This window comes from Diadema setosum, chromosome 19, assembly GCF_964275005.1.
Source record: "Diadema setosum chromosome 19, eeDiaSeto1, whole genome shotgun sequence".
NCBI classification, from domain to species: Eukaryota; Metazoa; Echinodermata; class Echinoidea; order Diadematoida; family Diadematidae; genus Diadema; species Diadema setosum.
In genome coordinates, this window is record NC_092703.1 from 33,315,176 (window position 1) to 33,459,354 (window position 144,179).

Below are 144,179 nucleotides of genomic sequence, written 5' to 3' on the forward strand. Positions count from 1 at the left end.
GCGGTGCACACGAAACAAAGGATAGCCCACACACCAATCCACATCTTGGTAAAATCCTTGTCGGACTGCTGGAAGTAAACATCGACGTCACATCGAGGCGCGCACGAGTTCGTCTGCGGTACGAATACGAATTTCTGCGGATTAGTACACGTCGGCTGCGAACCCGTCGTATTCGTCGGTCTCTGCCCATCGCTGTTCGGCGACCCCGGCTCGTCGACGTTTGTTCCGCCGTTGTGTCCACTGTCGATGTCGGAATCATACATCTTTGTGGGCAGTGGATTTCCGGTGTCTGCCGTGTTGGGAGCTACCATGCAAAGATCTTTGCCTCGGGGCAGCCTGTCGCAGTTCATACTCTCGGGCCAGCTAAAGCTAAACCTGGTCATTACTGGCTCACACTTCCGTCTCACGTCCTCACACATACTTTGACATGACGGGATAGGGACGTCGATGTGCTCCGAACACATCGGCGCATACATCGAGCACAGAAATAACCTGAGATGCTCGGCGCACCCGACGACGACCAGGGGATGGAACTCGTGGATGCTCGGGGCGGCCTCGCTCTGCGTCAAATGGCCAAACAAATTGGGCATCCTGGTGAGGTTGTAGCCGATTCCTTGGCAGAATTCAATCGTTATTCGTTCGCAGTGGCCGTGGGAGCCGCTGTGTTGTAGACCAGCGGCAAAGCTGCTGCCAAAGCAGAAGATTCCCAGGAGCACGACTCGGAACGAGACGCACAAGGTTGCCATATCAACTGATTTCATGCCCAGCGATGCCACCAGCTGAAATTTAACTCCAGTACAACACGAGTATCATATCCAAGCACGTCAGTAATCAAGCACAGGTTGTCTGTACATCAGACGATCAATTACTGAGCGCAGCTACTACCAAGATGCACATATCTGTGAGAAAAAGAAAAAGATGAACGTCATTCCATTCCCTGAGTCACGTTTCTTTCTCCTCTTCTCCACACTTTCTGAGAGAAATCAAAAGCTTCACCTTGAACAGAAAATCTTTGCCGTCCCAAACGACGCTAGGCATATCGCTTTACCGTTGATCCCCCTCTCATTTCACATGTGTTTCTTGTTACAAGGTCTCCTCACTCCTAAATCCCTCCCGACGCGACTCGAGCACACGGCAAAACGCAATCCATCGCGATACACATATCGTCTCGTCATCAGTACCACACGCCGAAATGATCCCACAAGAAGCTAAAACTTTGAGAGCCAGCTTTCCAGATCACACGACATGTTTATTTCGACACGGTTACTTGAATAAGCGTGCGTTTCGGGCGCTCGTTCCACATATACTGACACGAAGTTAGGAATCGAGTGGGATTGTCGGCGTTTCTCCCTTGTGTCGTAATCCTCTCAAGCATAGAAAACAGCGCTCCAATAAGGCTACTTCAAGCGCCACCGACGTGAAAGAAATGTAAACGATACTAGCATTAAACAGAGACCGTTAAGCACCAACAACTTGAGATTGAAGTCGTGTCGCGTCCTTTTTCGTGTATTTACGTCTTTCTCTTTGTAATCCCACGCAGACTTTTTGTTGGTCGGACTTCAATGTCAGTGCAGTCACTCGACGTCTACGGATCTGCTCGAATTGAAAATGATACTGTAATAATGTTCGAACAAAGTGCATTGGCTTTTCCGCCACCAACAATCCGTGATGTAATCAGTGCTTGAGTCCGCATTGATGTGACGATAAAAGGGCGCACTCGATTGCAAACGGTCTTGCTGGCTACCGATTACAGCAGAAACATTCCTCCGTCGTCTGCGCCGCCGCCAGTCGTGTTCATAGACATGATACGAAACTGTGTGATTCTGCACATGGAGTGCAGAGATGCTAGATGGAGAACCGAGGGAGGAGAGAGATATTTCTACGTCGAATATCCCACTCTTGACTCCCTTAGTAATAAATAAGAAGCCAGCCAAAGAGACAAGCCGCGATGTGCCTGCCAGCATGCAGCGAGACACTGTAGCCAATAAAACCTCGACCAATGGCAGAGCTCGCCCGCTTCTCTCCCGGGTGGAATATTAACTCGCCCCGCTCTGTCGGGGTCGCACGATTCAGCGTGTGTTGCGATTGAGGTCACCGCTGGTAATAAAAATTGAATGTAGCGGGCAGGCCTGGCGCGTTAGGGGCGGATCTGTAGAAGTTATTACACTAGTCCCTTATGATCCCGCGGCTCTCTGTGTAGTGTTGATGTCCTCTTCTTCCTCCCATACCCTTCATCTTCATTATGTTTACTTTCCCCTCGTTTTCTGAGTCTCCATTCTTCCTACCTCATTACATACCTAGACATCATCGCTTTCCTCCTGAAACGTCCCAAGTCGGAAACTTTCCCCACCATTTCCAGCCAATCCTAACAATGTTGTTGACAGGACTTATAATTTTCGTCTAATTGAATTATTAGCATTTACGAATTATCACGGTCATTCCAAAGCGACTATTTTATATTAGTTTAGTAGAATCCTGCCTCATCAACTGAATGAAGATGAGTTTACTTCGTAAAGTGTAAAACACTTTCCGCTTTCCCTCCAGCTCTTTTCTTCTTCCCCGCCCCCTCAAAGTTTTGTTCTTCCTTTCGACATTCTTTAGGCGGATTGATATTCTCTTGTCGTTTCTTTTATCTCATTAGTAGATGAATATTATATGCTAATTGGAAGTGCATTCATCTGAATATTGATAATGATATATACTTTCAACTTTTTGGGTATGTGTGCCGCCATCGTTCAGCAAGATCGGATGAATATATTTCTCGCGCATGAGAGATCTGCCTTTAAAGTAAAGGCCCAAAAGTGATATATGGCACTCCACTCCTTCTGTACAGGTGTATCTCGTTTGATCCGTCGGTATCACAATGCCCCTGAAAACACATGCGAAAGCGAAGAGAGAAGAGACCGGTTAGTTCCCTATACCAGATATCAGGTGACATGAATGAAAAACATGCCCGTGTACTTTTGCTGCTCTCGTCCGGTAATTTGTGGGAATCCACCATCCCCCCCCCCCCCTCCCCCTTCGGACAAACGAAGACAAAGAAAAGTAAAACAGAAATAACGATACACACCCTGTCCAACAGATCGACAGACATAATAATGGACATTCAGATAGAAAGGACAAATTGCTTGAAAGATGGATAGATAGATAGACAGACAGACAGATAGACAGACGGATAGGGAAATAGATAGGTGGGTGGATAGATAAAGATGGATAGATACATGTAGGCCTTGACAGCAAGGTACGTAGATGAATAGATAGATATAGTGAGATAGATAGATAGATAGATTATATATATATATATATATATATATATATATATATATATATATATACAGATAGATAAATAGATAGATAGAATGGATAAATAGATAGATAGACAGATACATAGGTACATAGATAGATAGGTAGGTAGATAGATAGATAGATAGAAAGAGAGATAGATAGGTACATAGATAGATAGATAGTCAGATAGGGTTATAGATAGATAGACTGAGATGGACAGAAAGATAGGTAGACCAGGGCCCTGTTTCATAAAGCTGTTCGTAAAGTTACGAACAACTTAGTAGCGACTGGTGATCAGATCTTGTGCTGAATTATTGAAATTATGATAGGTATAGCACATCGGAACTGATCACCATGCAGATGGATTAGTTGATAGTGCAAATGGACAAAATTGTTTTCTTATTACTGGATGTATACGTGAAAATCATGAGAGAGAGCGACAGAGAGAGAGAGAGAGAGGGAGGGAGGGGAGAGAGAGGGAGAGGGAGGGGGAGAGGGCGGGGGAGATAACGAAGAAGAAGATATGATGTATTTGCAGATGTCAATTCATACTATCTGTATATCCGTACAAAATTAGTTATGTTTCAACATTCACACATGCACATAGGCACACACTGCCTCAATAGTTTTCTCCATGCTTCTATTATCCTGCTACAATGGCACAGTCTCTCTTCCACCTCCCTGCTGTGTATCTGTCTTTCTTTCTCTGTCTGTCTGTCTGTTTGTTTTTTTTTTTCTCTCTCTCTTTCTATCATTCTCTTTTGGCATCTGCCGCAATCGCCATGTTTCCTCGCGGCAAATTCCGATGGATTTACCTACGAGGGTCGGGTCGCCGTGTGGAGTAAAACCACAGCAACAGGCGCTCAATCAAAACCCACTACCTACAATACTTGTCACAGGCGGGACTAGGGAATTAAGAATCCGTCCTCAGCTCTTCCACGTATTTTTTTTTTTCATTGGAGAAGCTCGGAAGACATCGCGGCGGGCAATGACTCAATGCTTCTCATTTCAGTGACTCCGATTCCAATTCCAAATTCCAAATTCCGATTCCAAATCTCATAGTATTTGTTTATTTTTTAAGGAGATAATAATTGTACACAAAATCAGAAATATAATCATATAAATTGATTTGTTGTTGTTGTTGTTCAAGTTCAAGTTAAATGAATTTTAACCAACAACAGAGCCCTGAGGAAGACAGACAGTTAGTCTATTTTAAATCTGCATGATTGTATAATTTTATCATATCCTGAATGTTTGATGTGTGTCTACCTTGTTTTGAAACTTGTTACTCCATCTTATGCTGTTTATATATTACTAGTATTATGCTGCTCAGGCCACTCTGTATAAAGATTCGCAATAAATAAATGAATAAATGAATAGATAAATAAGTAAATAAATGAATGAATAAATTAATTCCAAATATCAAAATCATAAGCAGAGGATATGGTCGCAAAGTACTATAGGCTTCATAATGACAGTTTCCAAATCATTATAAAGATGTAAAAGGAACTGCCTGATGCATCCTTGAAAATTCAGTAAGACAATTACTGAGATAAAAACAAATGTAGGGTCTGTACGTATTCATCATCGTAAGATAATAATAATATGAACAATATCTATCATGTAAGTTTTCTTCAATTTCATATCTTTCCATCTGATTTTCATTTGATTCAAAGTGTAATGACAATAATGAATCTGTGCAGCGACTGCAAAGAAAGTTACAGTTGTCAGATAGACAATAAAAAAAAACCCTAGCAAAATAATGGAAGAATGGTCAAGGAATGAAGGAATGGCCAAAGAAATATGGAATCAGTGGCACAGTGGATAAGACTGTCGACTCCCAATCGGGGGACCCGAGTTCGATTCCAGCCCAGTGCTTGAACAATATGTTTTTACCCGCTGTGTCCCTCTCGACCCAGGTGTATAAATGGGTACCTGACAACGATAGGGTAATGATAATGGCAGGGCCCTCTGGTAGAACAGTAGCAACACTGAAGAAGCCACCCTGGGTAAACAAGACCTTATTGTTATATTATTATTTATTATATTATTATTATTATTATATTCTTTATTCGCTTCTTACAATGCACATATAGTATATACAATAACATATTCCTAAAAACAGGAGTCTATTATTATACGAAAACATGGTTAACAACGATATTAGAACATGATGTCGTCCAAAAGTTAGTCATGCAAAGTTCTTCGACAGCTCTTGGGCTCTTGAAAAGTTGTGGCTTTCAACCTTCCCAATACATACTACAACTATCATGGCACTCGTACAAAATTTATGGGCTTATATTTTTCTATGTTGTCTTTGACTGAGTACGTTTAATAGAAAATAACTTCTTCAAGGGACAGAGTTTCGTGCAGACTTTTTATGATGGTGTACATTAGTATGTGTAAAGTTTTAGCAAGGGTAGACTGTCATGAAAAAGGGTCAACAACAGAGGCCCATACCTGGTATAGGCCTATTATTTAACCTCAGAAACTACAGCAAACTGCATGCCTTTCGTCTGACCACATTATCATTGCCTCAGCTCATCATCGAATATGATCACTAACGATATACCTCACCAAGGAAAGAATTTATTAGAACGTCTCCCGTTATATAGTTGTAGTACCTTTGTCTAGGAAGTGATTTAAAAATGTTCGAGTTATGACATTGATGCATATGTGTAGGTCAGTTGAATCACAAAACATCCTACCATAATATGATAACAACTTTGCAATAGGAGGCACCACTATTTTTCTCAATAAACCATAACTGTATAGACGGTTTATTCTATTGAAGCAATATTATTTTAACTATTGTTCACATTTTGTATATCTAACGATACTTAACATTGATTATACTGATTAAAATTTTTTACATTGGTTGTTTCTATCCCTAACTCACATTTTAGAACTATTCTGAAGCACTAAAGCTGGATTTGTGTTTAATCTGAAAATGGTAAATGACGCCTAGTAGTGCAAGTACTAATTTTGATTGTAAAATCTTATTTTCTGGCACCTTTCGTAAATTGTCCGGCGAGATAAATATCTCCTAGGTTTGACCATGGAGCCAGTAAACATATTTTTGTGTGTGTGTTTTGTTTTGTACCTCCATGGTTTGACATCATCTCCGTGCAGTATTATAAGCTCGGGGACAAATTCCAAACCCTATTACCTCGGACAGTGTCGGATTCTTCTACAAGGAATATTATCTATTACCAAAATATCATATCTCTATGTTTTGAAGTGACAACTAGATGCACGTATACAAAAGAAAAAGAATACGGCTTGCAATCTATTCATGCCCTTGCGATGAAGTTCCACGGCATGAGCAAAATGTTCTCTGTAATTCCTTCGAAGAATCTGTGTGAGGATTGCTCTCTGTTGACCGCATACAGTTGTCGACATATATCACCGAAGAGACAACTTAACCAACTTATCGGGAAGACCGCGACATGTACGAGAAGATGGCACTATAAAAAGAGGCCCCGAACGACTCAATTTAACGCTCTCTTGTGGGACATATCCACCAAAACATGTTAATTAAAATTCCTTTGTTGCGAACGCCTGAATAAGTCCCGCGCTCGTTCTTTATATGGGGATTTACATGGTTTTTGTGTCGCGTTCTGAGAAGAATGAATAGAAGAGACTCTGAAAGCACATCTCGACAAGGTATCAGCTTGGTAAAAAGAGAAAGGGGTCTGATGCTCAGTTACAGGAGACAGAAGAGGATAGCGTAAAGAAGGTGAACAGGCATTTGTGGAGTAGCACACTATCTATGGACAGCTTAAAAAGCAGGCGATACGTATCATTGTAGAGGGAGGAAGGAGTTAGAAAGAGAGCCGCTTGTGGCGCTTTTTGAGCAAGACAGCTCGGACGGCTTTCATTCTCGAGATCCTCCCCGTCTTTGACTCACGTTCAAAGCATTCAAACTTTGCGGATGATTCTCCGTGTTTCCCTTTCACAAGCTCTCCGCGAGAGTTTTCTTTTAATACTTGGAAGTCCCAAACTCAACAAAAAGTCTGAGGAGGGATACAAAAAAGGTCGCAAACTATTCTGTCGAGACACACACGGAAGGCGGGGTGATATGTAAAAGGATCGTTTCATCGGCTGAGGCCGATAATGGGTTGTCTATTTTGCGCTCCGGTTGCTTGATGAATAGTAACGTAACTTACCCCGGTTTAGCCCTTTTGTGTGTGTGGTCTATGAGTGAAAATGAAAGAGTAACGAGGTAATAACATTCGATCGCTGGAGCCTTAACAATAAGGAGCTGAACAAGGAAAGGGTCCCCTCTCCACCCATTCCGAGTACCAAAAGGGATTGCTCTTTTATCTGCAGGTCGGCATAGAAGGGGCAGTACAAACTTCGTACATTCCGATCATTAGCCGGACATTTTGCATATTCTAAGATGTTACTTTAAAGGGATGGTAGAGTATTGGTGGAGCTGAGAATTGGGCTTTAATACGTGAACTCAGTTTCTTTGAACGCAGACACAATGTCATGTCAGATACAAGAGGCACATTAGGATGCCGTGTTTCCATGAGATAAGGATTAGAAGGGATTTACCAGTATTTGACCAACTTTCAATATTCACATCCTAATGCAGACAAAGAACATAAGATGGATCTCTGCAGCAAAATCGGATGATTTGAAAGGAAGATAAGATTATCCGTGGTCATCAAAGATGAAGTAAAATATAAGCATCTTGATGATTACCTTCATTGTCTATCTTTTTTTTTTTAATTGGTCAATCTCTTTATAGCTCTTTGTTTCTTCGCTGCTCGGAGTGATGCTTTTTCTACATGAAATGACATCCTTCATTCATTTTTTTTTATAAACAAAAACACAATTATTGTCTCTTTATGATACTTGGGAAATATACGTTCGTACATTTTATCATTTATCTTCTAAGACAAATGGAGATTGATTCCATTGTAAAACGAAAGAAGTGTTAGATTTCTGACGTTTGAGTATGTAACAATGGTAAAAATTTCTCCGCAAATGACGTATAGTGCAATGGTCAAGGGACAAGAAATACGAGATCAAATTGTCCTGTTGGTTTCTTTGATTGCAACGAAAGACTTCCTAACCATATTCCAGTGCACTGATATCATAGGCCAACAGAAAGGCCCTTCCAAAATCGTGTTTTTTTTTATATAGCATGTGTGGGTTAGAATACTAAGTTTCATTGTTGTCACATGCTGTAATATAGCAAATGAGCTTTTGGTCATTAATTATCTTTTTCCATTCTTTACATGTATTATTCATCAATCTATCTTCACGCATTTTCCTTTCATTCATCTATTCATTTATCAAGACATTTAGACCTTTCAGCCAACTAAAGTTCTTTTTTTCCTTTTCAACTCCAATAACTATACTTAATGTTTGGAGCAAAAATATCCGTAACCATCACTGGAAATTTTGTTGCCAAATGCGCCAAGAGGTCGAGCTCGGATGTGTCGGACACAAGCCGTGTCATGTTCACGTGAAATTCTAGTCCACGAGTTAATTCTACCTGAATGTCATGCACTTGGATGCCTTGTAGACGTCGATAAATGGAAGAAAATGAAAGATATAAGAGAAACAAGTGATGAAAAGAGTGGCGAAATGATCCATTTCAAACTTAACCCGTGACTCCTTGGTTGTTTTTATCCAAAACTCGCATTTTTAGAACTATATTCTGAAGCACTAAAGCTGGGTTTTTGTTTCATCTGCAAATGGTTTCAGTACTATACTGCTGTTTGTTTGTTTGATTGGTTGATTTGTATTTATTTCCACTTTGAGTTCGCAAAAGTATAAAACAAACTTAACTTAGTTAGAGTAACTATTTCATTTTTTTAACTATACAATATTATATATTTTGTTCATTGTTTTTTTTTTTTTTTTTCATTTAAGATGCTTGCGTTGTGTATAGAGTGAGTAGCCTGCGATTTAATACACCCCATTGCGGGAGTAAGGGAACCATGACATATAGACACGGGTTGATTCCACTGACAAGATAAGAGAAAATGAATATAAAGATTATTGGTTTTGCCTAATTAATAGTACCGTGTATGCAGCGCTGTGATTGTCGCGAAGTCACGGAAATAGCAAATGTACCAAATAGCTAACATACAAGATATTTATGTTACTTATTGGGAGTGACTTTTGAATTAATCTTCTCCTCGCTGACAAGGTCACTTCATCCGTACGGGCTATGTGAAAAACAAAACTAAACTAAACTAAACACGTAGTTGATACAGGTCGACCCCTTTGTCCAATGTAAATCTTGCTTTACAGCACAAATCAACACCGTCCATTTGGGAATTAAACAAACACTGTCATAAATGACACTATAAATCCAATTCCAGTGTATCGATAACGAGGAAATGGCTGTCTCTTTGTTATGAACTATCGTTCCAGCTGACGCGGTGCAGCAATCAATCATACATCGTTAAAACGCTTCGATCATCCTGAGCATGCAAGGTACCTAATTGGCCGATGTCGTTTTATAGGCGGTCGCGTGTTTGGGGTTTTCAGACTTGATTTCGACCACGCCCTCACCCTCTGACCTGTTTCGACAGGACGGACTGTCGCTGGTCACACGTTATTGGAATGACTGGATTGCAGAGATGATTGTTTTATTTGAATGTAGGTATTTTCCTTGTAGCTGTTTTTTTTTTATCATCGTTATAGCAAGCGCAACTCTACGTCTGAACGATTGGATAAATAGGCAGAGGTATCATTGTTCTAACAAAGTGAACTAGTATTATCATAATCATGATATCAGATTCATTCTATGATACTTTTCAAAAACTCCCTTTCCGGTGACTGGTGACTTCCAGAAGTCGACGATCCACCAATTGGCATCGATTTAGGAGGGCTGGTACATGAACATTTGGCCAATCAAATCCAGGGCCCTGTTTCATGAAGAGTTAAAATTGATTATATATTTGATTTCAACTGTAAGTCTATGGCAGCCTGTGTGGTAAGGAAACTTAAAATCGATTTTATCTTTTGATAAAACGGGGCCCTGGATTTATGGAGAGTGCGAATCGCCTTAAAAGGAGACGTTCCATTCATTGAATACAGGAAAATCCGTCAAATGATATTCACTCTTTTTGAGAAGGTGGTACACGTAAATAACGCGGGATTTTCCAAAACACTTAAAATACAATGGCGATTTGATTTCCGCTTTAATGTAGATTCTTGTGATACACCATGCTTGTCAAGTTTAAACCAAGTTAATTTACAGTGAAAGCACAACAAAACTCTGCCAAAACACCAACAAGAAAGTTCTCAGACAATCGGAAAAATCATGTTCATACGGCTGTGATATACCCATACCTCGATTTTGAGATAATATTTCCTAAAAAAAGTTTGAAAGCTCAATTGCTGTTTTCATAAAGTACTAGTAGTTTACATACTTTGTAGTAGTTTTTTTTTTTTACAACAAAAAGTGCAGTTATCATTTTTTCATCTATCGCAAAAATATGAATTCACAATCATATATTTTAGTGACATTTTGCGGTTGTGGCAAAGATACGCAGTTTTACCAGATATTGTAAATGCAGGACATTTCCCACATAATAATTTCGCAAAACTATAAATATTTACTTTGGAATACCCGCTATTATCATGCCAGGGAAGTTGGTTTCCATTGAACTGGTAGAACATACGAGATATAAGTGTGATTGAAGAGAATTTTACCATATATTTTTTTTTCTCGTTAATGTGGGAATTTACCCCAAACTATGTGGATTCAGTGAAGGCAAAAATGATAGAAGTCCACGTCAATGAAATTTGGGGAAAAAATCGGACAATCTATACAAAACTTATGAATTCATGCGCCTTCAACATCGCTGGATAAAAAACCTGAAACAATGGTTATTCATGATGTCAAAAAAGTAGTGGTACAACATAAAGAAATATTAAGACAATTTCACAAAATTTCAATGACCTTCTACAGATGTATTATGATAAAGATAATAAATTGTCACTCTGACCACTCTCTTCTGATGGAGGTAAGTTAAGTGCTTTTTCATTATGCTATGAAATTATGTGGAATTCTCTTTATTATTTTCCTTATAGCGCTCCACTGCTGACATCACGAACTGTTACAGCTTTCTTGCTTATCGAGCGATGGTGGTTTATCATTTATTGATGGCGCTGGTCATCCTGTCATCGCCAGTGGGCCTTATCTGCTTAGTGTCGGTCTTGTGAGCCTAGATGTTGAACTTACAAACCAAAAAACTTGTGGGGCCTATTTTACTTGATGTCGAACTCGTGGGCTTTGTTCACCTACCCGTCGGTGGGCAGTATAACTCGTGGGCTGTGTGACTTGTGGGTGTCGAACTCGTGACGTGCACCCATTTCAAATCTCTGACCCCTTAGAACAAGTTCATTATTGAAAATTTGGAATACGTCGCAGTTCTACCAGATCACTGCCAATCACCTCATCTGATAGCTTGGTCATGATTACGACAGATGTGTTCGTTTCGTGGAAGTCATAACCCTTTGTTGTGTTTTATTGTCCAACTTTGTTATTGTTCGTTGTTTATGGATAGGTTCCACATGGCCCTCTCTTTTAACAGAATGTGTTACATATAAAGTTCACGAGAACTTAATGTAGATGGCGCTATTGATTATTACGGCGGAGCTGTATACCAGCATAGCAGCAGCTGTCTCATGTAAAGAGACGTTTAGACTGTTATTTACAGGGTTTTATTTCTCGACAAAAGGTACAGAGCTTTGGAGGGTGTGGGAGATATAATTATCTTTCATAGAACAAAAGGAGAGGAAATTTACCCTGCCCCCTTTGGCTCGTGTTGTTTGTTTGTTTGTTTGTTTTTGTTGTTGTTGTTGTTCTTTCTTCAAGTAAGTAAGGGGGGGGGGGTAGGTTTTTTCGACCCTTTTTTGACCCTTCAGTGCACAGAAAAACCCATAGCATTGTACACACTGTCCACACTCCTTGGTAATGAAAAGGTAAAGAGGGTTTTTATGTAGGTTTTGAATAAGTTTTTAGATAGATTTCATAGTATTTTTAAAGCTTTTTTACTTAAAAGACAATTTTCATACATTGACCGCCATATTTTTCTATTTATCTTCTGTGATATTGTTGTAACGTGATACATTATGTATTCTGTTCTATAGCGCTATGGGTATCTTTTTAGGTAGAATGAGCGCTTTATAAGAGTCTCTCTATTATTATTATTATTATTATTATTATTATTATTATTATTATTATTATTATTATTATTATTATTATTATTATCATAATCATAATGTCTGTGACATTTTATTGCGCATCCAAGCTGAATATTACGCATCATTCTATTTTCTATTGTATTTTTATCATTGAGAAATATGGAAATAAATCGAATGGATGAATGAATGAACGAATGAATGAATGACTCAGTGGATGAATGAATGAATGAATGAATGAAAAGAAGTTCTAGATATTAGAGAAGCTGAAAGAAATAATTTAAAGGGATCGTACAGTTGTGGTTAAGACCTGATTTCAGGTTTCTTTGGTGAGATAATGAGAAACCTCTTATGAAATATGAAAGAGCATGTAATTCTATGAGGAATTCAACATTTATTTGATGAAAATTGGTTTTGAAATGGCTAAGATATCCAAAAAAGTGAGATTCTAATAAAGTGTGGGACCCACACTTTATTATGATCGCTTTGTTTTACTTTGTTTTTTAATGCTTCAGTCATTCCAAACCCGATTTTCATCAAATAAACTTTGAATTCCTCTTAAAATGGTATGCTCTGTACTATATCATAAGTGTTTTCTTGATATCTCGCAAAAAGTTAAAAGCCCAATTCTCATCTCCACCACCAATACTGTACCATCCCTTTAACTTCCCATGCAAGGTAATTGTTATTATTTAAAAGAATATCGTTTTGAATTTATTGAGTTCGGAAGCATTAGACAAAACTTTAGAATAAAAGATATTTTTGTCTAAAAATGTTTAAAATTATTTGTTTTGGCAGGTACATGTATTGGAAAAGTGCACAGAATTCCACGAGCGCAATCGAATCCTGATTGCAGCGATCGTTTTCCATACTACGGTACCTTTCATCTTTTTCTTCATCAGGGCATCTCCTTCTTCTTCTTCTTCTTCTTTCTTCTTTTCTTTCTTGCTGTTTTCTTATTCTCATTATTCTCCTCCACCATCTCCTCATGTTCCTAGTTTTGTTTTCCTCTCTTCTCTCCTAATTTTCTGTATTGCTCAACCATGGCTGATTGAGACAACCTCCGCAACAGTTTTATTTCTATCGGTTGCGCAACTATCGGAACCTTACCGCCTACTCAGTACATGCCCCGCAAGTTTCTGCAATGAAAAACTGGAACACCCCGCATAAGTCGACACTACTTTGGCGCAGCAAGTAAATGGAACACATCTTTAGTCACGTGTGCATCATTGTTTAATGGATTGTTTCATCTACGAACAAAGAACAGAAGAAGATGTCGAAAAAGCAAAAACAGCGTACTAAAGGCAACGTTCGGGTAAGAATGGAGATGTACATTTATCGTCCTGTAGTAATTTACTCACTTGACTTCTTGTATGGAGATGTAGTCCCACGCGTACAAAACGGTGTGAGTTATTGTTACGCAATAAAATCTAATTTTATAGGCGACTTGAATGAAAAATCTATATCTAAATTATAAATTACGAATAACACTACCCTGAATAACCTGTGATCAACTGATGATGGTACCCAGTAAGGCAGAGACTTGTAGAGGGCTATTCAATTGGCCCTATCCCGAGCCTGTCTCGTAGTCGTACTCGGTCTCTGATGCACAGATCATGGTAATGCCATGGACATGGTAAATTACATGCGATGCACAACCTCCCAGTCCCACACACATTGGCAAGTGGGAGAGAAGGGGGAGGGGGAAGCGACATCTGTAATTCAGTAAAGGAAGTCTTGACAAGATGTCCAGCAACTTTCGGGTTAGATGAATGATAAACAATTAAATTGTCTTTACTCTTAACATCCCATTCTGTTTATCTGACTTGTCTTCTTTTAACAAATTAATTGCACCTTTAACATTATAGCTCTTAATCGGCACTTTTAGTATTGATATTTCTTCTTTGGTAGCACACTAAATTTTTCTAAAGTCTTTTCAGCATGTCTAATGTCATGGGGCCATGGGGATTGGTGACAGTGAATTGTATGTGGAGTATGGTAGCATAACAAAAAAAAAAAATGATGTTACACAATTTTGATCTTTTTTTTGTCAATAGAATAATTAAGAAGAGTTTCATTTTGTCATAAATGAGAGCATTTTGTTTTCAACTCTATTATTATACTCGCAAAAGTTGTTTAACCATTACTGTGTACATTGTATATGTGACCCGCTACAACAAAAAGGTCCTAAAGTCGCGCATGGTCGAAGCCGTGAAAATCGAGTTTGAAGTCAGAGCATCATAATTGGTCAAAACTTACGATTTTCTGATTTTGACATATTATTGGAGTCTGACATGTCTTCTATCATCTGTCAAAATTTTGAAGCAAAATGATGAAAGGAAAGACCAAAAAATAGCGTTTTTCTGGGCCATGTCTTTGGCGTTTCAACCAAGCAGAAACCGGTTCGAAAATTTGGATTGAGCGCCACAGATAGGCTCCGCCCCTAACAACGACCGGAGTGATCTCATTGGTCAGTTTGCTGCTTGCCGCTAACCGAAGCGTGAAGCTCGCACACTGCCAAGTCGACTGGTGCGTGCGGGCGGGGTGCGCTATGCCCAGCCGCTTCTCCTGGCATCCTGGTCACTGATTGGTCGGTGAGGAGATCGCCGACGCTGTGCTTGAATGAGCATTTCGGGGGTTGCTAGGGTTTACCTTCTATTGTCCGGAGGTGAAAACTGACTTGCGTGTCCCTTGATTGCGATTGCGTCGCAAGGAAAACTTTTACGGCGCTTTTCTCAAAACAGTGATTTCCCATACGTCTCGACATGCTCTCTTTTAAACATCGATATCTCCGCAGCCGATTATTTTCATAAGATGTGTTATATATCAATTTAAAGCAGAAAGATTAGGGAATTTTGTCATGCAATTTTCAAATAATCGACCTCACCCGACTTTAGGATCATTTTGTTGTAGCGGGTCACATATTATTCCACCAATTCCAGTCATCCATTTTTTCTTTTGGTTTTAATGAGTTTTGTGATTATAGCCTGAGAAAGTCTACCCTTGCAACAAAACCAGTTGATCTTCTCCAAATGACCATACAAACAAATCTTCATACATGTGTGTACCTGTTATCCAACTCACATGCAGCCGTCAAGCAGTGGCCGAGCAGCAGAGCTCCTTGCCCGAGAAGGCGGTGGCCATGTTGGATTCGTGGGCTTCAGTTCTATGTCTGGAGATCTGGGCTATGTCCCAACGAGCATCGGGTTTGAGGATCAGGACACCGGCCTGGACGAGGACTTCCGAATGGTGCTCCGCAAACTCAGCAAAAAAGATGTTGTGACAAAGTTGAAGGTAAATAATAAATTTGCAATCTTTTGAATATTAGTAAGTCTGGCATGGATCAATCATAATGCAGCTGTCATTTGTATGACGCACCTCTTGACCCCCGGGAAATGTGCGTCATGGTCGCGTCAAGTACCACCAATTTGATGACGCGTGGTGCCGTCACGGGAGCAAAATGTCCGTCACAATACTGACCCATTATGTGCGTCATAGTCGGTCATTTAACCAGAGTGTGTCAAAAGGTTCGTTAATGGGACCGTTATGTAATTTTGCGAGGCTTCTTGCATATGGGGCATGGTATCCCTCCGTAACAGAATAAAACAAACTCGCGATCGCGAGTCGGCCGAATTCACCGGCTCCTGGAAACGCGAAAATGACACAATTTTCCATCAGTTTTATTATAACATACTGATACTCACTTCATTCTCGTATGTCTTCTTTTTCTATCTGATGTCAGACTATTAAAAGGTCTTTTCAGAAAGTTTGAGTACGAATTTGCTCCAAAACCACACTACCAAACACGATTTGTGATTAAAATCATCACATACAGCCCGCGGCATCGCGAAGCTCGCTATCCTTCAATCGCATTCACTGTAGTGTAGCATCGACCGTCGACCGTGGAACCTGCAGCGAGCAAAACCACGTGCGTGATGTCGACCATGTGGTACATGACGGTATTGTATACATACAGTACACGCGTACATACGTATACAGAAGGCGAGGCATGGCAGAGGCCAGGCCCCAAAACACATACAAACGATTATGGAACTAACATTACTGAGAGTCTATTAAAACCTGCATTAACTTAAAATAGTAAATTCTATTTAAACACTAGCCATATAAACCATGTACCTAACTTGGGTTTAATAAGGTTCGTGTTTAAATAGGCAGGGGCTTCAATCAAGCTGTTTTCGAATCGGGGAAGGGGAGGCGGGAGGTTACGGAAAAAAATTACTGTGGCCAGGCCGTAGTTTCGCGAAACTAGATAGTTTGCCATAGCAACGTGTATATCAAAACACGCGTTTCTATGGGATGTCCATGAACTAGGGAACGGTTTAGAGAAATTCGAAGTCATTCGAGGTTGAAGTGGTTTTTTCCTACACATTTTTTTTTTTTTTTTTTTTTGTTGTTGTTCATATCTAAAAAAAAATTCGATTTCTTAATTTTTTTCAACTGGTATTTGGGAGTCTTGTAATATATTTAAAATGTTGATAGAAATTTCTGAATTTAATATTCAGAAAGTACGCCTAGAGGCGCCTACTGTTTGGATAAACGGTAAACATGCAGTCTACGTTCGATACGAAGAAATCATTACGTCTTTCACGAGGAAAAACATACAAAACAAACAAAAAACACCTACGAACGAATGTTGATAGCCAAAACTTTGATAAGTAATAAGCAGTTATCATGAGCGTGAACTGAAATTAATTGTCATGATTTTGTTGTCTAACCAGGTGATGACTGCATCTCATTGAACCTACTCGTAGTGAATTTCTCTGGGCATACGAGACCTTTTAAGTATTTCTGGCTCAGTGGCATTTTTAATTGACTGATTAATCGATCTTTTTTTTTATTGTTCAGGGAACATAAGATATTCAATCAAGTACATTATATTCGACTGTTTGATGTTTCCTACTATGCGCCAAAAGAAAGGCTATAGAATCACGATATCTTTGCAATGATTCCTTTAATTCAACTAATGAGCTGGTTCTTCGATCGATATTTCCATGATATTTACACGCTGTTTATTCCAGTGCGCGCATTCTTCCGTCTGGCACGCACCTGGGTGTGGCACATGCTTTTGTGGAAATTTCCACAAGGGGAGAGGGGTGGGGTGTCAAGTTTCTTCGAGCCGAAGAGACTGCATGTAAAACAATCTCTTCGCTCTAATTTATTGTCATTCGTGCTTTCCCCTAATATTCTTTGCTGATATTGAACATTTAGATTTAACTTTACGAAGGTTGGTAGCACGTGGTTCTATTTTGTTGTGAGGTGTATGTAATTTCTTTTTTTTTATCATTCTTGGAAAGGAAAAGAAGAGTAAGGGGGAAAGAAGAATAAGAGGGAAAGTAAAATGGAACGAACGGCACGTACGCTCAGCATTCACAGTAAGCCGTCTTTTTACACCAGCATAGTTATCATCATCACCATCAGACATCACTCAGACCATTTTAGCCTTTTCCTATCAACATTAAGAAAAATAAATAACAAATACAAAGTATCAACACCTCCCAACAACACAAATATTTAGAAAAGACAACACACGGCACACTACAGCGGCTGGTATCAAACTTCGTCGCTTCGATTCGAAAAAGTATTGCAGCAAAGCGGAGAAATCGCCGTTACGAAAATAGCAGTGCGAGACACTTGAAAGAATTACGTCAAATACTTCAGAGTATAAAGGGAACGGATAAAGTGATATAAAATGGAAGAAATCGTACCAAACGATGTGTGAGAAACGACAGTGGAGAACGGCAAGTTTAGTAGTAGGCTTAGGCCCTAGCAACAGTTTACAGCACCGAAAGCTACGCGAAAATAAGGTGAAAATAAATACACATTGGAAACTCGGTATTGCGACAAGATCCTTAGGATCAAGTCAATAAACGATACAAAACAAAGGAAATCAATTCATTTTGACCGGAAAATAGTTTGTTATAAGTATTCTGTTGTATGAGATCTCCTTTGATAGGCCGAGAAATACATCGAGCTTCCACGATACTCGGGAAAGACAGTTCGAACGCTTTTCACCTGCACATACTGCAGTGCACATCAATACACGAACAGAAACTCACCTCTTCCTTGCAGAAAAATGATGCAATAACGTTACAAAAAACACACACAACACTCTAAAAATCATTTCATACTTGGGAGGCAAGGGACAAGTGGATGAAGAAGAAGAGAAAAAGAAGCAGACATTGCACAACGGAATGCTTCTACCCCGATTCGAATCGAAACAGGGTACTGGAGTGTAGTGGCAGCTGGCTACAGTGTGCAGCTAAGCTACTATACTAACGCTCCCCAGCCGCCCACAACATGGGGATACAGTACCACGGCGATCGAAGTAAACATCCAGGGTCCGTAGGCGACAGGGATTCACGCGGGCGAAGTTCCGTTCGGTGTACACAGTTCGCAGGCAGCGAATTGCGTGAGCGCACACAGAGCTCTGCAGCATTCCAGTCTGGCACGTACTGCGAATAACATGTGCGTCAAGGGTCAGTCATTTTCACGAAGAGGTGCGTCACCATTTTGACTGGTTAATGCGTCAATGTCTCATAGAGGTGGGTCACTTTTTGTGACGGAGGGTACGTCATGGTACCTAAAAGGTATGACGCACATTGGTACTTTGACGCACCTATCCCGGGGGTCAAGAGGTGCGTCATACAAATGACAGCTGCATAATGTAAAACAACAACAACAAAACAACAACAACAACAAAGCATAGTAGCTGTTACATGAAAGAGCACTCCCCTGCATACACCTATTATTATATGATTTGCCTTTTGTGTGCAGGCTTTCACCAAGTTTATGCAAAACTGGATGTTTCAAATGTGTGATGACGTTACTAGGATGTCATTATACAGCTGTAGATTCTTTTCACCATATTATGTTGTTTTTCGACTTCTGCCCGTGTTGGTTCCAGGATATGACTGATTTATGCAGATTTAGTTTCCCTTCCATGACAAGTTACCAATTACCACAAGCTACTTTGTTGTAGACTTTACCTTTGGTCCGTTCTGCCAAATAATTGTGTCTTGAAATGAGACTACTATTGAGGCACCTGGATTAAATTACTATCTAGCAAGGGTACAGCTGTCGTACAGTGTGAAGCACCATCCAATTGGTAACTTGTGACAAAAATCAGTGAGAACAAAGAGTATGTGGTGCATTTGCACAGTAAGCATTAGACTCTGGCTTTGATCTGTGGCCTTTCGATCTCTAACGACTTGCTCTATATTCTGCGATATCTGCCTTCTTATTTCTTCCTAATTATCACACTTTCTCAATTTGGGATTGAATTTGATGAACAGCTCAAATTATGATGAGCAATACACAAACTGTACAGCTGGGAGTCCCTTCTTTTCAGACATTTTACCACAAAGGAGATGATTGTTGATAACTCTGTCATAGATTCAAGCTGGCACTTGTGTGACCATGCCAAGTATTCACTTACCCCTTGATACCATGCCTAAGCACTATTCTTAATCTATTTTTTTTTTCTTTCCTCCTTCCGCTGAAGTACTCAGTAAGTTTGTCTCTTTTGTTGACCCTTCAACTTGAATAAAGCAATCTGATGTATTTTCTTCCCCAACCAGGCAATTCAAGAATTCCAGGGACTTTGCACCGAGAAAGATGAGGACGCTATCCTGTCTATGTTACCTCACTGGCCGAGACTCTACAATAGACTCTCCATGGTGAGTTTCACTTCAAGGCATTTAACGACCTTGTAGCGGTGGAGAAATATGGATGGTGCAGTTGAATTGACCTTCGTTTGCTGATGGGTCCTAATTGTGGTTTTCAAATGTACCCCAGTGGGCAGCGAATGAAATTGATTGAATCAGGCCAGCCATGTTTCCCCACACTACCAGGTATTTTAAAGGGACTGTACAGTACTGGTTGAAGTGGGGATTCATGTTTTGAACATTCCTAATTGAGGTAATGAAAAGCCTCTTATGAAATATGAAGGAGCATGTAATTTTGAGAAGGATTCAACGTTTATTTGATGAAAATTGGTTTTCAAATGGCTGAGATATCCAAAAAAGTGTAATAATAAAAGGCGACAGGCCACGCCTTTTATTAGGATCTCTTTGTTTCACCTTGTTTTTGCATATCTCAGCCATTTCAAAACTGATATTTATCAAATAAACTTTTGATACCCCTTAGAATTGCTTGCTCTTTGACATCTCATAGAGTGGTTTCTGAATATCTCGCAAAACGTTAAAAGCTAAATCCTCGTCTCGACCAGAACCGTACACACCCTTTAAGTTTCATGCACTGCATCAAGTACATGTATGTTGCAGCCCATCCTTGAAAACAGAAAGGGAGCCTGATGTTCAGGGATTTGTGATGTTCAAATCTATTGTCTGTTTGATGCCCCTATGCTTATAAGACCATTATCATCATATTCTTTCTTTGTCTTCATCTTCATCCCCGTTATCGCACTTGACTGGAAGTCTCCTTTTCTTCTGTTTTTTCTTTGTTCTATCTCTTCTTCATCCTGTTACCTTTCTCCTCCTCCTCCTCCTCCTCATATTACTGCCATTTACTTGAAGGTTGTATTTCGGATGGTTTGACATGCTATGCTTGCATATTCTGGACTGATTTTAGGATGTGCCATATTTGTGTCATTTGTCTATTACCCACATGCACAGTAAGATGTAGAGATAAATCTCCTGTGACTAAAGTAGGGTATGGGATAGAAGATGCAATAAAACTAGGCAAACCCATTCACAGAGAGCTTGCTCTGTGTCGTGTAGTTGAGCCAAGATAGGGTATGTTCCAAAATTTTTGAATATTTCTGTGATGTTCTACATCCATGCATTTTATCAAATTTAGCACACAGTCAGTTTTGTTTATTACGTGCAAAGTATAAGGTAATGAGAGAGCTAAATAGAAAAAAAAATCCCCTGGGACAAAAACAAAACCGTGATAATTTTCTTCCAGGACCATGATAAGCGAGTGAGGGAAGCCACCCAGCAGATGTTCTGCAAGGTGGTCCAGAGGGCGGGGCGGAACCTGGCCCCCCATCTCCGGGCCATCATGGGGTGCTGGCTGATGGCACAGAACGACCCCTACGCCCCTGCGGGATCAGCGGCTCGGGCTGCCTTCGCCACGGCCTTCCCCAGCGAAGCGAAGCGTGGCAATGCCGTGGTCTTCTGCAGGGCAGAAATTCTTCAGGTGAGACAGTTGCTCCTGCTTACACTTGTAATGAGTCAGTCTTTGGTTTGTTGGTTTCTTTGTCTATTCTTCAAGATGTGGAAGTCAAAAATAGGTACAAAACTAAAGTGAACAAGAAAAGCATTCTGAGAGCACAGACCTCCGCCAAGCATGCAGCTCATTTCCACCACTGATCGTGTTCTTCCATAGAGATATCAGTGATTTCCACCCATACATACTTATACCATTGTGTGCTGAAAGTCGCCCGATTTCCTAATATAGAAGCCTTTGTTACGTCATAAACCCTCAGCTGCACGGCACGCTTCGCCCTAGCAGAAATTAGAGCACGCACTTAAGTGCACGCATGCAAACCTCAAATATGCACAGCCTGAACTCCCAAGTTCATTTACCCTACCTGCCAAAATATGAAAAATCCTTCATAAATTCCCCCAAAATTCTCTGATCACTACCAAAAGTTAATTGTTTGTTACTTGTGTCATTTTCAACCTTTCCTGCAAGTTTCATCCCAATCCGTTAACTACTTTTTGAGTTATTTTGCACACGGACAAACTAACTAACTAACTAACGAACGAACAAACAAACAAACCAACGGTAACGAAAACATAACCTCCTCCCTTGGCGGAGGTAATTAGATACCATATTAAGCATATTGCTGTGCACTGAGAGGTTCTAGTTGAAATTATGGATTGCGAGGTGACATAACACTATTTTGTGAGGGGAACATCCACAAAAGAAATTATTGCAGTTTCTGTCACCAAGGAATCCTAATTTCACTAATGTCTTAAAACAGTGTATGCTATTGTTTTATATCCCTCCAACAAATCTCTACAAAAATGGTAAAATTGTTCAAATAAAAATGTTTACATATTGCAGTGCAGATGATCAGTTCACCATGGGGGATGTGACTTACACTGTGGTCTGTGAGACAAATGCCCAGCACTTTAAACGTAATATAGATGAAAAATACATTGATTGATTATGTGACAACTGGGCACTACACTACACCATGAATGTTGTCACAATATGGCACATTTTTCTCCACCGACATTTTGTTTTCAACATCATCATGATCATAACAAGCAGGATGTTATTAGTGAGAATATAGATGAAAAATACATTGATTGATCATATGACAACTGTGCACTACACTGCACCATGAATGTCGTCACAATATGGCACATTTTTCTCCACCGACATTTTGTTTTCAACATCATCATGATCATCATAACAAGCAGGATGTCATTAGTGAGAGACCAAACACAAATATTCATCTGAAGAGAAGAAGGGCTGTATTCCTCATGTGTTGATATTTTTGTTCGATTAATTTTTCACCCTGGGCGACTCAAAAACAAATTTGTGGGTTCTTGAATTCGAGCTGTGCAATTTTCAACCCATTCAAAATGTGGAGATAAAATTGGGAAGATATTTTCGCAGGTTTTAGAGTTCGAGCTACCCAAATGTAGCATGAAATCCGCAAAAATTAATGTGCCATGAAAATTTCTGCGTTTACAGTATCAGCATTAGTTGCGAACAGACTGAGGTGTAAGTGCTGTGGTAATGAATTAGGAATTCCTCATGATTCATATTTTGGTCTCCCTTCTGAAACATTTGGACGTAAAACTCAGATGTATGGATGGTTATCTGTATTCTGCTTATCATACTTTTGTGGATGTGCCAGGAAGCAAATGAATTGCTCACACAAAATGTGGCTATGCTTTGACATTGTGAAAACTGGATTACCGGTAGATATGATTTGTTTTGAAACAATATCTGTTATTCCACTTACAGCTCTACAAGGACAACTTGTTCAAGGAATCACCCACAACACTTAGCGACCCAAAGTAAGTTAATTGGCTTCTTGTGACATTGTGTATGTCATATTTGTCTCTTAATAAAACAATAACAACAGCAAAGTCATAGTCAAATTGGATCTTTGATGCACTGTACCTTTCTATTCAGTCTATAATTGCTAAATTGCTATGTACTTTCTATGCTGTATATTTTGCTTATATAATATTTTACAAATTGGGACTGGTAGACAATTTTGTGAGTGGTTGAATTGTGGCCTTAGAGATGGTATACAGGGCATATAAAAAGAACATGTTGCAGGAGGCAATATTGGCTGACTCACAAACTTGCGGGAATACCAGGGTAACCATCAAATAGCAAACTGCTGGGGTGTCATCTTGCTACTATATGTTTTTTTTTTCTGTATGAGGGGACTGCATTCTACAAGCTCTGCTTTTTAGCAGTCCCCTCCATTTCCAGCAATATTGTTTATGCATTTACCACAGTGACATCACAGTTATTTTTTTGTATCTCTGTTGATAATTTACCTGTATCTTTTTTACAATGTCATTTCTGTTCATCGCATTGTGGTACTGATTTTCTGACATCTGTGTATATGAATGTTTCATTGTACTTCCAATTATTTTGTTTGTTGGAAATGAAATAAATCAACTTGAACTTGAACTTGATCTGTTTGAGACATGTCAGCTTCAATATTGGGTGGTAAATGAAATAGATTGACTCAAGCTATACAGGACAAAACCTGCATTGAATGTAAATTATGAGCTACAATGAGGTATCGAAAGTTGTCTATGAGCGGTAAGCTAAAGAGCAGTATACACTTGCTTGTATGGTAAGACACCAGCTTAGTGGTTTATTTTCATACAAAGTTCCATGGATGACTCCTGTGAGCAGACAGACAACTATTGCATTGTGGTGTATGATAGATATGTCCTTAGAAGTCCTTAGAATAGTTTGCTCATTTTGATTTTACTTCTAAGTACTAAGTGAAGAGAGAATGCCTAACTGTCCTTATCAGAATTACAAAAAAAAAACAACAACAAACCAAACAAAAACAAGATGCACAGTAAGCTATGTTGTCAAAGTCATATGAATTTTTGTTATCAGCATTCATCACCCCCCTCATTTTGATTAACCTTTGAGTTCCGACAGGCACGGAAAATCCCATAGCATTATACGCCCTGTCCAAAGTCCCTGACACAGAGAGGGTTAAAGCCACTGTCATGTCACTTGTTCACCAGGTCTTTCTCCAAGGAGGAACAGGAGGAGAAGTACGTGAGAGTGGTGAGCTCTTCTCTCCTGGCTCTGAGAGACTTTGTCACAGGTTTGCCTGCAGCGCAGGTCAGCAGCAGTGAGCAAGAACTGGCCACCATTCTCTCTGAGGACAGACTCTGGAAGTATGCCAAGCATAAGTTACCCGAGGTGAGTGATGCTCTGTTTTAAAGTCCCCCTCCTTCCCCTTCCATCCAAGCATGGTACTTTTGTACCCTGTTAATGCAACTTACCCCACTTTCACATTAGTCCCTGCGATGGGGGCAAGTCCCATGCTGTGCGACTTTCTCCTCGAAAACCATAATGTTAACGTTCACTTGGACTTGTCCCCCCGTCCCCGCTAAACTAGTCGGGTCCTGGGACAAAAATTTGGAGGGGAGAGTGACTTTACGGCATAATCAATAGTGTCCAGCTGTATTCATCAAATGTGCGCATGCGCGATGTCTGATTTTAAGTGGCAGAGCTCACCCCAAGCGCTGATTGCCCCAGCAGCTAGGGGACAGTCGAGATAGCAGTGTGGATGGTCAGTCATAAAAAAGATCCCTCGTGACTGTCCCCTTAAATGTGGGGTCTCATGTGAACATGGGGAAAAAAAGATATTTTTTGTTGTTGTCATGAATACCTTATCATCACTTCTTTGTCTGGTTTTTGTGTAGAGTTTGAAACTGTTCTCAAGCAACAATTTAAAAACCAGAATGTGCCCCCAACAACTTAAAGCTGTTGAACCCACATCACACTCGAACAACCTTTTTGTAACATATTCAAATAACTTTTACAAATTTAGACCTCAATGTATGTGATACACCCTCAAAGTGGACTAGCCTGAGTAGATTAAGATTCTGTGTACCAAACCGCAGAACTGTTATATTGGAGGACATGGAAACAATCTGAATATGCAACTGCCATAGGTATGAATCACACAACATTGTAGTCACTTTATTTCATATTCTGTTCCATAGATTTAATCATACATGTGTTTTTGTTTTTGTTTTCTTCTTCTGATGAAGTGTAAATATAGATTAGCCCATTGAAGACGAGTCCAGGGAATACTCAGGCAGTTGTCTATTTGAGAAATGGTTGTCATAGCACAATCAGCCCATCCTCAATGAGTTAAACAAACCTGAGAGAAAAACATCATATAACATTGTATTAAGCTCATTACAAATGTAATGTATTGTTATTATTACCTCCGCCAAGGGAGGAGGTTATGTTTTCGTTACCATTGGTTTGTGTGTTTGTTAGTTAGTTTGTCCGTGTTCAAAATAACTCAAAAATTAGTTAACGGATTGGGATGAAACTTGCAGGAAAGGTTGAGAATGACACAAGTAACAAACGATTCACTTTTGGTAGTGATCTGAGAATTTTGGGGGAATTTATGAAGGATTTTTGGTATTTTGGCAAGTGGGGTCAATGAACTTGGGAGTTCAGGCTTTGCGTATTTGAGGTTTGCATGCGCGCACTAAAGTGCATGCTCTAGTTTCTGCTAGGGCGAGGCGCACCATGCAGCTGAGGGTTTATGACGTAACAAAGGCTTCTGTGTATATTGGGAAATCGGGTGACTTTCAGCACACAATGCTATAAGTACGTATGGGTGAAAATCACTGATATCTCTATGGGAGAACAAGATCAGTGATGGAAATGAACTGCATGCTTGGTGGAGGTCTGCACTCTCAGATTGCTTCTCTAATTATTATATAACTTTGTGTGCCTCTGCTCACAGGTCCGTGGTGGTATGTACAGTCTTCTTGGTGCACTCTGCCGGAGTATGCCCTCTCTCCTCACATCCTACCTACCCAAGCTGTCCCCGGCTCTCCTGGGCAGCGTAGATGAGACGGAACCAGCCACCGTGGCTCCCCTGTGGGAGGCTGTACTCCATCTCATCACTAGCCAGGAGGTGAGGGGTGATCTTATTACACCCTGGGTCTACCAGTGTACCTACCACCACTGGGAACATTATTATTATAACAGCGTTATTCTGCACATCAATAAGAAGTCCTCCATGTAAAAATTAGTTTGGGTGAATAGAAGCAGAAAAATTGGAGGAACTTTCAAACTTTCAACAGCAAACTTTCACCATCCTGTTTAGGTTTCGTTTTTCTGACTCTATTCACCAAACTTATTTTTAGGGTGGATGTTTAACTTTCAACCTGTTGAAGACTAGTTCCAAGTATACTCGGGCAGGTGTCTATGGGAAACCTTTTTTTATAGCAAAATCAGTCCTCAATGGGTTAACTTTGCCATTGCCATTACAGATATGTGAATATACATTGTCGTGGATATTTTGAGCTGATGGAATTGAGAAAGTTTAACAGTGTACCCCTTTCTTTAAAACTGAGATGAAAGAAACTGTTCAGATGCACATTATGTGTTGATGGATCAAACTTATCGGAATGTTTATAAGCAAGATTTGTAATCAGATTTAGATACAAAAAAGAGAGAAGAGTATTTTTGTCTCAAATTCTCAGTGCTTGTAAAGTTCGAAATAGTTAACAGCCTGTTGGTCTGAAATTTTGTGCCAGGGATCTCTTGTGCTGGTACACATGTAGGATCATATGAACTTATCTTGGCTGTCTCAAACTTTCAGTGTAATATCTCTTGGTCCTGTTTTGTTTTCCTACCTGGTTTCAAGGACTGTTGGAAGTATGTCAATATTAGGAAAGCCTTCCTACCAAAGCTGTGGTCCGTCTTGCGGCGTGGTGGGGACGGCAGTGCAGCTACTATCTTCCCTAATCTCTTGCCCCTCCTCAGCCACCTTCCTGCGGAGGTCAAAGGTGACGGAGTCGCATTCTACCGCGAGTTCTTCAACAACTTTCGCGAAGGGTGGGTATCCAATACAAATCATAGCCATTACAAATGAATGTACACTTGTAGTTGATGTCACGTAATGAGCAATCTATTTCAAATGTACAGGTGAAAGATCCCACCTACCAGCAGTACATACTCTAGATCATAACAACAAACCTAAAATGTGATAGTTATTAAAGTTGAACAGTGTTGTCCAAGCAGATATTATTATACTCTGAACTGCTGATTCTGATATGTGCTTCTTTTGTCTGTTCTGTTACAGGTGCAGCTGTAAAAGCGTTATCCAGAGCAGCAGTGAGAACGCAGCGGTGCTGAGAGCTTTCATGGAGTGTGTCAGATACTGCCTGGCACAGAGTGTGAACGCAGAGGACACTGACACAGCGATTCAGTCACATCTTATAGATGAACAGGTCTGTATGGATGTTACTAGTCACTTGAGAATTACAGTGATTTCAAGCAAAGGCAGAGACTCACTGTTATGCTGTTTCTTTCATTCTTTCTTTTTTTTTTTTTACTGGTGTGTATATTTTCTGCACTGGAAGATGAAGAGCGTATCTGTTGCAGCTCAGATCTTGTTCAGTTGACATTGATTGAAAAGTAGATCTTTCTTCTCTTCCTCTTGCTTTCCAGTACATCATAAAATTGTATGCATGATTATTTTTATATGCCATGGGGTAATTTTTGTTGTCTTTGTCAACGTAGCTTAAGCACTTACAAGGACAATACAGTGGCGTATTGTACCTGAAATGTTCTAATCCATGTGTGTGGATGCATGTTTTTGTTTGTTTGTTTGTTTTTGTGCTGAGGACGTAATGTTTTTGTCTTTCAGCTCATGCCAATGTTAAGATCATCCCTCAGCCAAGAGGCCAAGGCGTGGAGTGTGGTGACCATTTATCAGCAAGTGGCTGCCCTCCTGAACTACCTGCACAAGCAGCAGGCCAGGTCTGAAACAGGGTCACCAGCCAGGGTTCTAGAGTCCCTATGGTCAAGCATCTCTGAGATGTGTGTTGGAGAGGTCTCGTCGACTGAAGGTAGCTCAGAGGTTGCACTGAATAATATCAGTCTCCTTGTTGCCATTTTGAAGGTGAGAAGAATTGCCTTTTACCAATACTTTGTGCAGTGCAATGGTAGTCCTGTGAGACCTTCCAAAATATGTTGTCAAAATATTGATGCTAGCTTTATTCATCTACTTATTGATTTACGCCGACCCTTGAGAAGCGAGTCGTTTTTGTACTCTTTACATTTTTTCTGGAGGAAAAAATTTGTTGTGTTGCAAAGTAAAGTGTGAATTCACCCTGAGATGCACTTGTTTGAAAGAGGACCTCAATTCACACCTTTGTTGAAATTATAAGAATATGAGAAAAAATGCAAGGAAGCTGTATGTACACGTACCTTCAGTGGTTTATGCACTCACAAAGCCAATCCAACAAAGCCCCAAATGGTTGTTGTTATGGCCATATGCTGAAAGTATCTACACAAACACATTAGCATTTCAACTCAGATAAATATCAGCAGAAATATGTTACACTGGGCTTGATTCATTAGCACAGCCTCAGCACTGTTTCAAGTTACTGTTAATGTGGCATTATACATCTATTGTTAATTTATGATGTGGGTGTATGTGTGTATTTTTTTTTTTTTTTTTGAGGGGGGGGGGAGGGAGGTGTTGTTTGTTTTGGTTTAGAGCTGAAAACATTGAAGCAACAGAAAATCTCAGTAATGCATTTGGGTGATTTCAGGTTTGGTGTTAGTGCTGGTGCTAGTGTCGAGATAGCACTATCACTAGCACTGTCACCAAACTTGAAATCACCCAATGTTTCATTACATGTATGTTTTCATTAGACCACCAAGATCTCTGCAGTGAAATGGTATTGCTCTAACTATCATGATCATTTTTCTTCTTACTTCAGGATCCAGAGAGTTCAGATATCCAGGAGATGGTAGGGGGCGGAAGGAGGAAGCAAAGAACGAAAATAAGATTCGCTGAGGATAAGCCCGAAGACGACAAAGAAGCTGCGGAAGCAAAACCTGAAGGTATCAAGTGGCATTCTGGCGTGCCCTTAGACATACGACCATTGTTAGCAATGAATGGAGATTGTCCCTATTATTGCTACCAAGTACAGTCGGTGGCATGTCTGCCTATCAATCAAATGGCTATAGGATTTGAGTTTCAGTGAGTCTAGCTGAGCAATGTTGCATGTTGCAGTCCCCTTTGGGAAGAGGCAAAAACACTGTGTCCCTTGAATGAGACAATAAATGAATGTCCCGTACGTGAGAGAGTCAAAACTCACGCACGTTAAAAAAAAATCCTACTTCACTTCCTTACAAAGAGGAGGGTGTCAACCCAGTCAAGTGGTCCACCTACCCACCCGCTCTAGGAAATGGGCAAATGATGCCGTCCCCTCATGGTTTGCACCAGGAGACTAGCAGTAGTCATTGTGCCATACAAAGAAGAAGATTACTACCATCACACAAAATGCCAGTGACACTCATTATGCACAAAAGATGCTCATGAGAATGATAGTTAAGATTTTGGTCATCTATCTGCTGGTGGTTGTCTATATGTGATATTTTGAAATATTTGGTCAATGTCAAGAATGAGATATCAAGATCGACAAATTTCTTTTTCGTGGTTTGTGCATGATTCATTCACATGCGGTTATTGATGGAAGTAAAGACAACATCAGCTTTACCCTAGAATCAGACTTTTAAAGTTGATAGATTCTAGGGAAGTTCTGTTTCTATGCAATAAAATCAAAACATTGTGTCTTAAAAAAGAAAAACAAAAATTGAAGAGGATGTGCCAGGCCTGGAAGAATGTCTCTCTGATATGTTTGGCTGTAGTGAGAGTTGTTTTTTTCTGAAATCTGTTTTACAGGACACCTCAAAATAGGTGATCTAGCTGTTTACTATTATTAAAATAAATATTCATTCATATCATGTGCTTACTAGATCAAAACATTTAACATCATTCTTGGACAAAAAAAAAAGAAGAAAGAACAGGAAACATTTCTAATAGAAGTTTGTTGTCAACTTGCTATAATGATCATAATGTTCAAAGACAATCTTAGGTGCCCAATGTATTTCTCTAGTTCTAGATTTCCTGTGTTTTCATTGGCGACTGGTGCTACAGTGCACTTACATCACAACAAATACTGTTGAAATGCAATTTTGTTACAATGAAGCAAAATTCAGGTCCCAAAATGATCATCTTTATGTATCATATAGCCTTTTGTTTGGCTGCAGCAAAATTTTTTGTCTAACAAAAGAGAACTACCTGTCCCAAAGACTCTGTTATAATGGGAGTTGCCTGTGTTTTAATTTTTAGTTTTTGCTTTCAATGTCACAGAAGTTTTGCCCGAGACGAAGAAAGAATTTTTGGTGCAGCACCCCCAGCTGTCTTCTCTAGTCTCTAGACTCATCCAGCTGTCTCTCCAGAAGGCCAAGGAGGACACCTCACTAACTCACCTCCTCTTCCTCGCCCAACTTGTGAAGACTTTTACCAGCCCAACCACGATTCAAACCTTGCTCAGTGCGGCCGGTGTGAACACACCCCAATCTGAACGTAGAGATGACTGCAGTGCTCCCTCCAGCCTTCAGGATGGCGTTCAAACTGACCATGCAAACGCGTTGAAGCAAGAAGGGAAATCAGAGATCGATGGCAAGGGTGTGGAAGAAGGGGGGAGAAGTGATGATGGAAATAGAACTAGTGGCAGTGTTCACACTCCAGACACGGACATCGAAGAGATCACACTGGAGGAGGAAGACGATGACACGCTTCCAGTGAGATGCCTTTACTCACTGTTGTTGCCATGGCTACTGGAGACTGAGAGCGTAAAGGAAGGAGTCGGGAGGAAGGAGAGGATGCGGCAAATAGCGGCCATCTTGGACATGATAATCTCCGTCACGATGATGTGTCTGAGTGAGAACAGGCTCCTAGTACTGGATGCTGTCAGCCTCAAGGCAAAGTCTGTGGAGCTTCTGCATCTCATTATCATCAAGGTATTTCTTTAATCCTTTTTGTGGTTTGACTGCCAATTAACAAAAATAAAGAAATAATTTGGAAAGCAATGCAATTATGGTTCAAAAAAAGACTCCACAAGTGATTAAACTCATTAGCTGCAGTGTGGTTAGGGCTGATGTGAAGCAGTTGCTAATTTTTTATTCCTCTGCTTTTTTTTCTTCTCAATTTTGTTTAATGTCAGCAAGATGCATGGATTATTTGTTTGTTGTTTTGAATGAACTACTTCTGTGATTAGGACATGTTGTATTTCAGTTGAAAGAGAAAGCATACCAGTCATAGCCTGAACAGTCAAGCATGAGCTGTCTTTTATTTTCAGATTTTGTACCCTAGGGCCCCCAAGTTATGCAGAGTTGGGGAGGGGACTTGGGGAGGGGATGGGGGGGAAGGGCACTTGTCCACTTAATTACCACACAACTCCTCGTTAGCACAGGCCCTGGGTCAGATGAATGATATGGTTGTTACAAAGGAATTACTGAGTTTGAAGCATTGTAGTTGTGATGATTTGTTACCACATTTCACAGATGAGGGAGAGATCAGAGCTGGCCCCGACCGTCGATGCTTGGCTTCGCATGGATGTCTTTATGGACAAGCTGCTGTCCATCCAGGGAGAGCTGTGTAGACACACCCTGGAGGGATCTCATGAGCCCAGTGATGTGGGCTGGAAACTCATCTCCCTTGCCCTGTCTTCGGGGCAGGATAGTGGTAAGCACAGACTTGCCAAGTTAGGCCCTGATTTGGCAGGAGGCTCTGCTAAAAATAAATATGATATGGGATTAAGCCCTGACAGAAAAATGAAAAAAAAAAGCACAAAAGCCCTTCCCGACCTGGGAGTTATTATTGCTTATTAACTCTTTATGTGGCGTGTTCGCATGCCTGACTCGATCAATGGCTTGCCAACCTTGCATATTTTGCATGGACGCACACCATACACAAACCAATCGTCAAGTTGTAACATGTCACAGTGTATCAAAAGCGTCATAGCCCTAGCTAATATTTGCATCACAGCAGGGCTCACAATTTTCTGTACAACTTTGCTGTACTGTATTTCAAGCATAGACACTTCTATAAAAAGTTGCATGCCTTTGAAAAGAGAGTGTTTTCCAAAAGCGCTTATGCGTCAATGGTCTCAGAATATTATGGCACATAAAGAGCTCAGATGCATGTTATGTACAAATATCTCCCTGCTGGTTTTTGGAATCTTCCTGATTTGGATTTACTTTTATGATGCTATAAAGATGTCTTGTCATACTTAGTTGTGATGAGATGAAATGATAAAACTATTCCAGGATTGGTGGAGCTCCTGTGTATACATACCTAAAGAAGGTTTTGTTTTTGTTTTTTTTTCTGAATACAGCCTCTAAATTCTAACCTGGAATCTCATGTTTCACTTCCATTTGTATCACCCTCCACACACAGAGCCCATGATTGGAACGACTTCAGCAGAGCTCCTCCTGGTAGGCTTTTACCGAGCCCTGACCAGGCCGGATGTTGTCACCACGGCAATGCAGTGCATCAGCTTCATCTGTGACATCACCTCCAACTTCTTCTCAGCTGTCCAGGTAACCCACTTGGCATATAGTCATCCTTTTTTAAAGGAAAGAAAAACAAAACAACCCATAAGTCCTCAATTCTTGTTATTTCAGAAAAAAGAGAGTTCTCTGTTAAGATTGTTCATACACAAGATTGTGATGTACAATGTACATGTATGTTGTATGCAGTGCAGCAATTATTACGAATTGTAAAGCTGTGTTTGAATTTCTCAACACATGCCTTGTACCACTGCATGAATGATGAAATATACTGTATTATGTTCATTGCAAAATGCATATTGGCAGTGGCCACACGCAGTGGCGGATCCAGGGGGGAGCGCACCGAGCGTGCACCCCCTTTATTTTTTTGCTAAAACAAAAGAAATAAAAAGAAAAATGGGGGGGTGAGTGCGCCCCCCTTTAATTTTGTAAAGGCGCCCCCTCTTTACGGAATTTCTGGATTTGCCCCTGACACGGTAACTTCTTGGTACAATTAATTTTTTTTTTCTACATTAAAGGTTTGTATGGCACAAAAGGGAGTGTCTCAGTAGCATACAAACGGCCAGGAATGAAGGGTGATGACATTTTTACTGCCACGTTACAACATTACGTTATTCATTTTTCCTTTTTGTGTGTCATGCCTTACAGGGTTGCGTGTGTCTACCATCCTCTGTGGATCTTCTCTTGGCTCTCTTTCAGCTGGAATGCAAAGATGGAAACAATCTATCAGGCAAGTACCTACAAAAAAGAGTTCAAGGTAGATGTGTATTTCATTGCCAGACCAGCTAGAACATGAGTCTGATAAGATGGAGTAAAATCTTAATAAACAAAAGAGTGGAAATTTGATGAAAATTGGATAAGATTTTAGGGAGTTATGACATTGTGGAGTTGAATTTCATTAAATATTCTTAAAGAGTCGATATGAGTGAGTTGATGATGTCATCACCTCACAAGTTGTCAGATAGTATGTACAGAGAATCTTCAATATGTCCATTCTTCTGTATTCAAATGCAATAATGCCTCGGTCTCAAATCCTCATGTATTTGACTGATCATTAATTTGAAGTTTTTCAGCCAGAAATAACATGTTTTACCCTTATATTGCCCCAAAAATTGTCTTTTTTTGTCAACTTTTTGAAATGATAGATAAAAAATTGTGAGGTGATGACTTTGTCAGCCCACTTTTTTGCATATTCATATCAATTGTTTGAGAACTGTGCCGGGAAAATTAGCAAAACTTCACAATTTCATAACTTTCACTGAAATCTCTTGACCATTTAAAGGTAGGCTGATTATAAGCAAAAGAGTAAAAATATAGCTACAGCTGTATGTGAATGTTTCTTAGAAGACCCGCCCACTATCCAAATTTCGTCCAATTGCAGAAGGTCTGAGGGAGAAGGTTCACATGACGTGGGTCCAGGGCGTGCAGACCCTGGTGAGACAGACTGGTGGCCTGCTCACAGACAAGGGGCTGCTGGTCAAAGCTACCCACTGGATGAAGCTAGCACTGCATGGGGAAGATGTGAACATACACCAGTACGTATTGGTCTCTGCAGGAGGGTTCTCCTTAGCCCTCTCTAGATCTGACCCGCCTTAAAGTGATCGTATAGTTTTGGTTGAGACCTAATTTCAGGTTTCTAACATTTTTTGGTGAGATGATGAGAAACCTCTTATAAAATATGAAAGAGCATGTAATTCTATGAGGAATTCAATGTTTGTTTGATGAAAATTGGTTTTGAAATGGCTGAGATATCCAAAAAAGAGCGATTCTAATAAAGTGTGGGGACCCACACTTTATTACGATCACTTTGTTTTACTTTGTTTTTGGATGTTTCAGTCAGTCCAAGCCCGATTTTCATCAAATAAATATTTTAAATTCCTCTTAAAATGGTATGCTCTGTACTATGAATACGGTAAGTGTTTTCTTGGTATCTCGCAAAAAGTTAAAGGCCCAATTCTCATCTCCACCAATACTGTACCATCCCTTTAACCCACTGAAGACGAGTCCGGAGTATACTAGGGCAGGTGTCTATGGGAAATGTGTGTTGTCGCAAAATCTGTTTGTCCTCTATGGGATAACCCGTTGAGGATGGGCTGATTTTGCTAAAACATGCATTTCCTATAGACACCTGCCCCAGTTTACCTTGGACTTGTCTTCAACGGGTTAATAGGGGATTCTATGCCTTTATCAAGCCTTGTATGGTTGATCAGAAGAATTTCATATTGAATTTGAACTTATTCTACAATCTTCATGTAACCAGGAGAAATCAAATTCTTCTCTCAAAATAGTTTGTTTAATTTTGAAAGCATTGGTGTCTGCCAGTGGCCTTGAGGAAAATTAGTTTTAGTGACCTTTTTATCTGTTACAATTTGAAATCACTTTTAAATGTATATTTAGTTATAGTATATAAGATATATATAAGTTATATTTATTTATACATATAGTGTCGGTAGATGGGAGAAAGAGAGAGAGAAAAAAAGAGAGTCTTGTAAAATAAATCAACTGCTCTTCTAATACTACCAGAAATAATGGTGGTTCAGATAAACATTTTTTATGGTAAATTTATCTTCTCTATACTCTTTTGTGACAGATCGCAGCACTTTGGCGTGATGGCTGGGTCATTCTTTGCAGCGATCATCAGTGGGTTGCCAGGCAACAGGGACGGTTCCCAAAACATCCTTGGGGAACTCCTAACTTCCCTGCTCCCTTCTCCCGAAGAGTGGACTTCCCGCAGGAAAAGTTTGCCTAATCAGGTCATTCTCATTTGGATGACAGCTCTTTTGACATTACCACTGTCAATATTCCTATGTCTGTTAAAGTAGTCTTGAATATGTATATACATAGTCATATATTTTTTTTTATGTGCCACATGTCTGCATGAATATTATAGTGTGTTTGAAGATACCCTGCAAGACATGGGGAAAAAAACCCCCCAAAGTCACTGTGTTATGATGAATTCTCTTCTAAGATAAATCACTTTTATTGTGCAGCTTTTATTGTCACATTAATGAGACAGCATTAAATTAGCAACTCCATCTGCTAGATGTGGACTCGTGTGGGATAGCATTTTTTCACCTACATGAGAAATACCACAAAGTGATCAAGATTTCCCCTCCATGCCATTTATCACTATGTTCAAAGTCATGTAATATGGATGATATTAATACCAGCTCTGTTTGGGAGGAAAGGTTTGGCCTTCTGTGTAGCGTACCACCATGGTTTAGACCCAAGAGCAGTGAGAACATGATCGAGTGTAGAAGGTAGTAATCTGTTCACTGTCCGAGTAGAATTTCTACAAATGGCTAAGCTTAAATCCACACAGTTTCATGTGATACTGTAAACTTTTACTCTTTACAAAGTAACACTACAGATGATTTTTAGGCTGTGGCATACATTCTATTCAACTGCCATCCCTGAGGGAATTGCTATGGATTAAATGTTGGATTCTCACCTCTCACAAACTATTTAATGTATTTGTGCATTTCACTATTTCATTCTATCCTGAATGGGATAATTTGTCAGGTGAGTTGCCTGTTCATACTCTTAGCAATGAGGCAATATCCACTGTCATATACCACTGTGCCTCAGTTACCACCACACTTCTCTTGTAACATAATCCATCCTCATCATGTTTTCCTGGTTTTGCAGTGGATTGCTCCAGCAGCTATTGGCCAGTGGATGACCTTCTGCGACATATCGCCCTTGACCACTGCCGACACCACCATGGCTCCCAAAGCGCTGAATCTGGCCGTGTTCATCAGCACCATGATCAGCCGACTTGATGAGAGAGACACGTCAGTCCAGGAGATGACTCAAGAACAAACGGAAAAGGAGGAGGAGGAGGATGAAACTGAGGATGCTGCTGTTGCTATGGCAGCCACTGTGTTGCCATGGGAATGCAGAGCATTTAAGATGGCTGTGATTGAAGTGATGTACGTGAAAGAATGGTGCTTAGCCACCATGAGTAGACAGGATGGAGCCACAGAGGTGAGATACTGAAACAAACAGTTGCATATGAACAGTAACTCGTTGAAGGCAAGTACTGAGATGTCTATGGGACATGTGTGTTATAGTAAAATCAGCTTGCCCTCATTGGCCCGAATTCACGAAGGTGGTACAAATGAAACCATGGTCTAAACCAAAGACGCTTAACTAATAAGACACGAAAGTGCGCGCTAATCCTGTACAAAACAAATTGACAGCGCGCGGACCTCAAGCGTATTACGCACATCACCTGAGACGCGCTGTCTTGACACTTGATAAACAACAGCAGCGGCTTCGGGGACAGCGCGTCTCAGGTGATGTGTGTCTTTGCCTGAGACGCGCTGTCTTTGAAGATGTTGTTGTTGTTTATCAAGCGTTTTGATTGTGAGATCATGTTGCTGCCAAATTTTTACCTCCACGAAATAATCCTTATTACTCTAAAATCTCGTTCTTCAAAATTATCCAGTTAATCGAAAAAAAGCTACGACTATAATTTTTAAATCTTTTTAAGATGATAAGAATACCACTACCTTTGGAAATGAATGATGTTTCTAGGTGTACTGAGTTTGTACTTAGCTCCCTTTTGTATCGTCATGTAGGGTAGCCATTTTGTGTCTATTTTTATCGCGCGCCTTCGTATCTTGTTATCTACTATCTTTGGTCTAAACCATGAACAAAAACCATGGAGCGCCAAGTGTCGCATGGAAAATTTCGTTACAAAATCAGTCATTTCGTCGGTGAAATGGTTATTTTGTAACGAAATGACAACACTTTGTAACTAAATGAACATTTCGTCCAAGAAATGATAATTTCATTATCGAAACGGTCATTTTGTCAACGAAAATGACCAATCTTGTAACAAAATATTCCGTGCAACACTTGGCGCTCCATGGTTTTTGTCCATGGTTTAAACCATGGTTTCATTTGTACCACCTTCGTGAATTCAGGCCATTGGGTTTAAAAGGACTCAAATAATGGGAAGTTTCTACTCCACCAAATGAAACACTAACAAAGAGTGAAATATCATAGTAAAAATGATACAGCATCATACTTTGAAAAAGAAGAAGATGTGTTTGTCAAATGGTTAACAGGCTCTGAATATATTCAAAACAAAATAAGATTTATCCGCATGCTTTAATTTTTTTCTCTCATGAATCCAGCAAGACCTATTTTTCTTTTATCTTTTTTCATTGTGACACCCACTAGACAATTTTTGTGTTTGATATATTATATTCTCCCCCTTTCCAAATTGCTAAGGCCCAACCTTTGATGTGTATAGTATACAGTATGTAACAGAAATGTGGTTAAGTTTATTTGTTTTGTTTCTTTAGGTCATTGTTCTGTAAATGTGTGATTCATGTTGCTACAAATGTACAAATGTATTGTCATTTTATTTTGTGTATATACAGGGTGCCATGGTAAAGCAGGTAGCAAACTGAATGTGCCTACCCTGTATTTTTTAAAAAGAAAAAATGAATAAAGATAGATGTAAGATAACAATATTTGTAATTATTTCTGCTGGGGTTCTTTGTGTTTGTTTATTCCCTTTCTTTTTGTCTATCTATCTTCTACAGACTGCAGACACATTGTACACTCCTGTCATACAGCCTCCCCAGTACTGTGCTTTGTCAGTGCCAGTCTTGAGTGAGGCACTAGAAAACATCTGGCCTCTCCTAGATCTGCCCCAGTGGGATGAGCTGTACACTGTCATCCGAGACAGGTAAGCCAGCTGGGCAATGCCACAGAGGTTACAAAATACTAGCAGGTTCTGGAGTCCTTACTGGCAATATGCCCTGTGAAATTGCTCTGCGAGTGTGTGTAGCAAGTCCGCCATTACTAAAAGGGGGTAAGAGTGATTGTGCCCTTCTTATAGTAATGGTGGCAGATGCCCTTCTTATAGTAATGGTGGCAGGTGCTCTTCTCTAACTTGCAGCCAGCTAAGGAGTGCGAACTTGCAGTGTGCCCTGTTCTGTGAGCGTGCGGAGCACTGACCTGCGGAGAGAAGTCCGCCATTACTAAGAAGGGCATGGCTATGTCTACTTGTGATCACAGACATTTCACATGCTATAGTCTGCCCACTATAGATAGTTAGCATCTTAAAAATGGAAATTTTTGAACGAGTTAATCTTATTTGCTTGGCCGGGTAAGATTGATTTCTTGTGTTTTTTATTCCACAGAATCAAAACTCAAGCCAGTACTGACAATGAATGGTGAAATTTGATAATCGAATAATACAGCACTCAACCAAAGAAATGTGGTTTCTAGGAATGGGTGGGTTAGTTGATATTTATACATATCCATTTGTCATCTTCATGTAAACCCATTGAGGACGGTTTGATTTTGCTACAACATGCATTTTCCATAGACACTTACCTGAGTATACTCGGGGCCTTTCCTCAACTGGTTAAGAGATTTATATGCTAGGGTGACTTCATCTGTAAATCAACTTTTCCTGTTGTAAGTATGAAAAGTACTCCTTATTTTGTTCCCCTCTCATAATGAAGAAGAGTAAATGATTTGAATAAAACAGTATCTGGTTGGTTAATTTTTCCATTTATTAACTTTCTTTTGATAGTTAGCGCATAACTCTCCAAACTTTGATATGAAGGAATGTTTTTGATGCAATTCCATGTCATAATGCATCTCATTCAACAAGCAAAGTTTGACATTTTGTGAAATTGAGCCGCAACATTGTTAAACAGTCTTTTATTTGATATATTTGTGTTGTTGAAAATACAATTTGCCCCCTGTCGATGTGACTAGATCTGTGACAGACGGTCTGCTGTGGTCCCGAGCTCTTCAGCAGGTGGTGCAGAGTAACGCTAGGTACCGAGATGACACGAGCAGACTGAACGTTTGGTCTCTACCCGCTGGAGCCGAGAGGTAATGACCCAATAGTTAGTTATCACTGCCCAAACATCCACAGCCTTGCAATGCACAGTAGACAGCTGTCTGTGGTGGAGGCCTTATAACAAGGTGCATTCTAGAGGTGTGTTTGAACGCTCTCTTAACGTAAACCAAAAAGTGCAAAAATACACCAGATGGTGGACTGAACTTACCTGAAAGAAGAAGAAGTACCGTACCAAACCTGTGCTGGAGGAGTGCTCAAACGCTCCAGAAGTGTACCGTACCGTACTGTACAGAGCCAAAAGTAGACCATTTCCCAATGTGCTCCCAAAGGGTACCAAAAGTGTACCAAAAGTTCGCATGTGAAGAATGTGTGTAACATGCACATACGTCATAATGCAAAAAGTTTATTCTCTTTGTTCTGGACATCTGTAAGCACTTTAAGCCTGTCAGATGAATACAATAAACCTGTTGCTACAAAATGCATGACCCCCTCTGAAAATAACTCAGGAGGTACGCTTTCTCAACAGAGCGCTCAAACGCTTCAAATCTGGCACAGTATGGCATGGTTTGCTTTGGTGTTGTTTTGCTTTGGTTTGCTTTTGAGCGCTCAAACACACCCTAAATTTTTCTCTGCCCGGGTTGAACAGACACTGAATGCCATGGCTTCAGTTGCGGGTCCCTTCAACAGATGCTGTGAGTGATTATGGGTTGATTTTCTATGCTTGAATGAGTCTGAATTGTAGTATCCACAAACCACAGAGTGAGATATTAAACTCTTATCACCATCAACTCCACCTCTTTCTGGTCTTCTCTCTTACCCTTCATCACTCCCACGGTATTTAAGATGTTTTGCGCTATCTAACCACCACCTTGCCCAGTGAGGTGGTATAGACATCATAAACCACTGCATTAATAGAGCTAACCACAACACATTATGGCCTCATTCCAATACATTTGAAACAGTGAGTAACTGTTTATACATATGACTCCTGACACTGTAACCCAGGGTAAGATTATTCCTTGGGTTATGGCGTTGTGTAATGGCACATAGTGCTACCATGGCTGCCAAATTTTAACACCATGGCTGCCAAATTTTAGCACCATGGCTGCCAAATTTTAGCAATTGGCAATAATACTCTCAATGCCAATTCATCAGTTTTTTTTTTACTGATATTTCTGGAGTTTCTGTGTAGTCCCAAAGGAGTATATCCATGTTGGGTCTTCATCAAGCATGCTCCATATCCAGTATCCCTTTTCACCTATTTCACTGAGGTCAGTGGTCATGATTACCACACTGTATAGTGCCACTGTTCTTGTTGCAGGTCTCTGCATCCTGTACAACCCAATAAATGACTCCCCAAACAGCAGCAGTAACGATGAAAGAGCTTCTCCACAATCACAAGGACCTCACTGAACTGCAGTACAACTCTATGTACAAGTTCACTGGAATGAAGTGATAAGAATGAGATAAACAAAATGATTAAAAAGTAATCACAATTGGACTTGAATGACAAAGATTTGCTCACATACTGTGACCAAGTAGTAATTTTGGTCGCAACCACAATTTTCTGGGGTGATGGTGTCATCAACTTGCATCTCTCCCTTTTGGTTTGTGCTCCAAAATATGATAAAGATCCAGTTTTTGGTATGCTATAAAGCTGCTACATCTGTTCTTCAGTAAGAGTCATTATGAGGTTATTTGAACACAGCAGAAATTTGATGCAAATTAAGTGGGTGGTGTATTTTTTGATTTCGTGTCAGAAGAAAAAGGTTAATTAATGATCTGTATATAGGTCGATTGGATAGTTTTGGTCCTCTGAAAAAGATTATTTAATCAAGGAGAGACTACAATGATTTGTAGAATAGCATGCCGTGGAAATAGAATCATGAACATGTTGTATGGTATATGATAAGTGTTATGATGCACTGGTAGGTGCGATGTATGTAAAAAAGGTGCAATTTTCATCTCCTCCAATTTCTTGCCATGCCTTGGCAATCTAGGCACAATCATACTCATTTTATCACAGCTTATATGTACGTGTTATATTTGTGCTTGTTCTGTTGTGTCTATGTTTCTAGATTTGTGTCTTTATGTTTCCCAGCACTCGAAACTGTGTTGTTCTGTAAAACACGATATTTTCACGGCATGAAATTTTCGCGAATGGAGCTGATGGCCTTTTTCTCATCATGTAATTTTTGCGAGTTGCCTCTAACATTCAATGCATATTGACCGATTCGGGTTCGTTGAGGGCAGCAGTCATTTTACGGCACAGGGCGCAGCCATAGTGGGTGTATCAGCCGACCCCCCCTGCTCTCCCCCACCCCGGGGCAACATGTTTACACGCACTTGTAACAAAGGTTCGCGCACTAAGCAAGCATTCGCGCACTCAGTACGAGACGCCTATTGGCTAAAGCAGTTTTTCATTCTGCGCGCGTGCTAATGTAGGGAGAGGGGTGGGGGAGTGCGGAGGGGGGGTCGGCTGATACACCCACTATGGCTGCGCCCATGCCAAAAATACACATAGCGCGTCACAGAATCGGTCAATAGTGAAGAAAAGAACTTTCACTTGCATTTTGATATTGCGAATCTTGACTCTTGCAAAATTCATGAAGTTAACATAATTGAATATTCCTCATTTTACAGTAAATGTCTTAGGCAAGATTCAGATGACTCCATTGCAAATTTTGATGCATGCACTCCAGAAACCAATACCAAATGACAGCATTTTCCATGTTGATGTATCAGTTGACAATAAGGAAGTACACATATAGTGTACTGTGTAAGCATACCATTCTGAAGAACTATATATGCAAAGAAAGCCAAAGAAAATGTTTATCTACAGTGTATTTCAATTGTAGTATTAAAAATACAGTCAAACCTGTCTTAGGAGCCACCTGTCTATAGCAGCCACCTGTCTATAGCGGCCACCTGCTGCATACGACCACCAAAAACAATTCCCTCCGAGATAAAAAGCATGTTAAAGACCTGTCTACAGTGGTCACCTGTCTATAACAGCCACTTATTTGTCTCTGTTGGGTGGCTGCAATTGACAGGTTTGACTGTACTTGCTGAACTTTTTTCAGCGTTCGTGCCGGTATCTCTTGCCCATTTTTATGCATTTCATCGTCAGAGATATGGCTGTCAGATCATGAATCAATTTGCATTCCAGACTTTTAAGCTCAATGGTAATGACCAAATAAGTGCATAAAGCAGTAGAGTAGGTTACTTGATGCATAGTTATCCACAATATTGAAATACTTAAGTCTTTACAGTGCTGTAATCTTGCCACATCTATTCTTCTGCAATATTTTACGGGAACTGTGCTATACATGTATGTTGGCTTCTTTCATAATGGTGCAATTAGAAGTATTACAAACTGAAAGCCTGTAATCCAGCCAGATCTCTCTTTTTGGAGAATCAAACTGTTAGTTGTGTATGATATGCATGAATATATTGCACACACTCTTGTGTATCTGTGTGACTGTCAATATTGTCCTTCCTGTAATACTTTTCAAGTGTTCTAGCTTAGCTAAATTTTGGGCTCAAGTGAGCTGTTAAAGTCATCTTAATCTGTTGAGCATCATACATCACCCATAAACTTTTCAATTTGTCATTTTTTTTTTTCTGTAAAAGCCGTAGCCTGAATTAAACGAAAGTGGGCATAAAACATTCTGACGGGTAGGGGATACTAAATTGCTGCAATCATTTGAATGGCCCTCATTGACGCCCAGGGATGGGGCCCAAAACAGCCGTAAAACTTGGGGAATTCAGAGATCTTCTTTTCTCGATCCAGAAGTAGCACAATGCACTAGGTCATGTGGTGTCTACGTAGGTACAGGAAGATACATTTGGTTCTGATTTGGACCTTGGACCAGTGATACTTCAGGGCTGAAACACTAAGTTTCAATTCCCATAATGCAGCATGTCGACACAGTAAAGCAGATAAATTCTATTGTCAGGAGAAATGTTATTTTAAGGTCTCTGAAGAGGTAATTGCAATTCATTGAAAGACCATCACACAGTGCTACAGGGAATGTCCATCAAAGTTGAATTAAATTTGCCGCTCATACTGCCTTAGGTGTTCCTGGTGATAACATTAGAAATCTGTGCAGTGCTGGATAAAGTAAGAATTTCCATATTCCAAAACATATTTCCAAATGTACAATAAAATGTGCGCACCCTCCCCATGCAATGTTGTTCAAAAGTAAACTTCATACCATCAGTCTTTTATCTCTTAGAACAAATTGCATCTATCATCTTTCATGTTATTGACCCTATACCATACATGTTGTCATGGATGTTCATATTGTGTCTCCTTGTGATATAATTGTCTGTGTTATCGCTGCTTTCCTCTGTAATGTCCTCTCTTAAACCCTGTTTGTGTACTGTTTTTGATGTATCATTCTTTGGAATTAACCCCAGAAACGCCAGCAAACCTACATTTATAACTACATTGAAATAATTGTACAACTCTCCTAGATGTCTTTTCATGTGCTTGTCTTTGATGTTGTCTTCTGTATGTTTCGTATTGTGTATGTTGCTCATATCAGATTGTTGAAATAAACAAAATTGAGTACAATTCATGATATTTGTGCTGTCAGTATGACTAGTACACGTCTAAGTTTTTTATGATAATTTTTTCCCCATTATCATCATCGCTGTTGTTTTGTTAATACTTTTTGTTGTCCTAATTTATAGCAGGATGATGATATGCACATTGCTCTAGTTTATTTGACCATGTACAAAGCTTGGAGATAATCTTAGCTTGGCATTCCGTCAGTGTGTAGAGTATGGAAGTGATGATGTCACAGTCTTTTATTATAGCTTGGGTTGGAACTAGGACCCCGTTTACAGTGAGTGAAAAGGCCGGGCTCAAACGCACAAAAGGCTACATGCAGTACCAAAATCGGCCGCGCATTTGGCCAAGCTCTGGAGGTAGTCTCTGCCACGGCCAAGCCCGGCCTTTTCTCACTGTAAACGCAAACTGGGTCAAATGCGGTACCAAATTTAGTCTGGCTTCCACACCCTCTGCCCGTACTATTTCGCTATTCAGGATATTAGCGCCCTCAATGTCGAAAACTAGTATAGTTTAAGGTGGGTTTGTCCTGCAGAGGCCTTTGCCTTTGGCAAAGGCGGCGATTTCATCATGGGGTGGCGACTTCTTAGCCGCGGAGTCCAGCTGGCAAAGGATCTGGAAACCAGACTATACCGGTGCCCAGTGTTTGTTTACAAGCAGAGCGCCACTACGACAAAATATTGAAAGGTTTGAATTAGAAGCCCGGGGAAAGAGCCCGGCACTGTAAACGGACAGAATTGCAGGGCTCGGCCCCGCAATTGAGGCCGGGCTCGGCCGCGGCTTTTCCGCGGCTCGGCCCAGCCCCGCACTGTAACCGGGGTCTAGGTGTGCACATACACATGCGGAGCTGATGAGGATGTGTAGAACCAGTTTCCATGGCAAGGAATGGCTATGACATCACACGTTGGTACTCTATGGATGCCCGCTCACAGACATCAGTCATCTTTTGTCCTACATACTTTTCCTTATTTTTGTTTTTTTCCCACCACTCAAAAGTATCTTTTCAAGTTCATGCATGGCTCTGATCGAAGAATACGCCAAATGAGAACACTCGCAAAACATTGCTACCAGTATTACATGTATGTTGTAAACTAAGACACTGTGCAAGTAAGGAGAAATGACTGGCTAAAAATATTATGTGCCTTGTATGAAAAGCCATTGTTACTGCCTTCTGATACTTCTAATTCTTTTTTTTTTAAACTTTCATACCATGTTATCACTTGTTTGTTTGTTGGTTTGTTTTCTTTCTCTCTGTTTTCTTTCTACATGATATCAGCTTAATGTTTTAGTTTGTCAGGGGTGCTTGTTTAGGGCTTCTTACAAGATATAGGTCTTTCTTTTCTTTCTTTTTTTATTCAGCTCACATGATTTAGTTTTGCAATTCAGTATATCATGTAGTGGAATATCAATTATGTCATTTGCATTATTGTGTTTTCATGGAATGCACCCTACGAGCATGCATGGCTTCTATAGCATTCTTCCCAATTTTCAGCATTTTCACATACTTGAGAAATGATTTTTTTTTAATCTTTATTTTTAATTGCATCATTATGAATTACTTTTATTGTGTATTCTAATGATACATGTATTATCTGCAGAGTTTCATATTTTTGTGATCTTGTTAGAGATGGAAAAATGAATGTATGCATGAATGAATGAATGAATGATTTTGTTGGAGATGGAAACATGAATGTATGAATGTATGAATGAATGAATGAATGAATGAATGAATGAATGAATGAATGAATGAATGAATGAATGAATGAATGAATGAATGAATGAATGAATGAATGAATGAATGAATGAATGAATGAATGAATGGAGTGAGTGAGTGAATGAATGAATGAATAAGTGAATGAATGAATGAATGAATGAATGAATGAGTTTGTTGGAGATGGAAACATGAATGTATGCATGAATGAATGAATGAATGGAGTGAGTGAGTGATTGAGTGAGTGAATGAATGAATGAATGAATGAATGAATGCATGAATGAATACGTGAAGGGAAGAAGGAAGGAAGGAATGAATAATTGAATGAGCAAACAATCAAATCTGCACAGATGTCTGCTTGGCGAGTTTTCATCTCATCAGAGTTTTCTCCTTGTGTTGATTGCCAGGATGTGGTTTGAGATCAGCAGCATTCAAATGATGCAGACCGTGGAAGGACTGGTGTCACATCTCAGTGAAAGCAAATGCCTGGAACTGGCTGAGATACACACTGCCATGCTGGTATCAGCTGACGGAGAAATGATCACCAGTATATGTGGTGAGTGTTGCTTTGTATTCATTGCGCGGATTAGCACCATTGGTAAGTTTAAGAAAACAAAGAAACAAAACCAATAACTTATCAACGAAATAAAAAAGATGCAGGATAATGGTGATAGTGATGGTCACCAAAAGATTTTTCTGCATACTGTAAAGCAGGATATATTTGTGGCATGAAATTTTTGGGAATTGGAGGCAACAGCTTTTTCGAGGCATGAAATTTTCACGAATTGCCACTGGAATTCAATGCATATAATGTAGGCAAGAACTTTCTCATTCATTTTAATTTTGTGAATCTCTGCTCTTGCAAAATTTGTGAAATTAAATTGCCGACAAACATTTCTTTACAGAATTCCACTTTTAAAGACTAGCTGGTATACGGTATGTTGAAGTTATTTATAGCCTCGGCATTAATTTTCATAAACTGTTTTTCGAAGTCAAAACTGAAGAAAACCACAAATGTTGTTGCTTTTTCCATTTTCCACATCTCTATGTGCTGATCTCTTTGCTTTATGTGGGGAGTACCCTTCAAATATATCTCATCATGATATTAATGTCTTGAGATCTGTAGACTGGCATTTTATGAAGACAGGTTATATGGATTGATTGATTCTATGGCAATCATAGGCATGAAGGCCTGGAGGCCTCTTTCCCCAAAGTCCCCGAAGTTTGATATGTCATTCTTAGATGTTACTGTTATATGCGGAATATTTCACAAGGTTTTTATTTTCGTGAATTTTGCAAGTCGGGTGCTATTTGGAAAATTATAAACACGCGAAAATATTAACTCTTCCCTACATGTGTGGCGTGCACGCATGTATTTCTCTTTTCAGGACTCTACTCCACAATCAAGATTTCAGCCACTTGCAAAATTGTCGGGAAGTCCTGATTTGTGAAATATTAGACTCGCTAATTATATAGCATACACAGTAGTCTGCAAGAATGCATGCAGAATGAACTTGCCATACATGGGTGATCTGGAGACCTGCTGGATCTCTTATTTCTGTTGGGTTTTCTTTTTTCTTTTTTTATTTACTAGTCATACAGAGGTAGAAATGTAATTACATTACCCTTTAATATACAGTCCTCTTAGTTTTCACTGTGATTTTCCTAGCCCAACTTTGTCACAGTGGAGGAATTTTTCTTTGCATCAGTGGGTTTGCCAGTATTCATATTTTCCATGAACAATGAATTACAGAGTATTTTATAGGCTGGCATGTCCTCAGTGCAATCCTGTACCTGGCCCCATCCAGGGTTAAGGCCACACCCATGCTCTACATCCCCCCCCAAAAAAAAAAGGATTGAGGCCATTATGTGAATTTGCTCTGACCAGTCAAACTGCTAGCATTGAATTTCCTAAACAGGAACTCAATCAATCAAACAAGCAAACAAGTAATCAAGCAAGCAAACGTGTTAAACCTCGCTAGAGTCAACAGTTTGTGTTAGTTGTGGCACTTATTTTTCTGTGTTGTTATGATGAAATTCTTTGTGTAAGTTGACATTTCCACAACGACAAGCCACGTACCTGTATGTTGACATGATTTCTTCAAATATTGTTTGTTAATTGCTTTGCACATGTTTACAGGTGTTTTTGTGTTAGTACAATGATGAAGGACAACAGAAGGGCAAATGTCATAGTTGATGTAGTTCAATTCTCCTTGCCATTGCGTGACACCCAAAAAAAAAAAAAAAAAATGTCACGTGTGCCCGAATACTGGAAATATGATGTCTGTGTTGTTTGTTGCTTTGTTGGTGTGTGCATGTGTGTCATGTTCCTTGATATATGTGGTCAGCCGTTTCTGACTTTTCCAAAGCCTGTCAAACTAGGATGTGCGAGTTGGGGGGAATCTGACAAGTTCCTTTTCTGCTTTTGTCTCTTAACAGTGATGATAGACAGCTTTAGATCTGTGACGAAATTTAGGCAAAAAATGGTGTTCTGCACATGCGCGAGACAGCTTTTTCCAATGTCCAACCCACAGGAGGAGGCGTCGCCTTATAGCATTTATGTTGTAGATCTAAAGCTCGCTAATGATGATCTGTAATAAGTATTGTGTTTATGACTAGGGAGAGATTATGTCTTGTTGTAACTCTAGTTTTCATGTGGAAACAGAAACGCATCAGTTTAACAATTGTTGTGACCAAGGTATTTGAATAGCAGGCTTTCAAGTGGCCCTACTTTTCCTACTTTTTCCTACTTTTTACTGCTGTCACTACTTTTCCTACTTTTTTGCTCAAAATCCTACTTTTTCCTACTTTTTTGGTGAAAAACCCAGCAAAAAAAAAAAAAATGTGCAAGGCTACTTGAATAGTTGATACTGTAAAACGAGGAACTTTTGCATGCATTTTAATTTCGCGAACTTCGCGAGCGCCAAAATACGCGAAATTAAAATGCACGCAAAAGCTTTTGTCTTCACTACATGTATTGAATGCCAGTAGCAATTCGTGAAAATTTCATGCCACGAAAAAGGCTGTCGGCTCCAATTCGCGAAAATTTCATGCCACGAATATATCATGTTTTACAGTATTCAGAAATGATGAGTAGACTCTAGTTGCAGATTCTTACTGGTGGGGAGAGCCTCTTCAGCATGAAAGAGGGATAACACAAACCAATCAACCACAAGACTGCTGCCAGCCTCAGCTTTTGCTCCTGTGCAGATGTGATTGATCCCACTGATATTGCAGCCTAGGACATGGAGCAGTGCTCATCCAGCTCTCATCATTGCTCAAAATTACCAGGCTCTCCAAAGGAGCAAAAGTGAGGCTGAGGCAGCAGGGTTGTGAGTACAAATTAAGATTTACATGTAGCAGTGGCGTATCGGGGGGGGGGGGGGGGCAAGGGGGGCACGTGCCCCGGTCGCCACTCCTTGGGGGCAAAAAACGAAAAAAACGAAAAAAAGAAGAAGAAGAAAAAAAAAACGAAAGAAGAAAAGAAGAGGAAGAAGCAGGAAAAAAAAAAAAAAACCTCGCCCGGACGGGGTGGGGGGGGGGGGGAAAGGGGGAGGGGCAGAAAACCAAATCAAACAAGATAAAAACAAAACATGATGACGCGGACAAATAACAATGTTTGTTATTTGTTTTCGGCTCGCTCGCTGCGCTCGCTCGCCAAAATTTAACCAAAAAAAAAGATAAGAACAAAACGTGATGATGACGCAGAAATATACAAATTTTGGCTCACTCGCGCATACTAATTTAGAGTATTTCTCAAGTCCTCAGTTTGTTGGTATGAATCGTTATCAATCAGACCGTCACTATATCTTGATTAGAATTGTAAGATTTAATAATAAAAAAAGAAAAAAAAGACATGTTTGTAAGCTGAAATACAAACATTTTCGGCTTGCTCGCTGCGCTCGCTTGCCAGAATTTATCCAAAAAAAAAGATAAGAACAAAACGTGATGATGACGCATAAATATACAAATTTCCGCTCACTCGCGCATACTAATTGAGAGTATTTTTTTCAAGTCCTTAGTTTGTTGGTATGAATCGTTATCTATAAGGCCGTCACTATATCTTTATTAGAATTGTAAGATTTAATAAGCAAAAAGTGACAAGAATCCCATGTTTTGTCAGTTGAAATACAAAAATTTTCGGCTCCCTCGCTGCGCTCGCTTGCCTAAATTTATCAAAAAAAGATAAGAACAAAACGTGATGATGACGCAGAAATATACAAATTTCTGCTCACTCACGCATACTAATTGAGAGTATTTTTTTTTCAAGTCCTTAGTTTGTTGGTATAAATCGTTATCTATAAGGCCGTCACTATATCTTGATTAGAATTGTAAGATTTAATAAGCAAAAAAATGACAAGAATCCAATGTTTTGTCAGCAGGCACGTGCCCCGGTCGCCACTCCTTGGGGGCGCAAAAAACGAAAAAAACGAAAAAAAGAAGAAGAAGAAGAAAAAACGAAAGAAGAAAAGAAGAGGAAGAAGCAGGAAAAAAAAAAAAAAACCTCGCCCGGACGGGGTGGGGGGGGGGGGGGGAAAGGGGGAGGGGCAGAAAACCAAATCAAACAAGATAAAAACAAAACATGATGACGCGGACAAATAACAATGTTTGTTGTGTTGTTGTGTGTGAAATACAAACATTTTCGGCTCGCTCGCTGCGCTCGCTCGCCAAAATTTAACCAAAAAAAAAGATAAGAACAAAACGTGATGATGACGCAGAAATATACAAATTTTGGCTCATTCGCGCATACTAATTTAGAGTATTTCTCAAGTCCTCAGTTTGTTGGTATGAATCGTTATCAATCAGACCGTCACTATATCTTGATTAGAATTGTAAGATTTAATAATAAAAAAAGAAAAAAAAGACATGTTTGTAAGCTGAAATACAAACATTTTCGGCTTGCTCGCTGCGCTCGCTTGCCAGAATTTATCCAAAAAAAAAGATAAGAACAAAACGTGATGATGACGCATAAATATACAAATTTCCGCTCACTCGCGCATACTAATTGAGAGTATTTTTTTCAAGTCCTTAGTTTGTTGGTATGAATCGTTATCTATAAGGCCGTCACTATATCTTTATTAGAATTGTAAGATTTAATAAGCAAAAAATGACAAGAATCCCATGTTTTGTCAGTTGAAATACAAAAATTTTCGGCTCCCTCGCTGCGCTCGCTTGCCTAAATTTATCAAAAAAAGATAAGAACAAAACGTGATGATGACGCAGAAATATACAAATTTCTGCTCACTCACGCATACTAATTGAGAGTATTTTTTTTTCAAGTCCTTAGTTTGTTGGTATAAATCGTTATCTATAAGGCCGTCACTATATCTTGATTAGAATTGTAAGATTTAATAAGCAAAAAAATGACAAGAATCCAATGTTTTGTCAGCAGGCACGTGCCCCGGTCGCCACTCCTTGGGGGCGCAAAAAACGAAAAAAACGAAAAAAAGAAGAAGAAGAAGAAAAAAACGAAAGAAGAAAAGAAGAGGAAGAAGCAGGAAAAAAGAAAAAAACCTCGCCCGGACGGGGTGGGGGGGGGGGGGGGGGGGGGAAAGGGGGAGGGGCAGAAAACCAAATCAAACAAGATAAAAATAAAACATGATGACGCGGACAAATAACAATGTTTGTTGTGTTGTTGTGTGTGAAATACAAACATTTTCGGCTCGCTCGCTGCGCTCGCTCGCCAAAATTTAACCAAAAAAAAAGATAAGAACAAAACGTGATGATGACGCAGAAATATACAAATTTTGGCTCATTCGCGCATACTAATTTAGAGTATTTCTCAAGTCCTCAGTTTGTTGGTATGAATCGTTATCAATCAGACCGTCACTATATCTTGATTAGAATTGTAAGATTTAATAATAAAAAAAGAAAAAAAAGACATGTTTGTAAGCTGAAATACAAACATTTTCGGCTTGCTCGCTGCGCTCGCTTGCCAGAATTTATCCAAAAAAAAAGATAAGAACAAAACGTGATGATGACGCATAAATATACAAATTTCCGCTCACTCGCGCATACTAATTGAGAGTATTTTTTTCAAGTCCTTAGTTTGTTGGTATGAATCGTTATCTATAAGGCCGTCACTATATCTTTATTAGAATTGTAAGATTTAATAAGCAAAAAATGACAAGAATCCCATGTTTTGTCAGTTGAAATACAAAAATTTTCGGCTCCCTCGCTGCGCTCGCTTGCCTAAATTTATCAAAAAAAGATAAGAACAAAACGTGATGATGACGCAGAAATATACAAATTTCTGCTCACTCACGCATACTAATTGAGAGTATTTTTTTTTCAAGTCCTTAGTTTGTTGGTATAAATCGTTATCTATAAGGCCGTCACTATATCTTGATTAGAATTGTAAGATTTAATAAGCAAAAAAATGACAAGAATCCAATGTTTTGTCAGCTGAAATACAAAATTTTTCGGCTCGCTCGCTGCGCTCACTCGCCAAAATTTAGCAAAACAAAAAAAGAACAAAACGTGATGACGCAGAAATATACAAATTTCGCTTCACTCGCGCATACTAATTGAGAGCATTTTTTTCAAGTCCTTAGTTTGTTGGTATAAATCGTTATCTATAAGGCCGTCACTATATCTTGATTGGAATTGTAAGATTTAATAAGCAAAAAATGACAAGAATTCCATGTTTTGTAAGCTGAAATACAAAAATGTTCGGCTCGCTCGCTGCGCTCGCTCGCTGCGCTCGCTCGCCAATATTCATCAAAATTTATTTCATTTAAATCACCCTTAAAAGACCCCTTTTAGGTGCTTGAAAAAGCATATCATGTGGACTTTTTTTTAAAAGTCCCTACCGGGATGGGGTTGGGGTTGAACACACAGAATTTAGGGGCGCAATTTTCGCATTTGCCCCGGGTGCCGTTTTCCCCAGATATGCCACTGATCAAGAGTTCTGGTGAGTATCAACGAAAACTACTCCAAAAAGCCTGCACATGTCCTGATTTATTCCTACTTTTTTTTTCTTTAATGCCCTACTTTTTCCCTCTCATGTCCTACTTTTTCCTACTTTTTCACATTACCTTGCTTGAAAGCCTGGAATAGAATCTTAACATGGCTGATCATATATATGTCCCGGCTGGTCAATATTATTTACATATGAGAATCGTGGCTCAACATGCTTTTCTGTTTATTCCAATGGTCTCCTTCACAGATGAAAGAAAAAAAAGTAAAAAATATCATTAAACTTCCAACATCAGCAATCCATGTCATATCATCTTACAACTGCGCATGTGTTCACCAACAATTAAAAGTGACTGAAAACACCTTCAATTTTGTGTAAGCGTGTGTAACACTTTGACATCCCGTAGACTTTGTTACACGTGGGTCGACATTACCGTCGGTCGACAGATTTTCTCCTGAATGTCAACTTATGCAAGTTGTATGGTAAAATTGTTTGAAGTTAGCTGGTATTAAGGTTCTAGGACAATTACCCCCTTGACAATTACCCCACACCCTTCCCCTGATGACTCCACCCCAAGTCCTAACCCAAATTCTAACCCTAAACCTAACCCTAACCTTTACTCTAACCCTATCACTAACCAGTATGTAGCTGGGGAGGGGGGTGGGGGAGGTACTTTTTTAATTGTTTTTTTTTTTGGGGGGGGGGGCTAATTGTCCTGATGCAGCTATTAAATCAAGGATTTCATCCGTTTTTAGTGTCACAGTGCTACTGAACTCATATTCCTCTCTCTCTCCCCCAGGTGCAGTGGGTAACATGGCGATCCTCTTGAGGTGCGTCTCCCGTCTTTCCTCCCAGGCCAAGGCTGACCTTCTTCTCAGTGCCTTGAGGCAGTTCCAGCTGTGGAGAGAGAAGTCCAACCCGGTCTTCATCTTCAGCGAGTGAGTGATGGTTATGGTTTAGAGCTATCCCCATCCACCTCTCCCCACTTTTCTCTTGGCCATGAGGTCAAAGGTCTATTGTCAAAGTTCAAGTGAAACTTGGTTCAAAGAATATGATCAACTCATTACTGGGTTGCACCATTAAATTTTGTGTCATGTCAATTTCTTGCCAATCATGTGAAGCCGATGACTCAAGATGTAAAGCTAGTATCTCGCCAACGGAGACGTCTCCGCAACGTCTCCAACTTATCAGTCGCAGCAGTCGCGGAGACGTCTCCAACATAAAAATGGCTTGCGGTCTCACCAAGGAGACGTCTCTGAGACGAGTTATGGCAGGTGTCTAAAAATTTCAAATATGATGGAGCTGTTTGCAGGATCACCTGACTTGATCTAGGCAGGATGTCAGCACGCAGATGGTCACTTGGTATCTAAAGTAGGTCAAACTGTGTCAAATAGAGTCGCGGAGACGTCTCCATGGCCTCTCACCAGTTTTTCTGGTCTCCAGAGACGTCTCTTGAGACGTCTCTGAGACATCGCGGAGACGTCACGGAGACGTCTCAGCAGTCGCAGATATGATTAGTCTCCGAGACGTCTCCGCAACTGATGGAGACGTCTCGGAGACGTCGCTGAGACTTCGCGAAAAATCGAACATGTTTAAATTTCTTGCGACTCCTCAGAGACTCTGCAATTTTCAGGAAACGTCTCAGAGACGTCGCTGAGACGTCTCTGCAACTAGCAAAATCTGGAGTTACGAACTAGTCGCGAACTAGTTTCAAGCCTGGTGAGATACCCCCTTAATGTAGACCCACTCGGCCGTCAGATGGTAAAACGGTCTAACTCGAAAATTTGACTTTTTGAGGTAAATTCACTTTCCGGGACATGTGAGGGTGCTCTTTCCAATGGTGCTATCGAGAAAATCCCATCATGTCTTGTTTTAGAGATAATTTCCGCTATCTTGGTACTTTTTTGTATTTTTCCTTCAGATTTGATGGTAAAACAGTCTATCTTTGAGTTATCCCATTGTCGGTAATATCGTTTGGAGGTAAAACGAGCTATCTTTTACATAAACCATATAACCTTCTTAACTGAGATTTTTTAAATCATCGCTGTCAGATGGTAAAATGGTCTATCTTTGAGTTAGACCAGTTTACACTGTGTTTGTGGTCTATCTAGAAGATAGACCATTTTACCATCTTATGATGTGTAGCGGGAGTGGCGGGAGTGTATACATGTGGTGTGGTTAAACAGTCTATCTGCACAAAAATCTCATTTATTTTATAATTAAAACCCCAAATAAGCACAAAATTCTTCAGTTATCAGTGTTTAATATGTTTCTTCTTGTCCCATTGCTAAAAATGCATTATACCCATCTCCTAAAAAAGCTCAAACCTCTAAACTTTAAAGTCATTTTTCTTAGAACAGCAATTTTCGAGATAGACCGTTTTATCATCTGACGGCCGCACTGGAAGAATTATGCAATATACCGGAGGCATACCAGGCAACGTTTCTATTTCAAAAATTTTAGGACTCTGTGGTTATGATTTTATAAGTGAAATTATTCCCGCACTGAAATGGTTTTTAAAATACGCAATCTGGAGGTTACGATGTAAACTCAGAAGTCTCCCTCCCCATGCGTGATGCCAAGACCAATTTTGTATTGGCTTTTACTGTATGTCCCTAATGTGTATGTACAGTAAGACCAGAAGCATTCACAGCTGAGACTTGCAAGAATTGGAGCCTATGGCCTTTTTTGTGGTATGAAATTTTTGTAAATTGCCTCTGACATTGAATGCATTCTGACAAAACCTTTTGCGTATATTTTGCTTTTGCGAATCCTGGCTTCTTGCAAAATTCACAAAAGTTTTATGCACGTGAAAATTTCATGTTTTACAGTATTAAGTACTTCATTTCCTCTTCTTGTAGTATCCTGGTTTGAATGTCTGTATTCTATTTAAATTTCTTGTAGATCATCATGCTCTTCTCTCTTTTCTGTGAAAAAAAAATCAAAAGCGAATCATACAGCCCTTGCCCGGGTCTCTCCCTAACTTCTTGAATATATCGTATGGTTGAATTTTATAGGGAAGAGTTGGTGGGGGCCCCCTCAGAATTGCTCTGTGCCAACATCAAGATGGTGCAGTTGCTGACACACCTTGTTGAGGAGATCCCTGAGAGACTGGAATCACACAACTGGGATTTTATCCTGTGCTCGCTCATGTCTTGGATTCAGGTTAGTGTCACACCAGTCTATTGTCGGTGCCTGGAGAAGGGTAATGAACTTTGGGCACCATGTATAGCTGTATCAGGATGAATCTTACATCCTGAGGCTGGGTGATCATGTGAAATGATAAATGTGAATCATATGAAGTGAGCAATCTATTGTATCATCATAGTAATCATTTGTTACAGACACATTGTTAGGTGTGAGTAGGTTCGTATACTATGGCTGAATTATAAGGGAATTATTGAATTCAGATATTGCAGAGACTTCAACCCCAAGCACCTTCTGATCTGGAGATTCTCCTGCCTTAAACCCCTAGCAAACGGGAGACTCCTACCTTCCTTGCGACCGGGGTCCAGCTCTGATAATTAGGGTTCTTGATGCTCTCTCATGCTACCTGAGGCTTATTTTTCAACGTACGAAGACCAAAAGTAAGAAATCATTTCAAGCAGGAGAAACAGAGCCAGGGCAAGAGGAATTAAATCTCAAGCGAGAGAACGGGAGATTTTGCAAAAATGGGTTTTCGGCGGGAGATCTCCCGTCGAAAGCGGGAGAGTTGGAGTCTCTGGATATTGTAGCTATACATCTGACGTCGAAGTGTATGGGTACATGAATAGTCTTATGGGGCCTTCACACCGGCCCTTCGTAGAGTTGCTTAGTGGGATGAACCGACTATACGCACTAGGTCTACATAACAATACACCAGGGAACAAAAAGAGATACATGAGATGTATGCAAATCTCACACTAGAACTTTGAAATTTATACAGAAGTCTGCTTAACACGATGCTACTTTAATGTATACTTACGCAATAGTCTTCAATACTAAAATACTGTACGCCAATGCCGATGCAATAGTACACAACACCAGCAAAAAATCCTTGCAGGCCAGATCCAAGGATTTACCGATACAATTCTTCTTCGCATTCTTGTGATAGCTAGCTTCCTCCAACACGTGAGTACACTGCCTAATACCGGTGTACTCTGTATACTGCACTACAGAACTCCACACAGGCCTGGTGTGAAAGCCCCTTTAGAGACTGGTGTACATTAATATCAATAAACAGAAGTCCACAGGTAGTAACAATCTTCATTTTTTTTTTTTTTCATTTCATATATTTCCACATTAAAAAATATGTCAAATACATCATAAAATTGACAATGGGTGCTGAGGGGGACCAATAGAAGCCAGAAGGCTTGTTTAAAAAGACTTGTCTAATGCTCCAATTACATGAATACATAAATAAGCATATAATAAAACATTCTGTGTGGGTATAATAATAATAATAATAATGGTCATTTAGAGAAAGCATGATTGATAATTATCTCCTTCCAAAAATTTTCTCGCACTCAGGCGTGCTCTGAGAGCACTGGGCTCGTGCCCTCGTCTGTACCAGTGGCGACTCTATATGCCGTGACCTGTGACCTTTTGTCATCGGTGGCCAAGCTCCTCGGCGGGTCACACGGTGCCGCCACTCTGCCGGCCAGTCTCTTGACCGAGTGGACAGAGTTCTTCAGCGATGGGGCGTACAGCGTCTTCTTGCCTTCCTTCATGCAACTCATCGGTCAGTTTTTTCACTTGTCTTTCTTATGCATTATTGTTGATGTTGATTTCAATATATACACATTGTATCAACATTGCTGGCTTGGAAGTAGGCGTGATATCACAGTTTGATATGAATTGTAAACATTGTGAGTATATGTGTATGTGTATGTGCTTGTGTATGTGTATGTGTGTGTGTGTGTGTGTGTGTGTGTGTATGTGTATGTGTATGAGTGTGTGTATGTGTATGTGTGTGTGTGTGCATTTGTGTGTATGTGTACGTGTATGTTTATGTTTATGTGTATGTGTACACGGTACGTATGTGTATGTGTATGTGTTTGTGTTTGTGTCATTCGCTGTAGTCGCATGCCGTGCAAATCCTTTTCTTTCCTTCTTCAACTTGACCATCATTGCCAACAGCCGAAGCATGCAATGGTACTTTAATAGTGAATGTCACATGATAAGCAGTTGACCTATTGGATAACACAAATCTTTTTTGGTGTTGTATATTTGTAGATGTGTCTATTCCCAGCATTACTCACAGTTAGAAATAATCGAACATAGTGTCAAGAACATTCCAAGCTTTTATGGCATCAGGAAGCCCAAGTGTTGCTTGCAGCATTGTCCCAGACTCAGACAAATCTCATCAGTATAAAAGTTTCTTCAGTGAGTGTGTGAAAGATATCCAGGTGTGTGGACATCTGCTCAAGAGCATTTGTAATGAAAGCAAAGAGATTATTATAAAGCAGAGGGGTGAAGATATGAGGTATGAGTTTCTTCAATTTGCCTGCCCTCTGTACCATTACAAACTATGTCACTGCCAGCAACCAGAGATAGCCTGGTGGTAGTGTCGCTGCCCAGAAAGCAGTAGATGACAGGTTTGATTCCCGCTGGTTCCTTTTTTTCCGACATGTTTGTTAAAATGTATATCAGCAGTTGCGATCTTACATATTTCACTTGTACATAGGGCAGACAAACTGAAGAAAATATTTGTAGTATCAGGGGAGCAGCTCTCAGCTTGTTTTGAAAACCACCCTAGTTCAGACTTGCCTGTCAGAACCCTCTTTTTTCAGGGAAAAGCACCCATAGAGACAGAAAAACTTTTAATGATAATGTAATAAGAATGATAATGACGGTGACAGCAGCAAAAAGTCAAACAAAACCAACAAAAAAGATGAGAGTATTAATGGGGCATTCCAGACGATTTTCATGATTTCACATCATGGAGTACATAAATCAACAGCTCTTTATATATTTTATATCTTTATTTGTGGAATTTATTGTGGTCCTTGAGCAGAGAAACCAATACTCTGCAAAACCCAAAACATTACACTGAACAGGGATGATGACAATGGAGCCTCACATAATTCAGAAATGTCGCAATGTATTTACCATTGCAATACCACGTGCTTAACAAGTTCATCTGTGTAGAATCTATGCATGCTTTCTTCTTTTGTGCTGCTTCCTTGAGCCCCAACTCATGCATTCTTATAGTGAGGCTGCCATGTCATCATCCTTGTTCATTGTGATTTGTCAAAAATTCTGAAAACATTCTTATTCCTCATCCTGATCACTATAAATTCTGAAACTCTGTACCCAGTATAACCAAGTTATGGTTGTTCACATGTAAAAGTCTAAAAATCCTGATCCGGAGGTCTCCTTTTACAATATCATTAGTAGTAATGGTAACAACTACAAAAAGAAATCCCACAGTTTATCTCTTTTGTGAAATTTTGTTATACTGGTGTCTGTTACCCCTGCTGCAGACACAACACATTTGGCATCGATCATCCAAGCCACGTCACATTGCCGAGACATCACAGCTTTCACATTTTTGTTTAAAGAGTTACAGGAAAGCAAACTAGTGGGCCTAAGGCACAAGTAGTTGATTGATAGTGTTGATACTGATGCAGAGTTACGCACGGAGGGAGTGTTTTTCCAAAGTGATGACAATTTGTCATACTAAGTGTCTGTTTACTTATGTCTGCAGACAAATAAACTATTGATATCAATCATCTGTGTCTCATTACTTGACCGAGACCTTACACTTCACACATTTCTGTTTGGAGAGTATGAGGCAAGCAAACTAGGTAGGCCTGACCACAAGTAGTTGATGGATTTTGTTGATACTAGTGCAGAGTTATGTTCAAAGGTGTGTGTTTTTCAAAATTAATGGTATTTATGTCATACTATCCATGCGGCCAATGCAACAAATTTGTCTGGAATCTAATCGTGAACTAAAAGATTTTACACAATCCCTGTAATCCCCATTGTGTCACTGTGGCCTTTCCTTTAGAGGTACAGTCAAACCTGTCTTAGCGGCCACCTGTCTTTACAGTGGTCACCTGCTTATAGCCTACACTAAATTACTGTATTATAGACCCTCTATATAGTGGTCACCTGTTTATCATGGCCAGCGACCCCTCATTTTGTATCCCATGGTAAATATCTACCTGCGTATCTAGCAACCACAAAAATTTAGCTGAAGCGTTAAATCATCCATGAATACGTCGGCTTTTACGTTCATTGCGTGAATTCTACCGAGTCCTAGCTCAGTCACAATCACACGTACATGATTGACAAAATTAATGCAGCTCTTCGCTGTGAAAAGCCGTCCTACCACTAACTCGACTAGATATAGGCTCCAGTAATGCCGCCCTGAATAGATGCTACAAAGGCAAAGACAGCTTGTAATAACATCTTGCATAGAATATTACCAAAATGTCAACTAATTAGTGATTAAAATCCCTTTAAATAAGGACAATGGGATACTTGTCTGGGTATTGTTTGTTGCGTACGTCAGCTTTGCACGTTATCGATCCCCTCAAACTCACTTGTGAAGCCCATTCATGCAAAACCAGTACGAACCAGTTCCCTAGCCTGGACATCAATAATTAATTCAAAAATATTTCGTGAATAAATGTAAAGTGTATTTCCATTAATTGAGTAATGCCTTTACAGGTAATTAAATCTTCAGTTAATTATGAATCAAAAGAACAGAAGTACACTCTTGTAGGCTAAACAGAAAATTTAAAATGAAGTATAAAAAAAAAATCACCATTCTGCTCATACAGTATAAACTTGTTTGCTGTTTTTTGTTGTTGTAAGAATAACATGCAGTATTTTATGCTGTTATGCAATGCAAGTGTTGAGATTCAAAATGGCCACAGACCTGTCTATAGTGGCCACCTGTCTATAGTGGCCACTTTTGTAGTTTCCCTTGAATGCCCACCATAGACATGTTTGTCTGTATATTGTTAAGCTTGGGTGGGCTTGCTAGCTTGTAATACATTTAGGACAAGTTTGGATGAAGTACTGAATGCTGGTGGAAAAGCTTGGCAATTATTAACCAGTTGAGGAAGAGTCCTGAGTATTCTCGGGTAGGAGTCTATGGGAAATGTGTGTTGTAGCAAAATCAAACCGTCCTTAATGGGTTCAGTGCCTGGCGCAGGAAGGGTTAAGCAAGACATAATTCTCACATTTCTGTTTGAAGAGTTACAGGTAAAGCAAACTACCGGTAGCAGGCCTGGGCATGAATAGTTTATTGATATTGTTGATACTAATGTAGAGTTATGCGCAAGGGTGTGTGTCTTTCAAATGACGTCGAGAAAAAGCTGCAAAAATACTGTCAGCAAGACATAGGTTTATGGATTAAAAGGGATTAAAGATTGTATTTCATTATACCTTTATTTACAAACATGCGAAGCACATAATTCAGTTCATTGACTGTTCTTCCCCAGGTCTGTGCAGATGAAAATACAAAATAGATATTAACAAAATCATACAGAACAAAACGATTAAGATAAATACAATGATCATATCTAGGGTACACATACAGACATACCTTACAATTGTACAAACATACTATTTTTTTAGGATATTCATAACCAGACAATTACTATACTTTTTCAGTGTTTAAAAGAAAAAGAATAGAAATCAATGAAAAAGACTGAAGGAGAGTGAGAGAAAGAGAGAGAGAGAGAGAGAGAGAGAGCACTAAAGAAAGTACATGAGAAGGAATGACAATAACTATATATACTGCATGCACCAAAGTGTGATCAGCAAGATGTGAGCACGACAGATAACCATAAAAGCTTTGGTATTTTTTTTTCACTCCAATATTTCTGCACCCCAAACATTTAACTGTTTGTGATGTGATGAGCAATTGACCGATCATCTAGCTAGAATCTTTTAAGGTGTTGTAAAAAAAAAATTGTAAGATTGTGAATTCCACCTTAATGCAACAAAGCAGTAATCAATATCATACGTGACCTTTGACCTTCAGAGAGCGTCGAGTCTTGGAAGAGGACCGGTATGGACCTTTCCCCGCTCCTCTACTCGGCGTGCGAGGCGGCATCCCACGCCCCCACTGAGCAGCTCAAGGGTCATCGCCTGGAGGCGCGGCTGGAGCCTGGTAGCTCCAGGCACGTTCCCGATACCATGCACTCACTGGTCAACCACCTGGTGCCACTGCTGGGCCTTCAACTCCGGCCAGTCCAGATGGCCGCCTACTGCATGTTGGAAAGGTCAGAGACCAATGCATGCACTTTTTCGTCAGTGTATCTACATCTATACATTAACCCTTTCAGTGCCGGGGACTTTGGACAGCATGTACAATGCTATTGGGCTTTGTATGCCAGTTAGCACTCAAAGGACACAAATAATCACTTGACATTTCTTTCTTATCTGTGAGCAATCCCATTATCTGTGTTATGGACTGTAATGTTGGTCTTGTACATGTAGGATGTAATGTACTTTTAATGATACTGTTCAATGATTTTGTATCCAATTACATGTATATGTTCACTTGTTATTCGTCTGAATCGCTTTTAGAAAGTAAAATTTTTCATAGCAATGTCGTGGTTTATGGTCTTAATGCAATATGTACAAAAGTGGGCCAGAATTTACAGAGGGCCGTTGAGATTCAGTGTACTGCAAGAAGCATGGCAGACATCTATTGAAACTAAAATCTTTAGAAGGAGGGTCTCTATGAGGTTTTGCAAGAACATTACTCATGCTAAGTGACTTCATATCACTATCAGCCTAAACTTTGCCCACATGTCAGTCTATCCATTTATATATCTATCCATCTGTCTGTCAATCCATTCAATCTATCTCTCTATCTCTCAATCTGTGTGTCTATCTATCTATCTATCTATCTATCTATCTATCTATCTATCTATCTATCTATCTACTTATATCTCTCTATCTCTCCAAGTATATAACTGTCAAAATAAGAATTTTTATTTTTATTTTATTTTTTTTTGAAGCTGAAAGTATCTAAGCTTCTTTGTACTGTACTTTTGTGATCTTAGCAGAGTTATGCCATTAGCTTTTGGTCATACCCAAGTAGGGATATTTATCCACCTTTCTCATCTAGAGTAATGCCAGAGTTTGCCAAGTATGATGAGGAGTTCCTCCAGGTCAGAAACAAGTCTCAGTCTGTCGACGAGGATGAGGCACCATGCATGTGAGTAGACTTTTTTGGAATAGATGTTTTCATTCATTCGTTCATTCGTTCGTTCGTTCGTTCGTTCGTTTGTTTGTTCGTTCATTCATTCATTCATTCATAATATTCATAATGATAAATAACACTTATATAGTGCTTGATACTGACATTTCTTTAATATGGAAATATAATGAATTAAAATACAGCATTATGTACATATATTACAGCAACAATGACAACAAAAATTAGGATTGAGTAAATAGATAAGTTTTAAGCAATGATTTAAACTTATCTACGCTTTTAGCATTTCGAATATAAAGAGGGAGTTTGTTCAAAAGAGATGGAGAAATGACAGAAATGCTCTATTACCATAATGGGTACAGGTGTGGGGACCATGTGATAATTGGAGAGTGGAGGAAGAACGAAGAGAACGGGTTGAAGTGGAGGAGTGGAGAGAAATCAAGTCTTTGAGACAAGATAGTGCAACATTATTACATTCATTCATTATTTCATTCATCCATTCATTCATTTATTTCATTTATTGGTTTTCAAAATGGAGAAATGCTAACAAATACTATGTATATGTTTGGAAAAACATAGTAGCTCAGATTTCCACACATTCTTAGGTTAAGTTGATCCACAAAAGCAGGACACAATTTTCATAATTTGCTGAAGACTAATTACAACAGAAATAATGTACATTATCACAGGAATATGCGTAGGGTGTACATATCCTGTAGTATCTGGGTTGATTTTTAGGGGCAAGTGTTTTGTCTTTCAAAATGGTAAAACGTGTGATCTGCAAAATTTGACAGCATGTACTTTCATGCACTGTGAGCCTCATTGAGCAGAGACTGTAGTCATTATTGCCGAAATTCTGGTTACAGTCAACTTTCCACAATCACACATAGCCCTGATATCCAATGATGGTTCTTATCTTTTTAATATTGGCAGCGAGTACTGCAGATCTTATTCAAACTTCACATGTTTTGATCATTTCAACTCCCCAATCAAAAATTACAAAGTGAAAAATAAACAGTGTATAGAGAAATGCTGGCATTCTATAATTGCAGTAAATGTCATCCTGTATAAATCCTCATCTTTTTTTTTTTTTTAATCTGTGTTTACCTCAGATCTCCACCGACAGGTCTTCAGAAGTTGCTAGAGTCGTCAACAGACTTTTGGGAAGTTTTACTACATGATGCGCCGATTGGTGAATGCACATTGGTGGAGCCAGGCAGTGAGGCGTTTGCTCAAGCCAGGTCCTGCCTGCTGGTGTGGAGACTATACCTGTCTATATTCAGAGCTGCTAGTATGGAAGTGAGTATAAGTGACAAGTGTTCTACATCTCTTTGACAGGCATGGAGAAAGTGTAATTGTTTGATTCTAGGATAGTAGGATAATAAAAGGATTGTTCTGTGTGTGTGTGTGGGGGGGGGGGAGGGACAGGAAACTTACATCACTTTCTTGGTAAGGGCCTACTTTGTAAATTAATGCATTTTGTGTTTACTATATGCACATTTTGTGCATATTGTATCTTCTTTATTTGAAATTGCATCTTTTCTAGCATGTTTGTTATGTCTGTATCATTTTTTTCCTGTACTCCATTTTTCAGTTTGTACACACCAGGGCTGGCTTCTTTTTATTCTCTTCTCATCCCCCCCCCCCCCCCCAATTTTATCCCTTAGTCTTTAGTCTTGCATTTATTTATTTTTTCTGTTTTCAGGTCAAGATTTCTTATGTTAAGATTTCTTATGTTTAGTTTTCTTTTTATTGACAGAGTTACATTGGTGAGATATCAAAATCTGTGAAACTTCCCTATTTAAGATGTTTGCATTTGGAAGTAGTGAATAAAAAAAAAAAGAAGAAAATTAATTGTTTACAAGACAACAGACTTTAACTTTTATCTTGGGCCTCATGTACAGTTGTCTTCAAAAAACAAAGTTGAGGAAAAATTGTTGAGGTCAATGTTTATCTGATCTCATTTTTTGTCAACAGGTCAGAGCTCAGTATTCATCCTACCTCAAAAAGACCAAAGGAATTCATTCCCTGCTTGCCAGTCTCTTTTGCCTGATGCCAGAGAGCCCTACCATAGGTCACGGCAGGTCAACAACCCCCAGCAAAGGGTCACAGGTCACCATGTTTAGTGAGAAACCAGTGCTGAGCCCAAAAGGTATAGCCTATCTTTGTAAATCATCTATCTTATATTTGAACTACAGTGATACAATGCATGGTCTGTGTTAACTTGCAGACAGGCTGATTTTCATTTAAATTTGTTCTGCGATGTTGAGGTACCTCATAGAGAATGTTGATGAAAGGCAATTTGTCAATCAGTTGCAATAAAAACAACTTGGCCCAAGAATCATTAATTTGAATAAATATGCAGTGCTTGCTGCCATTAGGGATTAGAATCATCACTAACTATCAGGCAGAAGTTCAGCAGTCTCTTTGATATGGTGCCTGTTTAGCAACCAGGAGGTCTGAATCTTTGAATCGCACTGACATGTGTATGCCCAATATTTCATATCATGGCTACTACCCAAACACTGAATAGTCAGTGTTTTTTGTCCCCGCCGAACGAGTTCGAGCAGGGGACTATGAAACGGGCTCCGTACGTGTGTGTGTCTGTGCGTGCGTCCGTGCGTGCGTCCGTGTGTGATCAAAATGTTCAATTTGCTACTTCTCTGTCATTTATGAGCCAATTTTGATTCTGTTTGCTTTATATGATAGCACTACATGGGAGCTTTAAAACTTCTACACAGAATTTCAGTCGTGACCTTTGACCTTGACCTTTGACCTATATTGTACATTTTGCTACAAAATGCTACTCCTTCGCCATTTCTAACCCGATTTCGATTCCGTTTGCTTTATGTGATGGCACTAGGTGAGGGCTTCAAAACTTCTACACAGAATTTTGACCTTTGACTTCTTTGACCTTTGACCTTGATTTTTTACCTGTATTGCACATTTTGTTACAAAATGCTACTTCCGGCGGGGACATATATTACGCACCGCGTAATTTCTACTTTTCCTTGTTTATGTTGATTTGGGGCAATTTGTTAATCACTCCTAAAGAAAACTGTATATTAACACAGCTCATATATTATTTTATAATGTTTTATTTATATTCAGTCAGTTTGGCGTTTGCACCGAGTTTGATATGATTTTAGTGGAGAAAAGAGAGCTCATTGGGAAGAATAAATTTGTGCCCTTTTATCTTTGATGAAGAATGTTCTTTGTATCATTCAATCATCACATGACCCAAGTGCCCTCTGGGGTTTTCTGAGGGGAATGTCACAGTGCGTTCTGATGCCATTTTCTGCTCTTCTCTCGACAGGCGCACCGCTGAAGTCTGTGGATGAAGTTCAGCATCTTGCCTGCTCAGTTTACTACAGCATCTTGAAGAATGTGCCAGCCATCGCCCGCATGTGGTGGAACCAACAGGACAGGAGACTAGCCCCATATGTGGATAAGTACGTTGGTTTCAGATATAAGACACATAAATTTTAATACAAGCATTGCAGTCAATACCCTTGTTTATATAGACTCTGTTCTTGTGTGCTGTGGTTTGCGTGAAGTATTTTGGCATGTTCTATATATGCTATGTACTGTTGCCAATTGGTGACATGACATTTGCTCCTGTGACAATTGCTCCAGTCTTATTTTCTCCAAGGACTTATGGTTAGGGTTGTGGTAGGGTTGTAGGTTTAGTTTGATGTGAGGATTTGGATTAGGCTTAGGGTTATGTTTGTGGGTAGAATCTATGCTTGGCTTACTGTGCAGATATTTCATGGGAGTAATTGAAGAGTTTTATCGCAAAATGAGGTAAGTGCCATTTTTAAACTTGTCAAAGTAAGTTCATCATCAGATAGAGCGAAATCAAACCTTTTCAGTAATACCTCACTTGTGACATAACAAGGTATATTCTAGAGGTTATGATTAAAAATATCCTGTATTTTGCTATCATTTTCTCTGTTTTTTAGCAGCTTTAATCACAAATATCTCAACTTAACAAGAATGGAGTTAGCTCGTTTTGTGATAAAACTCTTCAATTGTCACAAGAGCCTCCATAAATGTAATGGAACTTGCCTGTTTTGACTTAACTCTTTGTTTTTGCTCTTTTGCCCCCAATTAGGTTCACCACCAAGTATGTCAGTCCTCTGCTTTGCGCCGAGGAGATCCAGAGTGTCCAGGAGAGCTCCCTGGAGGCAGAGAATCTGGTGGTCAAGGCCCGACTGGCCACCCGTGAGGTAGTGGCCACCTACTCTATGCAGGACCTTGTCATTGAGATGATGGTCACCCTGCCCACCAACCACCCGCTGGGCCCCATCGAGGTCGACAACCGCAAGAAGGTTGCCGTGGGCACCTCCCAGTGGCGTCAGTGGACCCTGATGCTGACCATGTTCCTGACGCACCAGGTGAGACAAATGGATGGGGCACCTTGGTTTTAGACATCTTGATTTGGTTCCATGGCATTTGCTCCTGCTAGAGTTGCTCCCTTGAAGTATTTGCATGCCACACCTAACACGCATTTTACCCTCAAACATAACCCTAATTCTAATCCTCATGTCAAACTAAGCCTACAACCCTGTTACAACCCTAATTCCTTTGAGAAAATAATACCAGAGCAATTGTCACAGGAGCAAATGTCATGTCACCCTTTTTTTTAGGCACCATGGTGGGGGGGATTTTCTTTGATGTGTAGCACCTTGATTTTGGCACCCTCATGTTGGGAATCTTGATTCAGGGTACCATGGTGTTGAAACATCTTGATTTTAACACCTTGATTTGGGCACGCCAATCTAATGCACCTTGATCTAGGATGCCTCAACGAAGACCACCTTGAGTTTAAATAGGGTGCCGTGAAAGGGGCACCTTCCTTCACCACAGAAGGTTTTTTTACCCATGTAGGGCCTACAGGAATTTGTGGCCTTTGACCTTTCAAGCTTTCTTTCACTGTTGTTATAATACAATGTTTTTGTTGTATTTATATGGTGTTTAACAATTTGATATGAGTATTCAGACTACTACGCCAGTCAGAAATAATTTTGACCAGTGTCCTGAAACTAAGGAACTGTTGTGTCTCAGTGGTTTAGCCTACAGACCATCAATCATGAGGTCCCTGGTTCAAATCCCCTGGCTCCAGCAGTTGTGCCCTCTGCAAGGCACTTTGTCCTCATTTTCCAGCCTCTCTAAGGGGACTAAAAGCTGTTGGTCCCATCGTGCTTGGAAACATTCACTGCTTTCTTATGGGCCACATTAAACAGGATCATAATCCAAACCCATTCAAGAAATGCACATACTAATTATTTCAGCAGTAGGAGCTAATTAACCCTGTTTGTATTGCGGACTCTGGACAGTGTGAACAGTGCTTGGGGGATTTACTGCCAATCGTCATTCATACCAGACAAAGGGCTAACTCCTTCTGTACCAGGGACTTTGGACAGTGTGTATAATGCTATGGGGGTTTACTGAGCCAGTCAGTACTCAAAGCATACAAAGGGTGAAGAAATATTGAAGGGATGATTTACTATATATGTATATGATGTACTGAATATTTCGCGAGGTTTTTATTTTTGTGAATTTCTCGAGTCAGGTGCTATTTGCGAAATTAAAGACACGCAAAAATATTGACTCTGATCCCGATGTGAATGTGACGTATGCGTGTACACTTCTCCATTCAGTACAGACTCCATGATCGCGAATTTAACACTCGTGAAATCATCGGGAAGTCCCAATTCGTGAAAATTTAGACTCGCGCAATATATGACGTATACAGTAGTTTTTGTTCAGATGAGGATGTAGGTTTCCAACTTTGTGTGTGTGTGAGATGATGAGAAACCTCTTATGAAATATGAAAGAACATGCAATTCATAGAGGAATTCACAGTTTATTTGATGAAAATTGGTCTTAAATGGCTGGGGTATCCGAAAAAGCAATCGTAATAAAATGTGACAGGCCACAACTTTTATTAGGATATCTTTGTTTTACCTTATTTTTGGATATCTCTGTCATTTCAAAACCGATTTCCATCAAATAGAATTTTAATTCCCCTTGGAATTGTATGCTCTTTAACATTTCATAAAGTGGTTTTTAGATATCTCGTAAAATGTTCAAAGCTAAATCCTCATCTCAACCAATACTTGCAAGTCCCTTTGACAAATGATGAAAATGTGTTTAGTCTGAATTGGACAAAATCTTTCTCAACCAGTGAAAACTAAACCAATAACCAAATGAATTGACATATTTCACCGAGTGTTCATGTACATGAGTCAAAATGACCAAAGCCAGTATGATGTATTTGTTATGTATGACTTTTTTGTTAGACCTTAATATTCCAAATGTAGACAAGATCAGAAAGGGAGTACTGTAAAAGTGGAAATTTTGCTGATTTCGTGCAACCAGAAGCTATCGTAAAAATAAAAGCACACAAATATTTTTTTCAGGCTATATGTTCCAGTAAATAATATCCTGATTCTACGGCATTAAAAACATGCGGAGTAATTCTTACTGGGCTGAGCGTGAAAAATAACTCACACTAGAATATCCACTTTTACAGTATTACCTCTTGATTGGAGGGGTTTGTTCAGCATTCTGTCTAACTGCAACTGCAAAATTAGACCAGAATCAACAGAGTATTTATAATGCATTGCAGGAGAAACAGAAGAAAGCCAGCTCACGCTATAGTTTGAGATACTCACTTCCCGTACCAATAATCATTTTTTATGGCTAAGTAGCCACCAGCATATTATTTGGCTTCCGAGAAGATTTATGGCTGAGACAAATAATGCAAATGATGTTTGTGGGGGTGATAGCTTTCAACTGAATTTACCTCATAAAAAGAGAACAAAACAAATGGAAAGCTGATTGCAAAATGAAGTGCCATTTTCAAATGTTTAAATGTAAGTCTCTCTTTAGTTAGTGCAAAATGAAACCTCTTTGATGATACCCCTATTGTTGCACAACAAGGGTTATTCTTGAAGTTATGATAAAGAATATCCCATGTTTTTGTATTATTATTATTATTATTTTTTTTTTATAGCTGGTCTAAATGTAAATATCTCAAATTGACAAGAATGGAATTAAGTCGATTTGAAATCAAACTCTTCATAGTTATACACGAGCACTAACGCCACAATGACTGTTAGTAAGATTTGTGTGGGTGTTTGGAAGATCTCAAGCAAGTGTGTGTGAGGCCAAGTTTGAGACTGAGCTGATGTGCATGTTTCAAGCTGTCAGTCACTGTGTCATTGTGTTCAAATGTGTTCTGAATGAATGGAGGCTGCTTACTCTGTGATTAATGCAGAGCTGCTAAGTCTCTGTGACTGTGCAGGAGGCTTCCTGAATGTTGACGTAGATCTCTCATCATGTCCTTCAGAAGAGGTTCACCTGAGCTAAGAAAAAGGGCGCTGTTGTGTTTTAAGATTTGAGCATAAATTAAAACAAAACAGTCAATTTTCATGAAATCAAAAAGTTTATTTAATCAAACGTGGGCAGATTTATAAGCATTGTTAAATATAGGGTAAAGTAGCACCCTAGGGTTTTAATTTGTAATATTTTACTGAAAATGAATTAAATAATTTAAAATTGACACCATAATGTAGAGGAGATTGAGCTCTACATCATGATACCAATAGCTCAATACCCCCCCCCCCCAAAAAAAAAAAAAAAAAAAAAATGCAATAAAGTCCTTCTGGTTCTCAGCTGACAATGTATGTGTTGATTGAGTGAATTCGGTAATATTAGTAAAACACATCACTGAAAGTTTGGGGAAACTCAAACTATCTGTTCAAAAAGTTATGAATTTTTAAAGTTTCAGTGCTGTCGTTGCTGAATGAGAAGACTACGACAGTTTGTGACATCACTGCAGAACAACGATAGTTTATTATAATGGAAATATAAACAGAATTCATCATATTTTCATATTTCTAGCAAAATGAAAAAGCACTTGACTTACATTTTTCAGAAAGCAGGGGGAGTAATATTACCCTTTACATGTGTCAGTAACAAGTCAAAGGTATGTCTACTTTTCCTTTAAGAATGGAATTGTGTGGAATTCTCTTTATATTTTCTTCATCTTAGATTTATGTCATGTCTCTCAAAAGATAAATGGCGTCTTAAAGGTGTATTAGTCCCGGTAGTGTAGAGGGCGCTGTTGATGATACTGCCGATCATCGTTAGCATTGATACGAAGATTGCCAAGGTTGAGCTGTCATCAAGAGTAAAGCGTGTAGGTGTTGCTAAGTAACGTTGCCTTTGTTGTCTTCTCTGCGCGTCGCGCAGTCTGTATTAATGCCAGGGTGCGTGCATATGTGCTTCTTATTATGACATCACAAAAGAAGTTTGCTCAAGCTGTCATCCCCCTCAGCCGAATCATGAGCCGAACTGTGATCGGACCACTGACTACAGTGGATCGGACTTCTTTGGACTCGGGGAAGTGGGCCACAGCATAAGCGCCAAAGAGGAGTCGATAGCATAGGTCTCTATAGGAAACTTGCGCCGTGCGCCCGCATACGCATTTGACTAAAACACTGTGACCATGTACCTTTAAAGCATTAATATGTACAATGTGTCCCCCTCCTCTCCCCATCACTACTGCTCCCCTCCCCATCCCATATTCTGAGGGTCTTCCTGTCAGTAAAATGATCATTCAATTCACCAGCAACGCAGTGCTTACAGGTGTACTTCCCAGCTTCCTTCTGTCTGCGTAGAGGTATTCATGTGGGAATTGTGCAATCATTTACACCTGAATCGGTTTTATTTTCTTGTTGCCATGTTTTGAGGAAATTCAGTGAAATGTTTGTAAGAGAGCTCAGCAACATCATCCTCAGTGTACAGGCATGCAGATAATGACCTTTTAACCCGTTGAGGACGAGTCCCGAGTATGATACGCGGGCAAGTGTCTATGGGAAATGGGTGTTGTAGCAAAATCAGTCCGTCCTCAACGGGTTAATCTGTATGTCAAAATAGGCAGAGATTTGTAAGGAAATGACAATATTGCCTCATCTAATTTATAGCACACTTGATTATCACCAATAGCACTTTTTTTTTTCTTCAAATTATTATTCTCAACCCTAAATGTCTACCACTTTTGTCAAGACTTGCATGACTTTAATGGAACTTTCACTTTCCTGTTTGTGTTTCTTCATTCTTCTCAGTAACATCACAAAGAACTCAAAGTACCATTTCCCTTTAAGCTTGTTAATACATGTAGCTTGAAGTGTTTCCCTTTAAGCTTGTTAAACTAGCTTGATGTTTTGTGCCTCCCGGATGGGGGAAGGCAGTCAGTCAGTCAGTCAGTCACAGGTTTGATAATTTAGGAAACTCTCTTTAGAGTTAGAGGGAGATCGACAGAGCCAAGCCAGAAATTGCAACTCCTTGATCATGTGAAGATTATGGGCTTAATCCCCAAATAGATCCAGTTTCGGGCTCCCGATAGCAATCTGAGATCGTGAAGAATGATTAGCACTGGCGAGAAAACAGGGCCGCCGCATGATGACAAATGCCTTAGTGCATAATAGCTCCTTTAGATCATCACTAAAATTAAACACTCACAAAGAAAGCCACCCTAAAGCACCGAGGATTTCTTTTACGCTTGAACAAGATGTTTCTACATACAGCCTTTTTTTATTCTTTTTTTTTTAAAACATTTCCCTCCATTTTCTTTTCTACAAACCAAGGTAGATGTCAAAATACATGTAATGTACTTACATTGTAGCTGTGACCTGTGTAAGAAAAGTGCTTCACTTAGAAATATTTGGTATTAATTGTCTATTATGATGCGTGTAATTATAAGGAAAACTCAATCAGAATTGCCTCCGATTTCATATGTGATATGATTGTCTGGCTCAGTGAAATTACTTTATAACACAAGAATGTTAGCTGGAGTGAGAAACATTTGACCAAAATATTCTCATGTGTTATTTAGCTATATGTGTGAATGATACATCATGATTCAGGGGCGGATCTAGGAATTTTGTGAAGGGGGGGTGGGGGGGGGTGGGGGGTGTTGGGGGGAGTGCAACTAATATTTCTTCCGGGTTTTATTTCATTTTTTCTTTTTGTTTCTTTTGTTTTTAACGAAAAATAAAGGGTTGCATGCACCGGTTGTGCCCCCCTCTGGATCCGCCACTGTGATTGCATGCGATCCATTCACGAAAGTGACCAAACTAGCCACAAAAGTTTTTTTTTCCCCAATAGTTTGATGATGCCACACCAAGTTTGTAAGGATACTAATAGTGAATGGTCACGAGTGCAATGGTACAAGATTTTGCACGAGGTGAAAGATAGAGGCACTCTATTCAACGAGGCGAAGCCGAGTTGAATAGTGCGCCTTATCTTTCACCGAGTGCGAAATCTTGTTCCATTGCATGAGAAAAGACCACACACTATTCATTTTATACAACACCTCGGATGTCAATGGATGTGGCCCATACCAATTCTTGAACATAGTGCAGAAATGGCAACCATTTTGCATGAAAGTCAAATAATTGTACATTGTATTGTTGTTGAGTCTTATGCATGTAGAAGCAATCAGTTGAAATAGTTGTCGACTGTAAAATAAATGACGGTGTGCACACTTGTACTATGTCACTGATTGAGGATGTGCGGCAAAGGCTTAAGGAGATCTGTGTTTACTAGACACCTAATGCCATGTTGCAGTGAGCTTGTCAGCATAGCCAAAATTGCAAGCAGGTTTAAAAAAGAAAAATGCAGGATTTTAGTAACTGACATTTTGTTATTCTAAGCAAAGTCTATCAAGTTGTTTTTGTTTGTTTGTTTGTTGGTTTGTTTGCTTGAGGTCACCAAAATATAATCTATAAAATATAATTTCTGGTAGTGATTTGATCAAGTGATGCTCAAGTAAGCTGAACCGTGAGAAAGATTATAAAGCACTTTTGAGGTATGACATAAATTGCTAAAAACAATTTGTGTGTTGATGTATTGTTTCATGATATCATATATACTTAATTTGGCAGCCAGTTTACAAAAATGAATTGAACATCTTCATTGAAAATCAGTTGTAATCTGAGAGCCTTAACTTATGCTCTTAAAATGCGGTTTTGAGTTGGGAACACACAGCTCATTCATTTCTCTAGTGCAACAGAAATCTGCAGTGTTATTTGCAATAAAGGAAGTGATTATCGAAGCACGATAATAAGGAAGATACATCTGTAGTATGCATGCATTAATGCGTTGAAGTAGCAAAGCAACATTTATTACATGCTAGTAATTATAAGGAAATAGATTTAATTTGTATTTTGTGTTTACAAATTGTAGCTCTGTATGAGTAAAGAATTGCAAGGTTTCACTCTACTTGGATGATACCTGCATGCCCATACTTCTTGTGTAGTACAGTGATGTGTAAAGAGATTGACGGGCATCATAAATGAAGAGCTAGTGAGAATATGTGGATGTTTAGACATAAATAAACTGTCTCTCAATGCCATAAAGTTTATTGTGAATTTCACTTTAACTGGGTCAAGAAAGAAACTCAACTCAATTAGGCTTACTTCACCAAGTGTTATTAAAGACACTGATATAATCATATAACCTGTGTCTCATATTGGAAGTATTGTGATGTGCAAATCGACAACACAGGCAAGAATATCCAAAACAGATTCATTCATTGCACACACACACACACACACACACACACACACACACACAATACAAACAAGTTTAATTTTGGTAAAGAGATAAGGCCGTGTACATTACAGAGCATATAATGGTATTAACGGACAAGTCCACCTTCATATACATATCATGGATTAAGTGAATGTAGCGATATGGGCAGAGCACATCAGTGAAAGTTTGGGGAAAATCGGACATTGTGTTTTAAAGTTAGGAATTTTTAAAAGTATCTGCAGGGTTCAGGTTGTTGTTGCAAACTAAACAGTCAGTTTTCATGGTGTTTCTCCCTCGCTGTATTTCCATCCTTAGAACGGGTCTATCATGGAGGGATTGGAGCTATGGAGGCGTAACGCTGACAAGCGTTTCGAGGGCGTTGAGGACTGCATGATCTGCTTCTCCGTCATCCACGGCGGCAACTGCTCGCTGCCGAAGCTCACGTGCAAGACCTGTAAGAAGCGGTTCCATTCGGCGTGCTTGGTAAGTGGTGCTGTCATTACTACATTCACACAGTGTGAAGGCCCAGACACACCAAATTCTGGTACGGGCCACAGAACTGGTCCTGTGACCTGCACTGTATCGAATTGCTTCCGGTGTATTGAAAATACATATTGCATAAAGGATTTAGTTTTAGAGATATAGATGATATGTCTTTAAGATTAAATGTTGGAGGACAAACAAAATCAATTGGGTAAAGAAATCAATTAACAGAAATGAAATTCGTCATGAGACATAGTTTTATGAAAAAGATAAAATATTTGAGGTTTAAATTTACAACCTTAAGTCAATATTTGAGATGTAACAAGACTTTTTAGTCACCATAGGAAAACATATGGTGACGCTTGCATGATACAGAAATAAATGTGAGGCTGTCTGGCAAGCATACGGCTCTACTTGTGTTCCAGGTTCCAGGTAATTTTAGCTCATTACCTACAGAGTCCTGCTTGGTCCCTTGTAAAATCTGGGATTCTAGTAAAAAAAAAAAAAGGTTAGTGTCTATGCAGATGAGGAAGAGTGTTGCCTAGAGTCAGATTTTGACTTACAGAAATCCTCCTCAGGAAAAGATTGTTATTGACTGAACTGATGTGGTGATGAGAGGCAACTGCAAGTATGATAGAATCAAGATATATCTATGAAAAACAGCTACATATACCAAAGATAAGCCTTTGTTGATTTGTATTTAAAGGGTATGCTGTAGTGTACATTGCATTTTTTGTAGTAAATAATATGTGTCAAGCGGGTATAATTGTGCGTGTAAATGGTCTTTCCACACAGGACTCGTATATCATGCATGACAAGGTGCTTTTCTGTACTTTCTCCCTATCTTTCTCTCACACACTTAACTCTGCTTCTGTCTCTCTCTATAAAAATATATATCTTTCTCCCAAACTCTCTCCCTCTCTCCCTATCTTTCTCTCACACACTTAACCCTGCTTCTGTCTCTCTCTATAAAAATATATATCTTTCTCCCAAACTCTCTCCCTCTCTCCCTCTCTTTCTCTCACACTCTTAACTCTGCTTCTGTCTCTCTCTATAAAATATATATCTTTCTCCCAAACTCTCTCACTCCCTCCCTCTCCCTCTCTTTCTCTCACACTCTTAACTCTGCTTCTGTCTCTCTCTATAAAAATATATATCTTTCTCCCAAACTCTCTCCCTCTTTCCCTCTCTTTCTCTCACACTCTTAACTCTGCTTCTGTCTCTCTCTTAAAATATATATATCTTTCTCCCAAACTCTCTCCATCTCTCACATTCTAACTCTCTATCTGTCTCTCTCAAATTCTCTCTTTCCCTATATGTATATATAATATATAATTCCCTCCCTCCAATCTTTCTATAACCACTCTCCAAATAAATATCTCCCTCTCTCGCCATCTCTTGCCTTTCAAACTATTTTTATCTGTTCTTGTTTCTTTGTTCCTACAGTACAAATGGTTCAGTACCAGTACGCAGTCCTCGTGCCCCCTGTGTCGGAGTCCGTTTTGATGACAATCTGCGGTGCAAACCAACTGTCGTGCTCTATGTGAGTCCCTCAGGGTCAGAGGTCTACTCTTCTTTATGCTGGGATGTTCAATCTTATTCAACGCTCACTCTTAACCTGTTCCTTATGAGAACCTGATGGCCTGCATATTAAGTCTATGGGCATTTCAGAATTCAGTATGGAATGGGTTAAGGAATCACAGCTGTTTCATAGGACATTTCATGGATGAAAGTTTATCGTGATTTGTGTTGTCATATGTCACAACTTAATGTGGAATGAAACTGAAATGTGCATGTGGATTTAGTGAATGAAGAAAATATTTCATTAGCAGTACACATCAGTGAATCCACATATATATTTGGAATAAATTTCCCTTTAAAGGGGACAGTAATCCCCAGGCATATTTGATATACAGTGCACTCCCGTTATAACGAACACAGTTATAACGAAATTCCGATTACAACGAAATAAAATTTAGGGCCGCAACATTATCAACTCCATGTATTTTTATTGTTTATTCATCCGGTTATAACGAAATTTCGTTATAACGAAAGAAAACTGCCGGTCCCGAGGACTTCGTTATAACGGGAGTCCACTGTATTTAGGGATTGGTGAATGCAGAATATTTGAAAAGTAGAACATGTTGATAAAGTATTAGGAAATTTGGACAATCTGGACAAAAGTGATCATTTTTCTAAAAAGTTGTCATTACCTCTGTGTGGGAGTAATGGTGAAGTTTTCACTCGATGTAAGCTTGCCCATGCAAATAAACTGCAAATGAAGTGCCACATGTTTTTTTTTTTTTTTGCAACTAAGATATATGAAAATATGATATGCGGGTCATATGACTGGGTTTGCAACGATAACTTTATTGCACTAGTAACTTCTTCACCAGTTACCTCTGAGAAAAATAATGATTTCCTTTTTTTTTCATGAACTTCAGTGCTGATTCTGAAGCCAAAACTTTTAACCCTATTCTAACTGGGCTATTTGAGACCAAGTTTTTACTGAGGGGGGGGGTCAATTTGACCCCCCCTTCAGATCTCGGCCGCCGATTGGACGATCGCCACAAAATTTTGCCCGAAGATAGAGCTGGATGTCAACTACAAGATTACATCGTCATACAATAGAAAAATATTGCCTTTCTATTTTTAATAAATTAATTATGCAAATTTGTGCATGAAATCATATTTTCACCTGTAACTCCATTAAAAAGACTGGAGGATTGCTAAATTTTTGTGTCAGAATTCCTCAAGACACATCAAACAATTTTTGTGTAAAAAAATAGCTCAATTGAAATTAATTTCTTTTGTTTTTTATTGTTTTGTTAATTTCTTATGTATTTTATTGTTTTTTCAACCTTTTGTTTTCCATTTTTTCTTTGCCAAAACTTGTTGCAGGCACTTTTTCAGGCTTATCTACACTAGAATCGATTAATTTCAATGGTTAAAAGTTGAAATAATCTAATTTATATCAATTTAACCAAAAAACACAATTTGCATTGGATTTGCACACGATATCATGAATTTGAGCTGTTTTTTTGGTTGACATGCATATGCAAAACATTATGTAACTTCAAAACGGTGTACCCAGACGTCGCAAATTTGGTCTCAAAATATGCGGGAGACTTCAATGAAAAAAGTCGTGAAACGACGCGGCAAAAGCTTTGCGCGTTGCAAAATCGTGGCGCGAAACGTCGAGGGTGGGTCAATTTGACCCCCCCCCCCCCCCCCACAGTTAGAATAGGGTTAAGGTATAATCTGCTACTGTAACACAGGATGGCATTGCTGTAGCTTTTCTCGAGCTGTAGAACTGTAAATCTCTCCCTTTGATCAGAGCAAAACAAATCAGAGAAAATGCACAAATTGTGTTTTTGGCAATGGTTTGGGAGAAACAGTCCTGTCATCGCTGGTTCGTTATTGCAACACAACCAGAAGACTAAAGTAGCGGACATCTTAATTTTTTTAGAAAAAAAAAACCAAAAAAATCTAGTGAAGATTTTATTATGTACTTGTCAATATGGGATCTGTGAGGCAATGAATTCGTGTGCGGTTATTTCTCATATCGTAGCTTCATGGAAACATGGAATTTTATAATCCCACAACTCTTTAATTTTCGATATGATTTTGATGAAATTCCACTCATCTGTTTTTACTCTGTTTACAAAGGCCATCTTGAAAATACAGTCAACCTTGCTTAACCCGTTGAGGACGAGTCCCGAGTATACTCGGGCAGGTGTCTATGGGAAATGCGTGTTGTAGCAAAATCAGTCCGTCCTCAACGGGTTAAGTCGTCCTCGCATAAGGTCTTTTCAAGTCCTCTTCTCTTTATGCTCTATTGATTTTAATCCCTTATAAGTAGAATTTTCTCTATGTCGAAGCTATTTATTTCAAATAGATGCGACTTAGGCAAGGTTGACTGTATTGTTTAATGGCTGCTTGAGGAAATTTGTAATGCAATCCTACTTCAGGTGAAATTACTTAAGACCTATTCCACTTTTCTGTCTTTATGACCTATTGATATGGCATTGCTCATGTCAAAAATGGTTATAAATATCCACATATCACATTGATCAAAAGTGTTTATGTTGACACATGAAAGCTAAGTGGAGAGGGAAAAAAAGACAGTGAAATTTTCACATACAATTACTGAAAAAGACTGGAAGACAAAGTCTATCAGTTAATTAATCTGCAGTTCTTACATGTTTCTTATCACTGTCTGTATCCAGCAGAAATTGGTACTATTTGTGATGCCCTGTCTAAGAATGATAACTGCTTCCACTCTTCTTTGTTTTGTTTGCTTGTCCTTGAAGGGAAATTGTTCAATTGCAATATTAAATGCATCACATCAAAATGATCTATAAAGATTTCTTAGACTTCTCCTCTTTCTGTCTACCAGCTGTGTGTGGAAGTGATTATTTTTGGATGCAATGGCAAGAGTTGGACATATACTGTCCTGTGAAGAATACAAGGGAAATGGTATCAATGTGAACATAAAATAACAAACCAATCAGGCTTCTATGAAAATATAAAGAGTGGCTGACATTCAGTTATTGCTGTTAAACAATTGAAGGGGTCGATGCAATATAGTGCTAACCCACACAATAGTCATTTTGAGATAATCGCTGTTGAATGTTTGGAAAGTCCATACATTGTACATTAATAAAACATGAATGTATGCATTTTTTGCCATCTTATTGGTTGAATTCTAATGTGATATTTTCACGGAGGTTAAAATGAAGGATAAAGATTATGAAAATGCATGTAACTCAATTTTGATAAAAGTGTGGGTTAGCACTATATTGCACCGACCCCTTCAATTATCCATATGAATCTTAAAAAAAAAAAAAAAAAAAAAATATATATATATATATATATATATATCCGTTTACATGGTTAATGCTTGAGTATGTTGGCCATTCATGCACAAACACACACACACACACACCTTATTGTAGCTTACAAACTCACATATATACATACTTAACACAATCATGTCTCCCTCTTTCTTTTTCCACCCAGTCTTGCACACATACATCTTTTTCTTTCTTGGTACATTCCACGTCAATGTATGGGTATTCAAAACAAATATACCGAACACAGGATCTCATGACAAAAAAAAAAAAAAAATCAATGAACAAAATGTAAATGAAATCTTGTCTTAAAACTGTGACTCCCCTCCTCTCCCAAATGTACATGTTATGCAGCTTGATAGGCCTAACCTTTTTTATTAAGTTGCTATCAAAGCGATTACTGTATAATTTCATTGATAATCATAATGTTCCTCTTCAAACATTTGTAAGCAGTGAACAAATTGATCAATATAAGAATCAATATCATATTAAACAATTAAGAATCTCTTGCTGCCCTTTGTATAAGCCATCCCCCTCCCCCTCCTTCCCTTCCTCCTACCCCCCCCCCCTCCCTTTTACCTTCCTGCTTCTTTGTACTGGTCTTATCCAATGTATCATCGGTTGAGAACCAGGGGGGTGTTTCATAAAGCTGTTCGTAAAGTTACAAACAACTTACGAGCGACTGGTGATCAGTTCTGATGTGCTATACTTATCAGAATTTCCATAATTCAGCACAAGAACTGATCACCGGTTGCTCGTAAGTTGTTTGTAACTTTACGAACAGCTTTATGAAACACCCCCCAGAAGGGCGCTATCTGGTTCTACAGTTTGAGCGTAAATAAAAATGAAACAATCACTTTTCATGAAATAGAATGTTAAATCAATCAGAAGTTGGTATATCTATAAACATTGTTCTAAATATCAGGTAAGATAGCAATCTTGTTGTTTTGCTTTTTAGCATTTTACTGAAAATGAAAATACGTTGTAATTTCAAATTGACACCATAATATAGAGGAGACTGAGCTATACAGTGTGACACCAAAAATTCAATACCCCAGAAATTTGCGATTAACGGCCTTCTGTTTCTCAGCCGACGATATCCTTGCTCCCTTTACTAACGAGAACATGTTCCACACACTGTATGAAAGAGACTTTTCAAAAACATAATCTCATTATCATTGCCATATTTTAATGAAACCCCCACCTGGAGTGAGATAGGCCTACATAAAATATGATTTATAGAGAGCATACATTTTGTTTGTTTGGCTAAATCAAACATTCATAAGGCAGGGGCTATGGAACGGGGGTGGGTCTGAAGCCCCTCCCCATTCACTTTTTGGCTGGTAAAAACCCCCAACAAAACAAAACTGAAAAAAAGAAAGAAAAAAGATTTGCAACACATGAATTTCCAAAGGTTCCGTCCTTAGATTCTTCCCGGGGGTGGGGATAATTGGGTTGTGCTACTATTGACCTTGACCCCCCCCCCCCAGTCCCACACCCCCCCCCCCCCCCCCCGAAAAACATACTGCCGTCCCTGTAAAGCCCATTTACCCTCATACATGGAAAAAAAAGGCTTGCAAGAAGAGGATGAGATGAAAGAGTAAATTAGTGTGTGAGTAAATGGGGAGGGGTGAAGCTACAGTATTAGCTGCCTCCAAAACAATGGCTCACTTAAAGGACAAGTTCACCTGCATATACATGTGGATTGAGTGAATGTAGCAGCATTAGTAGAACACATCAGTGAGAGTTTGGGGAAAATCGGAAAGTCCGTTTAAAAGTTATGAATTTTTGAAGTTTCTGCTCAGTCACTGCTGGATGAGAAGACTACTATAGCAATTGTGATGTCACATGTGTCCAACGATATAAAGATAATGTAAAGAAAATTCAAGATATTTTCACTTTCCTTGCATAATAAAAAAACACTTGAGCTCCCTCTTTCAGAAGGCAGGGAGAATAATATTACCCTTAACACACGTCAGTGACAAGTCGAGGAATGTGCACCTTTTTTCTTTTTTTTTTCAAAAAGTAACATTTTGTGAAATTCTCTGTATATTTTCCTTACATCGTTCTACGCATGTCACATCATACACTGCAGTAGTCTTTTTATCCTGCAGTGACTGCGTAGATATTATAAAAATTCATAACTTTTAAACAAATTTTCCCCAAATTTTCACTGATGTGTTCTAATAATATTGCCCATTCACTCAATCCACATGAATACGAAGGTGGACTTGTCCTTTAACGTCACCCACCAACGCATACCACCATGCGCATGACCACTCAGAATATTACCAATTACAGTATTACACTGTATTATGATTGTTTTTTGTTTTTTTGTTTTTTATCACAGACCAGTAAAGGGCTACAATCAATATCACAACACGACCTTTCGCGAAAAGCGATGGTATGAAAACAGCGGCACGATAGACAAAAAACAAACAAACAAAACAAAACAAAACAAATCCGTGAAAAATTATATCATAAACATGGAATCGTTGACTGATGGGTCTATTTGATTTGTATTTCCGCTGTTGTTTGCGAATCTTTAATCTAGTTTTATATTGTGTCCAAATCCGAAATCAGTTGTGACTCGTCAAAGCAGTGAAACAGCTTGTTTGGATAAGTTATGGAAAAAAAGAGTAACTACAAATGTAACTGCAAGACATTGTTGATGGGGTTCAAGCATTCCTAGTACAATTGGCCTTTTGCAAAGGCAGCTCGCTATAATTTGAGGACACGCACTCAGGGAACAGTGGACTCGCACAAGCAGCGCGCGACCGGCGAGCTTTTACAGTGTCCGATCCGATCCGATCCGATCGAGTCCGCTGCTCGCTGTGTGCGAGTCAGTTGCGAGCTGCCTTTGCAAAAAGCTATAGTACGATGTACTTTTGAAATGATGTTGATGCACACTCAAACTCCCCAATGTCACGTGATTCCTCCAAGCAGAGACTGAAGTTCTGTCAAGTGAACCATCAGGTCTTTTTTTTTTAATGGTCAACGACTTAAATAGCTATTCCTAATGTTCGTTTGTACGAAAACGATCTAAGGGTTTTGATTCCGAAGATTCTTTGGTACATGTACGTACCTTCCTTTCATTTCTGATTGTACTGTGAAATGTGGGTGATATTATTTTAAGCCGTTAAATTGAGCCAAATCAAACAAGAAAAGTGCCTGTAGGTATTCAAAAGTATTATGAAATAAAACAATCACAATAAATGTAACTAGAACGTCATGCATGAGAACATGGAGGACTCGCGTCATTGGACTATTGCCATTGATAGTAGTAGAAATGTTAACAACCCGCACAGTAGCTAATGATTAACTGAGATGTAATAATCCGTCACGGAAACGGATCTCAACATTTATAATACGGGTATTTTACGAGGGAATGGACGGGTATTTCAAGAGGGAAAATGAACCATTCAGCTTTATGCTCCTGACCGATCCAACGAGAGTTTAATTGACAAAATACATTTTTAGAAGCATTACTGTGAAAAAAAAAATTCATCGTCCATGAGTATTGCCTCAAGATGTTGCTGTGATGGTGATTAGTTGCATATATGTGCTGTGATACAGGAGTCCAACAAACATCTCCAGATACGTCAGGGCAAAATCTTTTAGAGGTTCGAAGTGGCAAACTTTGAGTTTATTCAGATCATAGACTTCATCGTAGGGTATGTGGGAACCCGTTAGAGGCTGTGGTTACTTTACTTTCACTGGTAGTTGATCAACCTTTCTGTGCAGTTACTTTGGAAAGCGTGTCTATATGATGCTATGGAGTTTTCGGTGACACTTGCCACTATTGCATAAGAAAGAACACTTTTTGATTCATGTTATTAAAAACTTTAACATTAAATGTTAACAATAACAGTAAAAATTAAGGACACTGAACCACACAAATGTAGTTTCTGAGACTTGACTGAGTAAGCTTGCCGGTAAAGTAAAGGGCAAAAGACCATGACAAAACAAATACTACTGTATATACCGATCTGTCATCTGTCACCGAATTGTCATGGAAATTTACTTATTATACTTCATAATAATGTGGTTTTGTGGAAGTTATCTAAATGTGTGCAACAGAGTCATTTTACTCTTTCCTATATATACTTTGCAACTGACGAGGAGACACGACACCGCTGTACCATCTGCACTGATGTGGCAATACGAGTTGTTTGATATGCCATAGCTCAAACTGATGAGTTTAAACATTGTCAAAGTTTGCAGTTTAACACGAGCGCGCGTCACGAGCTAGACACACACGAGTTATACAGCCCGCGAGATACACGAAGTCATCCTACGAGCTTGACAACCATGAATAATATACGGCCCGAGAGATAGACATTGAAAAAAGGGTCTATGAGTCATACACCCACGAGTCGTACAGCCCACGAGTTTTATTGCCAACCAGCCATATAGCTTACAAGCTGATGGGGCTCGTAACGTGGACCTGTTTTGTGCCTATTGTTAAGCTCGTAGGCCTTATTTGCATTATAGTACCTAGCTAGTGGGCCTGTTTTATACTTGATGACCCTCGGGTTGTATGACTCTCGGGTGTATGACTCATGGACATCCTTTATTTTTTCAATGTCTAGCTAGTGGCCTGTAATAACCATCAGAAGAAATTTTGGCGCCATCGTGAAGATTGAGAAAGCCAGCTCTCTTTTCTCGTCTGTACGTCGTCTTAACTCAAGAAGAGTGGGGATCAGCTGGGAACTATTCATACATAATTAAAGAGGAATTTCAGCCCAGTTATAAATTAGTCTGATAAGAAGGAGTAAAAATCTTACGAATACAACGAGTACAACAGGGAACATTTGATCAAATTGGGTAAAAGTTGTACTGTAGGTAAGTTTGGAAATGGTAAAGTTTCGCTAATTTCTGCAGAACAGTTGTCGTACAGTTGATGTGACTATGCAAATGAGTGAGCTGATGATGTCAGCAACTCACGATTTTTCATTGCTCATGTAAAAAAAAATGATGGCAATTCAGCATTTGTTCAGTGTTTCTATTATCAAAGTGTAAACAAATTGTAAATAACGATGTTATTCCTGGTTTAATAACTTCAGAATAATCATGATAATGATCAGTTGACATGTTGGATATCAGGATTTGACATTAGGGCGTAATTCTGTTTGAATGAAAAACTTGGAAATTAAAAAAAAAAAAGATTACGTACAAACTACATCCGTACATGGCATGTTGTGAGTTTGCAGATTCATATTGACTGTTCAAGAACTATTTCCTGAACAATAAGCGAAACTTCAAAATATCATAACTTCCTTATTTTTCATCCGATTTTGATTAAGTTTTCATTGTTGCGCTCAGAAAATTTTACTCCTTCTTTTCAGATGAACTTTCACTTTCACTGGAATTTCCCTCTAAGTCTGATTCGAGACAAGATGCTGTACTATCGCTTACTCATTATTTCAAGCCGGAGGATATTCTAAATATATCAATGTACATTATCTAGACACCAATCAGATATATAGGTCAGACCAGGATGATTAGTTTAGTATTGCAAGAGCTTTGAAAGATTAAACAAGAAAAAATATTCACTGGTACTCCTTTTCCATTTACAGTGTACTTGTGAATATGACAGTGCTCATTTGGGAATCGATTAAGTGGCTGATACAATAGTGCGATATAGTAATATATAATAACAAGAGTGCGAAAGCCGCTATATACTCATATTTCATATATTACATTAGTACATGATATAGGCAATGAGATGGGAAGTTAGACTTCATGAGGAACATGGCTGTGCGTTTATGTTCACCCACAAAACAGAATATCATTTTCTTTTGTGTTAGTTCACTGTGAAGTGTAACGCGAGATTAGGTCGACCGAATAATGAATTAATGTTAAACGCTCGCTTTCAATATCCTCAATCTCTCAATGTTTATGCATGTCAATAGCATTTGCTTGCCCGAGGTACGCCGGAAGTTTGAATAAACTCTTTGCGTTGACTCAAAACAGAAACAGTGAGATTTGGCTAAAGAAGAGTAAAGAAATATATAGGAGGCAGAAATTGAATCATATATATATATATATATATATATATATATATATATATATATATATATAATATATATTCACATACATTTATATTATACAAAATTTGATAGGCCTTTGAAATTTAGTACCAAATGAGGTTCTATGAAGTAAGTACTTTCAGCCATTGCAGTTTTTACTTTACTTACGAATTTATCATATCACCTATACATTCGTATTTGTAACATTTTTTTTTGTTAACGTGTATATCATCTTGTTCCAATCAATGTTTGCGTTCCATAGCTTTTCGAATTACATACATGATTGCTTCTAATGGATCATCGGCAAAGCAAATTTTGTCAAAAATTACGACTTACACATATACGCACAAACACACACACACACACACACACACACACACACACATATATAGGCTTCTATATAATATTGTACACATACACATATACATACGTGTACATGTATATTTACGTATACGTAAATATATATATATATATATATATATATATATATATATACATATATATATTCATATATAAATACATTTTATACATGTTTATAATATACTGCTGTTCACAAGTAAATGATAAACGTGTTAGTACGATTTCAAAGTGGCGGTACATGTATTTCAGTAATATACATTGTAATCATAATTATACTTGCAGCAATGATAAAGATTGCAAAATGACATAAACAGAATAAGATATCAATAGTCACTTGAATAATGAACTAATGGTTAAACATGTTCTTTTTCCCACCAAAAGCGTCCACCCTGTCCGCCCATCCTGCCTGAGGAAAGATATGACTGGGCATATCGATTTCGAGCAAAAATATATGGGTTGAGTGTCAAAAATCATACATCGGCATAAAGGTCTTTTTTTATGGATCTACTTTGTAGTGTTCCACGGTTTGATGAGAAAAAGGTACTGAAGTAGGCACACCAAAACAAACACAAGAAAGACAAAACAGAACAGAGCACATCAGATCGGGGAGAATATGGGCCTACTCAGTTATAAAATATTTCAAAGTTATACAAAGTATAAAGTCTACAAAGATTGTCTTCCATTAATAGTAATGAAAATGATATGATCTTTATCGTGAACTCTTTGACAAATGAACGGCAATCATTAATTCAATCAAATAATATATAAAAAACATTGACCGAAACGATGTCAACAGCATTTATCAAATGCAATGTTTCATTATCTATTTTCTTATCATTTTACACTCAATCAGGGTCAAACTTTACGGCAGCTAATTTTGAGGATCTATGGTTTGAAGTTTCTAGCAGTAGTTCTTTGTTTAGGAAAGACTGTAATGGCATGTACATAGTGTCTCACACCTGCTACAACACTTATGTTACGAGCAAGTAAGAAATAAAATGAAAAAAAGCACAAAGGAAACAAAGCAAAAGCAAACGGCCAGACAGCGACTTATTGGTGGTCTATACGCAGAATGGATTTTGTTTGATTGTCTACCTTATCCTGCCTGCGTTGGCCTGAAGTTTTATAAAAAGGCAAAAACTACTGCTTTTACAGTATAAAAAGCACTGTTTTATGCGAGTGTTTCTACGTGATGGGTTACGACCCGTCGTTACGCAGTGTTCTGAAGCAAAATATACGAAGACAAAATCTTGATGATAACTTGATGACAAACAACTGCTGTATACAAAAGCGATATTAAGTCAACACTTCCCATGCCATAACCCGTAATTTGTTAAAACGATGTAAATACGGAACTTAATTCCCATTAAATGTTCGTTTCACAAGGCGTTCTAACACAGTCAGCACTTCGGGAACATATTCTGTCAAAATGTGTTTGGCGTTAAATTCTCAGTAGATCACAGTAGATCGATCCTCGTAAGCTATCTGAGTAGTACTGTTAAATGATTTCAAGCAGGAAAAAAAATTAAGGTTCTTGTACATACTAAGGAAGTTGCCCCGAAATGCTCTCCATTCGATATCAATTCTTTATCGGGAATACAAAGTAGGTCCATCTTATCAGAAATGATGACACTAGGCAGTACAAGAAGACTCAGGGATCGAAGCCAGTACAATTAGCTGTGGCATTCATGTAAGCGTTCCATACTTTGAATTGCTCTCCCACCTTTCTACCAATACCGTGTATCGTCATGAGGTTTGGGCTACGCAGTGAACAGGTGTCCATTTTCCCTCCCCAATTCTTAAAGCCATCGTGATGTGTCGGACCAAAGCCGAGTCGCTTGGTCAATATACCCTGGAAGGCATCATCAACATTGATGATGGGCGTCCGCATAGATTCCCGGTACATATTCGGGACAGTATCCGTAGACATGACATAGCCACCTCCGCTGCAGTAAGGTGGATAAAACGCCCCGTAATACAGCTCGTCCGAAACATGGTAACGCTCATAATAATCGTGTTCGGGAACATTAGGCGAGTAATGGACACTGGAAAACATCAAGGACCCAAGGAAGAACTCCTTCTTTGCCATTCCTTTGCTCCGAAGAGATTTGATGTAGGTGATTATGTTCACAAAGTTGACGAACATGTCATCGTCTCCCTTGTAGAAATATTTGGCATGCTGACAGTTCTCCGTGATCCACTTGAGTCCCAAGATGACCTTCAGCGTGAGGTTCCGGAAAGACTCGGTAAAGTTCGCCTGGATGATATCCCCGTATCTGAGCTCCTCCTGCTGGAGACGAAGCTTTAAGTCGTCGCTCTCTTCGTACAGCGATCCCATAACAAACACGCACCTGACCGTCTCCCCTAGCACACGTTTATCCTTACACCAAGTCTCCCGGATCGCTACTCTGGCCTCGGAGTGGTCCGGAGGGGTGCTGACTAGAACCAGTAGGAAAATGTCCAGGGGTGTGCCATTTTCGCGGTAACATATACGCGGGTTGTTGAGACGGTAAGTTAGAACTTTCCCGAGGAAGGGTTCGTTGTTCACGTTTTTGGGAAGCACGATATCAAGGTCGGGGTCCGGGCACATGAGAAGCAAAGATTTGTTCCGGGTGTCTTGCCAAGAGGAAGTTAGATTCTTCTCTGAATAAAGACTCATCGTTACGTAAACGATAAAGTAGCATGGGTTATGATGGAAGAAATATCTCGTGAAGGAGTCATCGCTAACCAATGTCCAATTCCGCTCGTAGGCTATGGTACCCATGAACGCATCTGATATAGGAAAGATCTTTCTTGTCTTTGCACTTTCGTACGTTTCATTCGCCACCCTTCTGGTAATAACAAAAGCGCTTTCTTCGGTGCAGAAAGGAGGAAAATAATCATATTGGTATTGCTCGTATGAAACGTAAAAAATACTTTCGGGGTTTCGTTGGACGTGCGACATTGAAGTAACTTGACCGATCCAACTACGATCATCCGATATTTCATTCCTTATACTGTAATCAAGACGCTCCAACAACCTTTTATAATTCAAGACGGTATCATCAAATCCAACGTAGACATATTGGAAGGATTGACAGTTTTCCAGAGCCCACTTGAAGCCGAGGAGCACTGGGAAAATCGTCTTAACCTTTGCTTCATAAGGGAAATCCCCGATTACGATATCGCCGTATTGTTCGAGCTCTCGAAAAAGCACCTTGCTGTTGTTCCTTGGCCTCCCAGTGACGAAGACAACTTGTAGTTTGCGAGCGTCATTTACCGTCGCATTCGCCCATGTCTCTCGGATCGCCTGTCGGAGACGTGAGCGGAAGGGCAACGATGTTACGATAGCAATCACATAAGTCTCTCTTCTGCACTTCACCGAGAAATTCCCCATGGGAGACAAAGTCTTCCCGAACAGTTCAGTGTTGTTGACGAAAGTTTGCTTATGCAAGTTTAAGTTGGGGACTTGTCTATCAAGACTTGAGTCATCTGATGCGATGTACAGGGACGAAAAGATGCTTTTGGATTCGAGCGACCCATGACTCCTGTAAGCTTGTATCACGGCACTGCGTTTCTCAAGTTTCTCGTTTGGGATAAAAGCGCTATTCCACATAGAATATTTAAAGACGTTGAAAACTCCAAAAAGCATCACAATCCATACTGAAGTCCTCAGTTTGTTCCTGGTGAGATACATCTTCAGTTCATCGTAGATGTAATCTTTGAAATAGAAATTTCTAGAAGTCTCATGAAAATGATAATATCTGAACACCCTCTCGACACCGACGTTTCTTACTTGTCTGGGACTATCTGATTCCCGATGGAGATTTCCGGATTGTCCGAAAAAGTATCCATTTATTTCTCAACACAAGGTCTTCAACAGCAGGTTAGTCTCACTGGAAAGAAATGAGCGAATGTAAATTGAAAGTTATTCTTGATTATGTGGAGGAGATACGATGACTAGTACCTGATGATGTAGGAACATTCCAGGGCTCCCTCACTCACAATTTCTGCAGTAGTACTGAAGTCTCATTGTGGTTCCCCGCTTGCGATGTTCTAGCCACAAGACGTCAGGAAATACCGGCTTGTCCCCCCCCCCCCCCAATGCGCATGCGTGAAACGTGAAAAAAAATCAGGAACATAAGCGATGACTACATCCAACACACATACGCACGCACCCACCCACTCCGCCCCCCCCCCCACACACACACAGAAATATGTTTTAAACACAAATATTACAACACAGGGCAGGGTATTATTTTGATGGGGGAAAAAAATCACAATTTTTTTTTTTGGGGGGGGGGATGAGTGGTTGATTATTATGTTCGAAACCATACTTTTTATCGGTGATACGAGGGTATGATGTGTTTTCTAGATCTCTAAAGGAACAAGAAGATTTCCTATAAATAAAACCTGCTTCACAGTTAATTCCAAATTTCCTCTAGCTCAACAATTTGAAGAATCTTCGACCACATATTGAATGGTATCCTTGAAAAGTGTACTAGCAATCAATCGCCCCTGAGATCGAAATTTCAGTTCTCCTTTCCCTCTAAACTGTCTGGACGAGTCGACACATTTATCATAGCCTTGAACGAAGAATAATCATAATTAGGTGTGATGCTGTTGAAAATAAGTCGTATTTCCGGTCTAGCCACTTCATCATCCTTACCCAAGATTGGTGATGAGGATTTGGGGAAGTGTGTAATAAAGTTTGGCTCTTGCAAAGGAGTGAATCAGCAAACCTCGTTCTTGTTCAAGAACAAAGAGCCTAACGTTTATGACCAAGTTCCGACACTTTTATTTGGTACTAGTTAGCTGGTGGTGGCGCTATTACTACTGGCACTATCGCTATATTGCGTGAGTATGTGCCGGCGATCGTAAAAGAACGTTAACTCTGTAATTGTGTTATTGTTAGAATGTTTCATCTTTGGCAAGATTATATTCATATGCTTTTCAGTTGGGTAGAAAGTTCTCTGGGGTTTTTCTATCATGTGGGTTTGTAGTAAGAGATGTGAAAAAAAAAAGTACAATGGTGATTTTGTTTTCTTCTGATATTTATCTCAATTGTTTCTTACTTCTATTGTCTTTTTTATTCCAACTATTCAAAAATCTTTTCTTTCTTCGCCACTTTATCCTTATCTGCTCCTCCTCTTTAACCCTATAAAGCCCGAGCTTTTTTGACCCCTTCCAGGCCCTTTATAACTTCTTTATTATGTGATGTATCACCATCATATTTGGCACATGAGTAAAGCAACTCATACTCTACATGACCCAACATTTGAAATTCCTCAAGGTCACCTATTTAGTGCGCTATTTACCAAAATATAAAGACATTCATAGGAAATATGCTAAAATCATATTTTTCTTCATATTTCTTTATCCCCAGTATACATGTTTTTATTTTATATCAATCATTTTCATATTTGTCACAAAGGAAAAGCAAGTCAACCTTCATTATTTGTTATGGTTGAAATTTCTCAAGGTCAACATGTGGGGGCGCTATTCAGTAATACACTGTATAAAGAAATGTATGAAACCTATGATGTATTGCTTGGGAGAGGTACAAATATTGGTATCTCATCTAGTCTTTCCATAATGTTCGAATTTTGAGTCTGCAGCTTGATAATATGATCCAGGGGCGGATCCAGGAATTCCGTAAAGAGGGGGCGTGTTCACAAAATTAAAGGGGGGGGGGGGGGCGCACGCACCCCTCCCCCATTTTTTTCTTTTATTTCTTTTGTTTCAACAAAAAATAAAGGGGGGGGGGCGTGCGCCGGTTGCGGTCCTCCCTGGATCCGCCCCTGTGATCAACAAAATAATGATATTACAGGCAAAGCTTGTTTGATAATGTCACAAAATAAAAGGGTAGTCTTTGCAAAATGCTGTATTTTCGATTATTTCTATTATATCTATTGTTTGATGACTACGTCATATAAAAATAAAGGAAATAATAAGAAGACCATTTCAGGGCAATTCATGACTACAATTACTTCACAATTTGGTCCTTCAGCAAATTACAGCCAAGAAAACTTTCATTTCATCCATTATTATATTGTTGATTGAAATTTGAACAGAAAAACATGCAAAATCTGACAAACATGGTTGTCAGTTTACGGTTGCCATGGCAACCAACAATATCAGACATAGCTAAATACCATATCATATATCAAAATGCTTGCAATAAGATTTTAAGGAAAGTCACCAAATTTGGTTGAAATCGGGTAAAGGGTGTAAGAGTGGCAAACGAAAATTTGGTAGGGGGCACAATGTGTGAGTTTGATTATTTTGACTTCATGAAAGTGAGTAAAGTATTGACACCATAATGGTATATTGGTATAATTACATGCTACTTCCGTTCTTTTTTTTATAATATCACGTCTCTTCCCCCCCCTCCCCCCCTCCCCCCCCCCCCCCCGCATGAAACTGCGGGCATATGGAAAGTGTGCATTTGCAATAGATATTAAGTTAAATATGAGACAATATATTTTGTCCAGCAATACACTAGGCACATCTGAATAGCTGGTATAAGCAACAACAACAACAACAAAAATAAACAAGAGGGAACAGCGAGTCAGAGGTATTCTTATCAACAGTTTATAAACTTAGCAGAACCCTTTTAGTTTGCATACAAAGAGATTAACAGTAAGTCGTGTACACAAACTTACACAAACACCTACACACACAATATATATATATATATATATATATATATATATATATATATATATAGATAGATAGATAGATAGATATCAAGAGTAAAATCAGTCGTATAAACACCGTAGGAGGCAACAAAAAAAAAATGGCTCCTGCGGTGTTTATACGACTGATTTTACTCTTGATATCTATTTACTACACACCGACGAAGAACTTTCATATTTTGATTATACATATATATATATATATATATATATATATATATATAAAGACGATGAAGACAAACAAGTTGACATAATGCATTAGAATCCAACTTCATTTATTTGTAAACCAAATTTTCGACCCTTGCACGGATCTTCCTCAGGGTAACAGTGATATTTGTATTTGAAGCTCAGCACAGAAAAATAATAATAATAACAAAGAAACGCGCCTGGTTGTCAGCTTAGAGTTTGAGCTAGGTTAGCAACCAACACGCACGGTTGTTAGCTTAAAATTTGCGCTAACAACCGTGCGTGTTGGTTGCTAACCTAGCTCAAACTCTAAGCTGACAACCAGGCGCGTTTCTTTGTTATTATTATTATTTTTCTGTGCTGAGCTTCAAATACAAATATCACTGTTACCCTGAGGAAGATCCGTGCAAGGGTCGAAAATTTGGTTTACAAATAAATGAAGTTGGATTCTAATGCATTATGTCAACTTGTTTGTCTTCATCGTCTTCATGCTCTTATTCCAACACGCGGATAATAATACCATTATATATATATATATATATATATATATATATATATATATATATATAATACTTATTAGCAATTCCTGCGCACACATTTTACTCACGACTAAGGGCTTGTGTAGTCCTCACGAGGTTTTCAGATAATTTATTGATTTAAAACACATAACCATTCTCATCCTTTATATACTGCTCGATTGAATGAGAATAATTATCTAATTGACTCCGGAACAACATTTCATTGGTTTCAACCTCATCAAACTACAATCGGGCCACATTGTACCGTCCATTACTAAATTGGTATTCCTTTTCCGCAGTGAAACCATGGAAACCGAACAGGACGCTACACCAAGATAATCAAAGCAGGCTGCTCGGTGAAAAGCATCATGTTTCCAATTCCAGCTCTGTCTCAACGCATGACTAGCCACCTGTACACAATTTACGTTCATTGCCACTAACAAAAGGGAGTGCAGCCTTTAATTCCAGCACTGCCGTCATAATCAATAGTCTCACATTATTTTTAGTGTACAGTCGCTTTAGGTGCATTTACATTATCTCTCTCCATTATGCTCATTGGCAGAAATTGCATCAGGATAACGGCTTCGGATTTACACGAGAGACTATTCGACTATTCAAAGCTGTTTGCCACTGCTACCAGATAATATTTCAGAAAGGAGGACCGCTGAATTTATTGGCAGCAGACAATGTGGAAACGCATCTTCATTGCTATGGAGAGCTTCCTTTAAAGCGGTAATAGATGGGTCAGGAAACTGTAAGAGTCAGCCATGTCAATACGACGTTGGAATGCCGTGATCTGAAACATTCACTTGAAGATAGCTTCAGCGAAGATGATGTATCCATCATTCTTTTCTCGAGACGATAGTAATTGTAAATGAATTGTTTTCATCGTAGCACACCTTCTATTCGTTCTTGTCACTGACATTGACTGTAACAATCTATCCACGTGTTAAACCATTTCGAGAGCAAAGTTACGTCTGTTCGTGTACCTGGTTCGTAAGAACCGTGAGATTAAGTTTGTTTAATCTGTGTGATGCTGACGGGGTATCTTGATTTTGATCGAAGAAACTTTTTCAGCTGAAGTAAAATATGAAAGCGAATCTGAAATGCTGGAGTCTCCGACTCCTCGTTTTAGTTCTGTTTTTCCTCGGTGTGGGTAATATACTAATATCATTCCGGATGCAAACGGATGTCCGCGCATATCGTGAGCGTTTCATCAAGAGTGACACCAAGCTACAGCACGATGCCAAGGCGATCACTGCAGCCGTCGATGCTATCGTGCACGATAAGGGCACGTATGGTAAAATTCTGAATACGACTGCCGCAAAAGCCAGCAACACAAACTTTGTCGAAAGCAAGACTGGAAAGACTGGTAAAGAGACGGACAGGAGACAGGATTTGAAGCATCCAGTCTCCAAAAAGGATATATCTTCTTTCTTGCAGACAGATCACAGAATTCCAAGAGGATGTCCAGACATCCAAGACAAAAATCTATTCATTCTCACTTTTGTCGTCTCATCGCCATACAATGCCCACCGTCGTCGTGCCATCAGGAACTCGTGGGCGAGGTCGACCGTGGTCGATGGCAAAATGGTGCTTACTATCTTCGTGATGGGCAAGCATCCCAAGTCTTGGGATGATGTCGCCATGTACAGTCTCGATCACGAGATCGCACAGCATAGAGACATATTGAGAGGAAGCTTTAAGGTCGACCATGAAATCAGAACGAGCCTGAAAGTTCTCCTCGGGCTCCAATTCGTCCGTGATCACTGTCATCGTGTGAGCTACGTTCTGGTCGTAACCGATGTCATGTTTGTCAATTATAAACGTCTCGTCAAAGTTCTCAGTAGCGGGAAATATCAGGATAAGCGAGACGCCAAGGTGTGGATGGGAAGCGTTCAGAAAGGTATACGTCCAATTCGCGATTCTACAAACCCGCATTACATCTCAGAGCAGCAGTTTAGCCAATCTGTTTTCCCACCGTTTTGCAGCATAGATGCTGGGTTCGTAATGACATTGTCTGCCGCAAAGGATTTATACAAGTCCGCACAGAGTAAAACCTTATTTCCCTTTTTCGATCTCTATGCAAGCGTCATTGCGAGAGACCAAAACTGGACAGTGGTGGACAGCAATGACATTTTCACTACGAGACGTATGTCCTCAAAGGTTTGCTGGATGGATCGTATCGTCACGGCAGTCGCGCCTGAAAACCCAAACTCATCGAAGACAATATGGAATGACTTGAATAATGTTATCTCCCTGCGGAAGTGCATGGTAGATCCCGATATGGATCTGGTGCTTCCCGATGATGTCAATAACACACGACTCTTGAGAAGGGTCTTAGAGACGGCCGTGGACCACCCCCACGTCTGCTTCTCCTCCCACAGGAGGCCGCAGGATGTTTTCATCCTGGTGCTGATCAGCTCCCGTCCTGAGAATTCCGACATGCGAAATGCCATTCGGAAAACCTGGGGTTCCGAACAAGTTGTAGATGGAAAGCAGCTTAAACTCATTTTTCTGCTCGGGAGGCAAGCTCGCGAAACCAGCGAGACAAGGACGCGTGTAAAGCGAGAGGACGCTCTTCATAACGACATTGTTCAAGCTGATTTCCTGGACTGTCCTCAAAATAATACCCTTAAAGTAATCCTGGGATTACAGTGGGCAAACTTTCACTGCCCACACGCCAAATTCGTCTACAGAGGAGACGACGACATGTTTGTTAATTTTGTGAATCTGATTCAATATCTGAAAAATACTAGTAAAACGGCGGGCGAACATTTCAGACTTTACCTTGGTTCAAAAATGTACGGAAAGGCTAATCCTTCTCCAATGCGAAAGAACCAATCTAATTTGAAAGAGTCCAGTGCTTCAGACAAGCTCTACCTGGGTAAATATTTTCCGCCATATTGTAGCGGTAGCGGTTACGTGCTGTCGGGCTCTGTGGTCCCCGCGATGTACAGGGAAGCTCTCCGGACACCGGTTATAAGTGTTCCAGACGCCTACCAAGGAATCCTCTCCAAGCGAATCGGACTTGAGCCAACGGGACATCGCGGCTTCAAGACCTGGGCTGGGAAAGTCGACGCATGTTCGCTGCGTGCAGTCGACACCATGACCGTTCACGGAATCGGCAAGACTGCTCAGCAGCTACTCGACGTCTGGCACGCATTCAAGGACAACTCAATCAAATGTAAAAATATGCGTGCACATTCATAATCTCATTTGAATTCTATAGAGACTTTGCCAAATTCGTGAACGAATGCACAAATAATAGTAATTGTAATTTCAACTGCAAGTATACTTAATCAGTCCTACGGACAATGCCTATATTACATCAACCTTTTGATGCAAATGACACGGTATGCATATTACGGAATTTTACCATAAATTTGGTGTCTGTTCATCTGTTCAAGCATAAGCTACGATTGCAATTTAGTGCTGACATTGATTCATGACGCGATTCTATGCTAATGATTTTCCCGACTTTTTTTTTTCATTTTGTAACTAAATAGAATTGTAGATAGTCAACCCGATTAAAAACAACAACAACAACAAAGCGGTCTTTTACGGTATTGATAGGGACCATTACAAAAATATGAAATACTGAAGTGATTTCATGGTTCTTGTTATAACGTAGTGTGGCATAAGGATGGATGATTAAATGGTTGAAGTCGTCGTATAAAGGAAGCTCTTGCCGAGCTCTGAACGAAAGTGTGTAATTGAAGTCACTTATTTGGCAGAGAAATCAGACACCTGAAATAGCAGTATGGTTATCGAAATTCCCAGGATATTTTGTGTGTCCTTATAAAGTGCATTCAGATGGTTACTATTTTTTTTTTTATAGGGAGGTATTAGAGATACCTCATCCTCCTACCTGTGAAGAAGTAGGCCTATAGTCATGTTACAGTATGTTTTAAAATCACTTGAAACTATAATGTCTGCATGAGGGAGTACTCGATAGTCATTTTATATTCATACTGAAGTCTTGTGGTGTTACTTAGCGGCAATATGTGATATACAATGTGTGTACCATGGTTGACAAAATATCACTTCATAATCAATCGTATTGTCCTTTTCGTAGCCACTGCTATATTCAATTTTCACCACAGTCAACGTATCCATACTCCTAACCCAAACAGGTGTGGTCGTTTCTGGCGTAATTCTGCTCTTCTATAAAACCGTATGTAAATGTATTGATCGGTTGTACGAAGGTCTAAGTCTTTTCATATATTACGAACTTTCTGGCAGCTAAAGAGACTTAAACGGATAGTATAGAAGTGGTTGAGGTTAGGAGTCAGCTTTTAACTTTTTTTTGCGAGATAATTTGTAATCATTTTGTAAATGTAAAAGAGCAAACAATTCTCAAAGGAATTCATAGTTTATTCGATGAAAATCGGTTTTGAAATGGCTGAGATATCAAAACCCAAAGTAAATCAAAGCAATCCTGATAAAAAGTGGGTCCCACCTTTTATTAGGATCACCTTGCTTTGGATATCTCAGCCATTTCAATACCGAGTTTCAGCAAATTAACTTTTAATTCTTCTTAGAATTATATACTCTTTCAAATTTCATAAAAGGTTTCTCATTATCTCAAAAATTATCATCAAAAAAATTGAAACTCTGAAGACCCAACCCAAACTGTACCATTCCTTTAACCTGTATGGCATCACAATAAAGAAAAAGTGGCCTTCTATTTTGCCCCGTTTTAATCTGCTTTGTTTTCTCTCGGATATATCACGTGACAGTCCGATAACATTGTGAACAAATATAGGCCTACTCTTGCTAAGTTATTTAAATTCTCAATTTAGATCCTTACTTACATAATCGATGGTATACGCGCACACACACACTCACGCACGTAAAATAATTCAGAATAAAAAAGAAAAAGAGGAAACAAAACGTAAATGAATGGGCTGATGTAGAATAGGGCTCATGTTCATCTGAGAACTATCATCTTTAAAAACGTTTGAAGAAACATTATTGAGACACAATTGTTATAATTAGTAATTCGCGTTTTAATGCCGAAGAAGTTGAAGATGATAAGCTGGTACTGCGATGTAAATAAATACATCTATCACTGAATCTGAAATTAAATGTAATCATTACACATTGTATTATACGCATACTTATCTTAGGCCCATTTTACAGGCTGCTACAATCACAATTATGTTAACTCACTGTATTCACCCCTCGGGGTTTCGTTAAAGGGATAATTTACCATTATTTTGCAGATGAAACAAAAACCCAGCATCAATGCTTCAAAATGGTTCTAAAATGTGAGTTAGGGATGGAAACAAACAATGTAAAAGTTTAAACCAGTATAATCGATGTCAAATATTGTTAAATATACAAAATGTGAACAATAGTTATAATGAAAATGTTTCCAGACTAAGACGTCTACATTCATGGTTTAATGAGAAAAACAGTTATATCTCCTTATTTTAGACTTTATTGCCAAAATGTTATACAGAAGGATGTTTTGTGATACAAGTGACCTACACGTAATTATGCATCGAAAGTGATATCTTGAACATTTTTTTAAATCACTGCTCCCAAATGGAAACAGGACCTCTAACATGACAACCAGACATTACATAACGTGTCTGCATTTGTTGAGCACATATATAAAAAGGGTTTTGGGATGAGTAAATGTGGTTTCAGTTATGGCAATGGGTATCAATGTGCACATGGTGTTTATTCATTATGTCACTTTACCAGCTGGTATCTTTGGCCTATTTATTGAGGACAGGGAAAGATTGGCTGAGTTGTATGTATATTTAGAACTTTCATGATAAGGCATTATCTGGAAAATTTGTAACCGATAAAAAGCAATTACGTTTTTATACTAGACTATCAATACTATTTCAATTTCAATTTATTTTCATATTTATCACAAATAGCACAAAAAAGTATAACTACACGATATGAAAATTATATAAAACATAACTTAGATTAAACTTCACCGGAATGTACAAAAGTTTGTCCTGGTATAAACACACTGTAAACAATCAATACTATTGATCATATATTTCATGGCAGGGCGTTCTGTTTCTACATCCATATTTCACCAGCTGACTGTGGTTTTACGATTAGGCACAGATCCGTGACAGATGTGCAGTTTTTGTTTTGTTTTCTACTGTCTGAGATTGGGATGAAACGATTTCTTGTGAATAATAAACTCAAACAGCTCTGTTTTAAACAGTGTAATCTGTTTACACAGTATACACAAATATAGCAAAGTTAAGCACAAAATTACAAATGCTGCGGAGAAAACTATAATAGTCTTTCAAACGAGCAATAATGAGTGACGAATGCGGGTGATTTTGGGAGTACAGAGAATCTATCAAATGATGTATCCGCATTAAGCAGGGTATTAAATTGTTATCCATATAGATTTCCCCCATTTCTCTTATGTTATGCAAACGTATAAGGTTAGGAAATATTAACCATAATCTCTGACAATGCTCACCATAACGTCAACGTGCATCAATTTATCAAAATATTAACGCTAGCTGTCGAGATAATCATTATACCATCACAGTGTCACGATTGTTTTTAATACATGTGTATTTTTATTCAGTTGAAATGCTCTACGATTGTTAGATTTTATATTTGTTTTATCTTTGTTCATTTATGTATACATGTATAATAGTGACTAGCTGAAAAAACAGCCTCAGGAAACAGCCTCAAGCTGCGACTCTTGAATCCATGTTTGAATAAAACAATCAACCGAACAAACTAACTTTCTTATGTACAGTCAATGTTTTACCCAGGTTTTGCCTGCAATTTTGCGTGTTTATCTTGTTCTTAGAGTGCCCCACTTATATCAACTGAAATATGTGAAAAAATACGCGTGGGCGAAGGTCACATATTCAAATTAAAAGCTCCATTAAGTGTCAAGCTCAAAAGCTCTTACATTAATGACCCACCTAACGCCTCTTAACGAAATTTAGAATTCTCAAATCATTGAAATATCAATACCCTATTACTGCGTTATGAAGTTAAGCAAACTTATTTAAAAGTATACACAATCCAATAGCTAGCATCATGCCAAGCTGGCATTCTTTAATTCATATGCATTTCAAACTATGGTGCTGTAAAATGATTGAACTTGGGAGGGGTCATTCTATGTTGGCCCGACCCCGGTGCTAGGCCTGAAGGTGTATTTCATATTCCCGAAATGACTGCCCTGGAGAGAGAGAGGGGGAGAGAGAGAGACTGTCCAGTGCTGTGGACCTCAAGACATGCGCAGTTCGAGGCTTCGAAAGTCCGAAATTAGTGACTGGAAGAAAAACAAGTTTGAAGCCTGCTGACCAGACAGATTTAGCCAAAGCAAAGAGTTATCAGACACGGCCATTGGTCTGTGGGGCACGGCAGGGAACAATTCGAACACACACTTTTGGATCGGGCAGGCACGGAATATTTGACACGGATGTCCTTTTAATAGTGTGAATAGGTGTCCTTATGTAGGGTGGCTCCAAGTGACAGAAAATAACAAGGTGTACAAGCTTTAGAACTTTTTTATGCGCAGTGACGAGGACCTGAAGAACAACTGCCAATGGCTAGATCGTCCGAGTCCTTAAGACCAGTGGTCATCTTGGCCATCCTCCTCGCTCTCGCGGCCAGCTTGGTCGCGCTGATCCTGTCTTCAATTAGTATTGCCAAGTACAACGATGGCACCATCGAAGTCAACGCCCGGGCGCAGACCCGAGAGAATAAGGCACAATCTCAAGGTAACCCATCCCATGTTTTGTGTTCAACCACTTCTATGATTGTTCATAAGGTGGTCTTACACTAGCTGTCACTTTTGTCAAACTTGTGTGGCATCAATTAATAACAAACTTTTTTTTCCCCACTATCACTTCAAAGGATGATGTAGTTTTGGATGAGGTGGAGAGTGGGATTCTAACCTTTTTTTTTTTAGAGAGAGATATATTTAGAAACCATTTATGAAATTTTAGAGAGCATTCAATTCTAAGAGGAATTCATTTTTTTCTATGTTAGTCGGTATTGAAATGGCTGAGATGTCCAAAAACAAATTAAAACAAAGTGGTCCTAATAAAACGTAGGTTCCACCGTCTACTAGGACCTCTTCGTTTATGGATATCTCCGCGATTTCAAAACTAATTTCCATCAAATATATAAACATTGAATTTCTCTTCGAATTATATGCTCTTTCATACTTTACGAGGTTTCTCATTATCTCACAAACAAGTTGGAAACCTGAAGACCCATTGCAACCAAAACTATATCATCCCTTTAACGCTGGTAGAGGCTCGTTCCTTCTCATAATACTGCGATATTGAACAAAAATAAAAATAACATAATTATGACAGTACCATATTGTATAGTCCGCATTCGCAATTTTTTCGTCGACCATGAAAACCAATCGTGATGATAAATGCAGGTTTGTCAACGGATGAAATGTAAACAAGATTAGTTGATTATAAGATGGAAGTGAAGCTACGCTGGTAGGTTTGGAGAAATGTAAGTAGGAAGATCAAGATATAGTGGAGAGAGAAAGACGGAGAGAGGGGAGGGGGGAGGTATGACAGATACAGAGAGTATTAAGGAGGCAATCAGAGAAAAGTAAAGAGAGACAGAAAGGCAAACTGACAGGGAGAGATGGGGGAGAGAGAACGAGAAAAAGGAAAAAATTGTGATGGTCTTTTGGTGTTGATTTAATTTTGCATTGGTCATGCCGTTGGGCATGGCGAAGGCTTGTTATGGAGTGACCACCTGTTCGGCCATCATTGATATTTAGCTGGTGTTGACCATGGACCTACAACGTTGTAGGTCCATGTGTTGACAGTCCAATGTTGAAAACGCAGCTGCCCGCATTCCTTTAATTTGGAATACAGTGTATTTGTCCGTTGCGTTTTGAATTTGCAAGGTATTGGATTCATAATTTTTCAAGCTCAACTGCGATTACCAAAATGTTGCTTTAAAAAAAAAGTCACGTAAATTCTGTAGTGACCTCGTAATAAGGGGAAAAGTGTCCGTCACTATATGTACGCCGACAAATCTGCCCCTTGTTCGCTGGACTCTTGTTAAAGAGGAAATCCAGTCCAAGAATAAGTGAGTCTGATAAAAAAAAGAGTAAACTCTTACGAGTTAAACGGTTAAAATTTGACTGAAATCGGATGAAAAATAAGGAAGTTATGAAATTTTGAAGATTTGCTAATTTCTGCAAAATAGTTCTTTTCAATGGATATTGATATGCAAATGAGTGAGCTGACCATGTCATAACCTCACAATTTTGCATTGATCATGTACAAAAGAAAAAAAAAATATGGTAAGTTGTGAGGGAATGACATGTTCACTTTGCCATTTGCATATTCATATTGACTGTTCAAGAACTGTTTCCTCAAAAATAAGCGAAAGTTCAAAATGTAATAATTTCCTTATTTCTTCCAATTTTGATCAAAATTTTACCGTTAAGCTCGTAATATTTTACTATTTCTTACCATCAGACTACCTTATTTGTTAATCCACAAAATATAGTTAATATGCCTTTGGAAACTTTTCACAGGCAGCGGTGCTTTCAATATCACTTTGTGAAATGTTGACTCTAAAGAAGCTTGTATGTATGTAAAGCCAGTTTTTCTTGATCAGATATGAGCCCACACTCGACTGAAACAAACCATATCACCAATCGGTTCATAATTACTTACACATTGCAACGTTTTTATAAACGAGTTTACCATTATCCATTTTGAGTTGATGGATGCACTACCCAGTGCCGGCGACGAAAAGAAAGAAAGAAAATAAGGAATGAAATGACGGTTGAAAACGAAAAGTCTGAAGATAGTTGCATTTCGCATCAAGCTTTGAACTTGAATTCTTTTGTGCGATGACGTTTGATAGTACTCAAAATTTTGGCGCGCTCATCGCTTGGTCTCATACCGATATACCGTTACCATGTTTGACCGGCCTGGAGGGATAATCAACACATTCTTTTGTTCATGGACGTAGGTGAACGGACGGGAAAACACGGATAGATAAGCATCAAGGCCAAAGGTCTGAAAATACTTCGATCAATCGGCTGCACTGTAATGTTCGAATCATTCTCTGCCACTATTGAGTGTGCCCCTTTGGCAGGGCAAGAGATTTAAAAGTGAAATCCATCCCAAATATATGTTAGTCTGATAAAAAAGACTACAATTTTACGAGTTCAGTGGTAAAAATTTCACTGCAATTAGATGAAAAATAAGGAAGTTATGACATTTTGAAGTTTTGCTAATTTCTGAAAACAGTTCTTGTACAGTGGATGTGAATATGCAAAAAACAAAAAAAAAAACAAAAAACAAACATGTCATAACTTCACAATTTTCCATTGATCATGTACAAAAAAAAAAATGACGAAAATTCAATGTTTCTGTCATTGAAGTCTGAAGCATGATGTTATTCCTGGTTGAATAACTTCAGAATAGTGTTCAGATAGATTTACGAGGATTTGAGCCTCCGGCATAATTGCGTTTGAATGAGAAACTTGAAATTTAAATTTTTTATGCACGAACTATATGGCAAGATTTGAGGGAATGGCATGCTCATTTTACCATTTGCATATATTCATATTGACCGTTCAAGAACTGTTCCCCCAAAAATAGCGAAACTTCAAAATGTCATGACTTCCTTATTTTTCGTCCGATTTCGATAAAAATTATACCGTTGAATTTGTAATATTTTACTCTTTCTTTTCAGATTAACTTATATTTTGACTTGATTTTCCCTTTAATGTTACCAGCTGGGACTATAGTGAGAAATCGAGCAGATAAAGATATACAAGTACATTAAGGTTGGAAATGGAAATTGAGGAAATGATTTAAAATGATAAGTTCTGCAACGAATTTTATGGACCAACAGAGTCCAGGTTCTGCTGTAATTTCCCCTTCTTCTTCTTCTTCTTCTTCTTCTTCTTCTTCAGAATGATGTAATAAAATGACGTTCTCTTTGTCTCCATTTAAGATCGAGTCTGGACGATTGCCATTAGCGATTACGGAGTGAATCTGGAATATCTGTAAGTACTTTATTTTCATTTCATTTCATTTCATTTCATTTCGTTTCGTTTCGTTTCGTTTTGTTTCGTTTCGTTTCATTTCATTTCATTTCATTTCATTTCATTTCATTTCATTTCATTTCATTTCATTTATTTCCACTTTCATAATTAATTTACAAAAATTGCATAAAAAAAACAACCAACCAACCAACAAACAAACAAGAATGCATGGTATCAAATTTGATTATATTATTATTCTATCGGGGACAATTCCCTAATTATATTAAACACGTTTTGATCATGTTATCATTATCGATTATCTATAGTTATGTAACAGATGGATAGCATTGTAGTGACTATAGAATCTCTTTGAGTATCTCGGAGATCTCATTTTCAGGCTTGTTGATTTTATCGAAGTTTAGAACTTTCTCGGTCTTTTCTTTCTCTCCTGGCATGAATTATCTCCTCTTATAAATTCACCCAACATTTAGCCATCTCTCTCATATGTTCTAGAAGTGTAAGTGTTCTCCTATATAATTGACCTCAGATTAATATGGTAAATGAGGAAAACCAATAATGTACACATTCGCATATCACATAAACCAATAAAATAGTTATTAAAATGGTGTGTGTTGCGATGGGGTATATATGTATGCGTATTAGACTATAACGTACACATTCGTATATCACAAAAAAAAACCACAATAAAATAGTTATTAGAAATTGTGTGTATGGCAATGAGGTACAACTAATGTATATATATATATATATATATATATGCGTATTAAAGTCTGATTGTGTAGAGGACAATTATTTCGTTTGTTCATCATCATTTCATTTATTTCATTTCCATCAACATAAAACTTTTACATATATTATAATGCAAAGAGCAGTGCAATATTGTAACAAAGGAAAATACTGAGAACTAAAGTACAATCTACACTGTTATTTTTCTGATTATACCACTTCAAAATTGTCGGAAATGGAGAGGTCTACTGAAAAGCAGGGCTTGTAATTTGCAGTCTCAGAGTGAACAATTACCAAAATCTCGTGCATTTCTTATAATCTGATTTTACTAACAACATGGCAGTAATTGTCTTTTATTGAGAGTTTTGTTGCACTCAGTAATTCCATGCCTTAAGTATTACCATCCTTACTAACCTCAATCTACTACACGGAGGGGAATGAAAATTTAACAAGTAATCATTTCAGCGATTTTTCCCTATTAATTGTTAACAATTCCACAAATTGATCCTGAAAACGATGTCCACAGAGATAAACAGACAAGCTAAAGCAGGAGGAGATAGGCACAATTTGAAAATAAAACAAATGAATGATAGCCATCATCGTTCATCTCTTGTGGCGATCGAAAATGTTTGATGCTGACGACAGTGTTTTTATTTCCCGCGCAGGAACGAAGCGACGAATGAAATCAAAGGATACAACGTAGACATCGTGAACGCAGGTGAGATGTCTCCCCCTTCGTCCATCCTCCCTCCTCCCTTCCCCCTCCCCCTTTCATCCTTATTTCCTTCCTTCCTTTCAGACTCTCGCATCGTTACTCGTTCAAATGCTGATAAGAGTACAAGGATGTGGCTACCACTGGTAAGACTACTGCACGAGATCATTTATCATTACTATAACCAGGGAGGTGGACCTCCCTGCTATAACCGTCAACCCAGAGGGAATGAAATGGTTAAACATTATAACTGTTGCTTCCGTCTTCTCCAACATGCAAGGACGGCGGATGAATCCGGCTGCTTATCGGCGAAATCTCACGATCGATCGATGCGAGTTGTATTTGGTTTCCTGCAGTATACAGCAGATTTCAGCTTCTCTCGTAACACAGAGGCGGATCCAGGAATTCCGTAAAGGGGAGACGCCTTAACAAAATGAAAGGGGGGGGGCGCATGCGCCCATTTTTTGTTTTTGTTTTTGTTTTAACAACATATAAAGAGGGGGCGCGCCCCTTTGCGCTCCCTCTGGATCCGCCACTGTAACAGGTGGCACCAAGGACTCAAGGTGTCAAAGTTTATCTCACAATTGGGATCGTACTTACAAGCATGACAAGTCTTACATGACTGAATCCCTCACTGTGCGCATCCACCCACCGAAGTAAATCGATAAAAGCGCCACCTTTTGTACGCAGCTTGAAGAGGCAGTGATTTTAGGTAGACTGGTTGCCTGACACAATTCAAACTCTACACGCGACATTATAATGGGGGCTGTTTGAGCCGATCAGAAAGCTTGTTCGAGGCGTGCCCGACATTGCAACAACTTGTGCATATAAAGTAGCTTTCATGTGTTAGAGTCCCCCTACAAAGGGCACGGGTGAATTGAATGCCTTGTTTATCTGTCTTTGTTTTTGTTTTGTTTTGTACCTCAAGAGAAAATTTTCCATCGATTTCAGTGCACACTCTAAGAAAAAAAGGTTCTCAAATGGTTCTCGTCGGCTCCAAAATGGTTCTCATCAGATGGTTCTCGCAAAATGGTTCCGATGAGCACCTATAAATGGTTCCCAATCGTAATGGTTCCGTTCGTCACCATTTGCTAGTATGCGACCCAGTCCCCGAGTGTTATTTGTGGTACTCTTGCAGGTCAAACAATATCTTTAGGTCCACTTTCATTTTTCCCCTTGCTGTATATTCGAATGCCAGATGTAAGAATCACCAAAACTGTGGTATTGGTACAAAAATATTGTATGTGTTTCTACTGCTTTGATAATAAAAAGTACATAAGATTGTTTTTATCGTAGACTAATGACTTCTCTTGGCTGCGTGCCAACTGACAGCTGCCACGATCCAATTTTAGCGCTCGATCAGATATGCGTACGCGTACACGTACACATACTAGTACTGCACTGTAGGACTATGTAACCGCCGCGGCACGCGCCGCGGCTATATGTAGCCCTGTGCTGCCTGCCTGCTGCGCGCCTATGCAAACCTACCACCACAGCGGCAGAAAGAGGAGAGTACCAATACAATACAAATACCATGCATGCAGCAGCAAGCTGCAGACGGCTGTGGACATACATCACCAGTATCACACCCATATAACGAACGGCACCCGGCTACGTTTAGACATTAATTTTGTCAGAAGTGGACTGGAAACGTGTCACTGTCAATTCCATTTTCGCCATGGCAGTCATCACAATTTAGGAGAATATAGGTAAGATTTTTAGTTTTAATGTGGTTTTATCTCATTTTTAGATGACATTCGTTGGTACAAAATCAAGTTAGATTCATCACTCAGTTTTCGTTTTCAGTCAGTGAACGGTTAGCTATATCTAGATCCTAACGTTAATGTTAGATCTAATTTGATCCAAGCTGCTATCTTGTGTAATGTTTACCAGGTACAGTACATCCAGATCTAACAATAACATGTTAGGCCTAACACTTTACAATTAGAAATTTGGCATAGCAATGCCAATGGCCAATGGGCTAGCCCGAACAGACGCCGTGCGGGGCCGGAGCATGGCTGTCACGTTTTTACAGCGACTGGGCCGGGCTAAGTTACTTAGCTAGGCCTGCATTATATAACCCCGGGACGCTCCGTGTACACAGTTACACACTGTTGGGGCTGGTCGCAGTTAGGCCTGCATGTACGTTTATGCCTATTAAAAATAGAGTCTAACGTTACTAACTCCGAAACACAGCCCGAATGCCGAACGCAAAGATAACTGTGTACAAGGAGCGCCCCGGGGTAACATGGTAAGGTCTACCGGTACATGCAATAACTTTTGTTCTATACGGTAAGTTATAACTGTCATTGTTAACGTTTAATAGAGCCATAAATAGAGCCTAGAGGTCTGTCTACAGCCCAGTAGGCCTAACTTGGTAGGTCAAAATCTCTTCAGTGTGTTTTCAGGCTTGTTCTAAGTAAGGAGTCACGTCATGAAATGCCGTGTTCTGTTTATCGAATTATAGCAATGACTTTGTTTTATTAACGCGGTGTAGGTCTATTGTTTCTTTCAATTCATATGTCAGGGAAGTGGACACACCAACATGCACAGAAACCAGGGAACAAGTAACTCCGGCCGGGACGATGAAGCAGAACGTACGTGTTTGGGTCGCTGGTGCGGTTAGGGAAAAAGGTAGACTCTACATTGATCAGAGAGACAGCCCGTGACAGACCGTTGACAACATAGGCCAGAACCGTCGCAGGCTTAACACTAGCCAAGAATGAGCTGGGCGGCCACAAGAATTCATCGATCAGAATAAGAGCCCGGGATAGCCCATTTACAGCATCAGCCAGAACCCTTGGCTAGTCGAGAATGAGCTGTGTGGCTAAGACGATACATCGATCAGAATGACAGCCCGTGATAGCCCGTTGACAGCATCAAACAGAACCCTGGGCTAGTCAAGAATGATCTGGGTGACCAACAGAATACATCGATCAGAATGACAATTTTAGCCCGATAGCCCATTGACAGCATCGACCAGAAACCTACGCTAGCCAAGAATGAGCTGAGTCAAAGAAAAAACACTGATGCTGCCAGAGAAAACCTTTGAGAAATATGTAGATAGGGTAGGTAAGTCCCTTTGCATTGACTTATAGTGTACATTTTATAGCTGCTCTTTCAGAATCTGCCGTTAACCAAATATTCATGTCAGGCGACTTTTTGTTGGTTTGTGTGATGGAGGGTCACATATGTTTTGTTATGATTCCAATACAGTACAATGGATGTATTTTGAACTTACAATGTACCAGTGATAATGTTTCACTATGATTTGCATTTAACAGCTTTGAATCAACTGTATTGGGGGTGGGGGTGGGGGGGGGGGGGGAGGGTAGACGTACCGAGATCAGACTACATGCCAATCTGAGAAGTGGAGTCATTCATAGTTCTAAACTTTAAAAGCACAAACGGAAAATGTTCTTTATACTTCTCCTGTCATTGTGTGGTCGATTTCTGCACACTTTTAAAGTTTGCACCTAGACTGGTAAAACTTATTGCATTTATACCCACGCAGGAATTACGTATTGGGTAGACAATTGAAGATTATGTAATTTATTGCAAAGCACTGATGCACCTCTTGTCACCAGTTTATATTGCTTTTGCAGAAATACAAAATGTGCATGTACGTGGTGGTGGTGTTTAAAAGACTGTTGGCAAATTTGGTGAACAAAATGAAAAATGCTAACAACATATTATTGTCATAGGCAGGTTATAGAACAGCAAATTCAAACCTCAGCTTTAGGCCTGCATCATATATAGTTTACTCTAATGAATTTGTTGCTCTGCTTTTAAAAAAAGTGTAAATTTTTATTGATTCCCAATGTTACATATTTTAGATCATGGTTGAGGAATTTTGTTCATTCATGCTTGTGAAACTGTGTGGGTGTCGTATCCTAGCTCTTTTCCCCTTGGGATTCTTATTATCCTTCACATTATAAAACAATGTGTTCTTTTCTCTTTTTTTCTTGTTTTTTTTTATGTGTGTTTTCGTAGGACATGCTGTAAATTGTCAGAAGTCATGATTAACCTGAATTGATACTCTTCTTGTGTTTGCAGTTGTATAGATGTGTCTATGGTGCTTTCAAATTGCAGAACAACAACAACAAAAAAGGTCACTCGTATACAAACAAAGATAAGTTAATTCAAATACTCGACGTTATGAATGTGAAGTGAAGTGAAGAAGTGTAAAGCTTATCCTATCCCAAGTATCATACCTGCAATATAATGTATGTTTTCTGTGACAATGCCAAAGGTCCTGTTTAATGGAATTGTTTTCCTGCCCTTTGTAGTTGCTTTTAGGACAAATATGCTTAAAAAAAAAACAACACCGAACAAACTAGCAAATATGTGGAAAAAGTTCCTCATACTACTTAAGTAATGTACTTGACCTTTGCCTTTCTTGAGACTGACACAATTACTGTATCTCATCCATGCAGGAATCATTTCACAGAGAATTAGAAATTTTGTTATGTATTTCAAAAGCCTGATGCACCTCTTGCTATTTCATATCATCTGTACAGAGATGTGTGATGGTATTTCAAGAACTGCTCGGTACACAAATGACAAATATTGTGGAAAAAGAATTGTAATAGTGAACAAATGAAAATATTTTGTTAAGAATATTTGACTGATTATAACATGACAAATACAAACCTCACCTTTAGATTGTAAAAGTGAAGGTGAATAAATACATTTTTGCGAATTTGTGAAAGAGCAAATTTCTATGGTTTACAGTTATTGAGTAATGTTTCATGAAAAAATATTGGTGAATGTCATGCACATGTATTCATGCTTGTGAAACTCTGTGTGCATGGGTGTGTTATCCTTGCTCTTTTTTTTTTCCAGTGTCAATGATAATGTGTGACATGCTAATGTATTGCTAATATACATGTTTTGAACGTATGTTTGACTGATGAGATGAAATTCAGATGAATTCATTTCATTTCAAATGAGTTTGTGATGCACATTTTCAATGCAGATAGGTAATGTACCTTTAAGAATGGTGCCAATGAAGCACCTTACCAGCACTACATGTGAAACACACCAAAAATACACAGACATCAATTCACATACTACATTCTAAGAAAAAATAAAAAGGTTCTTTTGAGCACCATTAAATGGTTCTCAGCACTGTCACAATAGCGACACCTTTTTTGGAGCCTGTGAGAACCTTTTTTAAATGGTGCCTGTCAGCACCTTTTAACATTGGTGCCCATTAGAACCTTTTCCAATGAAATGGTTCCCATGAGCACCTTTCGAAAAGAGTCAAAAAGGTGCCCATCTTTAGTCAAAAAGGTGCCCATGGGCACCTTTTAAATGGTACTGACGAGCACCATTTCATCGGGAAAAAGGTTCTAATGGGCACCTTTTGCAAAAGGTGCCGACAAGCACCATTTAAAAAAGGTTCTCACGAGCACCTAAAAGGGTGTCGCTATTGTGACAGTGCTGAGAACCATTTAATGGTGCTCGAAAGAACCTTTTTTTCTAAGAGTGCATGGTTAAAACGGTTTATTTTGTTAAATGCTGTGCATTGGGATTGTGATTCCTACTCAATGCTGCCACAGATCAGCGTCGACTATATGGCTGTTTGAATGGGGCTTGCTCAGTGGGAAGCAAAAAAAAAAAAGAAAAAAAAAAGAAGGTCCGTGAAGACTGTCGCCATTCAGTCCACCCGTAAAACTGAGGTCAACTGTACGGCGATCTCACTGCAGAATTTTATCTATCTATCTATCTATTTATATCTACCTAGGTATACCTATCTATCCATCCATCTATCAATCTATCTACCTCTCTCTCTCTCTCTCTCTCTCTCTCTCTTATATATATATATATATATATATATATATATATATATATGTATAACAGAATTTTCCGTTTTATTCATCAACCCGTGTTTGATAAGTCGACTACACGTGCTAACAGGAGACCTTTCCGTATGATTGCTATTAGAAATTATCAGATTAGAAGTTATCCTTGACAAACTTGATAATCTGAGTCTCCCGTTATCTTCTTCTCACCATCCAACTGATTAAACATCTTTTTATCATATACATGCAGGTTCCTAAAAGATTAACCAATTTGAGAGAGAAAGAGAGAGAGAGAGAGAGAGAGAGAGAGAAAGGGGGAGAAAAAAATAACCCGCTGCTTTGATACTGCGAACGAAAGGAAAGGGGCAAAGATAAAAATCAGTATGCGCAACACAACAATAATATAGAGGGCATTGACCCTAAAGTGCTTTGTTACAATTTGTTCTTTCACTCATTACGAGTATAAATGTTCATAGATTATAATCAGAGACAAAATGTCAAAATACGGTGCTATTATTCACTGAGGAATAGATGCGTTTATCGTAATTATGTTGCCATAGAAACAAGGAAAGCCTTCTGCAGTTCAGCCTCTTATATTTGCCCTTGAAATACACTTATGATATGCATTATTCATAGACAAGAGAGAGAGAGAGAGAGATAAAGACAGATAGATAGAGAAATACAAATATAATCATACACATAATTTTATGTGTAGATATGGACAGATTCCAAGAAAATAAATTGGCCTACAATGGTAAGAGAATTGTTTACTAAAACAGATCTAATGGCTGCATGCTTTGCGATGCACTATATTCGCCCCCATCTGTATTCAGTCTGTATTCAGCCCTCGTTATGGTGCTCGTACAATATAAGATAGTAGCACTGTGTCGCATATCATAACTGTCATGTATTATGTGTACATTAGTAGCTATTCGAGATTATTGAAATATCTTTACATTAGAGTGTATGGTATTTAAAGGACAAGTCCACCTTCATATACAATATGTGAATTGAGTAAATGCAGCAATATTAGAAGAACACATCAGTGAAAGTTTGGGGAAAATCGGACAATTCGTTCAAAAGTTATGAATTTTTAAAGCATCTGCACAGTCACTGCTGGATGAGAAGACTACTATACAGTGTATGATGTCACATGTGTACAACGATATAAGAAGAATATAAAGAGAATTTCACAAAAACTGTACTTTTTGAAGAAATTGCACATTTTCTCTACTCGTCACTGAGTATATTAAGGGTAATATCATTCCCCCTTGCCTTCTTAAAGAGGGAAGTCAAGTGTTCTTTTATTATAATCAGTTATGAGAAAAGTGAAAATATCTTGAATTTTCCTTATATTTTCTTTATATCGTTGTTCACATGTGACATCCAGCTGTGACTAAGCAGATACTTCAACTTTTAAACGAATTGTCAGAAAACTCTTGCTGATGCATTCACTCAATCCACATGTCTATGAAAGTGAACTTGCCCTTTAACAATGAACAAGATTGAACAGTACCTGTTGCAGTGGTTTCTCTATGCAGCAAGCAAGATTATAATATCGTGTTTACATTGCAGTTTGTACCCTTGCCAACAAGACCTGCATCCTGGTGTGGGATGTCAAACAGCGGTGCTGGGACACCGAGCCAGGCCAGAGGGCCAGGGGTGGAGTCGGACTCTTGGCCCGATGGTACGACGCTTGCACAGGTCGGTCGAATCCCTAGAGTTTTCTCTCGTACAGAAAGCGATTATGAACCAATCTTATACATCCTACCTAGCTATTAGTGTTAAAGAGCAATAATAAAATGTTAACTTGCTTTTGCACAATATGAAATGAGCACACCATAATCACATTAGTATATTAACACTGTATTCGGACCTATCTAGTACTCGCTCCATGGCAAATGAATGAAATACTAAATAAATAAACAAAACACAATATACTAACACAGATATTATTCTTTGCATATTATCAAGAGATAGACAGACCGGTAGGCAGCTAAGAAGATAGACGGATTGATATATAGATGGATAGATAGAATCAATCAATCAATCAATCATAATCAATCAATCATTAATTGATTGATTGATTGAAAAATACTGCTAATATTTCACCTTGTTCATTCATTTATCACCTGTATATAAGTAGTAATGGAAACAATATTTTTACCCTATGCCCCATTAAAATGTGAAAAAAAAAAAAAGATGGCTCTTCAACCCGTTTTCTGAACAAACTCCTTATTTGAATCTGGTCGTGCAGGTTGGGTGAACACGTACGACCGTAGTCTCACCTTCGCGTTCACACGCGCATTCGTGAAGAAGAAGGATGTCGCCCTCTACGCCGTGAACTCGTCACCCGTCGACTACCGAAACTTGACGGGGCTCACAGTCGGCTTTATCGACGGATGGGCTTCTGACGAGCGCTGCCTCGCGAGATACGCAGAATCAGCAGACATTACTGTGAGTGAAGTTCATTGCTTGGATGAAGCAACGATTACCTAGTGCATTCATTTATGGGAAAAAAAAGAGCATGCAGGGCCCTGTTTCATAAAGCAGTTCGTAAAGTTACGCATGACTTTATGAACGGCTGCATGGAATATAAAGTGCCAATATGCATGCCCATTTTTCCCTTACGTTTTAGCAAAGTACAACTGTATGTCAATATTTCATCTATATTGGGGTAAAAAGACACTTCAACTAAAAACGTGGGTTAACATGTAAGAATAAAAATTATCATATACAAATTTTGACATTATAGCTATTGAAATTAGCAATGATTAGGAAACCCACCTGGCTTGCCATATTCAAGTCGTTCGTGAAGTCGTGCGTAACTTTACGAACAGCTTTATCAAACAGGGCTATGATTTTTTTTTTTGTACAAATCTTCCCACTATTTCTTTTTTCGTTGTTGTAACTCCAAAGATGGTAAAAAAAAAACTTTGAGCTTTATTCTAGAGAAATTCTGTTATTAATTTTATCATCACTATAATTATCATGCTTATTTTCTAAATTCTTCGGTTTGTGAACGTGCACGATGTATGTGTGTGGATGTGTCATGCTCGGAATAATAAGCACCTGAAGGTTATTTATTTACCGTTTTTCAATCTACTTCTGACTTATTAACTCGTTAAAAGTAATGGTTTCATCACTATTCTGTTCAAGAGGAAAAAGCTTCCTCGTGTGCAGGGGGGTGCCAACTCCCACACCCTTCCCTCACTTGCAGCTGTGCCCCCCCCCCCCCCCACTCACACACGCTCACACACTACGTATGACCATGAATGTATACAATTCATAATTATCTTTGAGCGCTATTTTCCTGTGCGAGAGTATAGAATCATTACTTCGTGAGTTGTGTTTCCGCCCATTCTCCCTTCCTCGTTACATGGAAATCGCCTCACTGGATTGAGACCTCTACATATAGTTTAGGGACTTATTCATTGCAGTAAAATTCCCCTCTGTGCTTCTATTGAATTCGATACAGCTGCCATCTTTAACACAAGTTTTTTTTTTTTCAGTTCAGTTCAGTTCAGTTCAGTTCAGTTCAGTTTTTATTTCTGCATTTCAAAATCAATACAAATCCACAAATTAACAAAATACTTACATAGTCATTTACACAGCTAATATTCGTAACGTTTGGATCTTACATACATTTTTTTTTTTCAAGAACGAATATCATATATGAAAGGAAGCAATAGGAAATGATAAAAATGAAATGCAGGGGACCATAATTTTAAGACTAGGAATCAGGAAACTGCTACAAGTTCTAAATTTAAAACGGATGGATAGTACATTGAACCTCATCTAGGGCCATTAGGATGGATGGCACTGAATGGAGTGGAACTCGAGTTGTCAGCTTTTACAACACTTCCGTGTTTTTCTCGTGGCGAAAGCGGAGGGATACTTTATATCAAAGAAGGGAAAAAATATGCTGGAAATCGAGTCGACAAGTTTCAACATGCAATCAAAACTTGGATAAATCTTATGATAGGCGTTAGGGTGCCTTTTGTTTGTGATTTTGCCATTGTCTATATTTTACCGTTTATTACGTGTTTTTTCATACCTGATAATTTGATTGTGGTGGATAGACGTGAAAGAAATTACAAGATGAGCCCAGAGATCTCGGTAGCATGTAAGACTGCGTTGGTGCTCTAGCCAGGTTCATGTTGGCCAGTGTGATATTGATTTTTCCCGTTAATATCATTTCCTGCCTTCAAATTACCTCCGATTTATTAAGTCATTTCAGGTCTTACTCATTTAAGATTAATGCTTTCATCACTACTCTGTAATAGATGCGAAAGCCTGCTCTTGTGCAAAAAAAAAAAAAAAAGGGGGGGGGGGGATACCACAACTCACCCCCTCGCTCTGTCGCTGGGCTCCATCGCTTGTATCCCCCCACCCCCAGTATCAAACGATGTCTTGCCCCCATGAAAAAACAAAAATCCGTATGTGTGGCCATGAATGTATGCAATCCAGGAACTATCTTCGGGCGCTATTTTCCCGCGCGATTGTTATGCTAAGACCTGGAAGTAAAGAGCCGGATGTCCCTCCATAGCCAGGTGTTGTAATCAGACTCATGTTGGTCATTCTGTGTAATATGAATTTGCTCCCATTAAACCTGCATTGGCGAGTGTGTATTTTCAGTGTCTAGGCATTCTCTGACTTTCTATCTTTTCTTTCCATTTATTCTCTTGTGCCTCATTCCTTTCACTGGTATTGACCGATTCGGGTTCGTTGAGGGCAGCAGACATTTTATGGCACTGGGCGCAGCCATGAGCTCAAATTGCGGTGTCTCAGCCGACCCCCCCTGCTCTCCCCCACCCCACGGGCAACATGTTTATCGCGCACTTGTAACAAAGGTTCGCGCACTAAGCAAGCATTCGCGCACTCAGTACGAGACGCCTATTGGCTAAAACAACCATGCATCAGTTTTTCATTCTGCGCGCGTGAGAGGGGTGGGGAGAGAGGAGGGGGGGGGGGTCGGCTGAGACACCGCAGTAATGGCGCTGCCCATGCCAAAAATACACATAGCGCGTCACAGAATCGGTCAATACTCTTTAAATTATGTCCTGTTGTTTTATTTCTCCTGTCCGTCCTGTCTTAATTAGTATTTTCATAAGAATTCCTTGAGTGGTTCATAGTATACAATCATGTCTTTTTAGTGGACCTCTTATTTTTTTTTTTCTCTGAACATGACTTCCTACTGTATATTCTTACTTGTCAACTATCATGCTGTGTATTGTTCTCTGCACAATTCCTACGATATAATTCCTGATTTATTCTGTGTTATGTTTTGTTGAAAAAAAAAGAATGAAAATAAATGAATTGAATCGAATCGAATGTGTGTGTGTGCGTGTATGTGTGTGTGTGTGTGGTGTTACATTATGTCTTTCTATGCATCGTTATGTTTTCGCACTTTATTTCATGTGATATTGTGTCATAGCGCACTGGGATTACGGTGTTCACACAGAGCCTGGTTCGCGCTTATCAGGAGGTTACTACATTGTATCTTCTTTTTTGTTCCTAGGGGGCTAGTCTCACAGCCAGTCGCATATTACACTACTCCTCTGCCATGAGGTTGATGCAAGGTCTGCGGTCAGGGGAGGTATGAGAAAACAACAACAACAACAACAACAACAACAACAACAACAACAACAACAGCAACAGCAACAAACACCTTTTTTTTTTCTGACATGGCTTTGTCTTTTGTGGTAACACAAGAAACACGACCTGACCTCCAGCAGTTTTGACAACCGTTTCATAACTGAAAATCACAGCTTTAATATGGAAACATTATGCCATGACTTCTATCATGTACATACATGTACAACAGGGAGCTTTAGATTTGCGGCGCGGACGTTTGAGACGACGCTTGAGCTGAACGCTCTCCTCAGTCTTCCCTGTGTCGTGTTGAAACGTAGCTTTAGATCATGCTGAGACGTAACCTATAAAAAAAAAATGGCGCCCCATGTGATTGGTGCATGAAGTAGCTCTCTACGTCGTGAATTGAGCGGACGTAAATAAGCCAAGAACGCGCAGAGAAATCTCAGGCGACGCAAACTATAAATAGATCGACTTTGATACGCGATTCTGCACATGTTCAGAAAGGGTTTTTTTTTCCCCCTCTGAACGTCCCCGTCGAAAAAATCTAAAGCTACCTATTAGCAGTAAGTTGAGTGCAACATGGCTCACTTGTATACATGCTCTTGATTGGTCGTATTAAAAAGAGAGAGAAAGAGAAATAATTGATACAGAAATGACATTGCTGTTTATCTCTCTCTCTCTCTCTATCTACCTATCTTTATGTCTTCGATGGATTTTTTGCTCATCCATCCTTTTCTCTCTTGTATCCCATCCTCTTTAATCTATCTATCTATCCATCCATCCATCTATCTATCTATCTATTTATATCCATCTATCTCTCTATATTTCTATCTATCTATTTATCTATCTATCTATCTATCTATCTATTTGTCTATCTATCTATATATCTATCTATCTATCTAACTAGCTATCTTTCCATCTATCTATCCATCTATCTATTCATATCCATCCATGTATCTATCTATCTATCCATCTATCTATCTATCTATCTATCTATCTATCTATCTATCTATCTATATCCATCTATCTATCTTTCCATCTATCTATCTATCTATCTATCTATCTATCTATCTATCTATCTATATCCATCTATCTATCTATCTTTCCATCTATCTATCTATCTATCTATCTATCTATCTATCTATCTATCTATTTACCTACCTATCTATATATCTTTCTTTCTGTCTGTCTATATACCTACCTACTATCTACCTACTTATCTGTTTTGTCTCTTTATCCTTTCATCCAGGCTGATATCGCATTCGCCATCAGGCTTCCACAACTAGAATCCGACTTCCAGCGACTGACCCCGGATGAATTCCCCAATTTCTGCTACCCGGATGGAGCAGGTATGATGACCCGGAAGGACAACACCGAGTTCATTAACTGGTGGAACGAGGCCTTCGATCGTCTGGTGGGCACTCCCGAGTACGACAAGATTTGCGAGCGACTCAGTACGGAACATGGTTCGTGAGCTCAAGTTACTCAGTTATAAAAATACACTCTTTAGCATGGTAAAATGGCTGAATTTCAGAAATTGAATTGTCGAAATAATGCCGACTGAGCTATTTGATGATGTTCAAATGCATGACAGAAAAAAAAAAAAACAACTCCAGCATAAAATCTTTTTACAATGCTGTCACAATCACAGGATTCGTTATCAAATAACAATATGTCTGATCATCATGTTGATAACCCGTTTACTGATTGGTTTATTCCAAAACTGCTGTGTACCGTATAGGGAGATGTTGATTATAGGTCGCCCACAAATCATAGCAATTGTTTTTTTTTTTCAACCATAATTTTGGGTGCTGTTCTGGTCGTCCATAATTTTGGGTGGACGCTCACTGCCATTAGTGAATCGGATAGTTTTTAGGACTACTTTATGTAGATCAGATTTCTTTAACATACATGCAACCTAATGGATACAATCTGAAGGCACATGGCGATTGATATGACATGATATGGGGGGGGGGGGTACCATGTGTCTATGCATGCAGTTAGTTAGACCTTATTGATTTTAGTGGTAGGAACCTACTGAATACCTGATTAGCTTGTATAGAACATCAATACATTGGTCTTTCGTTGGAGAGAGAGAGAGAGAGAGAGAGAAAGAGAGATGGGTTACAAAATCTTAGATACTCATTACATTCTCTGGCCAGTGTCAGAGCCGGGGCTAGTACAATGTAGTAACATTCTAACAAAGTCAATCTCACAGTGAACATTAGGATTACATGTATATTGATTGTATACCGAGAACTTCATTAGCTACTATCAAAAGGTGACAACCCCACCCCTCCACCCCCCGTCTCTCTTCCCTACAGGGAAAATGTGAAAAGCTGTGGAATATATAACCACGCTTGATTAGATATGAATTTCATGTACGGCAGGGAAGCGGAAGAGATAATCTGCAGTCTCCCACGCCATTATTCTGTGCTTACACTGTGGACGACTCGTTCCTGGTCTTTCTAAATCATTTTATGACATATACAACATCCTTAAACTTACGGTGCTCAATATCATATCATGTCATACAGACAGTGGTGCGATCTCTGTAGAAATACACAGCGATTCACGTAGTTCGTCTGAAGGCCTGAGCGTATCAATCACTGTACGTATATCAAAATATGATGTTTTAATATTGTGACCACCGAGAATGCTCCATAAAAGTAATTGTCTGGAATAGAAACTTTTTAAGCCAGCCTCCCTTTACTTTTAGGTCATCTCTTTTTTACATTTATGATTTTCTCCCTTTTTATTTTCATCCTACTCCTTTTCGTGTCCTTAGAGAAAACTTTCGTTCCGATTTGAATGCAGTAGGTCATACAGTGTACTTGTGTGTTAGTATGTTTGTATCGCGTTATATATATACTTTTTTTTCTTCAAAAACTACAACTGTATACTTTAAAAATCATTACCGAGCATCATTTTTTTACGAACTTTTGCTCACGTTCTGTGAAGGTCAAATCATGCTGCAGTCACGTCCTGTTGCGGGCTAATGATGAGAATCGCAGATCCACTTATAACCCGTTATTATTTCATATTTCTCAGTAAAATAGACTGATTGTGTTGATGTGGGGCTGACATGATTAAAAAAAAATGATTATAAAATACCCTGTGTGCCACGTTTGAAGATTTCGCACAATCATGATCAGGTTGACCTTTTGCGCGCCATAATAATATATTAAGATTATAAAGTCGCCTTTGGAAATAAGGTCTCCTCTCCTGCACACGTGACCATGCAAATTCTTCTACTGCTATAGCGCTGATTGGCGAGGAAAATGAACATTATTTCGATAATTCAGCACTGTCCCCCGCTAATGTGAGCTCAGCTGTTGTCGAGTCTAGTACCTCCCTATTTTAAGCCGACACGACCTCTTCCACTGCACAACATCATCATCTCTGATTGTTCTCGTCCTTCATATTTTCTTACTCTCTCTATGTAGGCCACATACAAGGCTCAGGTGCTAAAGACGTGTGCATCGGCTACTAGAGGTGACCAACCCTCCACCCTTCTTTCAATCAGCACAGCGGTCTTCTTGGTCACTCTCGAGTTCACGCATTTTCAGGACTCTCACCACAGACTGAAAAAGAACGCACTAGTGCATCTCTCGTTGTAGAAGAGAAGAGGAAAGCGAATGGATAAAGGAGAGAGGAAGGAGAAAGAACTACTTAAAAAAAAGCGTCAACAGCTTATGCAAAGTTTCTGAGCAAGATTTCAAACATTGTCGAAATCAGTTAGGAAGGCCTTGCAAAAATGCCCGAACTTTTCCGAACAATTCGAAATGCTAACAAAATACTTCAGTAACTGCCACCTTCATATAACTCGTACCTATATTATTGCATGACCAAAATGTGCGTGAGTATGCAACCATGCATAGTCTGTGCTGGTGATTAATAACGAAGTATCATTGTTGTTGTTATTGTTTTCTTGCCGAGCCATCAGGAGATTCAAATTGCGGCTGTTATACAGTGGAACCTCGTTATAACGTAATAGCGAGCTCTGGCATAGCGAGATGTCTGATATATAACGAGATAATCTTGCAACTACTCCCATTCGCTTTATAACAATTCATTTTGTTTTCATTCCTAATGAGATACCCGATATAACGAGGAAATTTTAGTGGTACCTCATTATAATGGGTTCTCCTGTATAGAATACCATCATGTTAAACCGCTACTTATAGGCACAAGGTATTCAAAGAATGAAGAATTTCAATAATTTGGGGCAAAGTAATAATGTGAAACATTCCAATACGTGCTCTGATTATACTGCTACACAAAATAGATCGCTTGACCGACTTTGATCTAGACTTCAGTGATATTTCAAGTTCGCTATTTAAGTATTTTAGGGTGTCCTGCGGAGAACATTAACTCCTCTTGCCACGAAGTAGACTGGATTAGAATGTTCTCAAGAATAGATTGACTTTTAACATCATAACTGTGGTGATCGTATACTATAGAGGTCATTTAAAGGATGGTGAACGAGACATTAAAATCAAGAAAATCACACAAAAGAAGGTGTCAAAGCAGAGGGAAATGTCTGTTAAAACAGATTTTTTATGTGACTTTTTAAAATATATTTGTACCACTGAAAAATCGCGAGTTAAAACTGACTGATTTACTTCACCGATTTTCGCTCCAGAACGGCCGTCTTTTTCTGGGCCCTAAAATATGACGTCATGACGTGGACGAACGTACCCTTTACGATCGAGTGTGCAGCGCTAGCTAGCTCTACATCGAGTCCGCCATTCATAAAGCACGTAATTCTTTGTGAGCGGATGCAATACAATACTGTACCTGCCTGTCTTTAGTCGCATCTGCTTTATCGGCAGAAACAGCAGGGTAAAATGTACCATTATTAAAAAAAAAAGAAGAAGAGATGAATGAATGAATAAATAAATAAATAAATAAATAAATGGATAAATAAATAATAGCCATAATAATACTAATAATATAGTCTGAAAAAACGTCAGTAGCAAACCGCCGAGTCCCCGCCGGAGAGCTAGTTTGGTGTGTATGGTAGCCCCACTACATATCGACCACATTCTTTTAAACCGACCGCGTATAATTCGCGCACTGAACACTTAGTACGCACTTCGTCTGCGCGCAAATCACATAAAAATGGATTGGCTTTGAATGTAGATTAGGATGGTGTGGGAAAACACGATAATTCACTGTTCATTAATGGTTTTAATCAAGGACAAAATTTCGAATGAATATTTTCACCGAATCGTAATGACAGCACAATGTAATGTCTATGGAAGTTCCTAAAAAGCTTCGTTGACGTTTTCTACAACTCGGTGTTCAATACAACTCGGTTTGCGTGCATTGTCAATGCAAAAAACAGCGGTCGATCCTGATAACGCGATTTACCGCGGGGAGCTGAAACGAGGCCACGCTAGTTCGTCGGCGATATTTTTGCACTGAAACTTCGAATCGAAAAGGGAACAACGGCATTTGATAGAGCTGGATTTTCTCAATCACGTATAGGTCAAGTTTTTTACGTGAATTTCAGTGTTAAATATTCTTATCAAGCAAATAAACATTAGGCGGTCGATGAGTAGTAGGTCCAACCCTACATAGGCTACTCCATTATGTAGATCCTTACGTTAGCTAGGTCAGAGTTCTTGTTCTACCGTAACGTTAGGCTCTACTACTGTACTAACTACCATGTAGGTCTATTAAACGGTTACTATAAGCCGTTTAAGAGTACAGAGACTGAGGCGCGAAAGCGCAAGCAGAAATTTAAAAAGGTATACTTCATGGTAATTCGAAGGAAGATGGATTCAATAAGTGAAATTATAACTCACTTTTGCTTGATAGAGTAAACAAGACAGGTACAGATACCTCGGTGCACTCAGGTCATCATGCGGAATTCACGCTTTGAATGCGAACCACGGCGCGCGCGGCGTGATACAGAGCGTAGCTAGCTTAGGTGCAAAGTAAGCTAGCGTATCACATCAGCGAGCGCAGGGCTGATTCGTCCATGTCATGACGTTTTATACAACGTCCAAGTAGATCCTTGTAATTTGATTGGAGGATTGTTGGTGACGTGATATTAAATAAGTACTCCATTCAACGCGCCGTGCAATTTTGGTTCTATTTTTGCGTGCAACTTGGTTCGATTTTTTCGTTCTATTCCACGGTTCGAGTGTGTACGGTACTGCGTGTACTGTGTGTTGCATATTGAGGATCGCATGCAGCTGGCGCAGGTACGTGTGCGGTACATGCATGCGCGTACGTAGGCCTACGTAGTGCTAGTGTACGTGTATGAGCTATGACCTGTATCTACACTGATTGCACAAGCCAGAAAGAGAATCGCAGTGGATCCACATGTAAGTATGGCTATATTTTTCATACATAGACTTCTAGGCCTACTTAGACCAAAAAGATCTACTTGGACGTTGTATAAATCAAATAGTGTATGGTCTTTACTCGTGCAATGGAACGAGATTTCGCACTCGGTGAAAGATGAGGCGCACTATTCAACTCGGCTTCGCCTCGTTGAATAGAGCGCCTCTATCTTTCACCTCGTGCGAAATCTCGTACCATTGCACTCGTGACCATTCACTATTTGTATAATAATTTTGGTCACCAAAATTTCGCCATCAGATCGGGTTCAGGTGGTCTAAAAAGGGCCTCAAAACACCATCTCTCAATCGTTCTAAAGACATTTTCACCTTCTGAAAGTTAACTATTCATATTCCTAGAGACTTAAGCTTTGCAGAAATATATAAATCACTTTGTTTATGAATACCGACATTTTTTTCTTGTTCACCATACTTTAACCCTAAAGGGGCCGGGCTTTTTTGGCTATGCTCAGACCGGGGGGGGGGGGGGGGGGGGGGGGGGGGGGCGGATTCCGCCCCCCCCCCCCTGAGATCGCGGCCATCGGTGGTGCGATCGCGATGAAATTTTGCATGCGTGAGACCCGCATCATAATCTACAAGATTGTGTTATAAGATTTTTTAAAACAATCAATTTCTAATTTTAATTAATTAATTATGCAAATTAAGCTCAAGGTGATATTTTAGCTTAATTAAAAGCATTGAGAGTCTAATTTTTGATCTGTAAATCTGTTTTAGCATATTCAACAATTGTACATCACAAAAACTTCCAAAACTCATTTCAATTCTTATGTATTTTATTGTTTTCAGAATTTCTTATGTATTTCTTTGTTTTTCAACTTTTGTTTTTTCTTTGTTTTTTCATTGGAAATTGTCACTGACCACTTTTCTACCATAATTAGCACAAAATTAATCAATGAAAGTGATTAATTGTAAAAATAATCAGGTTTTTATGCCTTTCATGACAGAGCACTGTTTTCCATAGGAAATGTACACAAAATCACAAAATTGTGCCCGTTTTGGAACGACATTCCGTTACAAAAATGGGCGTGGCTTCGCAAAAGTATGCGCGGACGTTGCAAATTTGGTCTCAAAAGTTGCGCGAGACTTGAACGAAGAAAGTCAAGAAGCCTCGCGATGAGGCCTTCTCGCGTTACAGAATTATAGCGCGAAACGTCGAGGGGGGGGGGGCGGATTCCGCCCCCCCGGCCCTTTTAGGGTTAAGTGATCATTCTATTATGTTATATGACTGATGTATTTTTTATTGAGAAATTTGAAAATAAATTGCACAGAAATGACACAAATGATCATTAGCATAGGCTTGGTAAAGTAAATATGCAACATGGTGGCAAATTGCAAAGATTTAAAGTAAACAACGATGATACAGAAATGCGGCAGATATAATGGAGTGTTTAAAATACTTTTGCCCACACGTAGTGTCTATGTTGTATATCCATGTATATATTTATCATGTTTTTTTTTTCACCCGTGAATTGTTTTGATCAGACGTCTGACACACCGTTTTTCTGCTAATATGTACATGGAGTACAATTGTGACGTCATAACCCTGCTTGAAAGAACAGTGTCTCACCGTGTGAAACACAATACAAAACACAGTATGAATAAAGTGTGAAATCTCTTCACATTGTTAAATTCGAGCGTTTTGATATTGTGAACACATTGTGAACCATCAGTTCACAGTGTTGAACATTAATTAACAGTGATTAAAAACAGAACATTACCATGTGACTACTGTGCAAAATAACACTGCAGCGTGAAATCTTCTTCACAGTGTTAAATTCGAGCGCTTTAACATTGTGTTCTGTTCCACACTTCATGTAAATTCACAGTGTGAAACAAAACATTATACTTAATCCAGTACAAACTTTTCAGACCCGGAAAAGTTACCCTAGTGTTCTTTTTCACACTGTGAATCATCAATTCGAGCGTTTTCACACAGCCAACTATACAAAATCTACAATTCAAAATATGGTATGCTCATATTTTTTTTAATCTTTCCTACTCCAAATAAGCTGATTGTTTGGTGCTGTATCATGAAATAGAATCACAATGCATTTAGATGGGGGCTCTTTTAAAAGCGTTCGAGCATGCGATGAAAACATGCATGCTTCGTATCCGTTTTGCCACATACGTTATGACTTCTTTTTTTGCACATGCAAACACTTTCGTGTAACGTTGTACATGTACTTTATCAGTAAATCCCCCGTATATCAGTGTATATGGCTTCTTGTCTTGCAATGCCCTTTCATAGGAGGTTTCTGTGAAAGGTGAAATGATTTGAGGGTTTGTCTTGTATCCGTTCAACATGGCACCTTGCCACCAAGTGAATCGTGCCAAGTCCGTGCATTGACAAAAGTAAAGGATCGAACCGCCTCTCAAAAACAAACAAACAAACAAACAAACAAACAAACAAACAAACAAAGAGGGAAAACAAGGAAAAGGTTAATCTAACTGAGATCGAGGCCTGCAAGCTATCAAGGGGGTCAGAGAAAAATGAATGGCGAAATCAAGACAGTTAACGATGTTTATGAGCAGTTGTGAGCCCCCAGTTGAGAGTCCATCATAGTGATGTAATAGTGTGATAGATGTGATAGATTTCAAGCCCGAAGCACTTTCGTTAATGACAGTCTTGTGTTTCAGCCTAAGTTAGAAATCAGCATTAACGGCATAAAAAAAAAAGAAAAGAAAAATTGAAGATACACACTTTCAGCTATGGTCGAAACGCTCAGAAAGCATTCAAAATTGTGTCATTAACCGGCGTAAACATCAGTTAATGTATACGTACTCTTTCATTCAAATCGAAACTGAAAATCTGAACTCTTTAAGGTGGGGACAATAGAAGAATTGCTATCAATGAAGTTGCTAGCCTGCAGAAACATTGTCATCATTATTATTGTAATCATAAGATCACTTACACACGTATACTGTTCATTCATACATACAGTACATGCATGCACATACATATTCGTTACACATAGTCATATTATTTTACATGCATGCGCATACATATTCGTTGCACATAGTCATATTTTACACGTGGTGTACATACTTCTATACATGTATGAATGATGTTATATAAAAGCATACATACTTACCTCATGCATACATCACATACACAGAATAGGCAGGTAGGTAGTGACGAGAAGCTGGGAAACAAGGAGAGGGAGGGAGAGATTGACATTGGATACATATGAACCTCAAAAGGACTTAAGCACCATTTAAAAACATCTAAAGCATGTCCATTATATCATACAGCAAAACAAAGTCTTTCCAGCGATACCTCATTTGTTACATAAACAAGGAATAATCTTGGAGTTATGAGTAAAATTTATCACATATTTTCCTTCTTATTTTCTTGAATTTCTAGAAGCTTTATGGAAAAAAATCTCACTTTAACAAGAATGGAGTTAACTCGTTTTGTCTGCATAATCTGCTGGTGTTGGGTGTATCAAATTGGCAAACTCCAAAATGATGGATGGATGTCCTGATTTTGGAATATAACGGGTAAACAGGATATTAAGGTAGCATTATTTTCTTCCTCATATATGTCGTATATCAATGTCATGATTGTGTACCCCTCTCCTTTTGTCATGGACAATGCCAAGGATAAACGTAAAAGATATGAAAAAGAAACAAGCCTCGGGCATGGTTAAAATGTACCAAACGATTGCTATTGCCACGAGTTCGCCTCAATTGTGCAGAGTGTAAGAGAGGAATGTGCTCTGATTGTTTGCTTTCCCCTTCTTGAATTGCATTCATGTAAATTTTGTTTATCGCCACTTCCTGCTCTTGCAGCATCATAACTTCGTGTTTTGTTTTGTTTTGTTATGTTTTGTTTTGTTGTTTTTTTAGGGGGGTTCTTTGAAGAAGCTACAATGCAATGTAAGCAAGTGTCTCAGTTACATCGGGATATCAGATTAGCGTCGTTTTATTGCCACACATTCCTGCCAAATGCAGTCGTTTCTTATCACCATCCATGCATGAAAACAGACGCCTTCTGCCACTGCTTCTCATAATACCAGCACCAGCCGCCTTCAATTGCCACGTCGAAATTTCATTATTAACAATCAACAAACGCGGAAACTCAAAACACACACACAAGCATGGTTTCGCACATGAGGAATTGTTTCTTAGCTTTTCCGACAGCAATCGTAATGACTGTATGCTCCCTGTTTGTGACAATGCGCAGCTTTTCATACATGGGTCGACAAAAACGGTCGTCACCTATCATTGCAATAGAAGTTGATCAAGGCCACTGACGTGAAAACATTTTTTCCCCTTTCAGGAAACTCTGAGAGACAAAATTACTTGGGGGTTATGTCTCTCACATCCACTGATGGGAGAGAGACGAGTTAAAACTCCAAGCAGCCGTGAATTCAATATTCAATGCAGCTAGCTAGAATAGAAGAGAATCCGTGCCTAACCGATTGACACTAATTTTTGTCGGCGTGAAACGGACTGGAAGCGAGTAGGAGGAAGTTAATCCCGCAAATCTCGACGGTTTTTGGTATCATGCAATTCTCATGCAGCAGCGATTAAGAAGTAGTGACACCAAATGTGATTTTATGTCTTTCAAGTTACACTAAGCGTATAAGAGACCATCTGGACCTTTTGTCCGGGAGAGACCTGATGCGTAGAAACCCTTCTTCTTGTTTTGCTGGTACTTTCCTTTGATGGCGCCCTTCCTTGAATTTGAATCTGATTTATTTCAAGAGAAGGAAAAGGGTCTGGGGGAAAGTATTGGATTTCGCGAGCTTTTATAAGGGTATAGCTGAGCAGAGCATCGTGGTTGGTCGTAATCAGATGGGGGGAATTCATAAGCATAGTTTCTCCGAACATTAAGAGAAAAACGGAAGAAGTTGCCGTTAAAGCGGGGCAGTGTCGGCGGCAATGCGGCAGATGCACCACATACTTACGGGGAATCAGACGGTCGAGTGGGCACGATTCTTTAATCCTGAGCCGAAGGACACCTAGCAATTGTACATTTTGCTTTGTGCAATTATTTCTCGCTTTCCGCTTTGATTTGGGGACTGCGACTAGCCTCGATAAGGGAAGACCCCGTCCAGATCCCGACCAGCGTTGGTCCTGTTCCAGGCGAGTCTTATTTGTAAGTACAGCTAAGGAGAGCAAGGGATAATCATAGAACGGTGAGTAATATTATGCATGGGTATGTATGCAACTATGAATATATGAATGTGTGTGTATGTATACGTATTTGTATGTATCTATGTATGTATGTGCATTATATACTTTTGTATAATATATAATGCTCATGTTTATGTGTATGCTGACACTATCACTGCAAGGAGGTGCGTTTATGCCCTTCTTGTATACTCACAGTTGGTAGCATTACAATTGACTTTAAAAAAGTAGGGAAGTAGATCTATACAGGAAGGAAAATATAGGGAATAAGAGAGAAAAAAAAAAACACTTCTATGACTCTTCTTCCAAAAACGACTATATTTCTAATGATGACTTAGAATTTATCAACTGAAACGGCTTTTCTTATGTCGCATGAAATACTGCTCAATGGCCGTTGGGCTGCATACAAAAAGTATAATGGTACTCCATATTAAGAGTCACACAAAGATGCTGTCCCACCTTACGACAGGGCCTTCTGTGGTGATCGTAGATTTTCTCCCCTCCCAGTATTCACGTGCCAAGAAGGCTTGATGACCCTAATGTGACCATTGTCATGACAACATCGGTGAAAGCGGAACACTCCCATTTTACCAAACAATGCGAAAGCAAATGGGTGACCAAAGTAGTCTTCCCAGACCTGACTTAAAGTAATTAAACTTTCTTGGTCCTTGTGACGAGACTTGCAGGAGGATTTTTCACTGATCTGAAATTTCTGTACCCGGATGTCCTGCATGCCACGATGAAAGATTATTGCACTATTCAGAGCGACCAAACAAAAGAGTGGCAAGTGACGAACGCGTGAACTACTCGTCTAGCCCTGCTGGAAAGAACACAGTGTGCTACAGTGTGAGAAACACAGTGTGAACACAGTGTGAAATCTCTTCACACTGTTAAATTTGAGCGTTTTAACAGTGTGAACATAATGTGAGTCATTAATTCAGAGTGTGAAACAAAGCATTACTATATGAAACCTGTAAAAAACATATGACAGTGTGAAATCATCTTCACACTGTTAAATTCAAGCGTTTTCACATAGTCGACTATGTGACCACACTGTCAGACACTGTGTTCTGTCAAGTAGGGAATGATCAGTTGAAATTAATGGTCAAATGGTCAAATTGTCATTATTAGTTTTGTGGGGTGCAAATGCTGCAGAATTACATTCTGCATCAGGTTAATTTATTACATTCTGCATCAGGTTAATTTTGGACTATGCGACGCGAATCAGCTTTACACACGTTCACAATATCATCGTAAACCCAAGGCTATACACAAAAGTATCCTGGCAGCATGATTTCAATAATATACTACGTCGGTGGGTTATATTCCACGTGAAAACATGGGACAAACTACAGCTCCTACGGAACATAAGGAATCAAAAGGAAAATGGAAACAGTTCGATATTCCGAAAGTTCGTTATTCCAAAGATTCGTTATTCCGAAGATTCGTTATTCCAAAGGTTAGTTATTCCGAAGGTTAGTTAATCCGAAAATCAAAGAAACGTGCGTATGCTAACAAACATTCGCAATTACGAAAAAAAAATCTCAATTTTGAATTTACGAGCCTTCAAAATAACTATATATATATATCTTTTTTTTTTTCATTCTTGGATTCACGAACCTTTGGAATAACGAACCTTCGGCATAACGAACCTTCGGAATAACGAATCCTCAGAATGACGAACCGTAACTATGGTAACTCTTCCACCAAACTGTCGTGTCTGAGTTCATAATCAAAATGTTAAAGCCAATTTTGCATGATGTGTATTAATCGCTCTTTTAGGTGTCATAAGAGCAGGCCATGAAATCAAAACCCGCAAAGTACTCTTTATAATTGATCCTCCTTCCTCACTTGATCAAATTTCTGCGCTGCGGGATTTCCCCATAAGCTATTCTTATCAACCTCAAAATGATTGTCAGAAGTTTTCGCCAACGACACTTTATTGGAAGTAGAAAGAAAAGTACGTCGATGTAGGGCAATTTGTCAATCAGTTGCTATTAAAGAGAAGCTTTCAATAATTTAGCATCGAAAGCACCATATTCCGTAGTATACCAAAACTCAAAGAGTAGCATCCTCCCCACGCAATGAGCAGACTTTTAAAAGATTACAGTATAATTCAAAGTGACAGCGGGTGTAGAATCTACAAGAAAATCAGCCACGATTAAGGAGCAAGTTATGATATTACAGATTATCACAAGTCTCTGCGAACCAGAATGTCAGAAACACCGCTTTTATACAAGTTAAATCTCCCATTGACCATTGTTGACCAATGCACATATTTCCCCAAAGTTCCTTTCGTTCACGTGGAATAAAATGGAATACCATAATGATATCATTGCATGAGATCACGTTAGTGTTTTGATAACTTAGAAATAATGACTGCCACTAGATTCTGTTCTACACCAGAAAAATAAACATTTCCTTATATACGCGTACGTGGTGACGACCGACATTGTTGTTTTCTAACCCAAAGTCAAAAAGGAAAAACATGATTTGTTATTCTTTTCTATTACAATGAAGACTCTCCGTGTTGTGTTCATATAGTTTAACTTTAGTTACTTTAAAGTCAACTTGAAAAAAACCTGAAAGGGACATTTCATTCGCGGTTAAGACTACATTGCTCTGAGGTCCAGAATATCGATTAACCTGATTTTGCAGACTCCTATACACAAACCACAGCCGTCGGTAATTCCATGAAATTACCCAAACATCCACTCGTTTTTACCAAGACACAATGTGACAATAGAAATCTACTCATTATGTTGATTAGAAACAACAACAACAACCCACAACCAACCAACCAAACTAACAAACATGAACAATGTCAGGATATACCATAAGCATCATGTAAACACCCCCATGCTCAATGTTATATCGAATGTTACAACACTGAAAAAAGAAGCACATCTCCATTTCCCCAAAGGTATAAAGTACGCTATACACGAACTTGTTCCTCTTAATTTTATATAAAGTATAATACTAGTGATACACATCATCTTTGCTATAGGCCTTCATCCACTATTATTACTGTAATGCAGTTTAAGAGTTATGATTATTATCATAATTGATCTTAGGTACAAGCTGTTTCGTCGAGTACATCTTTGCAAAATTCTTTGCATCAGATAAATGATCTGCGTTAAGTCAAGACAGTAATGGCTTTATTAGTCGCGTCTCGAAGAAGCTGGATTTTTTTTTCTCTCTGCATGGCAGTGCAAACTGTTTCACTTTTAAGGATGTCTGTAAAGGTGCGCCACAGTTTGATAGATGTGGCAGTGGGCACTGGTTGGCAAAAGTTTAATTTCAATTATAAGCCGTATGGGAGTCTCGTGTAAGGAAAATAAAGATTTGATTCTCTACAATCTAAAAGTCTGAACTGCGTGTGTAGTGGGGTTAGAGGTAATGATTTAATAATAAATTTAAAAAATGAATCGTTATCCCGAAGGTTCGCTATTCCGGAAGTTCGTCATTCCAAGGATTCGTTATTGCGAAGATTGGTTATGTCAAAGGTTCGTTGATCTGAAAATGAAAGTAAACAAAACAACAACAAAGATTCCTTATTCAGCGGATTCGTTAATCGGAAAACGCAAAAAGGATTTGCAATTCCGGAGGGTCGTAACGCACTTTTTTTTTCCTAATTTTTGGATTAAAATAATGAACCTTACTTCATTTTCTGAATAACAAACCTTCGGAATAACGAACATCACCCTTGTAGGGGATCAGGCTAAAGACTCTTTAAGTGAAGATTGTTGGTACGATTCTTGCCCAATGCGTAACCCCTAACAAGTTTTTTATCCTCTTTGTTTACGTGTTGAAATGGGTACCTATTAATGCTGAGGAAATGATAATGACAGGGCCATCCATAGGAGAATAGTGTTCGCACTTAAAATGATAGATCCAGATATGTAAGACCATCGTTGCTATGATAAGGAGCTTAACTTATCAACTTTAACCTATAGTGTGCTTTTCTAACATTAACAACTGACATTTTTGATTAGTCAAAGAGAAAACGGCTTTAATAGTACGTTAAATAAGAATGAAACTATATCATTAAAAAATATTCATAATCAACAGCTCTTCGTATAACAAGTTTCTGATTTTGTTTTTGTCTATTTATTTATTTTTTTTTTTTTGGGGGGGGGGTGAGGTGAGGTGGGTATTTCTGAGCATTTGAAAGTGTGATTTTATCTTATCAACTAGATTTGATTAAAACATTTCTTTGTGTGTCAATATCACTCCTCTGGTAAACACAGGTGCATGTATTTCCAATGAACAGTTCTGCTTTTCATAATTTGAATGAGTTTCATATGGTATGAACAGATACCAGCTTTTCTAGACTCAACCGATGGCATGATCAAAGAAATATCAATTTTCTTGTGTTGTCCGGTCTGTTTTATTTCCTGTTTCAGTTCTATTATCATTATTATTATTATTATTTTCATCCAAATTATTGAGATCAGCGACAACAACAAAAGAGATGCCAAGGCACCTCTTTACATACATTATGATCACTGATATGAACACTGATCGTTAAGTTTCATTATCTCTCTGCCTCTCCTCCTATCCCTGGGAAAAACTAAAAAGTAAAAAAAAAAAAAAAAAGAAAAGAAAAATGTTAGCCAGGGTTGTGTGCAAAATGTAACTATTATGCTCGGTATTAAAGGGACTGTACAGTACTGGTTGAGGTGGGGATTCATGTTTTGAACATTTCTAAGTGAGATAATGAAAAGCCTCTTATGAAATATGAAAGAGCATGAAAAGAGCATGAAAGAGAAATGATGAAAATTGGTTTTCAAATGGCTGAGATATCCAAAAAAGTGCTAATAATAAAAGGCGACATGCCACAATTTATTAGAATCTCTTTCTTTCACCTTGTTTTTGGATATCTCGGCCATTTCAAAACCAATTTTCATCGAATAAACTTTTGATACCCCATAGAACTGCATGCTCTTTGACATCTCATAGAGTGGTTTCTGAATATCTCGCAAAACGTTAAAAGCTAAATCCTCACCTCGACCAGAACTGTACACACCCTTTAAGCGAGTTTTTCGAATACATAAAGGATGAAAGTCCTTGTCATCAGGAAATGCTACATGGATATGGCTGATTTCCGAATCAGGAGAAAACAAGGGGGAGTGTACAAAGTAAATTCGAAAGCAAAAATAGAAACATTATCTAATATTGTTTGCTAAGACATTTTTTGTCAATCATTTTCTCGCAACAACAAATCCTCTACTACCGTCAATAATAACCTTGTCCTTTTTATCAACAGCATCGTAAAAGGAAACTCGATCTGCTCATGTCGTTCTTGAGAAGAATAGTAAACCTTTAAAATCATGGCAACCTAATCCTATACTCTAGACCAATAGATATGGTGGGTATAATAATCTCTTCTTCTTGATTAAAATTTAGAAACATTTAAAAAGTACAAGACTTGTTTGCATCCAAGCGAATGGAATAACTTGAAAACTATTATGGTTATGGTCACGGTACAGGTTAATATCATTCATCGAGCGACTGTGAAGAGTACCACGATTCCGGAAAGCACTATAAAGTATCAATGTTCATAACTTTCCTATTTCGCCGATTTGAATACAACGCCCTCCCCGCTCTGCTGAGCTGGATGTTACAGTTAAGTCGACCAGAAATATTCATACTTAAAAGTCGAGTGGATTCGTTTATTCTTTTGGTAGTCTTCCATAACGCTTTATACCTGGTGAATGTTGATATATGCAGCTTTAACGGACTGGAAAAGCAATGTATGGAAAACTTAAACGTGTCATCCAGTTGAGTTAAAGGATTAAAGGAAAGATTCAAGTGACGATAGAGGGCTCTCTTCCACATTTTTCCTTGCCACCACCGGAAAATGATATATGAACGAAACCCAGGTATTACCAGATGAAATTAACAGCTGCCGAAACCCCCAAAGCCAACATTTTAGCGAACATAGTATAAAATCGGAGAATATTATTTACTACTTGAGACAAGCAAGCAAACAAGCAAACAAACAAACAGTTCACTGATACCAACATTAAGTTTGTACCAGTATGAATTCCTCTTGAACACAAACAACATAAATGTTAATACGTTTTGCTTGAATATCTCCTTTTTATCTTTAAAAACGATGAGATTTAATACTTTTTGTGGGAATTTGCTCAAATGCTTTACATTATTCTATTCCGATCTGATGTGTTTAAATCTTTAATTAACCTTGTATGCAACGAAAAAGATTTTAGAACTTTAGAAGGATTTATGGAAGTAATAACAGGTGCTGGAAGTTTTACTACAACTGATAAGAATGAAAGCAAAGAGGGCGAAAAAACATCTGATATATTATAATATTTGCAAAGCGCCATACCTTACATATTTGCTTCAGCGAGCAATATCGTCGATTGCGCCCTCTTTTGTCAGAGCAATCGTGACACTTGAAGGTCTTGAAGTATAAGCCAGTTTGGTGTTAGCTCATGGGCACAATGGTACACATAACCTTTCTTCTTTCTCAGTTGACTAGGGACTCCACTAGTTTTCAAGCGACAGAAGATGTAAGCTTGCCCGTGGTAACAATTTATGGAATTCATCAGTCATGTTCAAACGAAGAATGAACTTGCGTAGACCAGGTGACCAGAATGATCCATCAATTAGCACTTTGGAAAGCATCCATTTCATTATTTCGCATTGAATGTATTAACAATCTTTTTCTATTGATATTGTCAAATACCGCTTTTACTGTCAGGTGGATGTGCTGGCAAGCACCACTCATAATGTACTTGAATAATCATTACATCGCAGATGCTTATCTCAGTGAATTTAAAAAACAACATGCTCTGCTGCTACAGATGACCTTTTCCTGCTCATGCTCAAAGTGTAACCCCCAACTGGCTTATTGAAGAGGAGCTTCTCAAAAGAGTCAAATGTGAGGCCAGTATTTTTCACTTGTTATGCACGAACACATCAGTTCCACGTCAGTCAATGAACAAAATGTAATACGCAACAAATCATGTTAATGATATGTTTTACCTTTACTCCCACAATTGCATAGGTATGTGCACAAAAAAAATTGTCGGCAAAAAAAAAAATTGCTCCCATAAAATATCTGCACGCTAATCCGACATAAATTCTACCCACAGACGTACCCCTTATTCTATTCCATATCCTCACATCAAACTAAACCTAAAACCCTCTAGCAGCCATTTAATTTAACCCGAAGTCCTGGGAGAAAATAAGACCTGAGCAATTGTCGCAGAAGCAAAATGTCGTGTCACCACGAAGAAAATCATTATGCACGAAGAAACAGATTAAAATGAAAGAGAAAACAAAATTGTTAGTGTTAATAATAGTATATAGAAGAATTTAAATGAATATGTCTATTTGGTATAACAAATTGGTGCTGTTGTTGTTTTGTTCCAGTGTTCCACGTTTTACAAGCGTGGCTTTTTTAGTGGAACACTGTTTTCCATCATTGTGATTATTTACTATTTTTGTTGCCATGACAAAGTGCATTGTTTCTTTTTTACGACACCATTCGTGTATAATATACTTTATATTGTATTGAAAAAAAAATCCTTTATCGGACGAGTGTAAGAGAAATGAAAAAAAAATTGTATCACTTTGGATTATGTCAACTTTTTCTTTTCTTTCTTTGTGATGATGGAAATAAATAAACTATTGAATTGAATTGAATTAAATATCTAAGGCTGATGTGAATTATTACCGACTGCAGTGTGCACTTTGGTGCTAACCAGCGTGCAAAGGAGAAATAATGGTAGAATTTCGGATACATCATTACACAACACTTAGTGTCAATGGACATTGCGAATCTTGTTGAAAATATTAAGAGATGTTTGCGAAGGAGGGTGCGCCCTGAGTAAAAATACGCCCTCTTGCGACATTGATGTTGCAAGCAGGATAACGGTGCATAATTTTGTTCATGACATGCCGACAGTATGTATGCCTGGACTAGAATAGCTATGACATGTACTTGCTAGCATTACCCTGACGTAATATCGATGATCATAGTGATGGTCGACGTTCTGGACTTTCGATTGAATCTCCGCGATGTTTATCTACACCTAGTATAGGGACGGCCCCTGGTTAAAAAGTGATTGGTAGCCTAGTGCTGATGTGTGTGTGTGTGTGTGTGTGTGTGTGTGTATGTGTGTAAGGGGGGGGGGGGTGGGGTCCTTTGTCTCTATCATAAGAAACCGAAATTTCTGCCAAAACAAAAAAGAACACAAGAAACAAAATAAAACAAATCGTTGACATCGACTACATTCTAGAAACGCAACTCCTTTCTGATGAAATTGTTTCCTGTTTACTAACTTCCATAAAAGTAAATTGCTATTAGTGTACCTTCAAGCCGACTTAATGGTTCAGCCTGCCAATTCAAGACTTGAAGGATACCCTTTGAATTCCAAAGCTTATCTCAGAGTGGAGATTGATCACACGGAACTACAGGATTTATCAGGTCTGCACGAAATCAGGAAGCCCCCTTTTTAAAAATACCAATCTAATATTCTGTCGAAAAAGAAACACGAACTTTGATTTGCTATTAAAGCAACATACCATTCTAACAATCAGATGCACATTTAGCAATAAAGAGGCTTTTGAAAATTCAGCAAACAAAACAGACAAAAAAGAGCTCATAATAAAAGAGCCTTTTTATTTATTTTTTCGTTCTCTCTTCCTCATGAAACAATACGAGAGAATAGCAAAAATCATAACAAAGAGATAAACACCAAACCGCAGAATAATTAATGTAGTTTCTGAGACTTCATGAATAAACGAGTTCAACCGAGCGAAACATGGAACGACAGACACTCGTCTTTTGTGAGCATTCTCGCAATAGTGGCGGACGATGTTACACACACAAACAACAACAACAACAACAACAACAACAAAACTTTCAAGGATTCACAACCATTCTCTATCATTAATTTCAAAGAGCTCTCTTGCATTCCCCCCCCCCCCCGTTCTAATAGTTTCATCCTCCTGCAGCCTTATGTTGACCATATAGTTTTTGCAACACTCATCCAACGTATATTAGGCCTATGGTGAAAGAGAATTCACCCGATGTAGAATGAGGAGAATATAACTACTACTTGTAGAGAGTATAGATAATTATGGTAAATATATAGCTGACTTACTGGTTCCCAGCAATATTAATTACTGGTCTAAACTCTTTATCACAAGTGTGATAAATAATACGTGATCAGAGTTTGTCCGCCGCTGCTTTAGTACATAATTTATATAAGATGGTAACGCCGTCGGTGGGGAATGGGTATTCGGAACATTTTTCTGTTGCTGTTGTAATCTTAAGTCTGTTCAACTTAAATCAGTAAGATTCTACATACCAAGTTGATATGTCTCGTCTCGAAATTGTATATGGCGGATACATTAGAAGAGAAAAGGTAAAAGATGAACTCTGCTAGCACATTATGACCTGTTGTAAGGCAATGGTTTACCCTCAATGAATTTTAGACAAGGACATATTGATAAAAACGACCCTCAAACGTTACCCAGCAAGGAGGAAAATATACGGGTCATTTAAGCCCCATTGGTAAACAAGTAGATAATTGTCAAACTAACAATATACTGATCATCTCGTCATAGTGAAGGACGTTTCGAAACTCGCTTTGAAAAAAAAAAAAAACATTATCGAGTACTCAATTCAGCTCATCGTATTTATCCAAGTTTGCCAAGAGCGGTTAAATGTGGAGTGGCGTTTTCGTCTAATTTGAAGCAAGCTACTACAGTAGTATCAGAATACTGTACTTCTTTTTGGTGGTCGCGAGCAAATCTTGAGTAGATGTACGTGGTGCGGCCTGGGTGTCGCACGTTAAATAGACGCAGGTTCCTTGCACCCAACCAACCGCGCTAGCACGCTCACGCACCGCGTGCACGGGTGGCTCTGGAACCCAAGCTTCTGGACTTTGGCCTTGTCTGCGTGAAGCGTGAAACCGTGCTGGCAAACGGAGCACACTAACTACTCATTAATCCTCGATGCTGGCCTAATCTGTGTGTGAGAGAGAGAAAAACATAGCGACAACCCCAAAAGAAGAAGAGGGAAAACAAAGAGGATAGGGAAACGCATGCTCAGGCGGGTTCGATTTAGCAACAATCGAACAAAGTTCAGTTAGGCAGTCGACAGCCTGTGAAGGCACACGGAGAAGTCATCTCATCCGGTCCGATTGGTAGTGAGAGAGGAAGAGGATGAAGGGAGGAGGTTGTTAATGGTAGTTTGATGCGGATCTGATTAGAGGACAAAGATCACAAGACGGAATACTGCCCGGATGATATTTTGTTGACTACCCGCTGTGTAAGATGACCGGTGAAAGTGACCCCTTTAATCGAGTAAGTGTTGAACAATGTGTATATCAATCCTTTCAGTTTCGTACTTGTCCAGATTGCATCGCAATGCCATCTTCCTCTTACCGTCAGTCCTTGTTTTTGTTTATTGTTTATAATGTATTGGCTACCGTTATCTTTCCGGTTTAGTTTTCTTCCTATATTACCCGTTTTTGTTAATTGGATACACCAATCCAAAATCACGGTATTCTTTTTAACAAATTTTTAACACATTTCCTTTTTTTTTCTATACTGATTCTCTAAAACGCCTCTAGAGCGCGTCCCCCAATACTCTCATTTTAGAAACAAAATCTCTTGCACAGTGACTGCTCTATTGCAACAGTGGGGCTGACTCTATGAAATATCATACATGAAGTGCATTAAAAGACCGTTGTATTCGAACTTTCGGCCAGCGACTTGCACTGCGACATTTTTGGAAATGAGTTTCAGCACCCTCGAAGTGTCTTTGCCCGCAAAATATAAGACGAGGAAACGGATACATTGAAATTAACGGATGTCTGAAGTAAGAATACATTATGATGAGCTATTCATTAAATCACTAAATCCTTAAATATTCTCAAAAGCTGGAATTTATTTGCATGGATAGCGACCGGTATGGCGGGTCGGGCAGCACCTGGATTTTAAACCTCAGGCATACCCGTATGGTTGTCATGCATGATATTTGTCTATTAAGAAGCGCGCATTATGAATAAAAAGACGTGATAAGTCTGTATAAATCCAGCAGAATATTGCCATTAAAAGTTATTCGTACCGTGCTGTGCCATACCGCATCGAGCATGGTATATGATGTAACGTAAACAAACAAACATGGCCATACTCGAATCAGGGACGGAGGGTACGCCTGGGGTTTTGCTAATCAAATTCCAAGCTAAGAGATATATTAGGTTTCTTTGAGTATTGTAAGTAAAATTTATACCCATCTTACACTTATATGACCGTTTTTTTTTCTAATTATTATTAGTAGGCAATATATATTCAGCCAATTTCTGCTCGGTTTCCCATGACAAGGTCGGAGTTGTGTCGAAAATGAGTGGAGTTCCAACGTTTCTTTCATGGATTTTATTCCCTCTTTCCTTTTTTTTTTCCCTCGACGGCTCTTATGTCATGTAGTCACACCTCAAAGATTGGCAAGACTGCGTGAAAACAAAGCGAACGGGAGAAGGAAAGGGAAAACAGGGGGAATGTAACCACAGAGCCAATTAATAATGGATACTCTACGCTTCCCAAAATAGGTATAGCGATTCATCCTCTTTCACAAAGGACCGTCTACAACAATAATACAAAGCTAATCCGTGCATTTGCACACGTTAGTTTTCGTAAGATGTTGTTGGTGTTGTTTTTTGTGATACACTGTTTATCCGTTTTTCACGCTGGAATAAACTCTTTGTGAATCGTATCACGATTCTTCCTTGTGATATCTCATGATATGTAATGAACTTTGCGCCTTCAAAATAGAACCCGCCAGAGTAAGCTGGGCGACGATATTGTAGCTAAAGCAGCACGAACGCAACTTATGTATATACCTTGTAATAATGAGCACAGTACAAGCGATCTTATGGCAGTAATGCGTCGTGGCATAACTTTGCGTCATCAAGAATCTTTATTTGCTCTGGCCACAAGGTACATACGTTTGACCCCTCTTATTGTGTGCCTAATTCATTGAGGGCGCAAACACTAATCAGGCGTAGAATATGATGCAACAAGATTCATTCGGGGGTTGACTGCATTAGTGTTGTTATTTGTCAGTTAAAGTTGTACTACAGTGTACAATAATCGCCATTTCTAGTTAAAGACTGGTTCGATATTCAAATCTTCTTGAGGTATATTATTGTCAATCACTCTAATCTATAGGTATCATGCTAGCGAGGATTGTGAATATGTCGGAAAGAAATCGTAATAATGTTTGAAAATAAACAACAGACAATGCATCTCTGTGCTATATTACAACCTTGTTCATTCTAACAACTCCCATCACAAGAAGGTCTCTATTCTCGTTTCATAACACTCATCTTTACTAAATATCGTTACATTTTGTTGTCTTCCTTTGAACATCAGGCGTTCCCCAAGGTGACTGATTACGTAACAGATTGTAATAGGTGTATAAGACCGTTGCTAAAATCTTTCAAACTAGATATGTATAAGCAAGGAGCTTCGAAGGCGGAGGCCTCTTCTGTTATCTCTTCGGTGGACTACAACCTGATTAGTTTCCCTCTCATGTCTGCCCTGTTGTTATACCATATGCTGACTATTGCTCACATTAGGCGAACAACGACATGTATACGAGGGGGCGGAGACATTCGATTATAAGGTTCTAGTGCGTGTTGGACGGACCATTTTACGAGGTTTACGCCTTGAAGTGGGATTTCATTTAGTTTTTAGTTTTATTTACTGGAGTTGTTACCCATACAAGGGGTCTCCGACATCCGTTTAGCCCTCTCTGGGCCAACCTTCCTAAATTCCACTTACGTTGTACAGAACAAATTGACCGTGGCAGTGGCAAGGTTAAGAGTGTTTTGCCTTTTGCTTTAAAGGTGACCACATGAAAATATTTTCAGCTGGTGAAATGATTATAATGGGGGTAGGTAGATTAGGCCTACTGGTTCTCGAACCCCAGCCATTCGACTGCAAGGCAGACGCTTCAAAAGATTCCTGATCGTAGCTGCTAGGTGAGAAGAAAAATTTGTACTACAGCGATCTAATTTATACGGCCTCCCACCATACATAAATAGCACCTCATCAACGATTGGAGGTACCTGGAGAGAAAACAAATCTGTACCTAGACCATACGATCGCTACGGATATAGAACTATATACAGCATCTGTTGAAATATCCTGGATTTGTATCAATGTCCAGATCACCACCAAGACTAATCCTTTTACCACAACTGTACCTTTCTTTAACATATTTATAAAAATTCGTTGATAATAATTACGTTGCAGTTAATGCATTTCTCTTCGACCCAATGTTTTGCTGCTGCTGTTTGTTTGTTTTTTTTTCCCAAACGAGGAACGTCTTTTTATCTGAAGATATATTCTGATAAATGTCGAGGTTTGGCAAAACCATTTGGTGAAGAAATGTATGATAATCCTATACATGTTGAGTACCTTTTTTAGTGTTATTTTTCCCCTGATCTCTGATATGAAATTACCTTTGATCTAATTACGGTGACTCCTAATATCAACCTTCGTATCTCAAAAAGAATCTTCGAGTATACACAGCGAGTGACCTTTGTTAAGCGCTTGCCAAATCTTGGTGCAACGGTTACTTCAACTGCTCAAGTAAACATGCAGTCAAATCATGACTGATCCATTTTAATACACACAAAGCTGCATTATTCACCATATTACACAATAATGACTAAGGAATTCATGATTCTGTATACACTCATGATTAAAAAAAAAAAAAACCAAACCAATGAACTATCACACGTGTTGTCGTTTAAGTAAAGAATGAGAAGTTTTCATTTGAATTTGACCATCTGAAATCCAGGTAATAGCATACTAGAGAAGTACAATGCGCCAAATGTTGTACTTGTCAATTTTGACAGCAACACCCCTTTGGCAATCGAATGAAAAGCCGAAGTCACCAACTATTTGTGTCAATTTGATATGCAGCAGAGCCCAGCTTTCAAGTCATTGTAATTCCCTTTACCAGTCGCAATGAGATGTGACGAATAGTCGGTTTTCCTGAGTCGAAGTGAAGAAATCGGCGCGATTACTCAAGACGTAGGTAATGTTCCTATATAGGTCATGCAATGCGCTCACTTCTCAAAAACCCTTTGCTCTCTTCGCAAAAACTTTGTTGCGTGCCGAGCACTCGGTCGTCTGTCTGTCACGTGACAAGAATGAAGACACATGTTAATGTCAAACATGTCCATTAATGTATGTTCTTTAGCTTTGATTTTTGTACGTGCCATGTGTGTGCAGGCCTATGTGCGCATAAATAGTATTCATATACTGTTTGAGTATACGTATGTGTGTATGTCAGTTGGTGTATTAATTGCCGGTTTAAGACTGAACAGACAATCGCTTGATCTGGCGTGTGGATGTCAATTTACCATAGACAAAAAGCAGCTTACGCTTCGACTACCGTAAACTAGGATGATTACGTCCATTATGATGACGCTTGTTGTTTTTTCGGGAGCAGTTATAAGGACCAATGATATCGCACGATTCTCCCAGGCAGTATTTCCAGCGTATGCACCATTCTCCCAGTGGTCATAGCGATCAACATGACCCTATCAATCCAGAAAACAATTATTTCATACATCTTGGTCTAGAGGAAAATATTGTAAGTAAAGCATCTTGTGCAAAGATGAACGCACCCGGCAGAATTTTAAGCGCAGAGTCTGTTCATGAGTTGAGGGTCTTTTCCGCTATGTTGTATATTGCTCTTGGGCAAAATTTGACAGACAACATTTCGATGTGTACCTAGTGA

At 39.0% G+C, this 144,179-nt stretch overlaps 5 protein-coding genes and 1 long non-coding RNA gene across 6 annotated transcripts in view; 4 read left to right on the plus strand and 2 right to left on the minus strand.

The window, feature by feature from the left end:
- The window catches only part of LOC140243027 (frizzled-9-like), a 1,896-nt gene extending 1,135 nt beyond the window's left edge, over positions 1-761 (minus strand). Inside the window, exon 1 of the mRNA XM_072322766.1 lies at positions 1-761. This exon is cut by the window's left edge and continues 1,135 nt beyond it. Coding sequence (XP_072178867.1) covers positions 1-761 — 761 coding nt within the window.
- Positions 762-13,625: 12,864 nt separating this feature from the next.
- LOC140242450 (E3 ubiquitin-protein ligase listerin-like) lies at positions 13,626-77,437 on the plus strand. The gene is made up of 32 exons (XM_072322185.1): positions 13,626-13,777; positions 15,553-15,756; positions 20,061-20,159; positions 21,409-21,642; positions 23,431-23,483; positions 24,693-24,873; positions 26,444-26,617; positions 27,353-27,543; positions 27,791-27,938; positions 28,358-28,612; positions 29,439-29,562; positions 30,878-31,530; positions 32,074-32,254; positions 32,969-33,111; positions 33,730-33,811; positions 34,463-34,616; positions 35,672-35,834; positions 36,730-37,068; positions 38,640-38,785; positions 39,829-39,948; positions 46,611-46,759; positions 53,922-54,060; positions 56,140-56,287; positions 57,632-57,842; positions 62,106-62,346; positions 63,201-63,290; positions 64,403-64,589; positions 65,268-65,442; positions 66,607-66,742; positions 67,405-67,687; positions 75,213-75,380; positions 76,827-77,437. The coding sequence occupies exons 1-32, from the start codon at positions 13,736-13,738 to the stop codon at positions 76,884-76,886; spliced, it is 5,673 nt and encodes a 1,890-aa protein (XP_072178286.1). The 5' UTR covers positions 13,626-13,735; the 3' UTR covers positions 76,887-77,437.
- A 10,839-nt stretch (positions 77,438-88,276) lies between these two features.
- On the minus strand, positions 88,277-90,301 carry LOC140242226 (uncharacterized). Its single transcript, XM_072321970.1, has one exon. It carries the CDS (start codon positions 90,299-90,301, stop codon positions 88,277-88,279), a length of 2,025 nt encoding a protein of 674 aa, XP_072178071.1.
- A 4,884-nt stretch (positions 90,302-95,185) lies between these two features.
- On the plus strand, positions 95,186-97,219 carry LOC140242451 (N-acetyllactosaminide beta-1,3-N-acetylglucosaminyltransferase 2-like). Its single transcript, XM_072322186.1, has one exon. The coding sequence runs from the start codon at positions 95,186-95,188 to the stop codon at positions 97,217-97,219; it is 2,034 nt and encodes a 677-aa protein (XP_072178287.1).
- A 4,342-nt stretch (positions 97,220-101,561) lies between these two features.
- Positions 101,562-121,359, plus strand: LOC140242703 (uncharacterized). Its single transcript, XM_072322463.1, has 8 exons — positions 101,562-101,736; positions 104,978-105,023; positions 106,415-106,467; positions 113,844-113,972; positions 114,526-114,725; positions 117,790-117,867; positions 119,116-119,332; positions 121,313-121,359. Exons 1-8 carry the CDS (start codon positions 101,562-101,564, stop codon positions 121,357-121,359), a joined length of 945 nt encoding a protein of 314 aa, XP_072178564.1.
- On the plus strand, positions 108,898-111,179 carry LOC140242704 (uncharacterized). The gene is made up of 2 exons (XR_011902146.1): positions 108,898-109,529; positions 110,518-111,179. It is a non-coding gene; the product is annotated as an uncharacterized lncRNA (long non-coding RNA).
- Positions 121,360-144,179: the final 22,820 nt, after the last annotated feature.

Bases quoted from the DNA above. Each gene is read 5' to 3' on its own strand.
- LOC140242450 (XM_072322185.1), top strand. From the start codon at position 13,736: ATGTCGAAAAAGCAAAAACAGCGTACTAAAGGCAACGTTCGG. The intron at 13,778-15,552 runs GTAAGAATGGAG...ACTCACATGCAG, and splicing joins GTACTAAAGGCAACGTTCGG to CCGTCAAGCAGTGGCCGAGC. The intron at 56,288-57,631 runs GTTAGTGTCACA...TCTCGCACTCAG, and splicing joins CGCTCATGTCTTGGATTCAG to GCGTGCTCTGAGAGCACTGG.
- LOC140242226 (XM_072321970.1), bottom strand. From the start codon at position 90,301: ATGTATCTCACCAGGAACAAACTGAGGACTTCAGTATGGATTGTGATG.
- LOC140242451 (XM_072322186.1), top strand. From the start codon at position 95,186: ATGCAAACGGATGTCCGCGCATATCGTGAGCGTTTCATCAAGAGTGAC.
- LOC140242703 (XM_072322463.1), top strand. From the start codon at position 101,562: ATGGCTAGATCGTCCGAGTCCTTAAGACCAGTGGTCATCTTGGCCATC. The intron at 105,024-106,414 runs GTAAGTACTTTA...TTTCCCGCGCAG, and splicing joins GGAGTGAATCTGGAATATCT to GAACGAAGCGACGAATGAAA. The intron at 117,868-119,115 runs GTATGAGAAAAC...CCTTTCATCCAG, and splicing joins AAGGTCTGCGGTCAGGGGAG to GCTGATATCGCATTCGCCAT.